This window comes from Cibotium barometz, chromosome 4 (assembly GCF_041138505.1).
Source record: "Cibotium barometz isolate CiBa-2024 chromosome 4, ASM4113850v1, whole genome shotgun sequence".
NCBI classification, from domain to species: domain Eukaryota; kingdom Viridiplantae; phylum Streptophyta; class Polypodiopsida; order Cyatheales; family Cibotiaceae; genus Cibotium; species Cibotium barometz.
The window spans coordinates 65972419-66116597 of NC_141049.1; the positions used below are offsets into that span (position 1 = coordinate 65972419).

The window sequence follows — 144179 nt, forward strand, 5'->3', positions numbered from 1 at the left end:
CACAGCTCCAATGGCAAGCTTCACAGCTTCTCTTCACAGCTTCTTCTCCCTCTTCACTCACTCACTCATAAACCCTAATAAACAGCACAAGGCTCTGATACCATGTTGAAAGAATGGTAGAGGGGGAGGAGACACACACAGAGGAGCAAACCCTAACCATAGAGGGAAGCCATCTCCACTCTCACACAATGCACAATACCATAATCCATAATCCACACAACACACTATGAGTTGTGTCCACACTCATCTAACCCTAGCTAATGTCCACACACTATGACCAGCTGGACACGCGGTCATTTATGTCACACATGTTCCTACCTAACATGCCAGCACATAGCATAGCTGGCTCACACTGACATCGAGCTTGAATCTCAACAGTATTAACGTCAATACCAATCAACGTCAGAGACTCAGACAGAATATCTCGCTAGCCATGATCTTGATAAGGCTAGGAGTTATTCATTATGTCCAACTCTATAATCATTCACCCTGGAATTTTAGGATTTCTTATCGAATTTTTAGACTTCTTAGCCGCTTTATTCCTAGGAACAGAATTACAGCACCTTTATCAGTGATGAATCATGTATATCATAGCATGTCTCCATCGCAGTATCCCCTTTTTATGCGTACGCGAATGAGGCAGTGACTTTTGGAGCCGAGACGCTCTATGTATATATCAAAAACTTTTAATAATAAATGATGTTTTGTAAAAGATTCCAAATTGATTTCGTGGTTGTGAATATTGGTTAATAAAATTATCAGAGTGAATCTTGTTTTTAAGAATTATGATGGAATATTTATTTGTTTAAGAAATAAATATCAAAAAATAAATAGTCATAAATCTGATAACAAAGTTAAGTTGACAAAAATCTGGTTTTGTCTCAGAATCATGAGGCGTGCGGCCCATGCTAGGCAGCCGGATCCTCTTACCGATGATGAAGAGTTAAATCCAAATGTTCGTAAAGCCCTGCACCGATCCCAGCCTGGTCCCTTCAAGGGTGAAGGGGAACAGTTAGGAGAAACAGTGGAAAAATGGATCGAGGCAATGGAAGAATATTTTGATGTAACCGGTTATAATGAGAGGAGCAAGATGGCTCTCGCCAGATTAAAAATTGTGGAAACAGCCAGGGTCACATGGAGGAACCATTGCGAGACAAACCGTCTTGACCGAAATACCCAGACCTGGTTAGATCTTAAGGCTTACCTCAGGAAGAGGTTCTATCCTCTGAGCTTCCTGGAAACCAAAATGAATGAGTTCTTGGAATTGAAGCAGGATAGCCAGACAATTGAAGATACCATAAGGCATTTGCCCTTCTCCTCTAATATTCTCCACTTTTGGATAAAGAGCAACTGATGGCCAGATTCATTCAAGGGATGAACGAGCCATTGGATACTGACAGTTAAGAATAAGTATCCTATCCCCAGAATTGATGAGCTTCAGGCTAAATGGAGCCTAGATCTTCACAAAGATAGATCTCAAATCAGGGTATTACTAGATTATGATTAATGATCAAGATATCCTGAAGACAGCCATCAATACTCGCTATGGGCACTATGAATTTACAGTCATGCCGTTTGGATTGACAAATTCCCCAGCTACATTCAATCGCCTAATGCAGGACATTCTCACAGAATACTTGGATGATTTTGTTCTTGTTTTCTTTGATGATATTCTGATTTACTCAAAGAACGCAGTTGACCATGAAGCTCACGTTCGTAAAGTTCTTGAGATTATAAGGAAGCACCAACTCTTTGTAAAAAAGAGCAAATGCACTTTCTCTGCCGACCATGTTGAATACTTGGGCTTTCTGGTATCCACCAAAGACGGAATTTCTCCAGATTCTGCAAAAGTCCAAGCAGTCATAGATTGGCCTAAACCAAAGACAGTGAAAGAAGTTAGAGATCCTACCACGTGGTAGAGCTAGATCAAATGCAATTCTAGATGCTTGTTTCTTGTCATGTAAAGTAGGTCTCTTCTTGGAGTAATTGGTTTTGTTGATGTGTATGGAACACAGCTAGATCGATGCATTCTTGCTCTACCACATGGTAGAGCTAGATCGAATGCAATTGTAGCTCCTTGGTCCTTGAAGTAGGTCTCTTCTTAGAGTAATTGGTTTTGTTGATCTACATGGTACACAACTAGATCGATGAATTCTAGCTCCACCACATGGTAGAGCTGGACCTCAAAGCATTGTAGGTCTACGATGTGGTCTAGGTAGAATACAGCTCTACCACGTGGTAGAGCTAGATCAAATGCAATTCTAGCTCCTTGGTTCTTATCATGTGAAGTAGGTCTCTTCTTGGAGTAATTGGTTTTGTTGATGTGTATGGAACACAGCTAGATCGATGCAATTCTTGCTCTACCACATGGTAGAGCTAGACCTCAAAGCTTTCTACCTCTACGATTCTTGTTCCATCACATGGTAGAGCTAGACCTCAAATGCAATTCTAGCTCCACCACATGGTAGAGCTAGACCTCAAAGCATTCTATCTCTACAATGTGGTTTAGGTAGAATACAGCTCTACCACAGTTACATTCAACCTCAACCGGTTACATTCATTGAAGTCTAGCTCTACCACATGGTAGAGCTAGAAGAATGCATTCTAGCTGCACCACATGGTAGAGCTGGACCTCATAGCATTCTAGCTCTACGATGTGGTCTAGATAGAATACAGCTCTACCACGTGATAGAGCTAGATCAAATGCAATTCTAGCTCCTTGGTTCTTGTCTTGTGAAGTAGGTCTCTTCTTGGAGTAATTGGTTTTGTTGATGTGTATGGAACACAGCTAGATCGATGCATTCTTGCTCTACCACATGGTAGAGATAGACCTCAAAGCTTTCTACCTTTATGATTCTAGTTCCACCACATGGTAGAGCTAGAGCTTAAATGCAATTCTAGCTCCACCACATGGTAGAGCTAGACCTCAAAGAATTCTATTTCTACAATGTGGTTTAGGTAGAATACAGCTCTACTATAGTTACATTCAACCTCAGCCGGTTACTGTTTAAGGCTGAAAATTAGATGCTACTTTTGTCTACTTTTTTGTCTTTCAATTTGTCATAATCGGATGTAGTGTGAAGTGTCTTTTGAAATCTGGATGGAAGTTAGAAATGTCATGTGAAGTAGTAGTGGTGATCTGCAATAGAAGAAGACGGATTTTTCATTCGCAGATATGGAGACTTATGTAATCAGATAGTTAACAGTTATTTTGACAAGGAAGATGTAGTGTGGTTTGTCAATTTGTTTGTCAATCTGTTTGTCACTAGTGCTGTCATTTAGTTTGTCAAATAGTTTGTCAGATAGTCTAAATTTTCCTTGGAGTTTGTGAAGGATGTGATAGGCACTAAACACTGGCGATTCACGATGGTTTCAACCACAATGGTTGATTAGGATGGAGCCTACAATAGGAGGCGAAATCAGATCCAGGAGGCGAAATCAGATTCAGGTGCTGTTTTGAAATCAGATTCAGGAGGCGAAATCAAATTCAGGTGCTGTTTTGAAATCAGATTCAGGAGGCGAAATCAGATTCAAGAGGCGAAATCAAATTTAGGAGGCAAAATCTGATTCAGACATAATCAGGCTGTGCAAAAGATTGAAGAAGAATCAGTTTGTCTATTTTTAAGAAAGGGTGTAATTCGAATGACGGTGCTTATGAAGGGTGTTCAAGGTCGAGTTTGCTTTCTTCTATAAGGGGGATGAGTGCCAAGAAGATGCCGAGCAGCAGTTATGGTGGCGGGGTTACAATGGCAGTTACGATTTCTTGGAAGTCAGATGCTGAATGGTAATACATTCTGGAGAATTCACAATAGCCTTCATATTCTTATTTTGTAAGATCAGTAGGGTAAGGCGGCAAGGTTCATAGCAAGGAGGATCATGGTGGATTTTGGCAGTATGGCAGGTTTTGACAGTGCAGTTTGACAACGCAGTTGACAGTTTGACAGTTTTTCTGATTTGCAGACTGAATTTGCTTTGCAGCAGCCAGAAGGTAACTTTTTATGGCAATTTTTTCAAGGAGAAGTCATAACATTTTCAATTTAGAATATTTCAATCAATTTTAAGCAACCAATTAAATGAACTTTGCGGATCCCGGTATAGCATCCGTGGCTCTCCGTTTAGCAAATTTAATGGGTCTCGGATTGGTGTGGTGCATCTTTCTTGAGGGCTGAATATGATTGTTGTATTTTAATGACGTGATCATAATGGGAGGTAAAAAGAAGAAGAAGAAGAAGAAGTGCAAGATTTGCATGAGTAGGAAGCATGAAGTGGATGATTGTCCGTGTGCAATTGATGTGAGTGCTCAAATAAAGATGCATGTAGGAAATGGTGTATGGTTGACCTGTGCACAAAGTTTCATAAAATCATCCATAAAGTGCATAAAGCATCATCTTGGGAGGAAATGGAGACTTCATTTGAAAGGTTGGCGGATTTTGAGGATGACTTAGAGAATGCATATGAATGGTTAGCTGATCACAAAGGAGACAGGCGAAAGTCATGTTCTAGTAGAAAAAGCATTGGGAAGTTACAAAAAGCATGTGAGAAGTTGAGGGATGCACATGAGGATGAGTTCAATGGGGAATCAAGTGATGATGATGACATTTGGGTTGGCATGGAGATTGAAATCCATCAAGTGGGGATACCAAAGATGGAGGAGAAGGAGGTGCAAAAGGAGGTTGGCCAAGAGAGCCTAGAAGAGCCCCTAGATACCCCTAACCTACCACTAGAGTATGCTCATGGAGTGGAAGAGGAAGATTCATTGCTCAACATTAGGTTACATATGTCACTTGCATCTGAGGAATGTTGTGAGGAGAAGCAGATCATACATAGCAATGATGTTGTGAGGAGAAGCAGATCATACATAGCAATGATGTTGTTCATGTCATTCAAAGCGCAATTGAAGAGGCGAATACCAAGATGAATGAAGAGGAGGATGTGATTCAGTTGTTTTTAGGTTCCATGGATGATGTGTGGAATTACAGATAAAGAATCAAATCAGGAGGAATTCCTTGAAATCAGATGTGCTGAAGAGGAATTTTTGGCAAATATGTCATTTCAAGAAGAATTTCCACCAGAAAGATCTGCACAGGAGGATTTGCAGCCCCAAAAGATATTGCAAAATTGATATTTGAACCCTATAAATAGATTTTGCAATCAAAAAACCAGTGGGAGGAATTTCTAGCAAGCAAGTGTATTTCAGAGGAATATGGCGGAACAAGAGCAAAATCCGTTCTTGTACATCAAAGCATGGTTGTTGCAGATAATTGTTATGGTCATATTTCAGGTGCTGCAGGAATACCAGAGGAGTTTCCAGATGCTAATTTTGATAGTTGGTGGATTCAAGCGGATTTTTCGACTCATATAAGTGATATTGCAGATGATCAAGGAAATCAGAATTTTGACTCTGAATGTTTTGAAGGACATATTTTGATGTCACAAGTTGATATTCAGCAAGGAGATGTTTCAGTTTGCAAAGAATTTGAACAAGTGGATTGATTTTTGATCTGAATCAAATACAGGTCTTATGGATCAAATTGAGCAGGAGGATTGTCAAGAGCAAGTTGTTAAAGAGTATAAGGTAGGTTTGACAAGTTTGGAGGATCAGCATATGATGTTTGACATGCAAGATGATGCAATTTCAAGCTTTAGCTCGATGGATGTGCATTCTGAACGAGATGTGGGACACGTTGTTGTCAACCCAAACATACTTTTGTCAGAGGATGTGTGTTTTAAAGCTGATGAGCCAATAGAAGTGCATTCTTACAGAATGGGTTGTTAGATGTGGATGACGGGTTGTCAAAATTCAGATATTCATGTGTTGCAGATTTTGGAGTTGCAAATTGGTCAAAGAGGATTGCATTACAGGGTGCATAATGATCAATTTCTATGGTTTGTAGATCAGGTTGCATCTAAAAAGGTTCAGCGGATCCTAGCAGATTATATGCAGATTATTTTCTTGATTTTTATGAAATTTTCAGATTTCAGAGCAAACTTGGTTTGTATACATCTCAATAGGTTTCTTGCATATTGGTGTCACATTTTCATAGCAGATGGCCAAATAAACCTACACAAGTTGATTGAGACTGATTTTGATCACTGGAGGATTCAAACGGAATGTCAAACTCTTATGAGGGAAGTTGCAAAAGTTGGTGATCAAGTTGACTATTTGGCAGATTTGGGTTCAGATTTATTTGACAAAGGTAGTTCTGATAGTATTCAACTTGGAGGATGTCAAGTGCAGATATTTGATGAATGTGAAGCAAGTTTTACAAATCTGACACTACAAGGGATCGGGCTCATACCCGCGCTCTTAGCCGCTAAAAATGACTTGTGAAAAAAAGTAGCGGGCCCGTGTATCAGCGCGTGTATCATCGCGGCCAGAGACATGCGTGTAAAACCGCGTGTATAGTACCACTCAGACGCGCGTATACACGGGTGTGTAGCCGCGTTCTTTTCACAGACGCGTTGATACACGCGGTAATACACGCTTTTTCTTATATTAGACGCGCTTATACACGGGTGTATAGCCGCATCCTGTTCAGTTCCAATGACCCAGACGCGTTTATACCTGCGTCTATACACGCGTTTCTTTAATTTAGATGCGCTTATACACGCGTAACTGCCAGTTTATACGCATTAATACACGCGTATTTTCCAGGGTATCCGCGTAGATACACGCGAGTTTTAGCAGTTCTGACGCGTTTATACACGCGAACAGAGAGCAAAAAAAAAACCCAGAGAGTGCTATTTGGTGCCTGAATACTGTTCCAGCATTCCAGCACCCAATAGCGCTCTCTGGTTTTTTTTTTTTTGTGCATTAGACCATCCCATTAGACCATCCACGAAGAACATATGCACGAGGGAGATTAAGACAAGAACGACATGAATGCATACATTGTCATTACACGATTCAAGACAGACATGAATGTAATACTATCGATCAATCAATTCAATATTACTATCAAAATTTCATACATGTATACAAGGGAGTCCATATCTCGAAGTAGCCCATGGCTTGAGTTTACAAAAAAATATATACAATCACATCCTCAATATGGAATGTGATACTATAAGTCTGAGTACTACTCAGACCCAGATGATGACTCGGTGCTCCCTCCATGCTCAGATGAGCTCACATCGGTCGGAATGTCCGAGGAGTAGTGCTCACGTCCACCCTCTGCAGCGGCGGCCGGTGGATCATCAGCAGCTTGTGCCTGTTCAAGTAATATATAGTATATAAGTATATATATATGCAATTCAATAAACCAAAACCATTCGTTACGAATTTTCAAGTACCTGTCGACCGTATGGTCTCATGGCCATCTCAAACTGCGCGTCCGTAATACGTCCCTCGGCTCTGAAGATGGCCCACGTGTCACGTCTGCTATGCCGGCGAGCATACGCAGTATTGTGGGTTGTGGGCTTCCTCCCCGTAACCCGTCGCTGTATCATAATCAACACAATTTGTAAGATTAAAACAATCATAGAATCAATGAATTAAGTAAACAATCAAATAAAGTGGCAGGATACTTACGAACTCTGCCTCCCATGACTCGACGCCGCCAGATCCGAAATGCGAAGATCCAATGGTCTCCATCTGGATCCGTCGTGCCTCCACATGCTGCCTGCTCTTCACGCCACCCTCTGCTCGTTTCTTTGCCTCCTTCCACTCGCGTTTGTGCGCAGTGGCAGGTTTCTCGGAGGATAGCCACCCGCAGCTACATTTAGCCGGTCATCGTACGCGAGTTTTTTAAGGTGAGATCTTTTATTACTTAAGATCTCCCTTATTCCCGTCCTTCCCCATACATCCGAGAATGTAGCATGTGGGGGATTGGGGTACCGACTATGTACAACCTCTATCACCTCCCCAACTAATCGGCTATTTTGATCTTTAAATTTAATAAAACAATTTCTATATGAGTTTGATACTACCCCACGCATGTACTCCATTACCTCCCTCCCCCTCGCATCCATCACTATCCCGCCCCTATCCGTCACATCATAGCAGACTACTCTCTCTATCTCTCTCATCTCCTCCTCTTCCGAACAGTCTCCTCTAACTCTTCTCTCTCTATCTCCTCTCTCACCGCGTGCCCTACTACCTCCCCCACTTCCCCCACCTCCCCCACCAAAGCACCCGCCGCATCCTCCACTCCCACTCTTCCTACTGCTGCGGGTGGAGTCACGACTGGGGGATTGTTTACGTGACGGTGGCTGTGAGCCCTGACGTGACGGTGGCTCTGAGGGAGCACGTGATGGTGGCTGTGAGGGTGTACGTGAGTGTGTCTGGGACGAGGTATGTCTCCTTGGTGGACGTGGAAGAGGAGAAGCTGCATGCCGTCTCGTCGGACTCGGAGGAATAGACGGCACTGGAGTGCCCTGGATACTCGCGGTAGGGGTATAGACACCAGGCAGGGAAGGAGGGGGATGGGCATACATATACTCTGTAAGCTCAACCGGACCAGGTTGGCGCCCAAAGTGATTCAGCATCTCCATCAGCCAATTGCTGTACGCAAATGGATCGGATGAAGAACCTGGAATATCCATAAAGAACCTGCAACAAACATCTTCATGTACATCATGGGCTGTCTCTTGACTCACACAAATATCATCATTCAAGTCAGTTGCCTGCAAATCATGAAATCTGAAACGCCGCAGTTTTCTGTCTGCAGAAACGCGTGTATACACCCGTAAAAAAATGCGTGTATACACCCGTCCAGAAACGCGTGTATATCCGCGTGAACATACTCTGCAGACAGGCTACACGCGCTTCTACACGCGTTCGTACACGCGACCTGCGAAAAAATTTTCTCGAAAAGACCGACCCCCCGACAAAGACAGAATGTCCTTATAAAAGGACCAGCCATTGTCGCCCCTGTCAGGATGCAGTAACCGAATCGTGTGCAAAAGGACAAACCCAAAGAGCAAAGAGCAAAGTAAACAAATCTGACAAAAGAGACAAGGCACAGGACAAAGTGACTCACCTCTGAAAAAGTGAGTCTTCTCTGCTCCTTCTCTGCTCCCTCCTTCTCCCGTGTGTGTGCTCCTTTCTCTGCTCCCTCCTTGCTGTTGGAAGAGGCGAAAACAGGCAAAAACGCATGCACAATCGATTTCTTAGTTCAAAATCTATATTTGGGGAAGGCGGGCTATTTTTAGTTTAAACATGCCGCCGCGTTTATATTCGCGTTTATAAAGGCGTGTATATTCGCGTGTATGTGATTTTAGCTGCGTTCATACACGCGTTTTGCAGAAATTAGCCGCGTAAATACATGCGATTTTTAGGAAGTAGCCGCGTTAATACACGCAATTTTTAAGAAATAGCCGCGTTAATACACGCGATTTTTGTGCTTTCATTAAAAACATATAATGATTTTGTGTTTTCTGATTTGTACACAGGATGTCATCAACCTCTTCAAGCAGTTCTGGGGAAGATGAGACAATGCGTCATCGTAATCGCGATGTGTGGTTGGGACAACGGATCAAATGTATGTGTAATCGATGTCAAGGATGCATTGTACGAGCACGTCGAATTACCTTGAATCACATCTCCATGTATGGAGAATGGAATCAAACAGGTTTAGAGGTGAGTAGATGTAAATTGATGGTATTCAAATGACTCATGGTATCCAAATTAAATTAATAGAGTTGTAACATATAATTTGATAAATTGAAGCAGGATGCAGTACCACACCCTAACATGGTACCCTACGCGCGACGAGAGCACGTAAAGCGTCGACGAGATGATGCTGGAGCTTCGGGATCTATTGTCAGAGATGAGTGGGAAAGGGACGACAATAGCCCTGCACCCCACGAAGTTGTGGAAGAGGAGGTGCTTGATGATATGGTGCGGAATCTTTTTAAGGATGATCCCAAAGGTATGGACGACGATGATATGGAACAAGAGCATCTTTATAAGGCTTCATCGACACCGGTGTTTGAAGGGTGCACATTCTCAGTTTTACGTGCTTCACTTGAACTACTTAATATACAAACAGTTTATGGATGGAGCAATGCAAGTCTTGACGCATTGTTGAAGTAAGCATTCTAACTTACAAATTTGAATTAGTGGTTTAAGGTTTAGGATTTAAGACTAATTATAATTGATGATATTGGATGCAGGCTATTATCAAACATGCTTCCAAAGGAAAATAGACTACCCACCTCAAGAGACGGCACGTTCGTCTTCCGCCTGCACCATGGATTATATCAAAGAAAGAGGAGAAGCAGGTAAAGCAGGCCATCACCACTTTGCGTACTCCCACTGGATGCATGAGATCATTGAAGGGAGCCTTTACAACCACTAAGAAAAGAGGCGTTGAGCAACTATATGGGTTGAAGTCCCACGATTGGCACAAGATGCTTCAAGTAAGTGTTTTCCAAGTCTTGTACGTACGTTGAAATTAAATTTTGTAATGCCATAAACCATAAATGTGCTCTTATGTGCGCAGTTCATACTACCTACTAGCATCGACTTTTGTGCGAATAAGAGTTTGAAAAAATGTATTTAAAAGATGGGCGAGCTTGTGAGGTATGTAAAACCCATGCTCAGATCACCCTTCATTATACCTTGCAAAATGAACGTGCATGAGGTATAACGTACTATTTATTTATTTTTCAGATATGTTAGTTCCAAAGCAATTGATCCAACCACGTTGGATGATGCGCGTGTTATGGCAGTGGAGGTGGTTTGTTTGGTAGAGGAGACTTTTCCGCGAACCATTCTCACAAGTCAACTACATCTCATTGTGCATTTAGTGGACGAAATTGCTTTATGTGGTACTGTGCATGCACGTTGGATGTTCTTCCTAGAGCGCTTCATGAAGACCTTAAAAGACTTTGTGAGGCAAAGTGCAAGGCCTGAAGGAAGCATGGCCGAGGGTTGGTTGATACAAGAGTCTCTTGTATATATTTCAGAATTTCTTGGTCAGGTGGACAGCTCTTTGCCACGACTATGGAGCAATGAAGAGGACTTGAGGATGACCTCTATTGTGCCTCAAGGAAAAGGACAGAGTAAAGTAATTGACAGAACATTGATTGATGATCTCAATTTCACTTGTATCCTTAATAGTGATGTGATGAGCAGATGGGTTACAAGATATGAGGATGCAAAGACAAAAAGGCAAGCAGAAAGAGCTCTCTTTCGGAGGCAACATGGCTCTCGGAAGGCGTACCCTAAGCATCTAGCAACACTTCCGAATGATATCCATGTTGATTGGTTGCATGAGGAAATGGAGAGAGCAGAGAGCGACGAGGGGCTGCATATCACGGCGGAAGAATGGGAGTATGCACGAGGATGCATGTCAAAGGTACATAGAACTAATGTTTTGCATTAGTTGTAAGTGATTTGCTTTTAATATTTATTCACATTGCTTACACAAATATTGCTTCTATTTTGGTCCAGTGCACTATGTTCAATGCTATATGGTGTGAAGGCAAGCATTTTCGAACACAAAGAATTGATGAAAAGAGAAATACACAAGATTGCGGTGTCATTAGTAGCTTTGAGGGAGCTAATGGAAAAATGGATGATTATTGTGGCATAATCCAAGACATATTTAGGCTTGACTTTCGTCGCTTCTTTGTGTATGTTTTGGATGTCAAATGGCAAATGAACGTGGTGGAAAAAGGGCCTGATGCAACGATAAAACGCCATGCAAGTGGATATGTAACTATTGACTCTACAAAGTTCTGGCAAACAAAGAAAGATAGGCTCGTATTGCCACAACAATGTGAGCAGGTATGCATTTTTTTACTAATGTGTTTCATGTACATATATATCTAAGCTCGCGTACCCCTTGACTTTTGATATGCTAATTAATTACTGTACTGTGTGTATTTGAGTAGGTTATCTATCTACCAATGGTGCATGACATCAAATGGTGGTACGTCATCCCTATTGCACCACGTTCCAAAGTGATGTATAATACATTCACTGATATGGAGCATATGGAGGATGTAACAAGCCGCAATGAAGATGACGTCGAACATGCCATTGAAGATGTTGTGATCGATGATCAAGAAATAAGAGATGATCATGATAATGAGGATGAGCATGCCATTTCTCATGATCATGAGAATGACCCTACCATTGAGGATGATGGTGATGTTGATGAGGATGATCAGGACATCGATACCATTATCAATGGAGTACAGAATATCGATAGTGGAATAAATTTAATTGTAGCCTTACCAATTGATCAAATGGATATTGATGTTGATCGTTTGGCAAGGATGGATCTTATTGAAGATGAGATCGAACCCTAACCAATCCGTCACTGTATGTTCTAAATTGATGACATTTCTATCATCTCATATGCATGATTTATTTTTGAATATATTTCATTGTTGTAAATGCATGTAGTGGGATTGTGTAATGATGTATACTGTAATGTACTATGAGATGGTTTAAGGAAAATAGTTTTTAATTTTGTAAAGGAATTCAGTTTTTCTTCAGTTTTTCTCTGCCATGCGTGTATTAATCCGTGTATAGAAGCGTGTATTTATCCGTGTATAATAGCGAGTATTACCCCGTGAATATTATCGTGTATAGATGCGTGTATTACTGCGTGTATATAAACGCGTTTATACACGCGTTGATAAATGCAAACATACACGCGAACTTAAATGCTAAAATACACGCGCCCGATTCTATTCAAATACAAGCGCGACCATACACGCGTTTGTAATTTATCGCGTGTATGAAACGCGTGTATGGCAGCATTGTCTTGTAGTGTGATTATGTCAAAATAGGTGTGGAGGATTAGATTAGATTCAAGGCAGAATTATGATGCATAATTTTTAAGTGTTCTGGAAGTGTTATTTGATTTGACAGTCAGGTTTCTTTCATTCAGCTTGACAAGGGAGTATGGTCCGATTTCAAAATGTGGAGGAAGCATGTTTTCAATGACAAGGCAAGAAGTGAGATCAATAGACAATTGGTAGTGCAGCAAATTAGTCAAAAATCAGCAGTGGAGCATTATGTTTCAAATGGAAAGTCAGCAGATATGCAAAATTTCAGAGAGGAGGATGTTCTGATGGCGTTTATGCTGATTTTGTTTTATCTTTGCAAGATTATTTGCCTATCTAGTTTACGGATCAAGGGATTGTGTATCCGAAGTCAGCCTATGGCTCAAGCCACCGAGCTGTGCCAAGTGTTTAAGGCTGAAAATGAGATGCTACTTTTGTCTAATTTTTTGTCTTTCAATTTGTCATAATCGGATGTAGTGTGAAGTGTCTTTTGAAATCTGGATGGAAGTTAGAAATGTCATGCGAAGTAGTAGTGGTGATCCGCAATAGAAGAAGACGGATTTTTCATTCCTCGCAGATATGGAGACTTATATAATCAGATAGTTATTTTGACAAGGAAGATGTAGTGTGGTTTGTCAATTTGTTTGTCAATCTGTTTGTCACTAGTGCTATCATTTAGTTTGTCAAATAGTTTGTCAGACAGTCTGAATTTCCCTTGGAGTTTGTGAAGGATGTGATAAGCAGTAAACAGTTACATTCATTGAAGTCTAGTTCTACCACATGGTAGAGCTAGAAGAATGCATTCTAGCTCCACCACATGGTAGAGCTGGACCTCATAGCTAGCTCTACGATGTGGTCTAGATAGAATACAGCTCTATCACGTGGTAGAGCTAGATCAAATGCAATTCTAGCTCCTTGGTTCTTGTCATGTGAAGTAGGTCTCTTCTTGGAGTAATTGGTTTTGTTGATGTGTATGGAACATAGCTAGATCGATGCATTCTTGCTCTACCACTTGGTAGAGCTAGACCTCAAAGCTTTCTACCTCTACGATTCTAGCTCCACCACATGGTAGAGGTAGACCTCAAATGCAATTCTAGCTCCACCACATGGTAGAGCTAGACCTCAAAGCATTCTATCTCTACAATGTGGTTTAGGTAGAATACAGCTCTACCACAGTTACATTCAACCTCAGTTGGTTACATTCATTGAAGTCTAGCGCTACCACATGGTAGAGCTAGAAGAATGCATTCTAGCTCCACCACATGGTAGAGCTAGATTTCAAAGCATTCTGGTCAATACATTTATTAATCTTGCTCTGCCACACCCGGTAGAGATAATATCCATTGAAAAACTTGCACTAGAATACTTTGAAGTCCAGCTAGAATGCATTTATCTAGCTCTACCATGTGGTAGAGAAAGACTAATAAATGTATTGAGAGCTCCAAGATGGAAATCCTCTTCATCTCCTCCATAGTGTTTTCATGGATATATATTGTGATTTTTGAATATGATATTTTAAGTTTTTTTCTAAGTGTAAGAATACAATAACTATAATTAACAATTGTGGTTTTTGTTGCAGGTGAAAGATGTCTCAGAAAAGAAAAGTGGTGGAAGTTCCGATCAGTGTTATCTTTGCCTCTGCTAATCAACGACGACAGTGGTACTTATATATTTGGGATCTTCAGGGTTCACAATTTAACAAAATTCATCTATTTGTTGCTAGTGATGTGGGCGTGGATCTAGGACCAATGACTCTATCTTATATTTTTGTAGAGTTGATTCTCGTCCCGATATTGAATGCATAAATATTGGGGTACCCGGGATCCATGAGTATCAACTAGATCCCAAGGCATTCATTATTGAACGAATAGAAAGAGATACACAAGATACTATGTTCTCTCGAGGGTGGAAGTTAGATTGTACAAGTCAAGAAATAACTCTTGAAGAGTTGCAAGCTTCCATTGCTTATTGTGTGAAAGGCAAACAAAAAAAAGAGAAAATGCCCTCTAAAAATCCAGTTCAAAAAAAGGCAAAAAGCAGTACAGGTATTATGGATGTAGATGAAGCAGTTCTCAAATCTACAGTAGAGAAAACAGGCTTGGAAAATTCAACAAAAATAAGATTTGTGGATCCCAAAGTTTTGGAAAATGAGGTGCAAAAGGCACTAAAGAGTGATACAGGGAGTATGGAAAAATACTCTAAGTATTTTCCATTCAAGTACAAAGAGTATGAGATCCCTGTAGATCATGCTGGCTAGCTCCTGATCACTATAACTCCCGTCAAATAGAACCTCACCGTGTGGATGAATGCGTGTTATTTTTTGGTGCAAGTGCAAACAGGCCAGGAGCGTGTGCATACTTGATGCCTGTAAAGAATGCTGGCAAGAAGAAAGGAATTCCAATGAAACTAAGTGAGGTAACAGAGGAGAAACTCACTGAGTATTCATATTGGATTATTGATGGCCAAAATTCCATCTATGCTGTAAAATTCTTACGGTATCAAGAAATGGAAAAAGATGGTTGTGCTCAAGACCTGATACAAGTGTATGAAAAAAGGAAGGCTCGAATTGTTGTAGATCCAGAGCCACAAGTTGCACGGCCATATCTGCTATAGCTAATGAAGAGGCCCAATCATTATATGTCAAACAACCATACTATGATGTCTTGCAGCACTTGAGGAGTCAGTGGATCATCAATAATTCTCCGTCAAGGCCAGCATCTGGAGTAACAGAGGGCTCATCATCTCATGTAGACTGGGATGTATGTCCATATCCCTTGCTCTCTTATAATTATATGTTTTGAAAAAAATACTTGATTTTGATCTTTTTTTCTTTTATTTCTTTGCAAAAATTTTTGCGAATCGCTAGAATTACGGTGGGAGCATCCTTCATTTCAAAGCAGTCTCACATGGTCATTTACTCTGATGAAGTTTTCAAAGGCTGGCTTGAAATCATGGAGAAGCAAAACAAGAAACCAACTGCCACAGTTTTTAGATGTCTTGTTGGGCTAGATGAACAAGAAGTCAAACAAATACAATCAGAAATCAGGTCTGGAAAAATTGTTCTTTCAAAGGGTACTAAGGATGTAGATGTAATTGACATGCCAGAGCGTATCAAGCAGCTCAAGCAAGATAAAATTATTCAAGATGCATTGCTTATAGAGTTCAACACTCTGAACAAGGACAAACAATGTCAAGATTGGTCAGAATTGACTATCACCTATAGCATCAATGAGGTTGTATACTCAGTTCTTTTGAAGTTATGTGATGTGTATATAAAGTCAAAGCTACAGGTTGGATCGAAGAAGATTGATTTTCCAGTAGAAGCAAGGCAATATGTGGAGTGGAATATCAGCCTTAGCAAAGAAAGTTCAACCTTGTCCTTGGATCTTCCTTGGTGTATTTATGCTGTGAGTCTTCCATTCGATGGGAGTTACTACTTGAAGCGCCACCTCAACAATCCAATTTCCATTCGATGGGAGTTACTACTTGAAGCGCCACCTCAACAATCCAATTTCCATTGGGTTATGTGTTCTGGATAACACTGAAGATTTGGGAAGAAATATGCATTGGGATGTGGAGTCATTTTGCAATCTTTTGAATGGCATTATGATCATTATAGCAGCAGGTAGATCTTTGCCATCCCAATATGTGTTGCTTACCTTTCTAAATATTACAGATTTTATTCACTTGCAAAATGCTTTTAAAAATTTGAGTGGCATAGCAAAGGAACGGTATAATGGGGCATTGCATTTTCGACGTGACAACTGATGCATTGGTGCAATAGAGTTCTTCACATCCTTAGTGTTTTTCAGTAAGGGAGATGCCTTTCAAGGACTAGCAGATGTTCTTGATCCAGGTACACAAGTGACAATATTGGATACTTGACTTCTTGATATAGATAATGAAGATGTTCAAACTATCCCAGACATTGAGTTTCTAAGAATCAAGAAGAATCTTTTGATCAAGCAATGTATTCGGAAGTATTGCAGAGAAGGCTGCAAGCTTGTTGATCTTTTCAGTAATGGCTATATCATCGAGCTAGGGCTAGCACTAAATAAGGAAGTGATTTGCCTAGTGGAGAGTATTGAAGATCAAAGAAAGATGGGAACAAGGCCTCTTGACTTTGCAAAGTCAAGAAATGAGCAACCAGTTCCGCCTATTACTAACAATCAAAGGAATACCACGGAAAGATCGAGACATGGTGAAGTTCGTTCAGCTCGAGATTTTTTGGATTTTGAAGACAATATGTAACTTCTTAATGGGCTTTCCTTGTATCTTCAATACTTTGATTTGGTGATGTTTTGACTTGTTATATCCTTGGTTCATTTTTTAGTAGTATTTAGTTCTTTTGATTTTATACAATGCTTTTATTATTTTTGTAGCTCTCTCCAAATTGGGCTTTGGAATCTAGAATCACCAAGTTATGGATCCTAACATGTTCATTGACAAATTCACTTTTTACATAACCAATTGGTGAATTTGGAAAGCCTACTTAGTGGTCGCACAATGGCCAACTGGTGAATCTGAAAATCTTGCTAATAAATCTAAGATGATAGAGCTAGAGATCCTCTCATTTACTTCAATCTTACCATGTGGTAGATCTAGATTTCAATAGGTCTACAATTTGGTGGAGCTAACTACCTCTTCAAAGTGGTGGACCAAGAATCCATTAAAGTCTAGCTACCTCTTCAAAGTGGTGGAGCTAGGCCAATGCACCCCCCCAAAGACAGTTTTTGCAGAGCATCCATTTAAGTCTAGCTCTACCATATGGTAGAGCTAGGCCAATGCATTTCTAGCTCCACCACATGGTAGAGCTAGTTCAAACGCAATTCTAGCTCCTTGGTTCTTGTCACGTGCGATGAGCTAGAACCCATTGAAGTCTAGACCTAGAACCTATGGAAGTATACTGGATCCACCCATAAAGAAGCTATCTTGATCCCCAGCTCAACCACGTGGTAAAGCAAGACTTATAAATTCTAGCTCTACCATATGGAAAATGTAAAACATCTAAAATTTTAGCTTTACCATATAGTTGAGTGGTTTTGTGTTTCTCACCTCCACCTACTCTTGGAGCTCAAGGGTGGATCTCAAGGCCTACTTCCAACAAGAGCTCCCTTGCAAACTGGCTCTACCAAATGGTAGAGCTAGAATAATGGGTGTATTTGGAAATCCATTTTAAACCCTCCAATTCTAGAGTGAGCAAGTAGAATTGATAATTGGTATCTAAACATGATTTCCTTTTAGATTACACCAGTAAACATGTGTTAAGAGTGAGTGTTACAATTGTAAATTCTTGTAGTTTGAAAGATTGTTGAGTCAATGTTACTTTTTTTTCTTTTAGATCCCGAAATTGAGATAGTAGCACCAAGTGAAGTAGCTACGGAATGCCACAATCAAACTGTGGATGAGAGCTTCTCCCACACATTCAGTGATGTCCATCCAGAAGGTTTAAAGACAAATGCTGACAATGAAATTGGGGTACCTAAATCTCCAACAAATGAAGTAATGGGTGAGAGTTTCCAGCCCAAAGAAGAAGTTCCAAGAAGTACCGACACTGCTATCTCCAAGAACCCCTGCAAAGTTTGATGAAGAAAAGATGGTCGACAATATTCTCATTGATGAGCTGCTCCCTTACTTATTGCAGCTTGATGAGAGTGAAGATGTGCGTGAGATCATTGGCTCTAATCGCTACGGACAACCTCCAGTATCCAATGAAAATGAATACAGAGGTGTGGTAGATTTTTGGAAAAAGCGCAATTTAAATTGGTCATAGAAGACAATCTACACAGATAGGCTACCACTATCAGAGATTATACAAAAGTTTGTCGACAATCAAGAGGTATAAACGAGACAATATGAAAACAAAAGAGAAGAGATAATAGAAATTATGGCGTAGCTCTACCATGTGGTAGAGCTAGAATCCCTTAAAATCAAGCTCCACCATATGGGATGGCAGAGCTAGAATTCTATGTCTATATCTACCATGTGGTGGAGCTACCATCCATTGAAGTCTAGCTGTATAATTTCATGGAGCTAGCTAGCTCCACCATGTGGTATCTTATTGAGCTCTAGATCCACCACGTGGTGGAGGTAGCAGCCATGGTCTCTTCATGGAATTTTGGCCTTACCACATGGTGGAGCTAGTATCCATGTGTGGTAGACCTAAACCTATGGAAGTCATACAATACCACTAGAATTTTGAGTCTAGATCTACCGTTTGGTGGAGCTTGCATCCACTGAAGTCTAGCTCTATAATGTCCAAGTGGTGGAACAGAATCTAGAATGGATAAGTCATGGATCAAGAAATCCTTTTCAGCTCTATAATAGACAAGTGCTAGATCTAAAGTGAAGAGATAAAGTGATTGACGTTGGACTGCTAGCCATGCTAGACACCTCAATATGAGCAACAAGGCAAATATCTCGCTACATTGTCCATTTCAGACAAATAACTACACGAGTTTTCTTCAAAAAAGTTCATTTCTTTTGGGGTCTCCATGTTTTGTACAACAACAAGAATACATTGAAACTCGATGATAGCTACTACAATGTGTTCAACAATCAAGATGATAATCAAGATAATAATTGAGAGAATAATCTAAGTGTGTGATCTTGTGAGTACACAAAATGAACATGCTTAAAAAGAAGCTGAATACCTCATTCAACCAATACACCCCCATGACACTAGCACATTTTGTTACTCCCTTTTGTAATTGAATGTAAATGGTCTCTATTATAATAAAATATAAAGGGTCTTTGTAATCTGGCCATCTTCGGGAGCGTGTTGTTTAATTGTGTGCCTTTTGCAAGGCATTAAACATATTTTAACAAAAAATAATAAATTCATTTTCATTTACAATGTTTTATTATAATGGAGTCGTAGATGGAGTGCATCCTACTCTAAGGAGACTCCTTTTATCTATTGACAAAGTGCATCATACTTTAAGGGGACTCTTTAGTAGAATAAGCTTCATCAAAATGCAATCTTTTAACCATAATTTTGACAAAGTGCATCCTACTCCAGGAGACTCTTTCTATCTTTAATAATGTTAATCTGTAGCGATTGTATATATAAGTATACCTTCACCACCTCAATTTATAAAATCTTGTTCATTTTGTCTTGTTCATTACAATGAAGCTTTAAAATTGGAGAGTGCATCCTACTCTAAGGGGACTCTCAATATACAATCTCTTGTATCAATGTTTGTAATTGGGGGTCTAGATCAATCAAATGGTATATCTTGGTTTCTTATGGACTGTAGAATGGCCAAGTGGTGGATCTAAAAATCTTTAAATCCTCCTCAATGTGTTGTAGCTCCACATGGTAGAGCTAGCTCAAAATTCTAGCTCTACCATGTGGTGGAGCTAGAACCCCTTAAAATCGAAATTACACCCTCATGATACTAGCACATTTTGTTACTCCCTTTTATAATTGAATGTAAATGGTCTTTGTAAACGGTCTCTATTATAACAAAATATAGAGGGTCTTTGTAATTTGGCCAACTTTGGGAGCAGACTGTTCAATTGTGTATCTTTGCAATGCATTGAACAATTTTTAATACAATAAATAAATTCATAGATGGAGTGCATCCTAGTCTAAGGAGACTCCTCTTATGCATCCACAAAGTGCATCCTACTTTAAGGGGACTCCTTTTATCCTTTTATCTTTTGGTTGTTGATGCAAAAGTTTTATTATTTCTTTAGTAGAATAAGCTTCATCAAAATGAAAATTTATAATCGTAATTTTGACAAAGTGCATCGTACTCCAAGGAGACTCTTTCTATCCTTAATAATGTTAATTTGTAGTGGTTGTGTATATAAGGATACCTTCACCATGTCAATTTTTAAAATTCTTGTTTATTACAATGAAGTCTTAAATTGAAGAGTGCATCCTACTCTAAGGGGACTCTCAATATACAATCTCTTGTACCATTGTCTTTAATTGGGGGTTTAGGTTGACCAAATGGTAGAATCTGATCTTGGGTTCTTATGGACTGTAGAATGGCCAAGTGGTGGATCTAAAAATCCTCTTCAATTGTAAAATATACAAGTGGTGGATCTAAAAAATCTTGAAACCTTTCTATTTCTAAGATCAAGCTAGGTTCGATCTAGCATCACTTGATAAAGCAAACCATTTTTAAAATTTTTATAGGTTGAAAAAGGTAGATTCTAGATTAAATGCATTAAATTTTCCAATGTGGGAAAGGGATTTTTTCCAATTTACCTAATACGGTCTTAGGCTTCTATTTATAGGAAAAAGTGAGCCTCAAACCAAGCAAACTGATTCTAGAATTTTCCAGATTAGTTTGGTCAATTTTTAACCATTTTTGGATCAGTTCAGCTTACTTTTTGGAACTAGACTTGAAATAGGAGAGAGGAGAGATGAAATATCTCATTTTATTGATTTAAAATTGGGAGTAATGATGAGAAAAAAGGTGCCTCCTTCATGAGGGGGAATCCCCACTTTGAGGTGTCAAAATTCAGTTGTTTAATGTTTTCTTAGTCTACTCTTCATCTTATGTGAGTATTTACTCATTTTTGGGGGGTTTTTCTTTTATTCTTCAATTTATCTCCTCCCTACATTTGGATTAGTCTAATTAGTCCCTTAGAACCTTAATCCAAAATTTTTAAAAAATCTGGACCCTTAGGGGGTAAGGTCTTTTGAGCATATTATAATTTATTTCTAATGCACCTTAGGAAATTCTTTTTAAACTTCTGTTTTCCTGGATCTTTCTTGTAGTGTTCAGATGCAATTCGGACTCATTTCGGACCCGAAACTCTGTTATGGCGATTTTGCACTATCTTCGCCGGGACCCAACTTTGACGCACCGGGAGAACTGATTGCGATTGAATTTGAGGTCTAGCTCTACCATGTGGTAGAGCTAGAATGCATTGATTTAACTATGTACCATATGCAAATCAACAAAACCAATTACTCCAAGAAGAGACCATGATGAGAACCAAGGAGATAAACAAGTGTGTTGAATGGCGCTAGGACCCAACTTTGACGTGCCGAGAGAAGTGATTGCGATGCCCAAATCCATGCACGGAGTGATGTGGACATAGAGCAACGTCCCTAGCACAAGTCCGTGTGGTCCGTTCTCTGATGGGGTCCCGGATCCTCAACTTCTAACTGTCCGAATCCGAGTTCTCGAAAAAGATGCACGAGCGTGCCAAATGGCAAAAATTTCCAACCGTGGCCCAAACGACGCCGAAGAGGCATGAAAATAGAATCATGCATGGACAAATGTGTGGCAAGCAACCCGGATCTTTCTTGTTGTGTTCATATGCGATTTGGACTCATTTCGGATCCGAAACTCTATTATGGCGATTTTGCACTATCTTCGCCGGGACCCAACTTTGACACGCTGGGAGAACTGATTGCGATGCCCAAATCCATGCATGGAGTGATGTGGACATAGAGAAACTTCCCTAGCACAAGTCCGTGTGGTCCGTTCTCTGATGGGGTCCCGGATCCTCAACTTCTAACTGTCCGAATCCGGGTTCTCGAAAAAGGTGCACGAGCATGGTAAATGGCAAAAATTTCCAACAGTGGCACAAACAGCGCCGAAGAGGCATGAAATTCGAATCATGCATGGACAAATGTGTGGCAAGCAACCCGGATCTTTCTTGTTGTGTTCAGATGCGATTCAAACTCATTTCGGATCCGAAACTCTGTTATGGCGATTTTGCACTATCTTCGTCGGGACCCAACTTTGATGCGCTGGGAGAAGTGATTGCGATGCCCAAACCCATGCACGGAGTGATGTGGACATAGAGCAATTTCCCTAGCATAAGTCCGTGTGGTCCGTTCTCTGATGGGGTCTCGGATCCTCAACTTCTAACTGTCCGAATCTGAGTTCTCGAAAAAGATGCACGAGCGTGCCAAATGGCAAAATTTCCAACCGTGGCCCAAACGGCACCGAAGAGGCATGAAATTCGAATCATGCATGGACAAATGTGTGGCAAGCAACCCAATACTCCTAGGTATGTGTGCAATCCATCAATGGTTGGATTTTTGCCAAAAACACACTCCAAATGCATCAATTTGCGACTTCCTTTTCTCTCAAAAAACCAGTAATTTCACTCATTCAAATGCATGTAACTTGCTCCAAAATTTGTTTAAGGCTTGCATAGGGGTTGCCAATACATCCCTCTTTGTCAAATACATATGTCTTTTGCCAGATTTACATGTATTTCCACCATACATCAATGCTTCCAAGCTTTAATGGAAAGCTTTCAAAAACTAGAATTTTTTCTTTGCTTTGATTTGCACTAGATTGCTTTGTTCTTGCCTGTATCACCTGCAATCCACTCAAGGATGTTTAGAAGACCTTACCCGGTAGGCCAAGCTCTCAGATCTGATAAGAATCGGTGTGCTCCAAGCTTCACAGCTCCAATGGCAAGCTTCACAGCTTCTCTTCACAGCTTCTTCTCCCTCTTCACTCACTCACTCATAAACCCTAATAAACAGCACAAGGCTCTGATACCATGTTGAAAGAATGGTAGAGGGGGAGGAGACACACACACAGGAGCAAACCCTAATGTATATTGCAAACCCTAACCATAGAGGGAAGCCATCTCCACTCTCACACAATGCACAATACCATAATCCATAATCCACACAACACACTATGAGTTGTGTCCACACTCATCTAACCCTAGCTAATGTCCACACACTATGACCAGCTGGACACGCGGTCATTTATGTCACACATGTTCCTACCTAACATGCCAGCACATAGCATAGCTGGCTCACACTGACATCGAGCTTGAATCTCAACAGTATTAACGTCAATACCAATCAACGTCAGAGACTCAGACAGAATATCTCGCTAGCCATGATCTTGATAAGGCTAGGAGTTATTCATTATGTCCAACTCTATAATCATTCACCCTGGAATTTTAGGATTTCTTACCGAATTTTTAGACTTCTTAGCCGCTTTATTCCTAGGAACATAATTACAGCACCTTTATCAGTGATGAATCGTGTATATCATAGCATGTCTCCATCGCAGTATCCCCTTTTTATGCGTACGCGAATGAGGCAGTGACTTTTGGAGCCGAGACGCTCTATGTATATATCAAAAACTTTTAATAATAAATGATGTTTTGTAAAAGATTCCAAATTGATTTCATGGTTGTGAATATTGGTTAATAAAATTATCAGAGTGAATCTTGTTTTTAAGAATTATGATGGAATATTTATTTGTTTAAGAAATAAATATCAAAAAATAAATAGTCATAAATCTGATAACAAAGTTAAGTTGACAAAAATCTGGTTTTGTCTCAGAATCATGAGGCGTGCGGCCCATGCTAGGCAGCCGGATCCTCTTACCGATGATGAAGAGTTAGACCCAAACGTTCGTAAAGCCCTGCACCGATCCCAGCCTGGTCCCTTCAAGGGTGAAGGGGAACAGTTAGGAGAAACAGTGGAAAAATGGATCGAGGCAATGGAAGAATATTTTGATGTAACCGGTTATAATGAGAGGAGCACGATGGCTCTCGCCAGATTAAAAATTGTGGAAACAGCCAGGGTCACATGGAGGAACCATTGCGAGACAAACCGTCTTGACCGAAATACCCAGACCTGGTTAGATCTTAAGGCTTACCTCAGGAAGAGGTTCTATCCTCTGAGCTTCCTGGAAACCAAAATGAATGAGTTCTTGGAATTGAAGCAGGATAGCCAGACAATTGAAGATACCATAAGGCATTTGCCCTTCTCCTCAAATATTCTCCACTTTTGGATAAAGAGCAACTGATGGCCAGATTCATTTGAGGAATGAACGAGCCATTGGATACTGACAGTTAAGAATAAGTATCCTATCCCCAAAATTGATGAGCTTCAGGCTAAATGGAGCCTAGATCTTCACAAAGATAGATCTCAAATCAGGGTATTACTAGATTATGATTAATGATCAAGATATCCTGAAGACAGCCATCAATACTCGCTGAGATTATAAGGAAGCACCAACTCTTTGTAAAAAAGAGCAAATGCACTTTCTCTGCCGACCATGTTGAATACTTGGGCTTTCTGGTATCCACCAAAGACGGAATTTCTCCAGATTCCGCAAAAGTCCAAGCAGTCATAGATTGGCCTAAACCAAAGACAGTGAAAGAAGTTAGAGGATTCTTGGGATTAACTGGTTGTTAGTATAGAATTCTTATACCTAAGTATGCTCTCATAGTTTCTCCCCTAACTAATCTTCTCAAGAAGAATACCCCATTTCAATGGTCTGCCAGGTGTTAGAGCACTTTTCATAAGCTGAAGACTGCCTTGGTAACCAATCCCGTTCTGAAGTTGCCAGATTTCTCTTTACCCTTTGAGGTAGTAATGATGCTAGTGGTTTTGCCCTGGGAGGTGCGCTCATGCAGGAAGGTCATGCAGTGGCCTATGAATCCCAAAAACTTAGAACGCATGAGAGAAATTATGTTGTCCACGACCTGGAGGTACTTTCAGTAGTCTATGCCTTGAAGCTACGGAGACATTACCTACTGGGTCAAAGATTCACTTTGATGACAGATCATCAGAGCTTAAAGTGGATCTTCACTCAGAAGGATCTCAACATGCGCCAAAGAAGGTGGATGCAGACCCTGTAGGAATTTGATTTTGAAATCAAGCAAAGAAAATGTGGCAGCAGATGCCCTCAGTAGAAAAGCCTCCTTGCTTCCTTGCAATCACAGTGGTGACAAATCCATTGATTAATGAAGCAAGAGAGAAGATCATGCAAGATAGATTCTTTGGCCCTATTGCTACCCTACTTATGCAGGAAAGCAAAACTCCTCAGGAGTTGAACCGAGTTCAAGGGTACAGCCTGGATGATGGAATTATGTATTACAATAACAGGCTATGCATTCCCAATGATGAGGGAACTAAGGTTCAAATTCTGAATGAAGCCCATGACAGCCTTATAGCAGGACATCCAGGTTTCATCAAGACCTACACGTCTGTAAAGAAAAGCTTCTTTTGGCCTAGACTAAAAAAGGATAAACTTAATCATGTATGTCAATGCCTCATATGTCAGAAAGTCAAAGCCGAGAGAGTAAAAATGCCTGGGAAGTTACATCCATAAAGTGGGAATGTATCAGTATGGATTTTATTACTGGACTACCTTCATTGCAATCAGGTTACAACTCCATCTTTGTGGTAGTTGACAGACTAACCAAAGTTGCCCATCTGATTCCAGTAAAAGAAACCTACACCGCAGTGGATGTGGCCAGAGTGTTCCTCAAGGAAATCTTCAGATTGCATGGCCTACCCACAGGAGAATAGTAAGTGATCGAGATCCCAAATTCACGTCAAGATTCTGGACTACATTCTTCGAAGCAGTAGGAACTTTCTTGGATCTCAGCATAGCTTACCACCCCGAGACCGATGGTCAAACAGAAAGGGTGAACCAAGTAATCGAAGATATACTTTGGTCATGTTGGCAGAGAACCCAAGAAATGGCTAAGCTATCTGCACCTAGTCGAGTTTGCCTACAATGCCTCTTATCACCGAAGTATCAGGATGAGCCCTTTCAAAGCTCTGTATGGACAAGACTGCCTAATGCCATTAACTTGGTCCAACCCATTGATTAGGGTCGAGATGTCTAGACGGATGCTTGATGACATGGAGCAGCAGATGCAGTCAATCCGCAAAGATATAAAAGCTGCCCAGGATAGACAGAAGCAGTATGTAGATAAGAAGAGGTCAGACAGAAAATTCGAAGAAGCAGATATGGTCTTCATTCGAGTACGCCCCAAAAGAAGTTCTCTGTCTCTTGGGAAGTACAAGAAGTTATCCCCTAGATACTGTGGGCCATATCTGATTACAAAGAAAGTAGGTGACTTAGCCTATGAACTTCTTTTGCCTCCTCATCTCAAAGTATATAATGTATTTCATGTCAGCCTACTTAAGAAGTATGTAGTACCGATCCCGAATCATGTGCTTAAACTCTTAACTTCTTCAACCCAAGGGCAGATAGAACTCCAACCTGAAGAAATCCTTGATGTTCAAGAAAAGGTTCTCAGGAACAGAATTCAAAGAGAATTATTAGTCAAATGGAAGTTCTATCCTTTTGAAGATGCCACCTGGGAGAAAGAAGCTGAACTAATGCGAGATTACCACCAGTTTGCGAGATGAGGATATCTCGCATTTTTCAAGTGGGAGAGGATGTAAGATTCCTCCCCAGCCCCTCAAGATGTCCAGTATCTTCCCCTTTTCAAAATAATAAAAGATCTTGTTTCTACCTGTTTTGGCCTAGAGAGAGAGAAAATGTTTTAGAGAGAGGTAATTCACTTTTTAGATATCTTTGGATGGAAAAATATCCTTTCTTATTAAAATATCGTCATGGTGTCTTCTTGGAGTAATTGGTTTTGTTGATTTGCATGGTACACATCTAGATCAATGCATTCTAGCTCTACCACATGGTAGAGCTAGACCTCAAATGCAATTCTAGATCCACCACATGGTAGAGCTAGACCTCAAAGCATTCTAGCTCTACGATGTGGTCTAGGTTGGATACAGCTCTACCACGTGGTAGAGCTAGATCAAATGCAATTCTAAATGCTTGTTTCTTGTCATGTAAAGTAGGTCCCTTCTTAGAGTAATTGGTTTTGTTGATGTGTATGGAACACAGCTAGATCGATGCATTCTTGCTCTACCACATGGTAGAGCTAGATCGAATGCAATTGTAGCTCCTTGGTTCTTGAAGTAGGTCTCTTCTTAGAGTAATTGGTTTTGTTGATCTACATGGTACACAGCTAGATCGATGAATTCTAGCTCCACCACATGGTAGAGCGAGATCTGAAATGCAATTCTAGCTCCACCACATGGTAGAGCTGGACCTCAATGCATTGTAGGTCTACGATGTGGTCTAGGTAGAATACAGCTCTACCACGTGGTAGAGCTAGATCAAATGCAATTCTAGCTCCTTGGTTCTTATCTTGTGAAGTAGGTCTCTTCTTGGAGTAATTGGTTTTGTTGATGTGTATGGAACACAGCTAGATCGATGCAATTCTTGCTCTACCACATGGTAGAGCTAGACCTCAAAGCTTTCTACCTCTACGATTCTTGTTCCATCACATGGTAGAGCTAGACCTCAAATGCAATTCTAGCTCCACCACATGGTAGAGCTAGACCTTAAAGCATTCTATCTCTACAATGTGGTTTAGGTAGAATACAGCTCTACCACAGTTACATTCAACCTCAGCCAGTTACATTCATTGAAGTCTAGCTCTACCACATGGTAGAGCTAGAAGAATGCATTCTAGCTCCACCACATGGTAGAGCTGGACCTCATAGCATTCTAGCTCTACGATGTGGTCTAGATAGAATACAGCTCTACCACGTGATAGAGCTAGATCAAATGCAATTCTAGCTCCTTGGTTCTTGTCTTGTGAAGTAGGTCTCTTCTTGGAGTAATTGGTTTTGTTGATGTGTATGGAACACAGCTAGATCGATGCATTCTTGCTCTACCACATGGTAGAGCTAGGCCTCAAAGCTTTCTACCTTTATGATTCTAGTTCCACCACATGGTAGAGCTAGAGCTCAAATGCAATTCTAGCTCCACCACATGGTAGAGCTAGACCTCAAAGAATTCTATTTCTACAATGTGGTTTAGGTAGAATACAGCTCTACTATAGTTACATTCAACCTCAGCCGGTTACTGTTTAAGGCTGAAAATTAGATGCTACTTTTGTCTACTTTTTTGTCTTTCAATTTGTCATAATCGGATGTAGTGTGAAGTGTCTTTTGAAATCTGGATGGAAGTTAGAAATGTCATGCGAAGTAGTAGTGGTGATCCGCAATAGAAGAAGACGGATTTTTCATTCGCAGATATGGAGACTTATGTAATCAGATAGTTAACAGTTATTTTGACAAGGAAGATGTAGTGTGGTTTGTCAATTTGTTTGTCAATCTGTTTGTCACTAGTGCTGTCATTTAGTTTGTCAAATAGTTTGTCAGATAGTCTGAATTTCCCTTGGAGTTTGTGAAGGATGTGATAGGCACTAAACACTGGCGATTCACGGTGGTTTCAACCACAAAGGTTGATTAGGATGGAGCCTACAATAGGAGGCGAAATCAAATTCAGGAGGCGAAATCAGATTCAGATGCTGTTTTGAAATCAGATTCAGGAGGCGAAATCAAATTTAGGTGCTGTTTTGAAATCAGATTCAGGAGGCGAAATCAGATTCAAGAGGCGAAATCAAATTTAGGAGGCAAAATCTGATTCAGACATAATCAGGCTGTGCAAAAGATTGAAGAAGAATTAGTTTGTCTATTTTTAAGAAAGGGTGTAATTCGAATGACGGTGCTTATGAAGGGTGTTCAAGGTCGAGTTTGCTTTCTTCTATAAGGGGGATGAGTGCCAAGAAGATGCCGAGCAGCAGTTATGGTGGCGGGGTTACAATGGCAGTTACGATTTCTTGGAAGTCAGCAGATGCTGAATGGTAATACATTCTGGAGAATTCACAATAGCCTTCATATTCTTATTTTGTAAGATCAGTAGGGTAAGGCAGCAAGGTTCATAGCAAGGAGGATCATGGCGGATTTTGGCAGTATGGCAGGTTTTGACAGTGTAGTTTGACAACGCAGTTGACAGTTTGACAGTTTTTCTGATTTGCAGACTGAATTTGCTTTGCAGCAGCCAGAAGGTAACTTTTTATGGCAATTTTTTCAAGGAGAAGTCATAATATTTTCAATTTAGAATATTTCAATCAATTTTAAGCAGCCAATTAAATGAACTTTGTGGATCCCGGTATAGCATCTGTGGCTCTCCGTTTAGCAAATTTAATGGGTCTCGGATTGGTGTGGTGCATCTTTCTTGAGGGCTGAATATGATTGTTGTATTTTAATGACGTGATCATAATGGGAGGTAAAAAGAAGAAGAAGAAGAAGAAGAAGAAGAAGAAGAAGTGCAAGATTTGCATGAGTAGGAAGCATGAAGTGGATGATTGTCCGTGTGCAATTGATGTGAGTGCTCAAATAAAGATGCATGTAGGAAATGGTGTATGGTTGACCTGTGCACAAAGTTTCATAAAATCATCCATAAAGTGCATAAAGCATCATCTTGGGAGGAAATGGAGACTGCATTTGAAAGGTTGGCGGATTTTGAGGATGACTTAGAGAATGCATATGAATGGTTAGCTGATCACAAAGGAGACAGGCGAAAGTCATGTTCTAGTAGAAAAAGCATTGGGAAGTTACAAAAAGCATGTGAGAAGTTGAGGGATGCACATGAGGATGAGTTCAATGGGGAATCAAGTGATGACGATGACATTTGGGTTGGCATGGAGATTTAAATCCATCAAGTGGGGATACCAAAGATGGAGGAGAAGGAGGTGCAAAAGGAGGTTGGCCAAGAGAGCCTAGAAGAGCCCCTAGATACCCCTAACCTACCACTAGAGTATGCTCATGGAGTGGAAGAGGAAGATTCATTGCTCAACATTAGGTTACATATGTCACTTGCATCTGAGGAATGTTGTGAGGAGAAGCAGATCATACATAGCAATGATGTTGTGAGGAGGAGAAGCAGATCGTACATAGCAATGATGTTGTTCATGTCATTCAAAGCGCAATTGAAGAGGCGAATACCAAGATGAATGAAGAGGAGGATGTGATTCAGTTGTTTTTAGGTTCCATGGATGATGTGTGTGGAATTACAGATAAAGAATCAAATCAGGAGGAATTCCTTGAAATCAGATGTGTTGAAGAGGAATTTTTGGCAAATATGTCATTTCAAGAAGAATTTCAACCAGAAAGATCCGCACAGGAGGATTTGTAGCCCCAAAAGATATTGCAGAATTGATATTTGAACCCTATAAATAGATTTTGCAATCAAAAAACCAGTGGGAGGAATTTCTAGCAAGCAAGTGTATTTCAGAGGAATATGGCGGAACAAGAGCAAAATCCGTTCTTGTACATCAAAGCATGGTTGTTGCACATAATTGTTATGGTCACATTTCAGGTGCTGCAAGAATACCAGAGGAGTTTCCAGATGCTAATTTTGATAGTTGGTGGATTCAAGCGGATTTTTCGACTCATATAAGTGATATTGCAGATGATCAAGGAAATCAGAATTTTGACTCTGAATGTTTTGAAGGACGTATTTTGATGTCACAGGTTGATATTCAGCAAGGAGATGTTTCAGTTTGCAAAGAATTTGAACAAGTGGATTGATTTTTGGTCTGAATCAAATACAGGTCTTATGGATCAAATTGAGCAGGAGGATTGTCAAGAGCAAGTTGTTAAAGAGTATAAGGTAGGTTTGACAAGTTTGGAGGATCAGCATATGATGTTTGACATGCAGGATGATGCAATTTCAAGCTTTAGCTCGATGGATGTGCATTCTGAACGAGATGTGGGACACGTTGTTGTCAACCCAAACATACTTTTGTCAGAGGATGTGTGTTTTAAAGCTGATGAGCCAATAGAAGTGCATTCTTACAGAATGGGTTGTCAGATGTGGATGACGGGTTGTCAAAATTCAGATATTCATGTGTTGCAGATTTTGGAGTTGCAAATTGGTCAAAGAGGATTGCATTACACGGTGCATAATGATTAATTTCTATGGTTTGTAGATCAGGTTGCATCTAAACAGGTTCAGCGGATCCTAGCGGATTATATGCCGATTATTTTCCTGATTTTTATGGAATTTTCAGATTTCAGAGCAAACTTGGTTTGTATACATCTCAATAGGTTTCTTGCATATTTGTGAGATCCTTGTTCCCATCGTGCAACGGATTCCGGGTACTAGCAGCGGAAGTAGCACTTCTTGCGCGAGGCAGGGTCCCACACTCGGGGCCTCGTCCACGGATATCCGGACAAAAGACTAATCTGTCGGTTTTTCCAAAACCGAACCCGGAAAAACTTCCCTTATCCGGAAAGCACGGGCGATTCCACCAGGATAACTCTTTACTCTAACGTAGTCAAGATCATTACGGATCAACTGATCTGACTGCACCTTTAACGGTACTTGGTCAAATCAAGGAAGAAACTTGCACTTGGATCATTGGGATCAACGCTTTTTTCCCCATCAAGAGGCACAGCCGTTGATTCCTATCCATAGAACAATTTCTATCCGGGATTTACTTCATCTATCGTAATAATAGAAATTAAATCTCGATTTACGGATCCATCAGTCCAGCCTAACCCCATCCGATCCCATGGGTTAGCCAACCGCCCAACCACTGTAGTGATGGGATCCAATTTGGAATTTGGTTAGGTTTTGTCCCGGGTACCAAGGAAAAGAGTTCCAAGGCCCCCTAGCCGGAAGTTCATGCAAACATAAAACTAGTCATACCACTTACACACCCAATATGAAATTACCTTTTTCTTAGCATCAACTAGCTTTAAAATAATCCTTTAATAAAACCATTATGTCACTGATGACAATCCTCAAAGTCTCTGGTTGAATCCTTATTTCCAGTCATTCTTTCATCGGTGTACTTATGGCATCATTGGCAACCAGAACGCTCACCACTTGTTCTCTCAGGGGCCTTTTCCATAGTCCCTAGCTCATAGTAACCGGCAATATATTCATATAATAGAATGGAATCTCCGTGGAAGATCAGCAAGATCAACCCACAGATCCATATAAAAGAGCCATGGACTCATCCGTTGAGGACCAGCAAGGCCAATCAACCAGATCCATGCCCGGTTTCAGAAAACAACTCTTTCTCCTTGTTCCAATATCTTCCACGACGCACGTGTGGGTATCTTCGGCGACCCAGAGCCCGAGCACCGTATGGTCAGCACCCTCTAGGATCCTTCGCAGGTGACCTAGCGCTTCACTCATAGGCCGCTTCCTTGGTCCCTCATCCACCGTACCGGAAGCTCACCATTTAAATCGAGCCGAGGCTGGTCAAGACCTCGATCGACCTTGCTACGCGAGACGTCCTCCATTGACTCTCCGTCAGCAGTTGCAACTTTATCAGTTCAGTCTTCATGACCTTAATCCTCAAGACGGTCAAAATGCTTCTCCAGCATTCTTGACATAAAACAGTCATTTACAAACAGTCACAAATACAGTTTCTATAACGAACTCTTGTCTTTCCATATTATCCACTCTCGGACCACATTACTTATTCCACATTCCATTCAGTGTGTACTCGTTCTCATCCATTCACATTACTTATTTATCCATATTATCCACTCTCGGACCACATTACTTATTCCACATTCCATTCAGTGTGTACTCGTTCTCATCCATTCACTCATATAGACTACATTATCTCACATACATCTTCATATTCATTATTCTACATACATATCCATGTTCGTACGTCCACATCATACATCCAATTTCACATTCATACATACGCATCTACATGCATACATTCACATCTACATTCATACATCCATACCTCCATTTCCACATCCACACATCCACATTCATATTCATACATCCACATTCACATGCATACATCCATTTTCACATCCTCATTCATACATCCACATTCACATACATACATCCACATCCGTATCTACATCCATACATTCACATCCACCTCTTCATTCACAATCACATCCATACATCCACATCTACATACATACATCCACATCTACATACATACATCCATACATCCACATCTATATACATACGTCCATTTTTACATCCTCATTCATACATACACATCCACATACATACATACACATCTGTATCTACATCCATACATCCACATCCACATCAACATTCACATTCATACATATACATCTACATGTATACATCCACATCACATTCATACAACCATATTACATCCATTCTCATCCTAACACATCCCATATACATCTTAACACATCCTAACTCATCTTAACACATTCTATCACATCTCATACACATCTTATCACATCTTTTTACATCTCATACACCTCTTATCACATCCTATCACTTTCCATACGCATCTTATCAAATCTTATCACATCTCATACACATCTTATCACATCTTTTTACATCTCATACACCTCTTATCACATCCTATCACTTTCCATACGCATCTTATCAATTCTTATCACATCTCATACACCTCTTATCACATCCTATCACTTTCCATACGCATCTTATCAATTCTCATACATCTCATACACCTCTTATCACATCCTATCACTTTCCATACACATCTTATCAATTCTTATCACATCTCATACACCTCTTATCACATCTTATCACATTTCATATCTTTTTTTTTTTAAAGAGAATTCTTATATTTGATATAAGATTTCTCTACACATTTATTTATACATAAATTCCATTTAAGGAGACTAACACTTTCGAAATTAAAATCAATCTTTTATGCATCTTCTTATGCATAAATTCAATTTGGTAGGAAATTACACTTTTAGAATAAAAGAATTTCTCTTATGTATCTAAGTTAAGCATAAAATCCATTTATGAGGAAAATCACACTTTTAGTATAAAAAGAATATCTTTTATGCATACCTATATGCATGAAATCCAATATGATAAAAGTAACACTTTTGATATAAAAAAATTTTCCTTTATACATACTTCTATGCATGAAAATTAAAAATGATAAAAGTAACACTTTTAATATAAAAAATTTTCCTTTATGCATACTTCTATGCATGAAAATTAAAAATGATAAAAGTAACACTTTTGATATAAAAATTTTCTTTTATGCATACTTCTATGCATGAAAATTAAAAATGATAAAAGTAACACTTCTGATATAAAAAATTTTCTTTTATGCATACTTCTATGCATGAAAATTAAAAATGATAAAAGTAACACTTTTGATATAAAAATTTTCTTTTATGCATACTTCTATGCATGAAAATTAAAAATGATAAAAGTAACACTTTTGATATAAAAAATTTTCCTTTATGCATACTTCTATGCATGAAAATTAAAAATGATAAAAGTAACACTTTTGATATAAAAAATTTTCCTTTATGCATACTTCTATGCATGAAAATTAAAAATGATAAAAGTAACACTTTTGATATAAAAATTTTCCTTTATGCATACTTCTATGCATGAAAATTAAAAATGATAAAAGTAACACTTTTGATATAAAAAATTTTCCTTTATGCATACTTCTATGCATGAAAATTAAAAATGGTAAAAATAACACTTTTGATATAAAAATTTATCCATTATGCATACTTCTATGCATGAAATAAAAATGGTAAAAATAACACTTTTGATATAAAAACTTATCCATTATGCATACTTCTATGCATGAAATAAAAATGGTAAAAATAACACTTTTGATATAAAAACTTATCCTTTATGCATGATATTAAAATTCAATTTCTCCATGATTGTAATGAAATTCTTTCAATTAATCTAGGATGATAATTCCTAGAATATGGTAGGAAGTACTCTTTTTATGCTCTGAATGAGATTATTTTATGCATAATTTTTATAAAAATTTTGCCATAGCTCCGCTGCTATGACTGATAAATCTCAATTTTTCTAAGGGATAATGCTTATCATTAAGGAAATAATTAAAATGATCTCTAATTGGATTATTAATCCATAATGGATTGAATCATCAATATACATAAACTAAAAGCATAGAAAAAAGCCATTAATTTGACCTCAAGCATAGCTTAATCTTGGGTTAAGGAAAAGCTTTATGAAAAGCTTGATTTGGATTGAGAACGGGTCATGAGTATGACCATTTCTTGAGTGAGAGAGAGAATTTACATAAAAATCATTAGAATTTAAACATAAATGAAAATTAACTTCAATAGCATTTATTAAATTATGTAACTCTTCACTACTATTCAAACTTCAATAGCATTTAAAAAACCATACCAATTAAACTTCTCAAGCTTGAGAGGGGTTGAGAAGAGAGAAACATTGAGAAATTATAGAAAGATCAATATTCACTAATTACCTTACAACTTGCTTGATTCTTTGTTCACGGTAGAGGCCCCCAACCAATCAATTGGTTAAGTATGTTGATGGAGGCACTAATGGGGATTGAAGAAAGAGGGAAGCTCCAAAAACTAGTGAATTATTAAATGAATTCACAGTTCTTGGCTTAGGTGGAGTAGAGTAACGATGCATAAACACTATATATTTTTCAACAAGGGGGAAGCTTCTATTTATAGGAAAAATTGAGCTCCTAACCAAACAAACTGATTCTAGAATTTTCTAAATCAGTTTGGTCAATATTTGACCATTTTTAAGTCAGTTAAGCTAACTTTTTGGAACTAGACTTAAATGAGGAGAGAGGAGAGATGAAATATCTCAATTTTTATGAGTTTAAAACTCATTCAAGCATATGAAATATGCACCTCCTTTAAAGAACTCCCTTTCCTTACATATGTGTCATAATGGAATCATTTTAATATTGCTCATAGTTTTTTACTAATAAACCTTGTACATTTTCAACTCTTCATCTTATGTGAAATATGCACCTCCTTTAAAGAACTCCCCTTCCTTACATATGTGTCATAATGGAATCATTTTAATATTGCTCATAGTTTTTTACTAATAAACCTTGTACATTTTCAACTCTTCATCTTATGTGAAATATGCACCTCCTTTAAAGAACTCCCCTTCCTTACATATGTGTCATAATGGAATCATTTTAATATTGCTCATAGTTTTTTACTAATAAACCTTGTACATTTTCAACTCTTCATCTTATGTGAAATATGCACCTCCTTTAAAGAACTCCCCTTCCTTACATATGTGTCATAATGGAATCATTTTAATATTGCTCATAGTTTTTTACTAATAAACCTTGTACATTTTCAACTCTTCATCTTATGTGAGCATTTACTCATTTTTGGGTATCTTCTTTTACAAATTGGATTTATCTCCTCCCTACACATGGATTGATGCTGTTGGCCCATAGGAACCTTAATTGGACCATAATCCAAAAATTTCTGAAAATCTAGACCCTTAGGCTAAGGTCCTTTATACCCATTTCCAATTGATTCCAATTGCACATTGGAAAGTTCTTTTTGAATTTCTATTTCAGGGGAACTTATTTTAATAAGATGAGATAATTTTCTATCCAAAAATATTAAAAATTTGAATATTCTCTCTCTAGAATATTTTCTCTCTCTAGGTTAAAACAGTTAGAAACAAGTCTTTTATATTTCTGAAGAGGGATTGATTACAGGGGAAGATGCTGGACATTTTGAGAGGATGGGGAGGAATCTTACAATATTGGTGTCACATTTTCATAGCAGATGGCCAAATAAACCTACACAAGTTGATTGAGACTAATTTTGATCACTGGAGGATTCAAACGGAATGTCAAACTCTTATGAGGGAAGTTGCAAAAGTTGGTGATCAAGTTGACTATTTGGCAGATTTGGGTTCAGATTTATTTGACAAAGGTAGTTCTGATAGTATTCAACTTGGAGGATGTCAAGTGCAGATATTTGATGAATGTGAAGCAAGTTTTACAAATCTGATTATGTCAAAACAGGTGTGGAGGATTAGATCAGATTCAAGGCAGAATTATGATGCATAATTTTTAAGTGTTCTGGAAGTGTTATTTGATTTGATAGTCAGGTTTCTTTCATTCAGCTTGACAAGGGAGTATGGTCCGATTTTCAAAATGTGGAGGAAGCATGTTTTCAATGACAAGGCAAGAAGTGAGATCAATAGACAATTGGTAGTGCAGCAAATTAGTCAAAAATCTGCAGTGGAGCATTATGTTTCAAATGGAAAGTCAGCAAATATGCAAAATTTCAAAGAGGAGGATGTTCTGATGGCGTTTATGCTGATTTTGTTTTATCTTTGCAAGATTATTTGCCTATCTAGTTTACGGATCAAGGGATTGTGTATCCGAAGTCAGCCTATGGCTCAAGCCACCGAGCTGTGCCAACAAGTGTTTAAGGCTGAAAATTAGATGCTGCTTTTGTCTACTTTTTTGTCTTTCAATTTGTCATAATCGGATGTAGTGTGAAGTGTCTTTTGAAATCTGGATGGAAGTTAGAAATGTCATGCGAAGTAGTAGTGGTGATCCGCAATAGAAGAAGACGGATTTTTCATTCCTCGCAGATATGGAGACTTATGTAATCAGATAGTTATTTTGACAAGGAAGATGTAGTGTGGTTTGTCAATTTGTTTGTCAATCTGTTTGTCACTAGTGCTGTCATTTAGTTTGTCAAATAGTTTGTCAGACAGTCTGAATTTCCCTTGGAGTTTGTGAAGGATGTGATAAGCAGTAAACAGTTACATTCATTGAAGTCTAGCTCTAACACATGGTAGAGCTAGAAGAATGCATTCTAGCTCCACCACATGGTAGAGCTGGACCTCATAGCATTCTAGCTCTACGATGTGGTCTAGATAGAATACAGCTCTACCACGTGGTAGAGCTAGATCAAATGCAATTCTAGCTCCTTGGTTCTTGTCATGTGAAGTAGGTCTCTTCTTGGAGTAATTGGTTTTGTTGATGTGTATGGAACACAGCTAGCTCGATGCATTCTTGCTCTACCACTTGGTAGAGCTAGACCTCAAAGCTTTCTACCTCTACGATTCTAGCTCCACCACATGGTAGAGGTAGACCTCAAATGCAATTCTAGCTCCACCACATGGTAGAGCTAGACCTCAGAGCATTCTATCTCTACAATGTGGTTTAGGTAGAATACAGCTCTACCACAGTTACATTCAACCTCAGTTGGTTACATTCATTGAAGTCTAGCTCTACCACATGGTAGAGCTAGAAGAATGCATTCTAGCTCCACCACATGGTAGAGCTAGATTTCAAAGCATTCTGGTCAATACATTTATTAATCTTGCTCTGCCACACCCGGTAGAGATAATATCCATTGAAAAACTAGCACTAGAATACTTTGAAGTCCAGCTAGAATGCATTTATCTAGCTCTACCATGTGGTAGAGAAAGACTAATAAATGTATTGAGAGCTCCAAGATGGAAATCCTCTTCATCTCCTCCATAGTGTTTTCATGGATATATATTGTGATTTTTGAATATGATATTTTAAGTTTTTTTCTAAGTGTAAGAATACAATAACTATAATTAACAATTGTGGTTTTTGTTGCAGGTGAAAGATGTCTCAGAAAAGAAAAGTGGTGGAAGTTCCGATCAGTGTTATCTTTGCCTCTGCTAATCAACGACGACAGTGGTACTTATATATTTGGGATCTTCAGGATTCACAATTTAACAAAATTCATCTATTTGTTGCTAGTGATGTGGGCGTGGATCTAGGACCAATGACTCTATCTTATATTTCTGTAGAGTTGATTCTCATCTCGATATTGAATGCATAAATATTGGGGTACCTGGGATCCATGAGTATCAACTAGATCCCAAGGCATTCATTATTGAACGAATAGAAAGAGATACACAAGATACTATGTTCTCTCGAGGGTGGAAGTTAGATTGTACAAGTCAAGAAATAACTCTTGAAGAGTTGCAAGCTTTCATTGCTTATTGTGTGAAAGGCAAACAAAAAAAAGAGAAAATGCCCTCTAAAAATCCAGTTCAAAAAAAGGCAAAAAGCAGTACAGGTATTATGGATGTAGATGAAGCAGTTCTTAAATCTACAGTAGAGAAAACAGGCTTGGAAAATTCAACAAAAATAAGATTTGTGGATCCCAAAGTTTTGGAAAATGAGGTGCAAAAGGCACTAAAGAGTGATACAGGGAGTATGGAAAAATACTCTAAGTATTTTCCATTCAAGTACAAAGAGTATGAGATCCCTGTAGATCAGTGTTGGCTAGCTCCTGATCACTATAACTCCCGTCAAATAGAACCTCACCGTGTGGATGAATGCATGTTATTTTTTGGTGCAAGTGCAAACAGGCCAGGAGCGTGTGCATACTTGATGCCTGTAAAGAATGCTGGCAAGAAGAAAGGAATTCCAATGAAACTAAGTGAGGTAACAGAGGAGAAACTCACTGAGTATTCATATTGGATTATTGATGGCCAACATTCCATCTATGCTGCAAAATTCTTACGGTATCAAGAAATGGAAAAAGATGGTTGTGCTCAAGACCTGATACAAGTGTATGAAAAAAGGAAGGCTCGAATTGTTGTAGATCCAGAGCCACAAGTTGCACGGCCATATCTGCTATAGCTAATGAAGAGGCCCAATCATTATATGTCAAACAACCATACTATGATGTCTTGCAGCACTTGAGGAGTCAGTGGATCATCAATAATTCTCCGTCAAGGCCAGCATCTGGAGTAACAGAGGGCTCATCATCTCGTGTAGACTGGGATGTATGTCCATATCCCTTACTCTCTTATAATTATATGTTTTGAAAAAAATACTTGATTTTGATCTTTTTTTCTTTTATTTCTTTGCAGAAATTTTTGCGAATGGCTAGAATTACGGTGGGAGCATCCTTCATTTCAAAGCAGTCTCACATGGTCATTTACTCTGATGAAGTTTTCAAAGGCTGGCTTGAAATCATGGAGAAGCAAAACAAGAAACCAACTGCCACAGTTTTTAGATGTCTTGCTGGGCTAGATGAACAAGAAGTCAAACAAATACAATCAGAAATCAGGTCTGGAAAAATTGTTCTTTCAAAGGGTACTAAGGATGTAGATGTAATTGACATGCCAGCGCGTATCAAGCAGCTCAAGCAAGATAAAATTATTCAAGATGCATTGCTTATAGAGTTCAACACTCTGAACAAGGACAAACAATGTCAAGATTGGTCAGAATTGACTATCACCTATAGCATCAATGAGGTTGTATACTCAGTTCTTTTGAAGTTATGTGATGTGTATATAAAGTCAAAGCTACAGGTTGGATCAAAGAAGATTGATTTTCCAGTAGAAGCAAGGCAATATGTGGAGTGGAATATCAGCCTTAGCAAAGAAAGTTCAACCTTGTCCTTGGATCTTCCTTGGTGTATTTATGCTGTGAGTCTTCCATTCGATGGGAGTTACTACTTGAAGCGCCACCTCAACAATCCAATTTCCATTGGGTTATGTGTTCTGGATAACACTGAAGATTTGGGAAGAAATATGTATTGGGATGTGGAGTCATTTTGTAATCTTTTGAATGGCATTATGATCATTATAGCAGCAGGTAGATCTTTGCCATCCCAATATGTGTTGCTTACCTTTCTAAATATTACAGATTTTATTCACTTGCAAAATGCTTTTAAAAATTTGAGTGGCATAGCAAAGGAACGGTATAATGGGGCATTGCATTTTCGATGTGACAACTGATGCATTGGTGCAATAGAGTTCTTCACATCCTTAGTGTTTTTTAGTAAGGGAGATGCCTTTCAAGGACTAGGAGATGTTCCTGATCCAGGTACACAAGCGACAATATTGGATACTTGACTTCTTGATATAGATAATGAAGATGTTCAAACTATCCCAGACATTGAGTTTCTAAGAATCAAGAAGAATCTTTTGATCAAGCAATGTATTCGGAAGTATTGCAGAGAAGGCTGCAAGCTTGTTGATCTTTTCAGTAATGGCTATATCATCGAGCTAGGGCTAGCACTAAATAAGGAAGTGATTTGCCTAGTGGAGAGTATTGAAGATCCAAGAAAGATGGGAACAAGGCTTCTTGACTTTGCAAAGTCAAGAAATGAGCAACCAGTTCCGCCTATTACTAACAATCAAAGGAATACCACGGAAAGATCGAGACATGGTGAAGTTCGTTCAGCTCGAGATTTTTTGGATTTTGAAGACAGTATGTAACTTCTTAATGGGCTTTCCTTGTATCTTCAATACTTTGATTTGGTGATGTTTTGACTTGTTATATCCTTGGTTCATTTTTTAGTAGTATTTAGTTCTTTTGATTTTATACAATGCTTTTATAATTTTTGTAGCTCTCTCCAAATTGGGCTTTGGAATCTAGAATCACCAAGTTATGGATCCTAACATGTTCATTGACAAATTCACTTTTTACATAACCAATTGGTGAATTTGGAACGCCTACTTAGTGGTCGCACAATGGCCAACTGGTGAATCTGAAAATCTTGCTAATAAATCTAAGATGATAGAGCTAGAGATCCTCTCATTTACTTCAATCTTACCATGTGGTAGATCTAGATTTCAATAGGTCTACAATTTGGTGGAGCTAACTACCTCTTCAAAGTGGTGGACCAAGAATCCATTAAAGTCTAGCTACCTCTTCAAAGTGGTGGAGCTAGGCCAATGCACCCCCCCAAAGACAGTTTTTGCAGAGCATCCATTTAAGTCTAGCTCTACCATATGGTAGAGCTAGGCCAATGCATTTCTAGCTCCACCACATGGTAGAGCTAGTTCAAACGCAATTCTAGCTCCTTGGTTCTTGTCACGTGCGATGAGCTAGAACCCATTGAAGTCTAGACCTAGAACTTATGGAAGTATACTGGATCCACCCATAAAGAAGCTATCTTGATCCCCAGCTCAACCACGTGGTAAAGCAAGACTTATAAATTCTAGCTCTACCATATGGAAAATCTAAAACATCTAAAATTTTAGCTTTACCATATAGTTGAGTGGTTTTGTGTTTCTCACCTCCACCTACTCTTGGAGCTCAAGGGTGGATCTCAAGGCCTACTTCCAACAAGAGCTCCCTTGCAAACTGGCTCTACCAAATGGTAGAGCTAGAATAATGGGTGTATTTGGAAATCCATTTTAAACCCTCCAATTCTAGAGTGAGCAAGTAGAATTGATAATTGGTATCTAAACATGATTTCCTTTTAGATTACACCAGTAAACATGTGTTAAGAGTGAGTGTTACAATTGTAAATTCTTGTAGTTTGAAAGATTGTTGAGTCAATGTTACTTTTTTTTCTTTTAGATCCCGAAATTGAGATAGTAGCACCAAGTGAAGTAGTTACGGAATGCCACAATCAAACTGTGGATGAGAGCTTCTCCCACACATTCAGTGATGTCCATCCAGAAGGTTTAAAGACAAATGCTGACAATGAAATTGGGGTACCTAAATCTCCAACAAATGAAGCAATGGGTGAGAGTTTCCAGCCCAAAGAAGAAGTACCAAGAAGTACCGACACTGCTATCTCCAAGAAATCAGTGTTGACAATTGTGTTGGACCTGAATGGTCTACTACTGAAACGTTGTCAACAACAACCATCTTCAATACATGAATCTATTCAAATGGATTCAAAACGATATATTGTACTAAGGCCAGGATGTATCCAATTCTTGAAGATTTTATTAAAAAATATTAATGTTGGGATCTGGTCAACAGCGACGACAGAGAGTAATGTTCTTCAAATATTGAGAATATTACAAGACAGGGTAGGAGAGATATTGCCTTTTTTTGTAGTTTGGGCTCAAGAGGCTTGCGAGAAGGATAAAAGTGAGAAAATAGCTAGACCTGATAATGCAACAGTTCAGGCAATGTTCAAGCCATTGTAAAAAATCGCTTCATGTTTTGATTGTGATGCTCGTAGAACGGTTCTTATTGATGACTCTCCATACAAGGGATGTGCTTCTCGTGATAATAATTGTATATATCCTGCAAAGTTTGATGAAGAAAAGATGGTCGACAATATTCTCATTGATGAGCTGCTCCCTGACTTATTGCAGCTTGATGAGAGTGAAGATGTGCATGAGATCATTGGCTCTAATCGCTACGGACAACCTCCAGTATCCAATGAAAATGAATACAGAGGTGTGGTAGATTTTTGGAAAAAGCGCAATTTAAATTGGTCATAGAAGACAATCTACACAGATAGGCTACCACTATCAGAGATTATACAAAAGTTTGTCGACAATCAAGAGGTATAAACGAGACAATATGAAAACAAAAGAGAAGAGATAATAGAAATTATGGTGTAGCTCTACCATGTGGTAGAGCTAGAATCCCTTAAAATCAAGCTCCACCATATGGGATGGTAGAGCTAGAATTCTATGTCTATATCTACCATGTGGTGGAGCTACCATCCATTGAAGTCTAGCTGTATAATTTCATGGAGCTAGCTAGCTCCACCATGTGGTATCTTATTGAGCTCTAGATCCACCACGTGGTGGAGGTAGCAGCCATGGTCTCTTCATGGAATTTTGGCCTTACCACATGGTGGAGCTAGTATCCATGTGTGGTAGACCTAAACCTATGGAAGTCATACAATACCACTAGAATTTTGAGTCTAGATCTACCGTTTGGTGGAGCTTGCATCCACTGAAGTCTAGCTCTATAATGTCCAAGTGGTGGAACAGGATCTAGAATGGATAAGTCATGGATTAAGAAATCCTTTTCAGCTCTATAATAGACAAGTGCTAGATCTAAAGTGAAGAGATAAAGTGATTGGACTGCTAGCCATGCTAGACACCTCAATATGAGCAACAAGGCAAATATCTCGCTACATTGTCCATTTCAAACAAATAACTACACGAGTTTTCTTCAAAAAAGTTCATTTCTTTTGGGGTCTCCATGTTTTGTACAACAACAAGAATACATTGAAACTCGATGATAGCTACTACAATGTGTTCAACATGCAAGATGATAATCAAGATAATAATTGAGAGAATAATCTAAGTGTGTGATCTTGTGAGTACACAAAATGAACATGCTTAAAAGCAATACCTCATTCAACCACTACACCCCCATGACACTAGCACATTTTGTTACTCCCTTTTGTAATTGAATGTAAATGGTCTCTATTATAGTAAAATATAAAGGGTCTTTGTAATCTGGCCATCTTCGGGAGCGTGCTGTTCAATTGTGTGCCTTTTGCAAGGCATTGAACATATTTTAACAAAAAATAATAAATTCATTTTCATTTACAATGTTTTATTATAATGGAGTCGTAGATGGAGTGCATCCTACTCTAAGGAGACTCCTTTTGTCTATTGACAAAGTGCATCATACTTTAAGGGGACTCTTTAGTAGAATAAGCTTCATCAAAATGAAATCTTTTAACCGTAATTTTGACAAAGTGCATCCTACTCCAGGAGACTCTTTCTATCTTTAATAATGTAAATCTGTAGCGATTATATATATAAGTATACCTTCACCACCGCAATTTATAAAATCTTGTTCATTTTGTCTTGTTCATTACAATGAAGCTTTAAAATTGGAGAGTGCATCCTACTCTAAGGGGACTCTCAATATACAATCTCTTGTATCAATGTTTGTAATTGGGGGTCTAGATCAATCAAATGGTATATCTTGGTTTCTTATGGACTGTAGAATGGCCAAGTGGTGGATCTAAAAATCTTTAAATCCTCCTCAATGTGTTGTAGCTGGATGGTAGAGCTAGCTCAAAATTCTAGCTCTACCATGTGGTGGAGCTAGAACCCCTTAAAATCAAAATTACACCCCCATGATACTAGCACATTTTGTTACTCCCTTTTATAATTGAATGTAAATGGTCTTTGTAAATGGTCTCTATTATAACAAAATATAGAGGGTCTTTGTAATTTGGCCAACTTTGGGAGCAGACTGTTCAATTGTGTATCTTTGCAATGCATTGAACAATTTTTAATACAATAAATAAATTCATAGATGGAGTGCATCCTAGTCTAAGGAGACTCCTCTTATGCATCCACAAAGTGCATCCTACTTTAAGGGGACTCCTTTTATCCTTTTATCTTTTGGTTGTTGATGCAAAAGTTTTATTATTTCTTTAGTAGAATAAGCTTCATCAAAATGAAAATTTATAATCGTAATTTTGACAAAGTGCATCGTACTCCAAGGAGACTCTTTCTATCCTTAATAATGTTAATTTGTAGTGGTTGTGTATATAAGGATACCTTCACCATGTCAATTTTTAAAATTCTTGTTTATTACAATGAAGTCTTAAATTGAAGAGTGCATCCTACTCTAAGGGGACTCTCAATATACAATCTCTTGTACCATTGTTTTTAATTGGGGGTTTAGGTTGACCAAATGGTAGAATCTGATCTTGGGTTCTTATGGACTGTAGAATGGCCAAGTGGTGGATCTAAAAATCCTCTTCAATTGTAAAATATACAAGTGGTGGATCTAAAAAATCTTGAAACCTTTCTATTTCTAAGATCAAGCTAGGTTCGATCTAGCATCACTTGATAAAGCAAACCATTTTTAAAATTTTTATAGGTTGAAAAAGGTGGATTCTAGATTAAATACATTAAATTTTCCAATGTGGAAATGGGATTTTTCCCAATTTACCTAATACGGTCTTAGGCTTCTATTTATAGGAAAAAGTGAGCCTCAAACCAAGCAAACTGATTCTAGAATTTTCCAGATTAGTTTGGTCAATTTTTAACCATTTTTGGATCAGTTCAGCTTACTTTTTGGAACTAGACTTGAAATAGGAGAGAGGAGAGATGAAATATCTCATTTTATTGATTTAAAATTGGGAGTAATGATGAGAAAAAAGGTGCCTCCTTCATGAGGGGGAATCCCCACTTTGAGGTGTCAAAATTCAGTTTTTTAATGTTTTCTTAGTCTACTCTTCATCTTATGTGAGTATTTACTCATTTTTGGGGGGTTTTTCTTTTATTCTTCAATTTATCTCCTCCCTACATTTGGATTAATCTAATTGGTCCCTTAGAACCTTAATCCAAAATTTTTAAAAAATCTGGACCCTTAGGGGGTAAGGTCTTTTGAGCATATTATAATTTATTTCTAATGCACCTTAGGAAATTCTTTTTAAACTTCTGTTTTCCTGGATCTTTCTTGTAGTGTTCAGATGCAATTCGGACTCATTTCGGACCTGAAACTCTGTTATGGCGATTTTGCACTATCTTCGCCGGGACCCAACTTTGACGCGCCAGGAGAACTGATTGCGATTGAATTTGAGGTCTAGCTCTACCATGTGGTAGAGCTAGAATGCATTGATCTAACTATGTACCATATGCAAATCAACAAAACCAATTACTCCAAGAAGAGACCATGATGAGAACCAAGGAGATAAACAAGTGTGTTGAATGGCGCTAGGACCCAACTTTGACACGCCGGGAGAAGTGAGGGATGCCCAAATCCATGCACGGAGTGATGTGGACATAGAGCAACGTCCCTAGCACAAGTCCGTGTGGTCCGTTCTCTGATGGGGTCCCGGATCCTCAACTTCTAACTGTCCGAATCCGGGTTCTCGAAAAGATGCACGAGCGTGCCAAATGGCAAAAATTTCCAACCGTGGCCCAAACGACGCCGAAGAGGCATGAAAATTGAATCATGCATGGAAAAATGTGTGGCAAGCAACCTGGATCTTTCTTGTTGTGTTCATATGCGATTCGGACTCATTTCGGATCCGAAACTCTATTATGGCGATTTTGCACTATCTTCGTCGGGACCCAACTTTGACACGTTGGGAGAACTGATTGGGATGCCCAAATCCATGCACGGAGTGATGTGGACATAGAGAAACTTCCCTAGCACAAGTCCGTGTGGTTCGTTCTCTGATGGGATCCCGGATCCTCAACTTCTAACTGTCCGAATCCGGGTTCTCGAAAAAGATGCACGAGCATGGTAAATGGCAAAAATTTCCAACAGTGGCACAAACAGCGCCGAAGAGGCATGAAATTCGAATCATGCATGGACAAATGTGTGGCAAGCAACCCGGATCTTTCTTGTTGTGTTCAGATGCGATTCAGACTCATTTCGATCCGAAACTCTGTTATGGCGATTTTGCACTATCTTCGCCAGGACCCAACTTTGACGCGCTGGGAGAAGTGATTGCGATGCCCAAACCCATGCACGGAGTGATGTGGACATAGAGCAACTTCCCTAGCATAAGTCCGTGTGGTCCGTTCTCTGATGGGGCCTCGGATCCTCAACTTCTAACTGTCCAAATCTGAGTTCTCGAAAAAGATGCACGAGCGTGCCAAATGGCAAAATTTCCAACCGTGGGGCCCAAGCAGCACCGAAGAGGCATGAAATTCGAATCATGCATGGACAAATGTGTGGCAAGCAACCCGGATCTTTCTTGTTGTCTTCAGATGCGATTCGGACTCATTTCGGATCCGAAACCCTGTTATGGCGATTTTGTACTATCTTTGCCGAGAAGTGATTGCGATGCCCAAATCCATGCACGGAGTGATGTGGACATAGAGCAACTTCCTAGCACAAGTCCGTGTGGTCCGTTCTATGATGGGGTCCCGGATCCTCAACTTCTAACTATTCGAGTCCGGCTTCTCGAAAAAGATGCACAAGCGTGCCAAATGGCAGAAATTTCCAACCGTGGCCCAAACGGCACCGAAGAGGCATGAAACTTGAATCATGCATGGACAAATGTGTGGCAAGCAACCCGGATCTCGCTGTGTACCATGCAGATCAACAAAACCAATTACTCTAAGAAGAGACCTACTTCACATGACGAGAACCAAGGAGCTACAATTGCATTCGATCTAGCTCTACCATGTGGTGGAGCTAGAATGCATCGATCTAGCTGTGTACCATGCAGATCAACAAAATCAATTACTCCAAGAAGAGATCTACTTCACATGAAAAGAACCAAGAAGCTAGAATTGCATTTGATCTAGCTCTACCACGTGGTAGAGCTGTATCCAACCTAGACCACATCGTAGAGCTAGAATGCTTTGAGGTCTAGCTCTACCATGCGGTGGAGCTAGAATTGCATTTGAGGTCTAGCTCTACCATGTGGTAGAGCTAGAATGCATTGATCTAGCTATGTACCATGCAAATCAACTAAACCAAATACTCCAAGAAGAGACCATGACGAGAACCAAGGAGATAAACAAGTGTGTTGAATGGCGCTGGGACCCAACTTTGACGCGCTGGGAGAAGTGATTGCGATGCCCAAATCCATGCACGGAGTGATGTGGACATAGAGCAACTTCCCTAGCACAAGTCCGTGTGGTCCGTTCTATGATGGGGTCCTGGATCCTCAACTTCTAACTGTCCGAATCCCGGTTCTCGAAAAAGATGCACGAGCGTGCCAAATGGCGGAAATTTCCAACCGAGGTCCAAACGGCGCCGAAGAGGCATGAAAATCGAATCATGCATGGACAAATGTGTGGCAAGCAACCCGGATCTTTCTTGTTGTGTTCAGATGCGATTCGGACTCATTTCGGACTCATTTCGGACCCGAAACTCTGTTATGGCGATTTTAAACTATCTTCGTCGCGGGACCCAACTTTCACGCGCTGGGAGAAGTGATTGCGATGCCCAAATCCATGCACGGAGTGATGTGGACATAGAGCAACTTTCCTAGCACAAGTCCGTGTGGTTCGTTCTCTGATGGGGTCCCGGATCCTCAACTTCTAACTGTCCAAATCCGGGTTCTCGAAAAAGATGCACGAGCGTGCCAAATGGCAAAAATTTCCAACCTTGGCCCAAACGGCGCCGAAGAGGCATGAAAATCGAATCATGCATGGACAAATGTGTGGCAAGCAACTCGGATCTTTCTTGTTGTGTTCAGATGCGACTCGGACTCATTTTGGATCTGAAACTCTGTGATGGCAATTTTACACTATCTTCGCACTATCTTCGCCGCGACCCAACTTTGACGCAATGGGAGAACTGTTTGCGATGCCCAAATCCATGCACGGAGTGATGTGGACATAGAGCAACTTCCCTAGCACAAGTCCGTGTGGTCCGTTCTCTAATGGGGTCCCGGATCCTCAACTTCTAACTGTCCGAATCCGAGTTCTCGAAAAAGATGCACGAGCGTGGTAAATGGCGAAAATTTCCAACAGTGGCCCAAACGGCGCCGAAGAGGCATGAAATTCAAATCATGCATGGACAAATAGGTGGCAAGCAACCCGAATTTTATTGTTGTGTTCAGATGTGATTCGGACTCATTTCGGCCTTGAAACTCTGTTATGGCGATTTTGCACTATCTTCACCGGGACCCAACTTTGACGCACTGGGAGAACTGATAGCGATGCCCAAAGCCATGCACGGAGTGATGTGGACATAGAGCAACTTCCTTAGCACAAGTCCGTGTGGTCCGTTCTCTGATGGGGTCCCGGATTCTCAACTTCTAGCTGTCTGAATCCGGGTTCTCGAAAAAGAATCATTTTTTATTTTCATGCATAGAAGTATGCATAATGGATAAATTTTTATATCAAAAGTGTTATTTTTATCATTTTTATTTTCATGCATAGAAGTATGCATAAAGGAAAATTTTTTATATCAAAAGTGTTACTTTTATCATTTTTAATTTTCATGCATAGAAGTATGCATAAAGGATAAATTTTTTATATCAAAAGTGTTACTTTTATCATTTTTAATTTTCATGCATAGAAGTATGCATAAAGGATAATTTTTTTTATATCAAAAGTGTTACTTTTATCATATTGGAATTCATGCATAGAAGTATGCATAAAAGTTGATTATTTTATTATAAAAGTGTTACTTTTATCATAATTGGATTTCATGCATAGAGGTATGCATAAAAGTTGATTATTTTATTATAAAAGTGTTACTTTTATCATATTTGGATTTCATGCATAGAGATATGCATAAAAGTTGATTATTTTATTATAAAAGTGTTACTTTTATCATATTTGGATTTCATGCATAGAGATATGCATAAAAGTTGATTATTTTATTATAAAAGTGTTACTTTTATCTATTTGGATTTCATGCATAGAGGTATGCATAAAAGTTGATTATTTTATTATAAAAGTGTTACTTTTATCATAATTGGATTTCATGCATAGAGGTATGCATAAAAGTTGATTATTTTATTATAAAAGTGTTACTTTTATCATATTTGGATTTCATGCATAGAGGTATGCATAAAAGTTGATTATTTTATTATAAAAGTGTTACTTTTATCATATTTGGATTTCATGCATAGAGATATGCATAAAAGTTGATTATTTTATTATAAAAGTGTTACTTTTATCATATTGGATTTCATGCAGAGGTATGCATAAAAGTTGATTATTTTATTATAAAAGTGTTACTTTTATTATATTTGGATTTCATGCATAGAGGTATGCATAAAAGATATTCTTTTTATACTAAAAGTGTGATTTTCATCATAAATGAATTTTATGCATAACTTAGATGCATAAGAGAAATTCTTTTTTTCTAAAAGTGTAATTCCTACCAAATTGAATTTATGCATAAGAAGATGCATAAAAGTTTGATTTTTAATTCAAAGTATCATTCTCATCTAAATTGAATTTATGCATAGGAAGATGCATAAAAGAATAAGATTTCAATTCAAAAGCGTTATTCTCATCCAAATTGAATTTATGCATAGGAAGATGCATAAAAGATGGATTTTTAATTCAAAAATGTCAATTCTTATCCAAATTAAATTTATGCATAGGAAGATGCATAAAGATTGAATTTTAATTCAAAAGTGTCATTTTCATTTAAAATAAAATTATGCATAGGAAGATGCATAAAGGATTGATTTTTAATTCGAAAGTGTTAGTCTCCTTAAATGGAATTTATGCATAAATAAAAATGTAGAGAAATCTTATATCAAATATAAGAATTCTCTTATATTCTATAAAAAGATATGAAATGTGATAAGACGTGATAAGAGGTGTATGAGATGTGATAATATGTGATAAGATGCGTATGGGAAGTGATAAGATATGATAAGATGTGATAAGAGGTGTATGAGATGTGATAGAATGTGTTAAGATGAGTTAGGATGTGTTAAGATGTATATTGGATGTGTTAGGCAGAGAATGGATGTAATATGGTTGTATGAATGTGATGTGGATGTATACATGTAGATGTATATGTATGAATATGTAAAAAGATGTGATAAGAGGTGTATGAGATGTGATAGAATGTGTTAAGATGAGTTAGGATGTGTTAAGATGTATATGGGATGTGTTAGGACGAGAATAGATGTAATATGGTTGTATGAATGTGATGTGGATGTATACATGTAGATGTATATGTATGAATGTGAATGTTGATGTGGATGTGGATGTATGGATGTAGATACGGATGTGTATGTATGTATGTGGATGTGTATGTATGAATGAGGATGTGAAAATGGATGTATGTATGTAGATGTGGATGTATGGATGTATGTATGTAGATGTGGATGTAAATGTGGATGTATGGATGTGAATGTGAATGAAGAGGTGGATGTGGATGTATGGATGTAGATACGGATGTGGATGTATGTATGTGAATGTGGATGTATGAATGAGGATGTGAAAATGGATGTATGCATGTGAATGTGGATGTATGAATATGAATGTGGATGTGTGGATGTGGAAATGGAGATATGGATGTATGAATGTGGATGTGGATGTATGCATGTAGATGCGTATGTATGAATGTGAAGTGAAATTGGATGTATGATGTGGACGTACGAACATGGATATATATGTAGAATAATGAATATGAAGGTGTATGTGAGATAATGTGTAGTCTATATGAGTGAATGGATGAGAACGAGTACACATTGAATGGAATGTGGAATAAGTAATGTGGTCCGAGAGTGGATAATATGGAAAGACAAGAGTTCGTTATAGAAACTGTATTTTGTAACTGTTTGTAAATGACTGTTTTATGTCAAGAATGCTGGAGAAGCATTTTGACCGTCTTGAGGATTAAGGTCATGAAGACCGAACTGATAAAGTTGCAACTGCTGACGGAGAGTCAATGGAGGACGTCTCGCGTAGCAAGGTCGATCGAGGTCTTGACCAGCCTCGGTTCGATTTAAATGGTGAGCTTCCGGTACGGTGGATGAGGGACCAAGGAAGCGGCCTATGAATGAAGCGCTAGGTCACCTGCGAAGGATCCTAGAGGGTGCTGACCATACGGTGCTCGGGCTCTGCGTCGCCAAAGATACCCACACGTGCGTCGTGGAAGATATTGGAACAAGGAGTAAGAGTTGTTTTCTGAAACCGGGCATGGATCTATTTGATTGACCTTGCTGGTCCTCAACGGATGAGTCCATGGCTCTTTTATATGGATCTGTGGGTTGATCTAGCTGATCTTCCACGGAGATTCCATTCTATTATATGAATATATTGCCGGTTACTATGAGCTAGGAACTATGGAAAAGGCCCCCTGAGAGAACAGGTGGTGAGCGTTCTGGTTGCCAATGATGCCATAAGTACACCGATGAAAGAATGACTGGAAATAAGGATTCAACCAGAGACTTTGAGGATTGTCATCAGTGACATAATGGTTTTATTAAAGGATTGTTTTAAAGCTAGTTGATGCTAAGAAAAAGGCAATTTCATATTGGGTGTGTAAGTGGTGTGACTAGTTTTATGTTTGCATGAACTTCCGGCTAGGGGGCCTTGGAACTCTTTTCCTTGGTACCCGGGACAAAACCTAACCAAATCCTTAATTGGATCCCATCACTACAGTGGTTGGGCGGTTGGCTAACCCATGGGACTGGATGGGGTTGTTGAGATATCGAGCTCTAGTGAGGCGGTGGACACTGATGACCCGCCTGGGGGATAGGCCCCGCACTTACACCACTGGCATGGTTGGTGAGATCTTGGGTGATATGCGGCCAGTGGGATGACAGGCTGTGTGACAGCCACTCTAGAGACTGGCATAGTTATAGCGCCAGCTCATTTAGTCGGGTTCACACTATAGAGAACCCGTGTATGTATTTGGTTGAGTACCTTTCATATTGTGTGTACTCTCATTCTTGTATATGGTGTGTTGAGTGTTGAGTAGAGAAGAAGAAGATTTTCAGCCTCTCACCTTGTGTGTTCTCTATTAGGGTTTTGTGAGTGTGTGTGTGTGCTTGCAAGAGCTCAAGCTCTCCTCCCCCCTGCATCTTTTCATGGTATCAGAGCCTGGTTTGTGCTAAGGGCTGAGCTGCAAGCAAGAGAACCACAGGAAGCGGTACGAGGGTAAGAGCTTCAACTACTCTCCCCTATTGTGTTGGTGACTACACCCTTGTCGGGAGCTCTACGGGAGGCACCGGCAAACGGTCTCCGATTGAGGAGCTTTCTTCGCGGGAGTGAAGCTATAGGGCAACTATACAGTCCTTCGGACTAAAATTTTCGGGCCAAAAACGCGTTTCGGGCGCGTCTGGACCTCCGTTTTTCAGAAAGCAGGCGATTTCGAGCACTGCGGGTAAGTCATCGATTCTCTGCAGAACTCTGTTTTAAGAACTGCAGGAAGACAGATTGACTGTGCAGACACTGTGGGTGCTGCAAAGAGGTCTACAATTGCCATTGGGTGTATGTATGCACATTGAAGTCACTGGTTGTGACATTTGAGAGTACTGCAGTACCGCTGTGCAGAAAATACAGCATTTGTGCAGAAAAACCAGAGTGCAGTTTCTGGTAAAGTTGTGTGTTTGGCAAGATGTCAAATGATGGGATAACTCAGATTGTGGCTGAGAAGCTGGATAAGAATAACTTCCATGCTTGGAGGTTCAGGTTGACGAATTTCCTGATGGGAAAAGGCTATTGGGACTACATAGAAGGTGAGCATGAAGAGGCACCGGAGATACCGGATATAAATCCGACTGCTGCAGATGTGAAAGAGTTTAAAGACTGGAACCAAGGAGCCAGGAAGGTTATGTATTGGCTTTCCATTAGTATACAGGACACCATGATTGGGCACATTCAGGATGCCAAGTCCCCCAAGGAGGCGTGGGACACCTTGGTAAAGCTTTATGAAACAAACACCAAGGCACGTAAGATACAGTTGAAGAATGAACTTCATACTGTGGAGAAAAAGAGCATGTCTGTGAATGACTATGCGTTGAAGATAAAGGGTATTGTGGAATCCCTTGCATCTATTGGTGTGTCAGTAGATGATGATGACAAGGTGGAAGTCTGTCTACGTGGTCTCGGGCCACAATACAAGGCGTTCAAGACGTCTATTCAAACTCGGGAAAACATTCCCAACTTTACAGATTTGGTGTCTATGCTGATTATCGAAGAGAAGAACTTGGGTGAAGACCAACAGTCTTCACAAAGTAAAAACAGTTCAGAGCAATAGGCTTTCTACACGAGTTCAGGAAGAGGACGAGGTAGAGGAGGCCGTGGACGCGGTCAAGGAGGTGGCCGAACAGGTAATCAGAATTATGGCCAGCACCAGCAGTAACAACAACAGTCCCAGAATCAACAACAACAACAACACGCAGGTGGAAGAGGCAAATTCAGAGGCAGGGGGAGTCAAAGAGGCCGTGGAAATTGGCAAAGGCAATATAATGATGCACGTGAATGCTATTATTGTGGTAAGCCTGGACATGTGCAGTCAGAATGTTATAAGAAGCAGGCTGACATGCAAAATGGGAAAGTGCAGCAAAACAACTATGCATCCTCAAGCAGAAATAATGAGGATAATGAAAGGTTGTTTGTTATGCAACATGTCGTGAATGCCATGTCTGAAAATGTTGATGCAGCACAAAAAGATAATGTATGGTATGTGGATTCAGGCGCTTCGAACCACATGACGAGTCATGGGGAGTGGTTCAAGGAGATGAAAAACCCGGAAAGACCAGGTTTTGTGGAAACAGGGGATGACACTGCTCATCCAATTGCCCACGTTGGAGATGTGCCATTGTTTATGCAGGATGGCAAAGTGAAGTACCTTGCAGATGTACTTCATGTACCAAACATAACAAAGAATCTGGTTTCAGTTGGCCAGATGATTGAGCAGGGTTTGCAGGTTCGGTTTAACCCTGATGGGTGTTATGTTGAAGATTTTAAAGACAAGTGCAGGTTGGTTGCAAAAGGCAACAGAGTGGGCAGAATGTTTACGTTGAATGTAGACATGCCTGAATGAGTGCTGCAATGTTTGCAAATGGTTCAGGAGTTGTTGCAGACACAGACATATGGCATAAAAGAATTGGACATGTAAATGTTCAGAGATTGAAGTCTATGCAGACAAAAGGAATCGTGACAGGGCTGCCAAAATTTAAGGTGGAAGGTATGCAGAAAATATGTGAAGCATGCCAATTTGGGAAACAAACAAAGCATGTGTTTCCACGTAACAGATATGTGAGCAGAAATGCACTAGATGTTGTGCATTCAGATGTATGGGGTCCTACGAAGACCGTGTCTATGGGAGGCTGCAGGTACTATGTCACTTTCATTGATGACCACACAAGGAAAGTGTGGGTATATTTCATGAAGGAGAAGAGTGAGGTTTTCACTCACTTTCAGAATTTCAGAGTTTTGGTTGAAAAGCAAACAGGAAAATATGTCAAGTGCCTAAGGTCAGATGGAGGGGGAGAGTACTTCTCCAATGAGTTCTCTGAATTCTTGAAGAAGAATGGTATTCGGAGACAGTTCACATGCAGATATACTCCGTAGCAAAATGGAGTTGCTGAGCGGAAAAACAGGCACATTGCTGAGATTGCGCGAGCATTGATGGAAGAGAAGAATATGCCGCATTGCTATTGGGCTGAGGCTGTTTCTACAGCAGTATACATCATGAACAGGACTCCAACTGCAGCCATACATGATGTAACTCCAGAGGAGAGGTTTACTGGCAGAAAACCAGATTTGTCTCATCTGAAAGTCTTTGGATGCACTGCATATGTGCATGTGCCAGATGAGCTGAGAACCAAGCTGGATCCAAAAGCTGAAAAATGTGTGTTTATTGGATACTCCCTAGAGCAAAAGGGATACAGGTGTTATAACCCTGCTACACGTGAGTTGAGGGTAAGCAGGGATGTTGTATTTGATGAGATGAGCAGCTGGTATGCTGCTGAAAAAGAAGCTGTTGGGGCTGATGTGAGTGGAAGTGTGGTTGCACAGAATGCATTCTTGCATGGGGATTTGCAAGAAGAGGTGTATATGTTGCAGCCACCTGGTTATGAGGATGTGGGTCACCCCGAGCATGTTTGCAAGTTGAAGAAAGCCTTGTATGGCTTAAAGCAAGCACCAAGAGCATGGTTTGACAAGATTTCTGACTATCTTGTCACTATTGGCTTTCATGTAGCCAATGCAGATTTCTCATTGTATGTGAGACATGGTGATAGAGGGGTTGTGCTTGTTGTCATCTATGTAGATGACTTGATCATTACGGGGGACCATGATGCAGAGATCTTTGATGTAAAGATCTTGCTTAGACAGAAGTTCGAGATGAAGGATCTGGGGGAGCTCAGATATTTCTTGGGCATTGAGGTGATTAGGTCACCACATGGCATTGGATTACTGCAGAGACAGTATGGCTTGGACATGTTGTCCAAGTATGGTATGACAGGCTGTAAGCCTATTTCTGTGCCATTGGATCAAAATGGCAAGTTGAGTGCAGATTCAGGAGAGATCTTGGAGGATCCTACTATGTACAGGAGCATAGTAGGAAGTTTGATCTACATGACGATCACCAGACCAGATTTGAGCTATGCTGTTGGGTTGGTGAGTCAGTTTATGCAGGTTCCACGGAAACCGCATTTGGATGCTGTGAGACGCATACTGAGGTATGTGAAGTCTACTTTACATTGTGGACTATTCTATGAGACTGGGACAGAGATATGTGTACATGGGTACACAGATGCTGATTGGGCTGGTAGTATCTCAGACAGAAGATCTACCAGTGGATTCATGTTTTCTTTGGGGAGTGCTGCTGTGACTTGGAGCAGCAAGAAGCAGCCTACGGTTGCTCTATCGAGTACGGAGGCCGAGTACAGAGGAGCTGCTATGGCAGCATGTGAGGTAGCTTGGTTGAGAAAGCTACTTGCAGATTTGGGTCTATCAGTGGATACACAAGTTGTCATTTTCTGTGACAACATTAGTAGTATACAGTTGGCCAGGAACCCAGTATTTCATGCTCGTACGAAGCACATAGAGGTCCACTACCACTTCGTCAGAGAGAAGGTCTTGGCAGGAGACCTTGACCTTGTTTATGTCAGCACAGAGGATCAGGTAGCTGACATCTTCACCAAAGCATTGGGTACAGAGAAGCTCCGCAGATTCAGGGCTTCGCTTGGTCTACATGAGATGGAGTTGAGCTCGAGGGGGAGTGTTGAGATATCGAGCTCTAGTGAGGCGGTGGAGTACACTGATGACCCGCCTGGGGGATAGGCCCCGCACTTACACCACTGGCATGGTTGGTGAGATCTTGGGTGATATGCGGCCAGTGGGATGACAGGCTGTGTGACAGCCACTCTAGAGACTGGCATAGTTATAGCGCCAGCTCATTTAGTCGGGTTCACACTATAGAGAACCCGTGTATGTATTTGGTTGAGTACCTTTCATATTGTGTGTACTCTCATTCTTGTATATGGTGTGTTGAGTGTTGAGTAGAGAAGAAGAAGATTTTCAGCCTCTCACCTTGTGTGTTCTCTATTAGGGTTTTGTGAGTGTGTGTGTGTGCTTGCAAGAGCTCAAGCTCTCCTCCCCCCTGCATCTTTTCAGGGGTTAGGCTGGACTGATGGATCCGTAAATCGAGATTTAATTTCTATTATTACGATAGATGAAGTAAATCCCGGATAGAAATTGTTCTATGGATAGGAATCAACGGCTGTGCCTCTTGATGGGGAAAAAAGTGTTGATCCCAATGATCCAAGTGCAAGTTTCTTCCTTGATTTGACCAAGTACCGTTAAAGGTGCAGTCAGATCAGTTTGATCAGTAATGATCTTGACTACGTTAGAGTAAAGAGTTATCCTGGTGGAATCGCCCGTGCTTTCCGGATAAGGGAAGTGCACCGTATGGTCAGCACCCTCTAGGATCCTTCGCAGGCGACCTAGCGCTTCACTCATAGGCCGCTTCCTTGGTCCCTCATCCACCGTACCGGAAGCTCACCATTTAAATCGAACCGAGGCTGGTCAAGACCTCGATCGACCTTGCTACGTGAGACATCCTCCATTTACTCTCCGTCAGTAGTTGCAACTTTATCAGTTCGGTCTTCATGACCTTAATCCTCAAGACGGTCAAAATGCTTCTCCAGCATTCTTGACATAAAACAGTCATTTACAAACAGTTTCTATAACGAACTCTTGTCTTTCCATATTATCCACTCTCGGACCACATTACTTATTCCACATTCCATTCAATGTGTACTCGTTCTCATCCATTCACTCATATAGACTACACATTATCTCACATACACCTTCATATTCATTATTCTACATACATATCCATGTTCGTACGTCCACATCATACATCCAATTTCACATTCATACATACGCATCTACATGCATACATCCACATCCACATTCATACATCCATATCTCCATTTCCACATCCACACATCCACATTCATATTCATACATCCACATTCACATGCATACATCCATTTTCACATCCTCATTCATACATCCACATTCACATACATACATCCACATCCGTATCTACATCCATACATCCACATCCACCTCTTCATTCACATTCACATCCATACATCCACATTTACATCCACATCTACATACATACATCCATACATCCACATCTACATACATACATTCATTTTCACATCCTCATTCATACATACACATCCACATACATACATACACATCCGTATCTACATCCATACATCCACATCCACATCAACATTCACATTCATACATATACATCTACATGTATACATCCACATCACATTCATACAACCATATTACATCTATTCTCGTCCTAACACATCCCATATACATCTTAACACATCCTAACTCATCTTAACACATTCTATCACATCTCATACACATCTTATCACATCTTTTTACATATTCATACATATACATCTACATGTATACATCCACATCACATTCATACAACCATATTACATCCATTCTCTTCCTAACACATCCCATATACATCTTAACACATCCTAACTCATCTTAACCCATTCTATCACATCTCATACACCTCTTATCACATCTTATCATATCTTATCACTTCCCATACGCATCTTATCACATATTATCACATCTCATACATCTCTTATCACGTCTTATCACATTTCATATATTTTAATAGAATACAAGAGAATTCTTATATTTGATATAAGATTTCTCTACATTTTTATTTATGCATAAATTCCATTTAAGGAGACTAACACTTTCGAATTAAAAATCAATCCTTTATGCATCTTCCTATGCATAATTTTATTTTAAATGAAAATGACACTTTTGAATTAAAATTCAATCTTTATGCATCTTCCTATGCATAAATTTAATTTGGATAAGAATTGACATTTTTGAATTAAAAATCCATCTTTTATGCATCTTCCTATGCATAAATTCAATTTGGATGAGAATAACGCTTTTGAATTGAAATCTTATTCTTTTATGCATCTTCCTATGCATAAATTCAATTTAGATGAGAATGATACTTTGAATTAAAAATCAAACTTTTATGCATCTTCTTATGCATAAATTCAATTTGGTAGGAATTACACTTTTAGAATAAAAGAATTTCTCTTATGCATCTAAGTTATGCATAAAATCCATTTATGATGAAAATCACACTTTTAGTATAAAAAAAATATCTTTTATGCATACCTCTATGCATGAAATCCAAATATAATAAAAGTAACACTTTTATAATAAAATAATCAACTTTTATGCATACCTCTATGCATGAAATCCAATATGATAAAAGTAACACTTTTATAATAAAATAATCAACTTTTATGCATACTTCTATGCATGAATTCCAATATGATAAAAGTAACACTTTTGATATAAAAAAAATTATCCTTTATGCATACTTCTATGCATGAAAATTAAAAATGATAAAAGTAACACTTTTGATATAAAAAAATTATCCTTTATGCATACTTCTATGCATGAAAATTAAAAATGATAAAAGTAACACTTTTGATATAAAAAATTTTCCTTTATGCATACTTCTATGAATGAAAATGAAAATGATAAAAATAACACTTTTGATATAAAAATTTATCCATTATGCATACTTCTATGCATGAAAATAAAAATGGTGAAAATAACACTTTTGATATAAAAATTTATCCATTATGCATACTTCTATGCATGAAATAAAAATGGTAAAAATAACACTTTTTATATAAAAATTTATCCATTATGCATACTTCTATACATGAAATAAAAAAGGTAAAAATAACACTTTTGATATAAAAACTTATCCTTTATGCATAATATTAAAATTCAATTTCTCCATGATTATAATGAAATTCTTTCAATTAATCTAGGATGATAATTCCTAGAATATGGTAGGAAGTCCTCTTTTTATGCTTTGAATGAAATTATTTTATGCATAATTTTTATAAAAATTTTACCGTAGCTCCGCTGCTATGACTCATAAATCTCAATTTTTCTAAGGGATAAAGCTTATCATTAAGGAAATAATTAAAATGATCTCTAATTGGATCCTTAATCCATAATGGATTGAATCATCATATACAAAAACTAAAAGCATAGAAAAAAGCCATTAATTTGGCCTCAAGCATAGCTTAATCTTGGGTTAAGGAAAAGCTTTATGAAAAGCCTCATTTGGATTGAGAATGGGTCATGAGTATGACCGTTTCTTGAGTGAGAGAGAGAAATTACATAAAAACCATTAGAATTTAAACATAAATAGAAATTTATGTAATTCTTTATGTAACTCTTCACTACTATTCACCAATTAACTTCAATAGCATTTTAAAAAAAACCATACCAATTAAGCTTCTCAAGCTTGAGAGAGGTTGAGAAGAGAGAAACATTGAGAAATTATAGAAAAGATCAATATTCACTAATTACCTTACAAATTACTTGATTCTTTGTTCACGGTAGAGGCCCCTAACCAATCAATTGGTTAAGTATGTTGATGGAGCCACTAATGGGGATTGAAGAAAGAGGGAAGCTCCAAAAACTAGTGAATTATTAATGAATTCATAGTTCTTGGCTTAGGTGGAGTAGAGTAATGATGCATAAACACTATATATTTTTCAACAAGGGGGAGGCTTCTATTTATAGGAAAAATTGAGCTCCTAACCAAACAAACTGATTCTAGAATTTTTCAAATCAGTTTGGTCAATTTTTGACCATTTTTAGGTCAGTTAAGCTAACTTTTTGGAACTAGACTTGAATTAGGAGAGAGGAGAGATGAAATATCTCAATTTTTATGAGTTTAAAACGCATTCAAGCATGTGAAATTTGCACCTCCTTTAAAGAACTCCCCTTCCTTACATATGTGTCAAAATGGAATCATTATACCCAAAATATCTCATATTTTTAATATTGCTCATAGTTTTTTACTAATAAACCTTGTACATTTTCAACTCTTCATCTTATGTGAAATATGCACCTCCTTTAAAGAACTCCCCTTCCTTACATATGTCATATTTTTAATATTGCTCATAGTTTTTTACTAATAAACCTTGTACATTTTCAACTCTTCATCTTATGTGAAATATGCACCTCCTTTAAAGAACTCCCCTTCCTTACATATGTCATATTTTTAATATTGCTCATAGTTTTTTACTAATCAACCTTGTCCATTTTCAACTCTTCATCTTATGTGAAATATGCACCTCCTTTAAAGAACTCCCCTTCCTTACATATGTCATATTTTTAATATTGCTCAGAGTTTTTTACTAATAAACCTTGTACATTTTCAACTCTTCATCTTATGTGAGCATTTACTCATTTTTTTGGGTATCTTCTTTACAAATTGGATTTATCTCCTCCCTACACATGGATTCATGCTATTGGCCCATAGGAACCTTAATTGGACCATAATCCAAAAATTTCTGAAAATCTAGACCCTTAGGCTAAGGTCCTTTATACCCATTTCTAATTAATTCCAATTGCACATTGGAAAGTTCTTTTTGAATTTCTGTTTCAGGGGAACTTATTTTAATAAGATGAGATAATTTTCTATCCAAAAATATTAAAAATCTGAATATTCTCTCTCTAGAATATTTTCTCTCTCTAGGTTAAAACAGTTAGAAACAAGTCTTTTATATTTATGAAGAGGGATTGATTATAGGAGAAGATGCTGGACATTTTGAGAAGCTGGGGAGGAATCTTACATTCTCTCCCACTTGAAAAACGGGAGATGCCCTCATCTCGCAAACTGGGGGTAATTTCGCAAGATGCACAAGTATGAGATTGAGAGAAAATTTTTTAATTAAGATTAACCACCAATTAAAAAAGTCTCAAGAGAGCAAGATTCAAGATAAGAACAAGATTTAAACTTTATTCATTCTCGAAACTTATACAGTAAAGATAGAAGAACTCTTTACACTTCCATAAGCCCGTCCATCATATGATCACAAAAGCAGCACTCACAAGCTGCGCATGTATAAGGTAACTCATCTATGGGAATGATTCTGTTGGTTATTACCGCACCTATCTCAGTGGTATGAGGTGTTCTAACAAAAGGACCTCTGAGAGGCAAGCCAAAAACGGGGTAAAGGCATATCTTCTGATGAGGAAGAAAACACGCCAGTAAGAAGACCCGCTCAGAAAACCCAAGATGTCTTGATCTCATGACGCAGTAGTATTGGGGACCCAAACCCAAGGCTTCAATAACCATGGCCAAGCGGACATTGTTACGAAAGTGTTGCTGACCCCAGGGTGTTACCCTAGTTATGTCTTGATAGGTCCGCCATTTTGTCTGCGCTACAGAAGTTCCCAAGTGAGGGAAAAGTGAGCGCTCATACTGTTCTATAAAATCTTTCTTCACAGACTCTCTTGCGTCTTGAAGGTGAGAAATCATCATGGATAAAACTAATTCCTGTTGCCAAGCCATGAAGGAGATTAAGAAGAAGGAGATCGATGGAAGTAAGATTAGTGTGAGCGATAAGTAAAAGTTACGACTTATATAAAGGAAGGAGTTAGCGTAACCTAGAAGCCAACGGTATCTTGCCACTGAAGTTTTACCGTCTTTCCATGATTTGGGTTTGGCACATATTTCTATAGAAGGCGTTAAGAACTTTGAGATGAGGAGATAAAAGAAGTTCGTAGGTTAAGTCACTTACTTCCTTTGGTCCACAATATCTGGGAGATAACTACTTATACTCCCCTAGAGATAAAGAAATTCTTTTGGTCCGTATTCAATTGAAGACTATAACTGCTTCTTTGATTTCTCTGACTGTCCTCTTCTTATCCGTATATTGTCTCTGTCAATCCTAGGCAGCGTTTATATCTTTATGAATTGCTTGCATCTGATGCTCTAAGTCGCCAAGCATTTGACTGGTCATCTCGACCCTAATCAATGGGTCGGACCTAGTTAATGGAGTTAAGCAATCTTGTCCGAGACGGACCCTGATTAGATTGGTATGAAGGAATTGGTCTCTGAATTTGGGTTCTAGACTTCCTTGTGCCCTTTCCATGGTAGGAGTCGGGCAGTCTTTTAACTGATGACTAAAACCTTGGCATCCAAAATACCGGTTCTCACTTCTGAACTCATCGTTCTGAATCCTTAAAACAAGTGGGCTCCTGAGAAGGTATTCTAGGGAAAGTGTCTTCCCTTTTTAAACAGAATCTTTCTTTTATTTTAGAGAGAGAATAATTATAAGATCAGAAAGGGAGATTCTTACTCCTGTATACCAATAAGGCTAGGGGAGGAATCTTACATTCTACCCCACTTAAAAGGTGCGAGATGTCCTCGTCTCGCAATTAGAGGACAACTCTTTTGCTTAAGATCCAATTTATTCTGGGGTTCCTTATATTCCGGTCAACCCAACAGAATATGGGGATAAATATCCCTTATATAGAACTGATCATTAAATAACAATTCATTCAGATCATATCATTCATATCTTTAACACGATAATGGTCCATTAGACCGAAAAATTTCCTTCTGAACATTCCTCCACGGGAATTTTAGTTAAGCAAGTTCTCAATTTGTCATCCCTTAACTTGATCTACCGTCTCAAGTATTAACAGTAGCAATTTGACAGCACAATCCACTAATCTCATAGTGATTTGCTGAATCATTTTCATCATTTATCATTACAGGGACTCGTCCCCAATCATCCACATTGTGGTTTCGCTCAGCTTATTACATTTCAACCCATTTTCAGGGATCATCATTTTTCAATCAGAATCCAAATCAATTCATCAGTTCCCAAACAGAATTAAAAATCATATCAACCACATTCAAAATCATCATCTGGATAGCATTAACGCTTATAATTTCAAGTCTTAGATTTACTCGTATATACTGTCGGTAAAGAGCTGCAGTTATACCCTCCGTATATACGGATAGTCATGATACTCGAAACTATAAGGTAAATACCATCATGTCTAGGTCTCAAGCAAGTCAGGGTTCTATACAATTGCGGTACTTCCAATTGAAGTCCTAATTTACGAATTTCAGTTTGAATAACAAATTGTATGAATTATATCACACAATTACAACCTTTTTGTGCGTCTCGATAACTTTTGACATAATTGGCTCCTCAATTGATCTTATTGGAGATCTATGACATAAGTCTGATAAACAAATTTTTCTTTATCCGATCGTCCGTAAACAATCACTTTAAAAAAAACATTTGTATATTTATACACAAGTTGCAATAAGTACATAGAGTGGCTCGGCTCCAAAATTCAAAATCTCCTCGAGAGACGCATAAGACGACGGTACTGGGCCATAGTCATGCGCTGTTACATAATTTCTCTAATTGCGAAGGGAGCTATTATTTTCTCCTTAGGGATAAATCGACTGAAGAGTCTATAAACTCGGCAAGCAAGTCTGAAATTTTGAGGCGTTGAAAGATATAGAATGACACCACGCGTCATTTTCAGCTTTATCAAAATCATGGCCAATGAGAGGTTCTGCCTCAGCATTGCACGCCGGTTGCAAGAGGCGTGGATATATAGCCCTGCAAACCACTTATGCTGTTGTCTCTCCACTAGGTTAGGAAAATATAATTCCTCGAAATGGCGTGCGAGTCTTGCTCGGCTTGTTCGTATTGAAGCGGAAGAGATGAGATGCTTGAAGGCAAATGCAATCATATCTTGAGACTGGGTGAGGTCGGAAATACCAGATAAATGGGAAACTTCTATCTATAAAAACAATTTCTTTGATTAAAATTTCTTCATTAAAGAAGCTTACGGAATGAAAATACATTATGAAAATGCTGTTTCTGAATTCTTATTACCAATTTCAGATAAGAATTTAATTATCTTTATTAACTTTCAATTTCGCTCTGATACCAACTGTGAGATCCCTGTCCCCACCATGCGACAGATTCGAGGTAATAGCAGCGGAAGTAGCACTTCTCGCGCGGGACAGGGGTCCCACATTCGGGGCCTCGTCCACGGATATCCGGACAAAAGACTAATCCGTCGGTTTTTCCAAAATCGAACCCGGAAAAACTTCCCTTATCCGGAAAGCACGGGCGATTCCACCTGTAAGATCCCTGTTCCCACCGAGTAACAGATTCGGGATACTAGCAGAGCGGAAGTAGCACTTCTCGCGCGGGACAGGGGTCCCACATTTGGGGCCTCGCCCACGGATATCCGGATAAGAGACTAATCCGTCGGTTGTTCCAAAACCGAACCCAGAAAAACTTCCTTTACCGAAAGCACGGGTGATTCCACCAGGATAACTTCTTACTCTAACGTAGTCAAGATCATTTCTGATCGAGCTGATCTAATTACATCTATAAGATACTTGGTCAGGTCAAGGAAGAAACTTGCACTTGGATCATTGGGATCAATGCTTTTTTCCCCATTCAAGAGGCACAGCCGTTGATTCCTATCCATAGAACAATTACTGTTCGGGATTTATTTTATCTATCGTAAGAACAAAAGTTTGAGTCTCGATCTACGGATCCATCACTCCAGCCTAACCCCATCCAGTCCCATGGGTTAGCCAACCGCCCAACCACTGTAGTGATGGGATCCAATTAAGAATTTGGTTAGGTTTTGTCCCGGGTACCAAGGAAAAGAGTTCCAAGGCCCCCTAGCCGGATGTTCATGCAAAATAAAACTAGTCACACCACTCACACACCCAATATGAAATTGCCTTTTCACAGATTCAACCAGTTTAAAACAATCCTTTAATAAAACCATAATATCATTGATCACCATCTTCCAATTTATCCAGTTGATTCTTAATTTTCCCATCATTCCTTCATCAGAGTATCTATGGCATCATTGGCAACTAGAATGCTCAGTAAAGAGCTGCAGTATACTCTCGGTATATACGGGTAGTCACGGCCCTTGGAATTATAAGGTAAATACTATCATGTCTAGGCCTCAAGCAAGTCAGGGATTCTATATAATAGCGGTACTTCCATCTGAAGACCCAATTACCAATTTACGAATTTCAGTTTGAATATCAAATTGTATGAATTATCTCACACAATTATAACCTTTTTGTGTTTCTTGATAAATTTTTGATATATTTGCCTTCTCAGTTGATCTTTATTAACCAAATGCTCTGATACCAACTGTAAGATCCCTGTTCCCATCGAGTAAGAGATTCGGGATACTAGCAGCGGAAGTAGCACTTCTCGCGCAGAACAGGGGTCCCACATTCAGGGCCTCGCCCACGGATATCCGGATAAGAGACTAATCCGTCGGTTGTTCCAAAACCGAACCTGGAAAAAACTTCCTTTACCGGAAGCACGGGCGATTCCACCAGGATAACTTTTTACTCTAACGTAGTCAAGATCATTTCTGATCGAGCTGATCTAATTACATCTATAAGATACTTGGTTAGGTCAAGGAAGAAACTTGCACTTGGATCATTGGGATCAACGCTTTTTTTCCCATTCAAGAGGCACAGCCGTTGATTCCTATCCATAGAACAATTACTGTCCGGGATTTATTTTATCTATCGTAAGAACAAAAGTTTGAGTCTCGATTTACGGATCCATCAGTCCAGCCTAACCCCATCCAGTCCCATGGGTTAGCCAACTGCCCAACCACTGTAGTGATGGGATCCAATCATTGGCAACTAGAACGCTCAAGGGCCGTTTCGATAGTTCCTAGCCCTTAATACTCAGCAATATAATCACTTATCAAGATGGACTCTCGTTGAAGATCAGCAAGATCAACCAACAGATCCATATAAAGAGCCATGGACTCATCCATTGAAGACCAGCAAGGTCAATCAACCAGATCCATGCCCGATTTCAGAAAACAACTCCTACTCTTGTTCCAATATCTTCCTCGATGCACGCGTGGGTATCCTAGGCGACCCAGAGCCCGAGCACCGTATGGTCAGCACCCTCTAGGATCCTTCGCAGGTGACCTAGCACTTCACTCATAGGCCGCTTCCTTGGCCCCTCATCCACGGTACCGGAAGCTCACCATTTTAATCGCACCGAGGCTGGTCAAGACCTCGGCCGACCTTGCTACGCGAGACGTCCTTCATTGACTCCCCGTCAGCAGTTGCAACTTTATCATCACGACTTTAATCACAAGACGGTCAAAATGCTCCCCCCAGCATTCTTGACATAAAACAATCATTTACAAACAGCATTTACAAACAGTTTACAATACAATTTCTATTTTATATTTCATTTTTCCACATTATCCCTCATCAATCTACATTACTTATTCCATATTCCATTTATACGTATACTCATCCCATCACATCATTTCCATCTCATCACTTCAGATTCCCTCACATCACATATCGTATATTCACATCCATACATCCACATCTATATGCGTACATTCACATCTACATGCATACATCTACATGTCTATGCATACATCCACATCCACATTCACATTCACCTCCATACATCTACATCTACATGCATACATCCACCTCCACATTCACATCCACATCTATACATCTACATCTACATGCATACATCCACCTCTACATCCACATCTACATCTATACACCTACATCTACATGCATACATCCACATCTCCGTTCACATCTACATCTATACATCTACATCTACATGCATCCATCCACCTCCACATCCACATCTACATCTATATATCTACATCTACATGCATCCATCCACCTCCACATCCACATCTACATCTATACATCTACATCTACATGTATACATCCATATCTCCATTCCCATCTACATCTATACATCTACATCTACATGCATCCATCCACCTCCACATCCACATCTACATCTATACATCTACATCTACATGTATACATCCACATCTCCATTCACATCTACATCTATACATCTACTTCTACATGCATACATCCACCTCCACATCTACATCTACATCTATACATGTACATCTACATGCATACATCCACATCTCCATTCACATCTACATCTATACATCTACTTCTACATGCATACATCCACCTCCACATCTACATCCACATCTACATCTACATGCAAACATCCACATCTCCATGCATAATAAAATTCTTTTAATTAATCTAGGATGATAGTTTCTAGAATACCATTGGTAGGAAGTCCTCTTTTTATGCTTGGAATGAAATTATTTTTTGCGTAATTTCTATAAAAATTTTGCCATAGCTCCACTACTATGACTGATAAATCTCAATTTTTTCTAAGGGATAAAGCTTATCATTAAGGAAATAATTAGAATGGTCTCTAATTGGATCATCAATCTATAATGGATTGAATCATCAATATACATAAACTAAAAGCATAGAAAAAAGCCATTAATTTGGCCTCAAGCATAGCTTAATCTTGGATTAAGGATTTGGATTGAAAAAGGGTCATGAGTATGACCATTTCTTAAGAGAGAAAAACCATTAGAATTAAATATAAATAGAATTTTATGTAATTCTTTACTATCATTAATTAATTAACTTCAATAGCATTTCAAAAACCATACCAATTAAGCTTCTCAAGCTTGAGAGGGGTTGAGAAGAGAGAATCATCGAGAAATTATAGAAAAGATCAAAATTCACTATACTTATCTTATAATTTTCTTGATTCTTTGATCATGGTAGAGGCTCCCAACCAATCAATTGGTTTAGTATGTTGATGGAGCCACCAATGGGGATTGAAGAAAGAGAGAAGTATCAAAACTAGTGAATTATTAAAGAATTCACAGTTCTTGACTTAGGTAGAGTAGAGTAACAATGCATAAGACACTATATCTTTTTCAACAAGGGATCTAGAATTTTCCAAGTCAGTTTGGTTGAATTTGGACTAGATTTGGACCTAGTTTGGTTACTTTTTGATTTGATTTGGTTCCATTTTGATTTGGTTTGGTTCAAGAGAGATGAGAGATAAACATCTCACATTATTTTTTAGTTTAAAACTCATTCAAGCATGTGAAATATGCACCTCCTTTAAAGAACTCCCCTTCCTTACATATGTGTCAAAATTCTATTGCTCATAGTTTTTTTACTAATAAACCTTGTACATTTTCAACTCTTCATCTTATGTGAATTATGCACCTTCTTTAAAGAACTCCCCTTCCTTACATATGTGTCAAAATTTTATTGCTCATAGTTTTTTACTAATAAACCTTGTACATTTTCAACTCTTCATCTTATGTGAAATATGCACCTTCTTTAAAGAACTCCCCTTCCTTACATATGTGTCAAAATTTTATTGCTCAGTTTTTTACTAATAAACCTTGTACATTTTCAACTCTTCATCTTATGTGAAATATGCATCTTCTTTAAAGAACTCTCCTTCCTTACATATGTGTCAAAATTTTATTGCTCATAGTTTTTTTACTAATAAACCTTGTACATTTTCAACTCTTCATCTTATGTGAAATATGCATCTTCTTTAAAGAACTCTCCTTCCTTACATATGTGTCAAAATTTTATTGCTCATAGTTTTTTACTAATAAACCTTGTACATTTTCAACTCTTCATCTTATGTGAGCATTTACTCATTTTTGGGTATCTTCTTTTTCAAATTGGATTTATCTCCTCCCTACACATGGATTGATGCTATTGGCCCATAGGAACCTTAATTGGACCATAATCCAAAAATTTCTGAAAATCTAGACCCTTAGACTAAGGTTCTTTATACCTATTTCCAATTAATTCCAATTGCACATTGGAAAATTCTTTCTGAATTTCTGTTTCAGGGGGATTCATTTTAATAAGTTGAGATATTTTTCTATCCAAAAATATTCAAAATCTGAATATTCTCTCTCTAAAATATTTTCTCTCTCTAGGTTAAAACAGCCACAAACAAGATCTCTTATATTTCAGAAAAGGAATTGATTACAGGGGAATATGCTAGACATCAAAAAGGGGTTGGGGGAGGAATCTTACATTCTACCCCACTTAAAAAAATGCGAGATGTCCATCTCGCAAACTAGGATAATTTCGCAAGATACACGAATATGAGACTTAGAGAAAAATTTTAATCAAGATTAACCACCAAGAAAAGTCTTAAAGAAAGCAAGATAAGAACAAGATTTAAACTTTATTCATTCTCGGAACTTATACAGTAAAGATAGAAGAACTCTTTACACTTCCATAAGCCCGTCCATCATATGGTCACAAAAGCAGCACTCACAAGCTGCACAAGTATAGGGTAACTCATCTATGGGAATGATTCTACTGGTTATTGCCGCACCTATCTCAGTGGTATGAGGTGTTCTAACAAAAGGACCTCTGAGAGGCAAGCCAAAAACGGGATAAAGGCATATCTTCTTATGAGGAAGAAAACACGCCATTAAGAAGACCCGCTCAGAAAACCCAAGATGCCATGATCTCATGACGCAGTAGTATCGGGGACCCAAACCCAAAGCTTCAATAACCATGGCCAAGCGGACATTGTTACGAAAGTGCTGCTGACCCCAGGGTGTTACCCTAGTTATGTCTTGATAGGTCCGCCATTTTGTCTGCGCTACAGAAGTTCCCAAGTGAGGGAAAAGTGAGCGCTCATACTGTTCTATAAAATCTTTCTTCACAGACTCTCTTGCGTCTTGAAGGTGAGAAATCATCATGGATAAAACTAATTCCTGTTGCCAAGCCATGAAGGAGATTAAGAAGAAGGAGATCGATGGAAGTAAGATTAGTGTGAGCGATAAGTAAAAGTTACGACTTATATAAAGGAAGGAGTTAGCGTAACCTAGAAGCCAACGGTATCTTGCCACTGAAGTTTTACCGTCTTTCCATGATTTGGGTTTGGCACATATTTCTATAGAAGGCGTTAAGAACTTTGAGATGAGGAGATAAAAGAAGTTCGTAGGTTAAGTCACTTACTTCCTTTGGTCCACAATATCTGGGAGATAACTACTTATACTCCCCTAGAGATAAAGAAATTCTTTTGGTCCGTATTCAATTGAAGACTATAACTGCTTCTTTGATTTCTCTGACTGTCCTCTTCTTATCCGTATATTGTCTCTGTCAATCCTAGGCAGCGTTTATATCTTTATGAATTGCTTGCATCTGATGCTCTAAGTCGCCAAGCATTTGACTGGTCATCTCGACCCTAATCAATGGGTCGGACCTAGTTAATGGAGTTAAGCAATCTTGTCCGAGACGGACCCTGATTAGATTGGTATGAAGGAATTGGTCTCTGAATTTGGGTTCTAGACTTCCTTGTGCCCTTTCCATGGTAGGAGTCGGGCAGTCTTTTAACTGATGACTAAAACCTTGGCATCCAAAATACCGGTTCTCACTTCTGAACTCATCGTTCTGAATCCTTAAAACAAGTGGGCTCCTGAGAAGGTATTCTAGGGAAAGTGTCTTCCCTTTTTAAACAGAATCTTTCTTTTATTTTAGAGAGAGAATAATTATAAGATCAGAAAGGGAGATTCTTACTCCTGTATACCAATAAGGCTAGGGGAGGAATCTTACATTCTACCCCACTTAAAAGGTGCGAGATGTCCTCGTCTCGCAAGTAGAGGACAACTCTTTTGCTTAAGATCCAATTTATTCTGGGGTTCCTTATATTCCGGTCAACCCAACAGAATATGGGGATAAATATCCCTTATATAGAACTGATCATTAAATAACAATTCATTCAGATCATATCATTCATATCTTTAACACGATAATGGTCCATTAGACCGAAAAATTTCCTTCTGAACATTCCTCCACGGGAATTTTAGTTAAGCAAGTTCTCAATTTGTCATCCCTTAACTTGATCTACCGTCTCAAGTATTAACAGTAGCAATTTGACAGCACAATCCACTAATCTCATAGTGATTTGCTGAATCATTTTCATCATTTATCATTACAGGGACTCGTCCCCAATCATCCACATTGTGGTTTCGCTCAGCTTATTACATTTCAACCCATTTTCAGGGATCATCATTTTTCAATCAGAATCCAAATCAATTCATCAGTTCCCAAACAGAATTAAAAATCATATCAACCACATTCAAAATCATCATCTGGATAGCATTAACGCTTATAATTTCAAGTCTTAGATTTACTCGTATATACTGTCGGTAAAGAGCTGCAGTTATACCCTCCGTATATACGGATAGTCATGATACTCGAAACTATAAGGTAAATACCATCATGTCTAGGTCTCAAGCAAGTCAGGGTTCTATACAATTGCGGTACTTCCAATTGAAGTCCTAATTTACGAATTTCAGTTTGAATAACAAATTGTATGAATTATATCACACAATTACAACCTTTTTGTGCGTCTCGATAACTTTTGACATAATTGGCTCCTCAATTGATCTTATTGGAGATCTATGACATAAGTCTGATAAACAAATTTTTCTTTATCCGATCGTCCGTAAACAATCACTTTAAAAAAAACATTTGTATATTTATACACAAGTTGCAATAAGTACATAGAGTGGCTCGGCTCCAAAATTCAAAATCTCCTCGAGAGACGCATAAGACGACGGTACTGGGCCATAGTCATGCGCTGTTACATAATTTCTCTAATTGCGAAGGGAGCTATTATTTTCTCCTTAGGGATAAATCGACTGAAGAGTCTATAAACTCGGCAAGCAAGTCTGAAATTTTGAGGCGTTGAAAGATATAGAATGACACCACGCGTCATTTTCAGCTTTATCAAAATCATGGCCAATGAGAGGTTCTGCCTCAGCATTGCACGCCGGTTGCAAGAGGCGTGGATATATAGCCCTGCAAACCACTTATGCTGTTGTCTCTCCACTAGGTTAGGAAAATATAATTCCTCGAAATGGCGTGCGAGTCTTGCTCGGCTTGTTCGTATTGAAGCGGAAGAGATGAGATGCTTGAAGGCAAATGCAATCATATCTTGAGACTGGGTGAGGTCGGAAATACCAGATAAATGGGAAACTTCCATCTATAAAAACAATTTCTTTGATTAAAATTTCTTCATTAAAGAAGCTTACGGAATGAAAATACATTATGAAAATGCTGTTTCTGAATTCTTATTACCAATTTCAGATAAGAATTTAATTATCTTTATTAACTTTCAATTTCGCTCTGATACCAACTGTGAGATCCCTGTCCCCACCATGCGACAGATTCGAGGTAATAGCAGCGGAAGTAGCACTTCTCGCGCGGGACAGGGGTCCCACATTCGGGGCCTCGTCCACGGATATCCGGACAAAAGACTAATCCGTCGGTTTTTCCAAAATCGAACCCGGAAAAACTTCCCTTATCCGGAAAGCACGGGCGATTCCACCTGTAAGATCCCTGTTCCCACCGAGTAACAGATTCGGGATACTAGCAGAGCGGAAGTAGCACTTCTCGCGCGGGACAGGGGTCCCACATTTGGGGCCTCGCCCACGGATATCCGGATAAGAGACTAATCCGTCGGTTGTTCCAAAACCGAACCCGGAAAAACTTCCTTTACCGAAAGCACGGGCGATTCCACCAGGATAACTTCTTACTCTAACGTAGTCAAGATCATTTCTGATCGAGCTGATCTAATTACATCTATAAGATACTTGGTCAGGTCAAGGAAGAAACTTGCACTTGGATCATTGGGATCAATGCTTTTTTCCCCATTCAAGAGGCACAGCCGTTGATTCCTATCCATAGAACAATTACTGTTCGGGATTTATTTTATCTATCGTAAGAACAAAAGTTTGAGTCTCGATCTACGGATCCATCACTCCAGCCTAACCCCATCCAGTCCCATGGGTTAGCCAACCGCCCAACCACTGTAGTGATGGGATCCAATTAAGAATTTGGTTAGGTTTTGTCCCGGGTACCAAGGAAAAGAGTTCCAAGGCCCCCTAGCCGGATGTTCATGCAAAATAAAACTAGTCACACCACTCACACACCCAATATGAAATTGCCTTTTCACAGATTCAACCAGTTTAAAACAATCCTTTAATAAAACCATAATATCATTGATCACCATCTTCCAATTTATCCAGTTGATTCTTAATTTTCCCATCATTCCTTCATCAGAGTATCTATGGCATCATTGGCAACTAGAATGCTCAGTAAAGAGCTGCAGTATACTCTCGGTATATACGGGTAGTCACGGCCCTTGGAATTATAAGGTAAATACTATCATGTCTAGGCCTCAAGCAAGTCAGGGATTCTATATAATAGCGGTACTTCCATCTGAAGACCCAATTACCAATTTACGAATTTCAGTTTGAATATCAAATTGTATGAATTATCTCACACAATTATAACCTTTTTGTGTTTCTTGATAAATTTTTGATATATTTGCCTTCTCAGTTGATCTTTATTAACCAAATGCTCTGATACCAACTGTAAGATCCCTGTTCCCATCGAGTAAGAGATTCGGGATACTAGCAGCGGAAGTAGCACTTCTCGCGCAGAACAGGGGTCCCACATTCGGGGCCTCGCCCACGGATATCCGGATAAGAGACTAATCCGTCGGTTGTTCCAAAACCGAACCTGGAAAAAACTTCCTTTACCGGAAGCACGGGCGATTCCACCAGGATAACTTTTTACTCTAACGTAGTCAAGATCATTTCTGATCGAGCTGATCTAATTACATCTATAAGATACTTGGTTAGGTCAAGGAAGAAACTTGCACTTGGATCATTGGGATCAACGCTTTTTTTCCCATTCAAGAGGCACAGCCGTTGATTCCTATCCATAGAACAATTACTGTCCGGGATTTATTTTATCTATCGTAAGAACAAAAGTTTGAGTCTCGATTTACGGATCCATCAGTCCAGCCTAACCCCATCCAGTCCCATGGGTTAACCAACTGCCCAACCACTGTAGTGATGGGATCCAATCATTGGCAACTAGAACGCTCAGGGGCCGTTTCGATAGTTCCTAGCCCTTAATACTCAGCAATATAATCACTTATCAAGATGGACTCTCGTTGAAGATCAGCAAGATCAACCAACAGATCCATATAAAGAGCCATGGACTCATCCATTGAAGACCAGCAAGGTCAATCAACCAGTTCCATGCCCGATTTCAGAAAACAACTCCTACTCTTGTTCCAATATCTTCCTCGATGCACGCGTGGGTATCCTAGGCGACCCAGAGCCCGAGCACCGTATGGTCAGCACCCTCTAGGATCCTTCGCAGGTGACCTAGCACTTCACTCATAGGCCGCTTCCTTGGCCCCTCATCCACGGTACCGGAAGCTCACCATTTTAATCGCACCGAGGCTGGTCAAGACCTCGGCCGACCTTGCTACGCGAGACGTCCTTCATTGACTCCCCGTCAGCAGTTGCAACTTTATCATCACGACTTTAATCACAAGACGGTCAAAATGCTCCCCCCAGCATTCTTGACATAAAACAATCATTTACAAACAGCATTTACAAACAGTTTACAATACAATTTCTATTTTATATTTCATTTTTCCACATTATCCCTCATCAATCTACATTACTTATTCCATATTCCATTTATACGTATACTCATCCCATCACATCATTTCCATCTCATCACTTCAGATTCCCTCACATCACATATCGTATATTCACATCCATACATCCACATCTATATGCGTACATTCACATCTACATGCATACATCTACATGTCTATGCATACATCCACATCCACATTCACATTCACCTCCATACATCTACATCTACATGCATACATCCACCTCCACATTCACATCCACATCTATACATCTACATCTACATGCATACATCCACCTCTACATCCACATCTACATCTATACACCTACATCTACATGCATACATCCACATCTCCGTTCACATCTACATCTATACATCTACATCTACATGCATCCATCCACCTCCACATCCACATCTACATCTATACATCTACATCTACATGCATCCATCCACCTCCACATCCACATCTACATCTATACATCTACATCTACATGTATACATCCATATCTCCATTCCCATCTACATCTATACATCTACATCTACATGCATCCATCCACCTCCACATCCACATCTACATCTATACATCTACATCTACATGTATACATCCACATCTCCATTCACATCTACATCTATACATCTACTTCTACATGCATACATCCACCTCCACATCTACATCTACATCTATACATGTACATCTACATGCATACATCCACATCTCCATTCACATCTACATCTATACATCTACTTCTACATGCATACATCCACCTCCACATCTACATCCATATCTACATCTACATGCAAACATCCACATCTCCATGCATAATAAAATTCTTTTAATTAATCTAGGATGATAGTTCCTAGAATACCATTGGTAGGAAGTCCTCTTTTTATGCTTGGAATGAAATTATTTTTTGCGTAATTTCTATAAAAATTTTGCCATAGCTCCACTACTATGACTGATAAATCTCAATTTTTTCTAAGGGATAAAGCTTATCATTAAGGAAATAATTAGAATGGTCTCTAATTGGATCATCAATCTATAATGGATTGAATCATCAATATACATAAACTAAAAGCATAGAAAAAAGCCATTAATTTGGCCTCAAGCATAGCTTAATCTTGGATTAAGGATTTGGATTGAAAAAGGGTCATGAGTATGACCATTTCTTAAGAGAGAAAAACCATTAGAATTAAATATAAATAGAATTTTATGTAATTCTTTACTATCATTAATTAATTAACTTCAATAGCATTTCAAAAACCATACCAATTAAGCTTCTCAAGCTTGAGAGGGGTTGAGAAGAGAGAATCATCGAGAAATTATAGAAAAGATCAAAATTCACTATACTTATCTTATAATTTTCTTGATTCTTTGATCATGGTAGAGGCTCCCAACCAATCAATTGGTTTAGTATGTTGATGGAGCCACCAATGGGGATTGAAGAAAGAGAGAAGTATCAAAACTAGTGAATTATTAAAGAATTCACAGTTCTTGACTTAGGTAGAGTAGAGTAACAATGCATAAGACACTATATCTTTTTCAACAAGGGATCTAGAATTTTCCAAGTCAGTTTGGTTGAATTTGGACTAGATTTGGACCTAGTTTGGTTACTTTTTGATTCGATTTGGTTCCATTTTGATTTGGTTTGGTTCAAGAGAGATGAGAGATAAACATCTCACATTATTTTTTAGTTTAAAACTCATTCAAGCATGTGAAATATGCACCTCCTTTAAAGAACTCCCCTTCCTTACATATGTGTCAAAATTCTATTGCTCATAGTTTTTTTACTAATAAACCTTGTACATTTTCAACTCTTCATCTTATGTGAATTATGCACCTTCTTTAAAGAACTCCCCTTCCTTACATATGTGTCAAAATTTTATTGCTCATAGTTTTTTACTAATAAACCTTGTACATTTTCAACTCTTCATCTTATGTGAAATATGCACCTTCTTTAAAGAACTCCCCTTCCTTACATATGTGTCAAAATTTTATTGCTCAGTTTTTTACTAATAAACCTTGTACATTTTCAACTCTTCATCTTATGTGAAATATGCATCTTCTTTAAAGAACTCTCCTTCCTTACATATGTGTCAAAATTTTATTGCTCATAGTTTTTTTACTAATAAACCTTGTACATTTTCAACTCTTCATCTTATGTGAAATATGCATCTTCTTTAAAGAACTCTCCTTCCTTACATATGTGTCAAAATTTTATTGCTCATAGTTTTTTACTAATAAACCTTGTACATTTTCAACTCTTCATCTTATGTGAGCATTTACTCATTTTTGGGTATCTTCTTTTTCAAATTGGATTTATCTCCTCCCTACACATGGATTGATGCTATTGGCCCATAGGAACCTTAATTGGACCATAATCCAAAAATTTCTGAAAATCTAGACCCTTAGACTAAGGTTCTTTATACCTATTTCCAATTAATTCCAATTGCACATTGGAAAATTCTTTCTGAATTTCTGTTTCAGGGGGATTCATTTTAATAAGTTGAGATATTTTTCTATCCAAAAATATTCAAAATCTGAATATTCTCTCTCTAAAATATTTTCTCTCTCTAGGTTAAAACAGCCACAAACAAGATCTCTTATATTTTAGAAAAGGAATTGATTACAGGGGAATATGCTAGACATCAAAAAGGGGTTGGGGGAGGAATCTTACATTCTACCCCACTTAAAAAAATGCGAGATGTCCTCATCTCGCAAACTAGGATAATTTCGCAAGATACACGAATATGAGACTTAGAGAAAAATTTTAATCAAGATTAACCACCAAGAAAAGTCTTAAAGAAAGCAAGATAAGAACAAGATTTAAACTTTATTCATTCTCGGAACTTATACAGTAAAGATAGAAGAACTCTTTACACTTCCATAAGCCCGTCCATCATATGTTCACAAAAGCAGCACTCACAAGCTGCACAAGTATAGGGTAACTCATCTATGGGAATGATTCTACTGGTTATTGCCGCACCTATCTCAGTGGTATGAGGTGATCTAACAAAAGGACCTCTGAGAGGCAAGCCAAAAACGGGATAAAGGCATATCTTCTTATGAGGAAGAAAACACGCCATTAAGAAGACCCGCTCAGAAAACCCAAGATGCCTTGATCTCATGACGCAGTAGTATCGGGGACCCAAACCCAAAGCTTCAATAACCATGGCCAAGCGGACATTGTTACGAAAGTGCTGCTGACCCCAGGGTGTTACCCTAGTTATGTCTTGATAGGTCCGCCATTTGGTCTGAGCTACAGAAGTTCCCAAGTGAGGGAAAAGTGAGCGCTCATACTGTTCTATAAAATCCTTCTTCACAGACTCACTTGCGTCTTGAAGGTGAGGAATCATTATGGATAAAACTAATTCCTGTTTTGCCAAGCCATGAAGGAGATTAAGAAAAAGGGAGATTGATGGGAGTAAGATTACTGTGAGCGACAAGTAAAAGTTACGACTTATATAAAGGAAGGAGCTAGCGTAACCTAGAAGCCAACGGTAACTTGCCACTGAAGTTTTACCGTCTTTCCATGATTTGGTTTGACACATTTTTCTATAGAAGGCATTAAGAATTTTGAGATGAGGAGATAAAAGAAGCTTGTAGGCTAAGTCACCTATTTTCATTGAATTCAGATATAAGGGTCACAATATCTGGGGGATAACTTCTTATACTCCCCAAGAGATAAAGAACTTCTTTTGGGCCGTACTCGAATGAAAACCAAAACCTTGGTATCCAAAACACCAATTCTCACTTCTGAACTCATTGTTCTAAATCTTTAAAATAGGTGGGACTCCTGAGAAGTATTCGAGGGGAAAGGGTCTTCCTTTTTTAAACAGAAACTTTCTTTTATTTTAGAGAGGGAATAATTATAAGATCAAAAAGGGAGATTCTTACTCCTGTATACCTCGAAGGCTGGGGAGGAATCTTACATTCTACCCCACTTAAAAAGTGCGAGATGTCCTCATCTCGCAAGGTAGAGGATAGCTCTTTTTTCTTAAGATCCAATTTTATTCTGGATTCCTTATATTTTGGTCAACCCAACAGAACACTAGGATAAATATCCCCTATATAGAACTCATCATTAAATAACAATTCATTCAGGTCATATCATTCATATCTTTAACATGATAATGGTCCATTAGACCGAAAAGTTTCCTTCGGAACATTCCTCCACGAAAATTTTTGTCAAGCAAGTTCTCAATTTGACATCCCTTAACTTGATCTACCGGTCAAGGATTGACAGTAGCAATCTAACAGCACAACCCACTAATCTCATAGTGATTTGCTGAATTTGTTATCATCATTCTAGTTATGAATATCATCACGGGGACTCGTCCCATTCCCCCTCATTGTGGTTTCATTATATTTCAACTAAATTTTAAAAATCATCATTTTTCAATCAGAATTTTCAATCAGAATCCAAATCAATTCATCCATTCTCAAACAGAATTAAAAATCATATCAATCACATTCGAAATCATCTCTAGATAGCATTAACGCTTATAATTTCAAGTCTTAGATTTACTCGTATATACTGTCAGTAAAGAGCTGCAGAATACTCTCGGTATATACGGGTAGTCACGGCCCTTGGAATTATAAGGTAAATACTATCATGTCTAGGCCTCAAGCAAGTCAGGGATTCTATATAATAGCGGTACTTCCATCTGAAGAGCCAATTACCAATTTACGAATTTTAGTTTGAATATCAAATTGTATGAATTATCTCACACAATTATAACCTTTTTGTGTTTCTTGATAAATTTTTGATATATTTGCCTTCTCAGTTGATCTTTATTAACCAAATGCTCTGATACCAACTGTAAGATCCCTGTTCCCACTGAGTAACAGATTCGGGATACTAGCAGCGGAAGTAGCACTTCTCGCACGAGACAGGGGTCCCACATTCGGGGCCTCGCCCACGAATATCCGGATAAGAGACTAATCCGTCGGTTGTTCCAAAACCGAACCCGGAAAAAACTTCCTTTACCAGAAGCACGGGTGATTCCACCAGGATAACTTTTTACTCTAACGTAGTCAAGATCATTTCTGATCGAGCTGATCTAATTACATCTATAAGATACTTGGTCAGGTCAAGGAAGAAACTTGCACTTGGATCATTGGGATCAACGCTTTTTTCCCCATTCAAGAGGCACTGCCGTTGATTCCTATCCATAGAACAATTACTGTCCGGGATTTATTTTATCTATCGTAAGAACAAAAGTTTGAGTCTCGATTTACGGATCCATCAGTCCAGCCTAACCCCATCCAGTCCCATGGGTTAGCCAACCGCCCAACCACTGTAGTGATGGGATCCAATTAAGAATTTTGTTAGGTTTTGTCCCGGGTACCAAGGAAAAGAGTTCCAAGGCCCCCTAGCCGGATGTTCATGCAAAATAAAACTAGTCACACCACTCACACACCCAATATGAAATTGCCTTTTCACAGATTCAACCAGTTTAAAACAATCCTTTAATAAAACCATAATATCATTGATCACCGTCTTCCAATTTATCCAGTTGATTCTTAATTTTCCCATCATTCCTTCATCAGAGTATCTATGGCATCATTGGCAACTAGAACGCTCAGGGGCCGTTTCGATAGTTCCTAGCCCTTAATACTCAGCAATATAATCACTTATCAAGATGGACTCTCGTTGAAGATCAGCAAGATCAACCAACAGATCCATATAAAGAGCCATGGACTCATCCATTGAAGACCAGCAAGGTCAATCAACCAGATCCATGCCCAATTTCAGAAAACAACTCCTACTCTTGTTCCAATATCTTCCTCGACGCACGCGTGGGTATCCTAGGCGACCCAGAGCCCGAGCACCGTATGGTCAGCACCCTCTAGGATCCTTCGCAGGTGACCTAGCGCTTCACTCATAGGCCGCTTCCTTGGTCCCTCATCCACCGTACCGGAAGCTCACCATTTTAATCGCACCGAGGCTGGTCAAGACCTCGGCCGACCTTGCTACGCGAGACGTCCTTCATTGACTCCCCGTCAGCAGTTGTAACTTTATCATCACGACTTTAATCACAAGACGGTCAAAATGCTCCCCCCAGCATTCTTGACATAAAACAATCATTTACAAACAGCATTTACAAACAGCATTTACAAACAGTTTACAATACAATTTCTATTTTAACTTTCATTTTTCCACATTATCCCTCATCAATCTACATTACTTATTCCATATTCCATTTATACGTATACTCATCCCATCACATCATTTCCATCTCATCACTTCAGATTCCCTCACATCACATATCGTATATTCACATCCATACATCCACATCTATATGCGTACATTCACATCTACATGCATACATCTACATCTCTATGCATACATCCACATCCACATTCACATTCACCTCCATACATCTACATCTACATGCATACATCCACCTCCACATTCACATCCACATCTATACATCTACATCTACATGCATACATCCACCTCTACATCCACATCTACATCTATACACCTACATCTACATGCATACATCCACATCTCCATTCACATCTACATCTATACATCTACATCTACATGCATCCATCCATCTCCACATCCACATCTACATCTATACATCTACATCTACATGCATCCATCCACCTCCACATCCACATCTACATCTATACATCTACATCTACATGTATACATCCATATCTCCATTCCCATCTACATCTATACATCTACATCTACATGCATCCATCCACCTCCACATCCACATCTACATCTATACATCTACATCTACATGTATACATCCACATCTCCATTCACATCTACATCTATACATCTACTTCTACATGCATACATCCACCTCCACATCTACATCTACATCTATACATCTACATCTACATGCATACATCCACATCTCCATTCACATCTACATCTATACATCTACTTCTACATGCATACATCCACCTCCACATCTACATCCACATCTACATCTACATGCAAACATCCACATCTCCATGCATAATAAAATTCTTTTAATTAATCTAGGATGATAGTTCCTAGAATATGGAATACCATATTGGGGAATATGGGAATTTCCCACAAGTTTGGGACACGTGGTCAAAAGTTTGGATTAACCATAACTTGAACACCACTAATCCAAAATGAGCGCTTTATAGCTCTTTAGATTCCATTTTTCAAGCGCTTTCCAACGATAGGTCATATGATAGGGTTTTGAGAAACTTACAAACATGTTATCCATGTCCCCTTTTTTAAGTATTCAAAAATGGAAATTGGAAAATTTCCAAATTCACTAATATGGTGTTATGGTAGGAAGTCCTCTTTTTATGCTTGGAATGAAATTATTTTTTGTGTAATTTCTATAAAAATTTTGCCATAGCTCCGCTACTATGACTGATAAATCTCAATTTTTTCTAAGGGATAAAGCTTATCATTAAGGAAATAATTAGAATGGTCTCTAATTGGATCATCAATCTATAATGGATTGAATCATCAATATACATAAACTAAAAGCATAGAAAAAAGCCATTAATTTGGCCTCAAGCATAGCTTAATCTTGGATTAAGGACAAGCCTTATGAAAAGCTTCATTTGGATTGAAAAAGGGTCATGAGTATGACCATTTCTTAAGAGAGAAAAACCATTAGAATTAAATATAAATAGAATTTTATGTAATTCTTTACTATCATTAATTAATTAACTTCAATAGCATTTCAAAAACCATACCAATTAAGCTTCTCAAGCTTGAGAGGGGTTGAGAAGAGAGAATCATTAAGAAATTATAGAAAAGATCAAAATTCACTATACTTATCTTATAATTTGCTTGATTCTTTGATCACGGTAGAGGCCCCCAACCAATCAATTGGTTTAGTATGTTGATGGAGCCACCAATGGGGATTGAAGAAAGAGAGAAGTATCAAAACTAGTGAATTATTAAAGAATTCACAGTTCTTGACTTAGGTAGAGTAGAGTAACAATGCATAAGACACTATATCTTTTTCAACAAGGGAAGGCTTCTATTTATAGGAAAAATTGAGCTCCTAACCAAACAAACTGATTCTAGAATTTTCCAAGTCAGTTTGGTTGAATTTGGACTAGATTTGGACCTAGTTTGGTTACTTTTTGATTCGATTTGGTTCCATTTTGATTTGGTTTGGTTCAAGAGAGATGAGAGATAAAAATATCACATTATTTTTGAGTTTAAAACTCATTCAAGCATGTGAAATATGCACCTCCTTTAAAGAACTCCCCTTCCTTACATATGTGTCAAAATTCTATTGCTCATAGTTTTTTTTACTAATAAACCTTGTACATTTTCAACTCTTCATCTTATGTGAATTATGCACCTTCTTTAAAGAACTCCCCTTCCTTACATATGTGTCAAAATTTTATTGCTCATAGTTTTTTACTAATAAACCTTGTACATTTTCAACTCTTCATCTTATGTGAAATATGCACCTTCTTTAAAGAACTCCCCTTCCTTACATATGTGTCAAAATTTTATTGCTCATAGTTTTTTACTAATAAACCTTGTACATTTTCAACTCTTCATCTTATGTGAAATATGCATCTTCTTTAAAGAACTCTCCTTCCTTACATATGTGTCAAAATTTTATTGCTCATAGTTTTTTTACTAATAAACCTTGTACATTTTCAACTCTTCATCTTATGTGAAATATGCATCTTCTTTAAAGAACTCTCCTTCCTTACATATGTGTCAAAATTTTATTGCTCATAGTTTTTTACTAATAAACCTTGTACATTTTCAACTCTTCATCTTATGTGAGCATTTACTCATTTTTGGGTATCTTCTTTTTCAAATTGGATTTATCTCCTCCCTACACATGGATTGATGCTATTGGCTCATAGGAACCTTAATTGGACCATAATCCAAAAATTTCTGAAAATCTAGACCCTTAGACTAAGGTTCTTTATACCTATTTCCAATTAATTCCAATTGCACATTGGAAAAGTCTTTCTGAATTTCTGTTTCAGGGGGATTCATTTTAATAAGTTGAGATATTTTTCTATCCAAAAATATTCAAAATTTGAATATTCTCTCTCTAGAATATTTTCTCTCTCTAGGTTAAAACAGCCACAAACAAGATCTCTTATATTTCAGAAAAGGAATTGATTACAGGGGAATATGCTAGACATCAAAAAGGGGTTGGGGGAGGAATCTTACACCACCCGGATAACTCTTTACTCTAACGTAGTCAAGATCATTACTGATCAAACTGATCTGACTGCACCTTTAACGGTACTTGGTCAAATCAAGGAAGAAACTTGCACTTGGATCATTGGGATCAACGCTTTTTTCCCCATCAAGAGGCACAGCCGTTGATTCCTATCCATAGAACAATTTCTATCCGGGATTTACTTCATCTATCATAATAATAGAAATTAAATCTCGATTTACGGATCCATCAGTCCAGCCTAACCCTGACCTTGCGCTTCACTCATAGGCCGCTTCCTTGGTCCCTCATCCACCGTACCGGAAGCTCACCATTTAAATCGAACCGAGGCTGGTCAAGACCTCGATTGACCTTGCTACGCGAGACGTCCTCCATTGACTTTCCGTCAGCAGTTGCAACTTTATCAGTTCGGTCTTCATGACCTTAATCCTCAAGACGGTCAAAATGCTTCTCCAGCATTCTTGACATAAAACAGTCATTTACAAACAGTCACAAAATACAGTTTCTATAACGAACTCTTGTCTTTCCATATTATCCACTCTCGGACCACATTACTTATTCCACATTCCATTCAATGTGTACTCGTTCTCATCCATTCACTCATATAGACTACACATTATCTTACATACACCTTCATATTCATTATTCTACATACATATCCATGTTCGTACGTCCACATCATACATCCAATTTCACATTCATACATACGCATCTACATGCATACATCCACATCCACATTCATACATCCATATCTCCATTTCCACATCCACACATCAAATCACTATGAGATTAGTGGATTGTGCTGTCAAATTGCTACTATTAATGCTTGAGATGGTAGATCAAGTTAAGGGATGACAAATTGAGAACTTGCTTAACTAAAATTCCCGTGGAGGAATGTTCAGAAGGAAATTTTTCGGTCTAATGGACCATTATCGTGTTAAAGATATGAATGATATGATCTGAATGAATTGTTATTTAATGATCAGTTCTATATAAGGGATATTTATCCCCATATTCTGTTGGGTTGACCGGAATATAAGAAACCCCAGAATAAATTGGATCTCAAGCAAAAGAGTTGTCCTCTACTTGCGAGACGAGGACATCTCGCACCTTTTAAGTGGGGTAGAATGTAAGATTCCTCCCCCAGCCTTAGAGGTATACAGGAGTAAGAATCTCCCTTTCTGATCTTATAATTATTCTCTCTCTAAAATAAAAGAAAGATTTTGTTTAAAAAGGGAAGACACTTTCCCCAGAATACCTTCTCAGGAGCCCACTTGTTTTAAGGATTCAGAACGATGAGTTCAGAAGTGAGAACCGGTATTTTGGATGCCAAGGTTTTAGTCATCAGTTAAAAGACTGCCCGAAGAAAGGGCACAAGGAAGTCTAGAACCCAAATTCAGAGACCAATTCCTTCATACCAATCTAATCAGGGTCCGTCTCGGACAAGATTGCTTAACTCCATTAACTAGGTCCGACCCATTGATTAGGGTCGAGATGACCAGTCAAATGCTTGGCGACTTAGAGCATCAGATGCAAGCAATTCATAAAGATATAAACGCTGCCTAGGATTGACAGAGACAATATACGGATAAGAAGAGGACAGTCAGAGAAATCAAAGAAGCAGTTCTAGTCTTCAATTGAATACGGACCAAAAGAATTTCTTTATCTCTAGGGGAGTATAAGTAGTTATCTCCCAGATATTGTGGACCAAAGAAAGTAAGTGACTTAACCTACGAACTTCTTTTATCTCCTCATCTCAAAGTTCTTAACACCTTCTATAGAAATATGTGCCAAACCCAAATCATGGAAAGACGGTAAAACTTCAGTGGCAAGATACCGTTGGCTTCTAGGTTACGCTAACTCCTTCCTTTATATAAGTCGTAACTTTTACTCACAGTAATCTTACTTCCATCGATCTCCTTCTTCTTAATCTCCTTCATGGCTTGGCAACAGGAATTAGTTTTATCCATGATGATTTCTCACCTTCAAGACGCAAGAGAGTCTGTGAAGAAAGATTTTATAGAACAGTATGAGCGCTCACTTTTTCCTCACTTGGGAACTTCTGTAGCGCAGACAAAATGGCGGACCTATCAAGACATAACTAGGGTAACACCCTGGGGTCAGCAGCACTTTCGTAACAATGTCCGCTTGGCCATGGTTATTGAATCCTTGGGTTTAGGTCTCCGATACTACTGCGTCATGAGATCAAGACATCTTGGGTTTTCTGAGCGGGTCTTCTTACTGGCGTGTTTTGTTCCTCATCAGAAGATATGCCTTTACCCCGTTTTTGGCTTGCCTCTCAGAGGTCCTTTTGTTAGAACACCTCATACCACTGAGATAGGTGCGGCAATAACCAACAGAATTATTCCCATAGATGAGTTACCTTATACATGCGCAGCTTGTGAGTGCTGCTTTTGTGATCATATGATGGATGGGCTTATGGAAGTGTAAAGAGTTCTTCTATCTTTACTGTATAAGTTTCGAGAATGAATAAAGTTTAAATCTTGTTCTTATCTTGAATCTTGCTCTCTTGAGACTTTTTTAATTAGTGGTTAATCTTACTTAAAAAATTTTCTCTCAGTCTCATACTTGTGCATCTTGCGAAATCACCCCCAGTTTGCGAGATGAGGGCATCTCGCGTTTTTCAAGTGGGAGAGAATGTAAGATTCCTCCCCAGCTTCTCAAAATGTCCAGCATCTTCTCCTATAATCAATCCCTCTTCAGAAATATAAAAGACTTGTTTCTAACTGTTTTAACCTAGAGAGAGAAAATATTCTAGAGAGAGAATATTCAGATTTTTAATATTTTTGGATAGAAAATTATCTCATCTTATTAAAATAAGTTTCCCTGAAACAGAAATTCAAAAAGAACTTTCCAATGTGCAATTGGAATTAATTAGAAATGGGTATAAAGGACCTTAGCCTAAGGGTCTAGATTTTCAGAAATTTTTGGATTATGGTCCAATTAAGGTTCCTATGGGCCAATAGCATGAATCCATGTGTAGGGAGGAGATAAATCCAATTTGTAAAGAAGATACCCAAAAAAATGAGTAAATGCTCACATAAGATGAAGAGTTGAAAATGTACAAGGTTTATTAGTAAGAAACTCTGAGCAATATTAAAAATATGACATATGTAAGGAAGGGGAGTTCTTTAAAGGAGGTGCATATTTCACATAAGATGAAGAGTTGAAAATGTACAAGGTTGATTAGTAAAAAACTATGAGCAATATTAAAAATATGACATATGTAAGGAAGGGGAGTTCTTTAAAGGAGGTGCATATTTCACATAAGATGAAGAGTTGAAAATGTACAAGGTTTATTAGTAAAAAACTATGAGCAATATTAAAAATATGACATATGTAAGGAAGGGGAGTTCTTTAAAGGAGGTGCATATTTCACATAAGATGAAGAGTTGAAAATGTACAAGGTTTATTAGTAAAAAACTATGAGTAATATTAAAAATATGAGATATTTTGGGTATAATGATTCCATTTTGACACATATGTAAGGAAGGGGAGTTCTTTAAAGGAGGTGAAAATTTCACATGCTTGAATGAGTTTTAAACTCATAAAAATTGAGATATTTCATCTCTCCTCTCTCCTAATTCAAGTCTAGTTCCAAAAAGTTAGCTTAACTGACCTAAAAATGGTCAAAAATTAACCAAACTGATTTGAAAAATTCTAGAATCAGTTTGTTTGGTTAGGAGCTCAATTTTTCCTATAAATAGAAGCCTCCCCCTTGTTGAAAAATATATAGTGTTTATGCATCGTTACTCTACTCCACCTAAGCCAAGAACTATGAATTCATTAATAATTCACTAGTTTTTGGAGCTTCCCTCTTTCTTCAATCCCCATTAGTGGCTCCATCAACATACTTAACCAATTGATTGGTTGGGGGCCTCTACCGTGAACAAAGAATCAAGCAATTTGTAAGGTAATTAGTGAATATTGATCTTTTCTATAATTTCTCAATGTTTCTCTCTTCTCAACCCCTCTCAAGCTTGAGAAGCTTAATTGGTATGGTTTTTTTTAAATGCTATTGAAGTTAATTGGTGAATAGTAGTGAAGAGTTACATAATTTTTAAATGCTATTGAAGTTAATTGGTGAATAGTAGTGAAGAGTTACATAAAGAATTACATAAATTTCTATTTATGTTTAAATTCTAATGGTTTTTATGTAATTTCTCTCTCTCACTCAAGAAACGGTCATACTCATGACCCATTCTCAATCCAAATGAAGCTTTTCATAAAGCTTTTCCTTAACCCAAGATTAAGCTATGCTTGAGGCCAAATTAATGGCTTTTTTCTATGCTTTTAGTTTTTGTATATGATGATTCAATCCATTATGGATTAAGGATCCAATTAGAGATCATTTTAATTATTTTCTTAATGATAAGCTTTATCCCTTAGAAAAATTGAGATTTATCAGTCATAGCAGCGGAGCTACGGCAAAATTTTTATAAAAATTATGCATAAAATAATTTCATTCAAAGCATAAAAAGAGGACTTCCTACCATATTCTAGGAATTATCATCCTAGATTAATTGAAAGAATTTCATTATAATCATGGAGAAATTAAATTTTAATATTATGCATAAAGGATAAGTTTTTATATCAAAAGTGTTATTTTTACCTTTTTTATTTCATGTATAGAAGTATGCATAATGGATAAATTTTTATATCAAAAGTGTTATTTTTACCATTTTTATTTCATGCATAGAAGTATGCATAATGGATAAATTTTTATATCAAAAGTGTTATTTTTACCATTTTTATTTTCATGCATAGAAGTATGCATAATGGATAAATTTTTATATCAAAAGTGTTATTTTTATCATTTTTATTTTCATGCATAGAAGTATGCATAATGGATAAATTTTTTATATCAAAAGTGTTACTTTTATCATTTTTAATTTTCATGCATAGAAGTATGCATAAAGGATAATTTTTTTATATCAAAAGTGTTACTTTTATCATTTTTAATTTTCATGCATAGAAGTATACATAAAGGATAATTTTTTTTATATCAAAAGTGTTACTTTTATCATATTGGAATTCATGCATAGAAGTATGCATAAAAGTTGATTATTTTATTATAAAAGTGTTACTTTTATCATAATTGTATTTCATGCATAGAGGTATGCATAAAAGTTGATTATTTTATTATAAAAGTGTTACTTTTATCATATTTGGATTTCATGCATAGAGATATGCATAAAAGTTGATTATTTTATTATAAAAGTGTTACTTTTATCATATTTGGATTTCATGCATAGAGATATGCATAAAAGTTGATTATTTTATTATAAAAGTGTTACTTTTATCATATTGGATTTCATGCATAGAGGTATGCATAAAAGTTGATTATTTTATTATAAAAGTGTTACTTTTATTATATTTGGATTTCATGCATAGAGGTATGCATAAAAGATATTCTTTTTATACTAAAAGTGTGATTTTCATCATAAATGGATTTTATGCATAACTTAGATGCATAAGAGAAATTCTTTTTTTCTAAAAGTGTAATTCCTGCCAAATTGAATTTATGCATAAGAAGATGCATAAAAGTTTGATTTTTAATTCAAAGTATCATTCTCATCTAAATTGAATTTATGCATAGGAAGATGCATAAAAGAATAAGATTTCAATTCAAAAGCGTTATTCTCATCCAAATTGAATTTATGCATAGGAAGATGCATAAAAGATAGATTTTTAATTCAAAAATGTCAATTCTTATCCAAATTAAATTTATGCATAGGAAGATGCATAAAGATTGAATTTTAATTCAAAAGTGTCATTTTCATTTAAAATAAAATTATGCATAGGAAGATGCATAAAGGATTGATTTTTAATTCGAAAGTGTTAGTCTCCTTAAATGGAATTTATGCATAAATAAAAATGTAGAGAAATCTTATATCAAATATAAGAATTCTCTTGTATTCTATAAAAAGATATAAAATGTGATAAGACGTGATAAGAGGTGTATGAGATGTGATAATATGTGATAAGATGCGTATGGAAAGTGATAAGATATGATAAGATGTGATAAGAGGTGTATGAGATGTGATAGAATGTGTTAAGATGAGTTAGGATGTGTTAAGATGTATATGGGATGTGTTAGGAAGAGAATGGATGTAATATGGTTGTATGAATGTGATGTGGATGTATACATGTAGATGTATATGTATGAATATGTAAAAAGATGTGATAAGATGTGTATGAGATGTGATAGAATGTGTTAAGATGAGTTAGGATGTGTTAAGATGTATATGGGATGTGTTAGGACGAGAATAGATGTAATGTGGTTGTATGAATGTGATGTGGATGTATACATGTAGATGTATATGTATGAATGTGAATGTTGACGTGGATGTGGATGTATGGATGTAGATACGGATGTGTATGTATGTATGTGGATGTGTATGTATGAATGAGGATGTGAAAATGGATGTATGTATGTAGATGTGGATGTATGGATGTATGTATGTAGATGTGGATGTAAATGTGGATGTATGGATGTGAATGTGAATGAAGAGGTGGATGTGGATGTATGGATGTAGATACGGATGTGGATGTATGTATGTGAATGTGGATGTATGAATGAGGATGTAAAAATGGATGTATGCATGTGAATGTGGATGTATGAATATGAATGTGGATGTGTGGATGTGGAAATGGAGATATGGATGTATGAATGTGGATGTGGATGTATGCATGTAGATGCGTATGTATGAATGTGAAATTGGATGTATGATGTGGACGTACGAACATGGATATGTATGTAGAATAATGAATATGAAGGTGTATGTGAGATAATGTGTAGTCTATATGAGTGAATGGATGAGAACGAGTACACATTGAATGGAATGTGGAATAAGTAATGTGGTCCGAGAGTGGATAATATGGAAAGACAAGAGTTCGTTATAGAAACTGTATTTTGTGACTATTTGTAAATGACTGTTTTATGTCAAGAATGCTGGAGAAGCATTTTGACCGTCTTGAGGATTAAGGTCATGAAGACCGAACTGATAAAGTTGCAACTGCTGACGGAGAGTCAATGGAGGACGTCTCGCGTAGCAAGGTCAATCGAGGTCTTGACCAGCCTCGGTTCGATTTAAATGGTGAGCTTCCGATACGGTGGATGAGGGACCAAGGAAGCGGCCTATGAGTGAAGCGCTAGGTCACCTGCGAAGGATCCTAGAGGGTGCTGACCATACGGTGCTCGGGCTCTGCGTCGCCGAAGATACCCACACGTGCGTCGTGGAAGATATTGGAACAAGGAGTAAGAGTTGTTTTCTGAAACCGGGCATGGATCTATTTGATTGACCTTGCTGGTCCTCAACGGATGAGTCCATGGCTCTTTTATATGGATCTGTGGGTTGATCTAGCTGATCTTCCACGGAGATTCCATTCTATTATATGAATATATTGCCGGTTACTATGAGCTAGGAACTATGGAAAAAGCCCCTGAGAGAACAGGTGGTGAGCGTTCTGGTTGCCAATGATGCCATAAGTACACCGATGAAAGAATGACTGGAAATAAGGATTCAACCAGAGACTTTGAGGATTGTCATCAGTGACATAATGGTTTTATTAAAGGATTGTTTTAAAGCTAGTTGATGCTAAGAAAAAGGCAATTTCATATTGAGTGTGTAAGTGGTGTGACTAGTTTTATGTTTGCATGAACTGTCGGCTAGGGGGCCTTGGAACTCTTTTCCTTGGTACCCGGGACAAAACCTAACCAAATCCTTAATTGGATCCCATCACTACAGTGGTTGGGCGGTTGGCTAACCCATGGGACTGGATGGGGTTAGGCTTGAAAGTGACATGGGCATAGATGGAGGCTTGAAAGGGGACAATCCTCTACATCATGTACTAAATCCATCTGCTAGATCCATATTTCTTGAGATGAGGGCTTGGAGAGTGGATTCGTTTGGGTTATTATCAATGTTACCTCGTCATGGTGTGTTGCCTTCCGACCACTAGTATCACCTTCTCGTTCCCATATCCACATTTTCTATACAGCAAAATTTCAATTAAAACCATATTATGAACTATGTTTCAGTATCTTATCATACATTGGGCTCTATGCATTGAGAGATATGTGCATGTGAGATCTCTATGTGCGCTGAGAGTTCTATGCATTTGAGAGCTCTATGAATTTGAGAGCTCTATGCATTGAGAGCAGTGTGTATGTGAGAGATCCATGCATTAAGCTCTTACATGTGAGAGATCTTATGTATTGAGCTCATGCATGTGATCACTCTAGGCATAACAATCTCTCACATGCATGAGCTCAATGCATGTGAACTCTATGTAGCTCTCATGCATGAGAGCGCTTACACTCATGAAAATGAGAGCTCTCATGGATAGAGAACTCGCATGCATATAGAGATATCATGCAGCGCACAAGAGCTCGTACACTCAATGCAAATAAATGAAAATAAGAGATCTTATGCATAGAGATCTCTTGCAGCCATGAGATCTCTAATGCTCTTATAAAAAACTCCCATAGCACCCTTGTGGGTTGCAACATAAAAAAGAGAGCATTGGGTTTAGAGCTTACCACAACTCGGTAGGTGGTGAGGACCTATCACCAAAGCATGGTCAGGACGTGAGGTCAAGAGAATAACACAATAGAGAATTATTTACATACTTTTATTTACTCTGATGCATGTGTTATCGATTATGCATAGAGGGCTCTCATGCATATAGATCTAGGATATATCTATGCAAGGTGTGAGAGCTCTCATGCATAGAGAGTTTTCATGCATTGTGAGAGATCTTACATAAAGTTCTCAAGCGTGGATCTCAGCCATGAGAGATCCATGCATATAGATCTCATAAATAAAGAGCTATCATTGTGTGTGATTCATTGTGAGAGCTCCCATGCATATAGATCGCAAATCTCATGCATAGAGAGCTCTCATGCATATAGATCAGCTATTATCAAGTGCGAGTCATTGTGAGAGCTCCTATGCTAGAGGGCTGTCATGCATATATATCTCATGCATGAGAGCTCTTATGCATATAGATCAGCTATTATCAAGTGCGAGTCATTGTGAGAGCTCCTATGCTAGAGGGCTGTCATGCATATATATCTCATGCATGAGAGCTCTTATGCATATCGATGAGCTCTCATGCATATAGAGTTATCATACATGAGATCTTATGCATGGAGCTCTCTTGTATTCTAAGAGGTCTCATGCATGAGATCCCTCTTGCATTGTAAGAGCTCTCTTGTATTCTAAGAGGTCTCATGCATGAGATCCCTCTTGCATTGTAAGAGCTCTCATGCATTAATAGCTCTCATATGCATAGATCTCTCATATCATGCATGAGAGCTATAGAGATCTTGGTCTTGCACTAGAGCTCTCATGCAAGAGCCTCATACATAGAGCTCCCATGCATAGAGCTTGGTCTTGCATTAGAGCGCTCATTCATAGAGCTAGGTCTTACATTAAGATCTCTCATACATAGAGCTCGCATGCATAGAGCTATATCTTGCATTATTATAAGAGTTCCCATGGATAGATCTCATGTATAGAGTGAAAGAGCTCTCATGAATAGAGCTAGGTCTTGCATTCAAAGCTCTCATACATAGATCTCACATGCATTATTAGAGTTAGGTCTTGCATTATTATGAGAGCTCTCTTACATACATCTCATGCTAGAGCTATATCTTGCATTATTATAAGAGCTCCCATGGATAGATCTCATGTATAGAGTGAAAGAGCTCTCATGCATAGAGCTAAGTCTTGCATTAAGAGCTCTCATGCATAGAGCTAAGTCTTGCATTATTATAAGAGCTCTCATGCATAGAGCTAAGTCTTGCATTAAGAGCTCTCATACATAGAGATCGCATGCATAGAGTTAGATCTTGCATTAATTATTATAAGAGCTCTCATACATAGAGCTATATCTTGCATTATTATAAGAGCTCCCATGGATAGATCTCATGTAAAAAGTGAAAGAGCTCTCATGCATAGAGCTAGGTCTTGCAATAGGAGCTACATCTTGCATTATTATGAGAGCTCTCTCGCATAGATCTCATGCTTAGAGTGTAAGAGTAGGAAAGTACAATTTCAAGCAAGGAGAGAGGGGAGAAGCTATGCTATGAAGAAGGTGGAGAGGGGTCTTTTGTGCATGCTCTAGGATAGAACCTTGAAAGGCCTAGTAGGTGGAGAGTAGGTGATTTTTGACTCTTCAAGTCAAGATAGAGGTACGATACTAGATGGATGGTTTGTCATTTCAAGTCATCTTGCACTAGTTTAAGTCATTTCAACTCCAGCTCTACCATGTGGTAGAGCTAGAATGCATTTCTCCAGCTCTAGCATGTGGTAGAGCATTCAAATTATCCCGCCCAATTTTAAATTCAAATTATCCCGCCCTTTAAAAATTTAAAATGGTCTTGGTCTTTTTCGAATTTTCCTTGACTTCCATGTCGCTTATGTAATAGAAACCTACTTTCCCATCTTGTCATTGACAACTAGCACTTGGACATCACCGCATCCATTATCAAATTCAACGATACAACAAGGTACACATATTTTTGTCTCATATTAAATCATTATCTATGATTAGATTTAAAGTTTTGAACATGTCAATTAAAATTCAGATCATACACATTGACATAGAGTAGAAAATAAAAGCATGCAAGAATTCAAAAAACCAGGAATGGTTGAAGAGAAAAAACCTGATACAGATTTGGGTTGCACTTCTTAGCAAATTGAATGGTGATGTTGAAACTGATACGGGGGAGAAGGTATTGAAACTGATACGGGTAGTAGTGAAAAGCTGGTACAGGCCAGTAGAGAGCAGAAGCAGGAGATATTAGAGAGTAGAAGCAGTAGAAATCTACTTGACTATCTATGCTCCTGAGGAATGGTCGCCGACTGGTGAAGGAACAGATCGAATGGTTTAGAACTGCTGTCGGACTTACCTCTGACTGTACAGTAGGGTACCACCTACGGCCATGGCTACGATAACTCCGGCAAACACTATAACAGCGACCCCTACAGCCAAGGCAGGAACATCCGTCAAAGAATTTTCGACATGAAAGCTCCGGAGAGCATCGTGGAAGGCATCTAAAGCGTCGATGAGAACCGCCCCCTCCACCATACATGAAAACCACCTGCTGTCAAACTGCAGGGAGGCGCATGGCGGTATTGTTGCGCAGTGAACCCTAAACGCTGCAACAGAGCAGGTAGATATAAGTGGGAGAAGTCCTAAACCTAGATGCAGGTGTGTACGGGCAAGAAGAGAGCAGCAGAAGCTAGTCACATCGCCCAACGAACCTGCGCCACAGAGCCTGCAGAGAGGAGAGCCAGCGACGTGGATAAGGTTGCGTGGATGGAAGTTTAAAGTTTAAACTTTAAATTTGTTATATCATAATGGGGTAATTAGAGTTTCTAAAAGGTGATCCAAACCATTGGATCACCTTGCCTTAAGTGTCAATGTAAAGGCCCTAACCTTTATGGGGTTATAGGGTTATAATTTATCAAATTCGGCGGGAAAGAGTCTGAACAAGGGGAGCGCATACGAGACCTTAGATCAAAAAGTTTATAATTAATAGGCTTATAGGTTTGTTTATATAAATAGGCTTAAAGATATATATAAATAGGCTTATAGGTTTAATATGTTAACTATAGTAACTTAAAGATATATAAATAGGCTTATAGGTTTAATAGATTAACTATAGTAACTATAGGTTTGATTATATAAATAGACTTAAAGATATATATAAATTGGCTTATAGGTTTAATAGGTTCACTATAGTAACTTAAAGTCTATTTATAGTTTATAATTATACTTTATATATCTTATTTATAAACTTTCTATAGCTATATAAATCAAACCTATTTATATATAAACCTATATAATTTAAAGTTTATAAATAACCTATAGTGACTTAAATTATATACATTAACCTATATATTAACCTACAACTATAACTATATAACTTATAGTAACTTAAATTATATTAATATTTATAACTATATAGCTTATTATAGTAACTTGTAGTTAATAAAAGCTTATTTTAATGCTACTATATTATAGCTTATTTAATAAATATAACTTTATAAGTTTGATTATAGCTTTTATTATAGGTTAAAGTATATGTATAAATTCAAGGGGATTTTGGAACAAAGATAGGGCAAGGAAATGTATCCATACTAGTTTGAAAGACGTGGTCCTACCTTTTCCTACAATAGATACTTCATCTCTCCAGACTCATTATGGAGTGTTGTTCGATGGCCAAAGATTATTTTGCAATCTACTATCATGAATGGCAACTTAATTTGATCAAACGAAAGCTATAGCGGTGATGAAGAAGGGGATCATTCTGATCCTTAAATAACAGATGCAATTCCTATAACAAGCCCTGAATTTGAAACATTGATTCCTACCATAGATTGTTAGGTATCAAGGACTAGGGAAGATCAATTCACACACAAACCATGATTACATAAACACTTCTATTGCATTGAATGAGAGACTACAAGTTTATATAGATTTTTAGGACTAATGGAGTCTGACCTTTTTTCTAGATCCTTGGTTCTCATCATGTGAAGTAGGTCTCTTCTTGGAGTAATTAGTTTTATTGATCTGCATTAGCTCCACCACATGGTAGAGCTAGACCTCAAATAATTCTAGCTCTATGATGTGGTCTAGGTAGAATACAGCTCTACCACGTGGTAGAGCAAGATCAAATGCAATTCTAGCTCCTTGGTTCTTGTCATGTGAAGTAGGTCTCTTCTTGGAGTAATTGGTTTTGTTGATCTGCATGGTACATAGATAGATCGATGTATTCTAGCTCCACCACATGGTAGAGCTAGACCTCAAAGTATTTGATCTAGCTCTACCACGTGGTAGAGCTGTATTCTACGTAGACCACATCGTAGAACTTTAAGGTCTAGCTCTACCATGTGGTGGAGTTAGAATGCATCAATCTAGTTGTACCATAAACCACGTTGTAGACCTAGAATGCCTAGAGGTCTAGCTCTACCATGTGGTGGAGCTAGAATATATTGATTTAGCTCTACTATCTGGTAACTATATCATGTGGTGGAGCTAGAATGCATCAATGTAACTATATCATGTAACGGAGCTAGAATTCATTGATCTAGCTCTACCATGTGGTAGAGCTATATCAAAATAATCTATCTAGACACCATGGTATCGCTAGAATGCTTTGAAGTCTAACTCCACCACATAGTAGAGATAGTCTTCAATGGGTTCTATCTCTACCATATGATAGAGCTAGTTCTAGCTCGGCCACATGGTAGAGCTATACTTCATGGTAGAGTCTGATGTAGGTTCCAAACTAAAAAAAAATTGCGTGCTAGATTTGATTACTAGTTTAACAAGTCCAACATCATTATGTGCAGGATGGATTTCCAATCTGGAGGGAGGGTCTACATGATGTTGAACAATGATTCTGTTGGTATTGGCTGTGTGTGTAGAATTGATCCAAATTCCACTTGTAGTGGAACAAAGATTGGTCAAGGAAATGTGTCATTACTTGTGGAGGAATGCTTGAAGGACGTGGAACTACCATTCCCTACAATGGATACCATTTACCTAAAAAATGCATTATGGAGTAATGTTCGTTGGCCAAAAATGCTTTTAAGGCCTTTCACAAGGGAGCTGGAATTTGGAGAGTGGAGTGAAAGATGCAGTGATGCAGATCAAGAAGAACCTGTGGAACCTCCAATTGTAGATGCAATACCGATAACATCTCTAGAACTTGACATGCAAATCCGACAATCTTGGAAGAATGAGATGGTTCTTCTAAAGGATGAGAGCATGATGCAAACTATCAATCAAGGGACTATCTTATATGTGTTTCCATTTGAATGTGTCAACATTCAACAACTTGGTGATGATTGTGTGGGTGTGGCTATTGAAAGTGCAAATGAATTTCAAACTATGCCGCAAGTGGATAGTATCACCCTAGTTAAATGGCTTATTAAACAGCTGACAATGCTGGATGGGAGCCCATTGCAATGCTATGTTCCGCTTACTGGCATGCATGTTGAACATGCTGATGTATGTAATGAGGATAATGATGGAGATGTAACTAATGAGGTTATTGTTGCCCAAACCTCTACAAAAAGACGCTACACTTTCATAAACAGGATTCCAAAGCAGAGACCACAACCAGCTTCTGCCTTATATATGTCACGTGAAAGGATTTCATCCATTGATTGTTGTGCAAAAAAATGTTGTGAGCTAATCGATCGTGATGTACTAATGAGGATACGACAAGACTTTTGGGGACAATCTCAGGAGTCTCGTACAAATTATGTATATGATGTGCTTTCTACAGCTTGGCATTGTGATTTAGCTCAAAAAATTAAATATGAATTTAGGTTAAATGGGGTGATTGTTTGTTGCAGAGCATGGTATGAGATGCATGGTATACCAAAGACATCCTTTTACCGTTGCAAGGAAAAGTTTGAGTCCGGTGTGTGTCAATATTTGCATGGAAACACAGGGGTATTGAGGAGAGGCCTACAACATGCTAGTGAGGCAAGAGCACTACTTGATGAATTTGTGAACATGAACTCCGAGCCTGCGCCACATGTGAGATCCATGTTCCCACCGAGCAACGGATTCGGGGTACTAGCAGCGAAAGTAGCACTTCTCGCGCGGGACAGGGGTCCCACACTCGGGGCCTCACCCACGGATATCCGGACAAGAGACTAATCCGTCGGTTTGTCCAAAACCGAAACCGGAAAAACTTCCTTTACCCAGAAAGCATGGGCGATTCCACCAAGATAACTCTTTACTCTAACGTAGTCAAGATCATTACGGATCAACTGATCTGACTGCACCTTTAACGGTACTTGGCCAAATCAAGGAAGAAACTTGCACTTGGATCATTGGGATCAACGCTTTTTTCCCCATCAAGAGGCACAGCCGTTGATTCCTATCCATAGAACAATTTCTATCCGGGATTTACTTCATCTATCGTAATAATAGAAATTAAATCTCGATTTACGGATCCATCAGTCCAGCCTAACCCCATCCGATCCCATGGGTTAGCCAACCGCCCAACCACTGTAGTGATGGGATCCAATTTGGAATTTGGTTAGGTTTTGTCCCGGGTACCAAGGAAAAGAGTTCCAAGGCCCCCTAGCCGGAAGTTCATGCAAACATAAAACTAGCCACACCACTTACACACCCAATATGAAATTGCCTTTTTCTTAGCATCAGCTAACTTTAAAACAATCCTTTAATGAAACCATAGTACCACTGATCACAATCTTCCAATTTATCCGGTTGATTCATAATTTCCCAACATCATTCCTTCATCAGAGTATCTATGGCATCATTGGCAACTAGAACGCTCACCACCTGTCCACACAGGGGCCTTTTCAATAGTTCCTAGCCCATAATACTCGGCAATATAATCACTTATAAAAATTCAAGATGGACTCTCGTTGAAGATCAGCAAGATCAACTAACAGATCCATATAAAGAGCCATGGACTCATCCATTGAAGACCAGCAAGGTCAATCAACCAGATCCATACCCGGTTTCACAAAACAACTCTTACTCCTTGTTCCAATATCTTCCTCGACGCACGCATGGGTATCCTGGGCGACCCAGAGCCCGAGCACCGTATGGTCAGCACCCTCTAGGATCCTTCGCAGGTGACCTAGCGCTTCACTCATAGGCCGCTTCCTTGGTCCCTCATCCACCGTACCGGAAGCTCACCATTTTTAATCGAACCGAGGCTGGTCAAGACCTCGGTCGACCTTGCTACGCGAGACGTCCTCCATTGACTCTCCGTCAGCAGTTGCAACTTTAATAGTTAGGTCTCCACGACCTTAATCACAAGACGGTCAAAATGCTTCTCCAGCATTCTTGACATAAAACAGCCATTTACAAACATCATTTACAATAGTTTACAAATACAGTTTCTATATTAACTCTCATTTTTCCACATTATCCCTCATTACTCCACATTACTTATTCCACATTCCATTTATATATGTACTCATCCAATCACATCATTTTCCATCTCTTCACTTCAGATTCCTTCACATCACATATCATATATTCACATCCATATCCACATCCATACATCCACATCCACATCCACATTCACATCCATACATCCACATCTACATGCTTACCTCCATTTTCACATCCTCATTTATACATCCACATCCCGTATCCACATTCATACATACACATCCATATCCACATCCATACATCCACACCCACATGCATACATCCACTATCACGTTCTCATTCATACATCCACATCCACATACATACATACATCCACATCCACATCCACATTCCCATTCACATCTATACATCCACATACATACATACATCCACATCCACATTCCACATTCACATCTATACATTTACATCTACATTCACATTCACATACATCCACATCCACATTCCCATTCACATCTATACATCCACATCCACATTCCACATTCACATCTATACATCCACATCTACATCCACATTCACATACATCCACATCCACATCCACATTCCCATTCACATCCACATTTCCATTCCCATTCACATCCACATTCACACACATCCACATCCACATTCCCATTCACATCTATACATCCACATCTACATCCACATTCACATCTATGCATATACATCCTCATGCATACATGCACATTCACATTCACATCTATACATCCACATCTACATCCTCATTCACATCTATGCATATACATCTTCATGCATACATCTACATCCACATTCACATCTATGCATATACATCTTCATGCATACATCCACTTTCACATTCATACATCCACATCTACATTCATCTATTTCTACATTTCCATTCATATGGCCTCATACGCCTTCACATCTATTCTTTTACATCACATCCATTCTCGCCCTATCACAACCCATATACATCTTATCTCATCTCATACACTTCTTATCTCATCCCATACACATCTTAACTCATCTTATCACATCCTAACTCATCCCATAGGTTTCTTATCACATCTTAACTCATCTTATCACATCCTTACTCAGCCCATAGGTCTCTTATCACATCTTAACTCATCTTATCACATCCTAACTCATCTTATCACATCATAACTCTTCTCATATATGTCTTATCACATCATAACTCTTCTCATATACGTCTTATCACATCCTATCCCTACCCATATCTATTTATAGAATATAAGAGAATTCTTATATTTGATATAAAATTTCTTCACGCATCTAATTATGCATAAATTCCATTTAAGGATACTAACACTTTCGAAATAAAAATCAATCTTTTATGCATCTTCCTATGCATAAATTCATTTTAAATGAGAATGACACTTTGAATTAAAATTCAATCTTTTATGCATCTTCCTATGCATAAATTCATTTTAGATGAGAATGACACTTTTGAATTAAAATCAATCTTTTATGCATCTTCTTATGCATAAATTCAATTTAGACGAGAAAGACACTTTTGAATTAAAATCAATCTTTTATGCATCTTCTTATGCATAAATTCAATTTAGTAGGAATTACACTTTTAGAATAAAAGAATTTCTCTTATGCATCTAATTTATGCATAAAATCTATTTATGATGAAAATCACACTTTTAGTATAAAAATATCTTTTATGCATAACCCTATGCATCAAAACCAATTATGACAAAAGTAACATTTTTACAATATAATAATCATCTTTTATGCATACCTCTATGCAATAATTTCAAATGTGATAAAAGCAACACTTTTACTATTAAAAAAATATCCTTTATGCATACTTCTATGCATGAAAATTAAAAATGGTAAAAGTAACACTTTTGATATAAAAATTTATCCATTATGCATACTTCTATGCATGAAAATAAAATAATAAAAGTAACACTTTTGATATAAAAATTTATCCATTATGCATACTTCTAGGCATGAAAATAAAAATGGTAAAAATAACACTTTTGATATAAAAATTTATCCATTATGCATACTTCTATGCATGAATTAAAAATGGTAAAAATAACACTTTTGATATAAAAATTTATCCATTATGCATACTTCTATGCATGAATTAAAAATGGTAAAAATAACACTTTTGATATAAAAACTTATCCTTTATGCATGATATTAAAATTCAATTTCTCCATGATTATAATGAAATTCTTTCAATTAATCTAGGATGATAATTCCTAGAATATGGTAGGAAGTCCTCTTTTTATGCTTTGAATGAAATTATTTTATGCATAATTTTTTATAAAAATTTTGCCATAGCTCCGCTGCTATGACTGATAAATCTCAATTTTTCTAAGGGATAAAGCTTATTATTAAGAAAATAATTAAAATGATCTCTAATTGGATCATTAATCTATAATGGATTGAATCATCAATATACATAAACTAAAAGCATAGAAAAAAGCCATTAATTTGGCCTCAAGCATAGCTTAATCTTGGGTTAAGGAAAAGCTTTATGAAAAGCTTGATTTGGATTGAGAATGGGTCATGAGTATGACCATTTCTTGAGTGAGAGGGAGAAATTACATAAAAACCATTAGAATTTAAAACATAAATGGAAATTAACTTCCATAGCATTTATTAAATTATGTAACTCTTCACTACTATTCACCAATTAACTTCAATAGCATTTAAAAAACCATACCAATTAAGCTTCTCAAGCTTGAGAGGGGTTGAGAAGAGAGAAACTTTGAGATATTATAGAAAAGATCAATATTCACTAATTACCTTACAAATTTCTTGATTCTTTGTTCACGGTAGAGGCCCCCAACCAATCAATTGGTTAAGTATGTTGATGGAGCCACTAATGGGGATTGAAGAAAGAGGGAAGCTCCAAAAACTAGTGAATTATTAAATGAATTCACAGTTCTTGGCTTAGGTGGAGTAGAGTAACGATGCATAAACACTATCTTTTTATCAACAAGGGGGAGGCTTCTATTTATAGGAAAAATTGAGCTCCTAACCAAACAAACTGATTCTAGAATTTTCTAAATCAGTTTGGTCAATATTTGACCATTTTTAGGTCAGTTAAGCTAACTTTTTGGAACTAGACTTGAATGAGGAGAGAGGAGAGATGAAATATCTCAATTTTTATGAGTTTAAAACTCATTCAAGCATGTGAAATATGCACCTCCTTTAAATAACTCCCCTTCCTTACATATGTGTCATAATGGAATCATTTTAATATTGCTCATAGTTTTTTACTAATAAACCTTGTACATTTTCAACTCTTCATCTTATGTGAAATATGCACCTCCTTTAAAGAACTCCCCTTCCTTACATATGTGTCATAATGGAATCATTTTAATATTGCTCATAGTTTTTTACTAATAAACCTTGTACATTTTCAACTCTTCATCTTATGTGAGCATTTACTCATTTTTGGATACCCAAAAAATATCTCATATTTTTAATATTGCTCATAGTTTTTTACTAATAAACCTTGTACATTTTCAACTCTTCATCTTATGTGAGCATTTACTCATTTTTGGGTATCTTCTTTCACAAATTGGATTTATCTCCTCCCTACACATGGATTGATGCTATTGGCCCATAGGAACCTTAATTGGACCATAATCCAAAAATTTCTGAAAATCTAGACCCTTAGGCTAAGGTCCTTTATACCCAGTTCCAATTAATTCCAATTGCACATTGGAAAGTTCTTTTTGAATTTTTGTTTCAAGGGAACTTATTTTAATAAGATGAGTTATTTTTCTATCCAAAAATATTCATAATCTAAATATTCTCTCTCTAGAATATTTTCTCTCTCTAGGTTAAAACAGTTAGAAACAAGGTCTTTATATTTCTGAAGAGGGATTGATTACAGGGGAAGATACTAGACATCAAAAGGGGGTTGGGGGAGGAATCTTACATTCTACCCCACTTAAAAAATGCGAGATGTCCTCATCTCGCAAACTGGGATAATTTCGCAAGATGCACGAATATGAGACTTAGAGAAAAATTTTAATCAAGGTTAACCACCAAGAAAAGTCTTAAAGAGAGCAAGATTCAAAATAAGAACAAGATTTAAACTTTATTCATTCTCGGAACTTATACAGTAAGGATAGAAGAACTCTTTACACTTCCATAAGCCCGTCCATCATATGATCACAAAAGCAGCACTCACAAGCTGCGCAAGTATAGGGTAACTCATCTATGGGAATGATTCTGCTGGTTATTGCCACACCTATCTCAGTGGTATGAGGTGATCTAACAAAAGGACCTGAGGTAAGCAAAAAACGGGGTAAAGGCATATCTTCTCATGAGGAAGAAAACACGCCAGTAAGAAGACCCGCTCAGAAAACCCAAGATGTCTAGATCTCATGACGCAGTAGTATCGGGGACCCAAACCCAAAGCTTCAATAACCATGGCCAAGCGGACATTGTTACGAAAGTGGTGCTGACCCCAGGGTGTTACCCTAGTTATGTTTTGATAGGTCCGCCATTTGGTCTGAGCTACAGAAGTTCCCAAGTGAGGGAAAAGTGAGCGCTCATACTGTTCTATAAAATTTTTCTTCACAGACTCGCTTGCGTCTTGAAGGTCAGAAATCATCATGGATAAAACTAATTCCTGTTGCCAAGCCATGAAGGAGATTAAGAAGAAGGGAGATCGATGGAAGTAAGATTACTGTGAGCGACAAGTAAAAGTTACGACTTATATAAAGGAAGGAGCTAGCGTAACCTAGAAGCCAACGGTAACTTGCCACTGAAGTTTTACCGTCTTTCCATGATTTGGGTTTGGCACATTTTTCTATAGAAGGCATTAAGAACTTTGAGATGAGGAGATAAAAGAAGCTTGTAGGCCAAGTCACCTACTTTCATTGAATTCAGATAAGGTTCACAATATCTGGGGGATAACTTCTTATACTCCCCAAGAGATAAAGAACTTCTTTTTGGGCCGTACTCGAATGAAAACCAAAACCGTGGTATCCAAAACACTGATTTTCACTTCTGAACTCATTGTTCTGAATCCTTAAAACAGGTAGGACTCCTGAGAAGTATTCTAGGAAAAGGATCTTTTTTTTTTAACAGAATCTTTCTTTTATTTTAGAGAGGGAATAATTATAAGATCAAAAGGGAGATTCTTACTCCTATATACCTCGAAGGTTGGGGAGGAATCTTACATTCTACCCCACTTAAAAAAGTGCGAGATGTCCTCATCTCGCAAGGTAGAGGATAACTCTTTTTCTTAAGATCCAATTTTATTCTGGGGTTCCTTATATTCTGGTCAACCCAACAGAATACTGGGATAAATATCCCTTAGAACTCATCAACAATTCATTCAGATCATATCATTCATATCTTTAACATGATAATGGTCCATTAGACAAAAAAATTTCCTTCTGAACATTCCTCCACGGGAATTTTAGTCAAGTAAGTTCTCAATTTGTCATCCCTTAACTTGATCTAACGGTCAAGTATTAATAGTAGCAATCTGACAGCACAATCCACTAATCTCATAGTGATTTGCTGAAATCATTATCATCATTCCAGTTATGAATATCATCACAGGGACTCGTCCCATTCATCCTCATTGAGGTTTCGCTCAGCTTATTACATTTCAACCAAATTTCAAGGATCATCATTTTTCAATCAGAATCCAAATCAATTCATCAATTCTCAAACAGAATTAAAAATCATATCAACCACATTCGAAATCATCCTCTGGATAGCATTAACGCTTATAATTTCAAGTCTTAGATTTACTCGTATATACTGTCAGTAAAGAGCTGCAGTATACTCTCGGTATATACGGGTAGTCACGGCCCTTGGAATTATAAGGTAAATACCATCATGTCTAGGCCTCAAGCAAGTCAGGGATTCTATATAATTGTGGTACTTCCATCTGAAGACCCAATTACCAAATTACGAATTTTAGTTTGAATATCAAATTGTATGACTTATATCACACAATTACAACCTTTTTGTGTTTCTTGATAAATTTTTGACATATTTGTCTTCTCAGTTGATCTTTATTAACCAAATGCTCTGATACCAACTGTGAGATCCCTGTTCCCACCGAGCAACGGATTCGGGGTACTAGCAGCGGAAGTAGCACTTCTCGCGCGGGACAGGGGTCCCACACTCGGGGCCTCACCCACGGATATCCGGACAAGAGACTAATCCGTCGGTTTGTCCAAAACCGAAACCGAAAAAACTTCCTTTACCCAGAAAGCATGGGCGATTCCACCAAGATAACTCTTTACTCTAACGTAGTCAAGATCATTACGGATCAACTGATCTGACTGCACCTTTAACGGTACTTGGCCAAATCAAGGAAGAAACTTGCACTTGGATCATTGGGATCAACGCTTTTTTCCCCATCAAGAGGCACAGCCGTTGATTCCTATCCATAGAACAATTTCTATCCGGGATTTACTTCATCTATCGTAATAATAGAAATTAAATCTCGATTTACAGATCCATCAGTCCAGCCTAACCCCATCCGATCCCATGGGTTAGCCAACCGCCCAACCACTGTAGTGATGGGATCCAATTTGGAATTTGGTTAGGTTTTGTCCCGGGTACCAAGGAAAAGAGTTCCAAGGCCCCCTAGCCGGAAGTTCATGCAAACATAAAACTAGCCACACCACTTACACACCCAATATGAAATTGCCTTTTTCTTAGCATCAGCTAACTTTAAAACAATCCTTTAATGAAACCATAGTACCACTGATCACAATCTTCCAATTTATCCGGTTGATTCATAATTTCCCAACATCATTCCTTCATCAGAGTATCTATGGCATCATTGGCAACTAGAACGCTCACCACCTGTCCACACAGGGGCCTTTTCAATAGTTCCTAGCCCATAATACTCGGCAATATAATCACTTATAAAAATTCAAGATGGACTCTCGTTGAAGATCAGCAAGATCAACTAACAGATCCATATAAAGAGCCATGGACTCATCCATTGAAGACCAGCAAGGTCAATCAACCAGATCCATACCCGGTTTCACAAAACAACTCTTACTCCTTGTTCCAATATCTTCCTCGACGCACGCGTGGGTATCCTGGGCGACCCAGAGCCCGAGCATCGTATGGTCAGCACCCTCTAGGATCCTTCGCAGGTGACCTAGCGCTTCACTCATAGGCCGCTTCCTTGGTCCCTCATCCACCGTACCGGAAGCTCACCATTTTTAATCAAACCGAGGCTGGTCAAGACCTCGGTCGACCTTGCTACGCGAGACATCCTCCATTGACTCTCCGTCAGCAGTTGCAACTTTAATAGTTAGGTCTCCACGACCTTAATCACAAGACGGTCAAAATGCTTCTCCAGCATTCTTGACATAAAACAGCCATTTACAAACATCATTTACAATAGTTTACAAATACAGTTTCTATATTAACTCTCATTTTTCCACATTATCCCTCATTAATCCACATTACTTATTCCACATTCCATTTATATATGTACTCATCCAATCACATCATTTTCCATCTCTTCACTTCAGATTCCTTCACATCACATATCATATATTCACATCCATATCCACATCCATACATCCACATCCACATCCACATTCACATCCATACATCCACATCTACATGCTTACCTCCATTTTCACATCCTCATTTATACATCCACATCCCGTATCCACATTCATACATACACATCCATATCCACATCCATACATCCACACCCACATGCATACATCCACTATCACGTTCTCATTCATACATCCACATCCACATACATACATACATCCACATCCACATCCACATACATACATACATCCACATCCACATTCCCATTCACATCTATACATCCACATCTACATCCACATACATACATACATCCACATCCACATTCCACATTCACATCTATACATTTACATCTACATTCACATTCACATACATCCACATCCACATTCCCATTCACATCTATACATCCACATCCACATTCCACATTCACATCTATACATCCACATCTACATCCACATTCACATACATCCACATCCACATCCACATTCCCATTCACATCCACATTTCCATTCCCATTCACATCCACATTCACACACATCCACATCCACATTCCCATTCACATCTATACATCCACATCTACATCCACATTCACATCTATGCATATACATCCTCATGCATACATGCACATTCACATTCACATCTATACATCCACATCTACATCCTCATTCACATCTATGCATATACATCTTCATGCATACATCTACATCCACATTCACATCTATGCATATACATCTTCATGCATACATCCACTTTCACATTCATACATCCACATCTACATTCATCTATTTCTACATTTCCATTCATATGGCCTCATACGCCTTCACATCTATTCTTTTACATCACATCCATTCTCGCCCTATCACAACCCATATACATCTTATCTCATCTCATACACTTCTTATCTCATCCCATACACATCTTAACTCATCTTATCACATCCTAACTCATCCCATAGGTTTCTTATCACATCTTAACTCATCTTATCACATCCTTACTCAGCCCATAGGTCTCTTATCACATCTTAACTCATCTTATCACATCCTAACTCATCTTATCACATCATAACTCTTCTCATATATGTCTTATCACATCATAACTCTTCTCATATACGTCTTATCACATCCTATCCCTACCCATATCTATTTATAGAATATAAGAGAATTCTTATATTTGATATAAAATTTCTTCACGCATCTAATTATGCATAAATTCCATTTAAGGATACTAACACTTTCGAAATAAAAATCAATCTTTTATGCATCTTCCTATGCATAAATTCATTTTAAATGAGAATGACACTTTGAATTAAAATTCAATCTTTTATGCATCTTCCTATGCATAAATTCATTTTAGATGAGAATGACACTTTTGAATTAAAATCAATCTTTTATGCATCTTCTTATGCATAAATTCAATTTAGACGAGAAAGACACTTTTGAATTAAAATCAATCTTTTATGCATCTTCTTATGCATAAATTCAATTTAGTAGGAATTACACTTTTAGAATAAAAGAATTTCTCTTATGCATCTAGTTTATGCATAAAATCTATTTATGATGAAAATCACACTTTTAGTATAAAAATATCTTTTATGCATAACCCTATGCATCAAAACTAATTATGACAAAAGTAACATTTTTACAATATAATAATCATCTTTTATGCATACCTCTATGCAATAATTTCAAATGTGATAAAAGCAACACTTTTACTATTAAAAAAATATCCTTTATGCATACTTCTATGCATGAAAATTAAAAATGGTAAAAGTAACACTTTTGATATAAAAATTTATCCATTATGCATACTTCTATGCATGAAAATAAAATAATAAAAGTAACACTTTTGATATAAAAATTTATCCATTATGCATACTTCTAGGCATGAAAATAAAAATGGTAAAAATAACACTTTTGATATAAAAATTTATCCATTATGCATACTTCTATGCATGAATTAAAAATGGTAAAAATAACACTTTTGATATAAAAATTTATCCATTATGCATACTTCTATGCATGAATTAAAAATGGTAAAAATAACACTTTTGATATAAAAACTTATCCTTTATGCATGATATTAAAATTCAATTTCTCCATGATTATAATGAAATTCTTTCAATTAATCTAGGATGATAATTCCTAGAATATGGTAGGAAGTCCTCTTTTTATGCTTTGAATGAAATTATTTTATGCATAATTTTTTATAAAAATTTTGCCATAGCTCCGCTGCTATGACTGATAAATCTCAATTTTTCTAAGGGATAAAGCTTATTATTAAGAAAATAATTAAAATGATCTCTAATTGGATCATTAATCTATAATGGATTGAATCATCAATATACATAAACTAAAAGCATAGAAAAAAGCCATTAATTTGGCCTCAAGCATAGCTTAATCTTGGGTTAAGGAAAAGCTTTATGAAAAGCTTGATTTGGATTGAGAATGGGTCATGAGTATGACCATTTCTTGAGTGAGAGGGAGAAATTACATAAAAACCATTAGAATTTAAAACATAAATGGAAATTAACTTCCATAGCATTTATTAAATTATGTAACTCTTCACTACTATTCACCAATTAACTTCAATAGCATTTAAAAAACCATACCAATTAAGCTTCTCAAGCTTGAGAGGAGTTGAGAAGAGAGAAACTTTGAGATATTATAGAAAAGATCAATATTCACTAATTACCTTACAAATTTCTTGATTCTTTGTTCATGGTAGAGGCCCCCAACCAATCAATTGGTTAAGTATGTTGATGGAGCCACTAATGGGGATTGAAGAAAGAGGGAAGCTCCAAAAACTAGTGAATTATTAAATGAATTCACAGTTCTTGGCTTAGGTGGAGTAGAGTAACGATGCATAAACACTATCTTTTTATCAACAAGGGGGAGGCTTCTATTTATAGGAAAAATTGAGCTCCTAACCAAACAAACTGATTCTAGAATTTTCTAAATCAGTTTGGTCAATATTTGACCATTTTTAGGTCAGTTAAAGCACTGTTTTTGAAGCAAGAGGATTATGGTTATTTTCTATCCACCATCAATTTGGCAGAGATAAAACACTCAAGTATGAGAGCCGCAATTGGTTTTAAGAAGCATCTATCATTGTTTGAGGCCACGACTGCAATTTTGCAAAGTGCTAACTCAAATGCCCATCTAGTAGGAGGTTATACGAGAACATGTCCAAGGTTAGAATAAATAAAAAACCTCTTTATCTCTAAGAAAGGGGGGCATCTTCGAGCAAGAGGTTGGTTGACTTGACACACAATGTCATGGAGGAGGCCAGTATTAATACTCCAGAAATGCAGGGGACTTTTCAAAAGAGCAAAGAAGTGTTCAACGCAAGAGACCTATTTTGGCTACCCGTGGGGTTGTGCTTGAGACTGACAACCATAGACCAAAATATGTCATAGTGACTTTAAACCAAAGAAAAGTGTCAAGTGCCTTGCTAAGGGGGGGTCTCCAAAGCTATAGTCAAGGAAAGAGGATTGAATTAAAGCTTTTGGGCAATACATCTTCATGCATACATCTACATCCACATTCACATCTATGCATATACATCTTCATGCATACATCCACTTTCACATTCATACATCCACATCTACATTCATCTATTTCTACATTTCCATTCATATGGCCTCATACGCCTTCACATCTATTCTTTTACATCACATCCATTCTCGCCCTATCACAACCCATATACATCTTATCTCATCTCATACACTTCTTATCTCATCCCATACACATCTTAACTCATCTTATCACATCCTAACTCATCCCATAGGTTTCTTATCACATCTTAACTCATCTTATCACATCCTTACTCAGCCCATAGGTCTCTTATCACATCTTAACTCATCTTATCACATCCTAACTCATCTTATCACATCATAACTCTTCTCATATATGTCTTATCACATCATAACTCTTCTCATATACGTCTTATCACATCCTATCCCTACCCATATCTATTTATAGAATATAAGAGAATTCTTATATTTGATATAAAATTTCTTCACGCATCTAATTATGCATAAATTCCATTTAAGGATACTAACACTTTCGAAATAAAAATCAATCTTTTATGCATCTTCCTATGCATAAATTCATTTTAAATGAGAATGACACTTTGAATTAAAATTCAATCTTTTATGCATCTTCCTATGCATAAATTCATTTTAGATGAGAATGACACTTTTGAATTAAAATCAATCTTTTATGCATCTTCTTATGCATAAATTCAATTTAGACGAGAAAGACACTTTTGAATTAAAATCAATCTTTTATGCATCTTCTTATGCATAAATTCAATTTAGTAGGAATTACACTTTTAGAATAAAAGAATTTCTCTTATGCATCTAATTTATGCATAAAATCTATTTATGATGAAAATCACACTTTTAGTATAAAAATATCTTTTATGCATAACCCTATGCATCAAAACCAATTATGACAAAAGTAACATTTTTACAATATAATAATCATCTTTTATGCATACCTCTATGCAATAATTTCAAATGTGATAAAAGCAACACTTTTACTATTAAAAAAATATCCTTTATGCATACTTCTATGCATGAAAATTAAAAATGGTAAAAGTAACACTTTTGATATAAAAATTTATCCATTATGCATACTTCTATGCATGAAAATAAAATAATAAAAGTAACACTTTTGATATAAAAATTTATCCATTATGCATACTTCTAGGCATGAAAATAAAAATGGTAAAAATAACACTTTTGATATAAAAATTTATCCATTATGCATACTTCTATGCATGAATTAAAAATGGTAAAAATAACACTTTTGATATAAAAATTTATCCATTATGCATACTTCTATGCATGAATTAAAAATGGTAAAAATAACACTTTTGATATAAAAACTTATCCTTTATGCATGATATTAAAATTCAATTTCTCCATGATTATAATGAAATTCTTTCAATTAATCTAGGATGATAATTCCTAGAATATGGTAGGAAGTCCTCTTTTTATGCTTTGAATGAAATTATTTTATGCATAATTTTTTATAAAAATTTTGCCATAGCTCCGCTGCTATGACTGATAAATCTCAATTTTTCTAAGGGATAAAGCTTATTATTAAGAAAATAATTAAAATGATCTCTAATTGGATCATTAATCTATAATGGATTGAATCATCAATATACATAAACTAAAAGCATAGAAAAAAGCCATTAATTTGGCCTCAAGCATAGCTTAATCTTGGGTTAAGGAAAAGCTTTATGAAAAGCTTGATTTGGATTGAGAATGGGTCATGAGTATGACCGTTTCTTGAGTGAGAGGGAGAAATTACATAAAAACCATTAGAATTTAAAACATAAATGGAAATTAACTTCCATAGCATTTATTAAATTATGTAACTCTTCAATACTATTCACCAATTAACTTCAATAGCATTTAAAAAACCATACCAATTAAGCTTCTCAAGCTTGAGAGGGGTTGAGAAGAGAGAAACTTTGAGATATTATAGAAAAGATCAATATTCACTAATTACCTTACAAATTTCTTGATTCTTTGTTCACGGTAGAGGCCCCCAACCAATCAATTGGTTAAGTATGTTGATGGAGCCACTAATGGGGATTGAAGAAAGAGGGAAGCTCCAAAAACTAGTGAATTATTAAATGAATTCACAGTTCTTGGCTTAGGTGGAGTAGAGTAACGATGCATAAACACTATCTTTTTATCAACAAGGGGGAGGCTTCTATTTATAGGAAAAATTGAGCTCCTAACCAAACAAACTGATTCTAGAATTTTCTAAATCAGTTTGGTCAATATTTGACCATTTTTAGGTCAGTTAAGCTAACTTTTTGGAACTAGACTTGAATGAGGAGAGAGGAGAGATGAAATATCTCAATTTTTATGAGTTTAAAACTCATTCAAGCATGTGAAATATGCACCTCCTTTAAATAACTCCCCTTCCTTACATATGTGTCATAATGGAATCATTTTAATATTGCTCATAGTTTTTTACTAATAAACCTTGTACATTTTCAACTCTTCATCTTATGTGAAATATGCACCTCCTTTAAAGAACTCCCCTTCCTTACATATGTGTCATAATGGAATCATTTTAATATTGCTCATAGTTTTTTACTAATAAACCTTGTACATTTTCAACTCTTCATCTTATGTGAGCATTTACTCATTTTTGGATACCCAAAATATCTCATATTTTTAATATTGCTCATAGTTTTTTACTAATAAACCTTGTACATTTTCAACTCTTCATCTTATGTGAGCATTTACTCATTTTTGGGTATCTTCTTTCACAAATTGGATTTATCTCCTCCCTACACATGGATTGATGCTATTGGCCCATAGGAACCTTAATTGGACCATAATCCAAAAATTTCTGAAAATCTAGACCCTTAGGCTAAGGTCCTTTATACCCAGTTCCAATTAATTCCAATTGCACATTGGAAAGTTCTTTTTGAATTTTTGTTTCAAGGGAACTTATTTTAATAAGATGAGTTATTTTTCTATCCAAAAATATTCATAATCTAAATATTCTCTCTCTAGAATATTTTCTCTCTCTAGGTTAAAACAGTTAGAAACAAGGTCTTTATATTTCTGAAGAGGGATTGATTACAGGGGAAGATACTAGACATCAAAAGGGGGTTGGGGGAGGAATCTTACATTCTACCCCACTTAAAAAATGCGAGATGTCCTCATCTCGCAAACTGGGATAATTTCGCAGGATGCACGAATATGAGACTTAGAGAAAAATTTTAATCAAGGTTAACCACCAAGAAAAGTCTTAAAGAGAGCAAGATTCAAAATAAGAACAAGATTTAAACTTTATTCATTCTCGGAACTTATACAGTAAGGATAGAAGAACTCTTTACACTTCCATAAGCCCGTCCATCATATGATCACAAAAGCAGCACTCACAAGCTGCGCAAGTATAGGGTAACTCATCTATGGGAATGATTCTGCTGGTTATTGCCACACCTATCTCAGTGGTATGAGGTGATCTAACAAAAGGACCTGAGGTAAGCAAAAAACGGGGTAAAGGCATATCTTCTCATGAGGAAGAAAATACGCCAGTAAGAAGACCCGCTCAGAAAACCCAAGATGTCTAGATCTCATGACGCAGTAGTATCGGGGACCCAAACCCAAAGCTTCAATAACCATGGCCAAGCGGACATTGTTACGAAAGTGGTGCTGACCCCAGGGTGTTACCCTAGTTATGTTTTGATAGGTCTGCCATTTGGTCTGAGCTACAGAAGTTCCCAAGTGAGGGAAAAGTGAGCGCTCATACTGTTCTATAAAATTTTTCTTCACAGACTCGCTTGCGTCTTGAAGGTCAGAAATCATCATGGATAAAACTAATTCCTGTTGCCAAGCCATGAAGGAGATTAAGAAGAAGGGAGATCGATGGAAGTAAGATTACTGTGAGCGACAAGTAAAAGTTACGACTTATATAAAGGAAGGAGCTAGCGTAACCTAGAAGCCAACGGTAACTTGCCACTGAAGTTTTACCGTCTTTCCATGATTTGGGTTTGGCACATTTTTCTATAGAAGGCATTAAGAACTTTGAGATGAGGAGATAAAAGAAGCTTGTAGGCCAAGTCACCTACTTTCATTGAATTCAGATAAGGTTCACAATATCTGGGGGATAACTTCTTATACTCCCCAAGAGATAAAGAACTTCTTTTTGGGCCGTACTCGAATGAAAACCAAAACCGTGGTATCCAAAACACCGATTTTCACTTCTGAACTCATTGTTCTGAATCCTTAAAACAGGTAGGACTCCTGAGAAGTATTCTAGGAAAAGGATCTTTTTTTTTTAACAGAATCTTTCTTTTATTTTAGAGAGGGAATAATTATAAGATCAAAAGGGAGATTCTTACTCCTATATACCTCGAAGGTTGGGGAGGAATCTTACATTCTACCCCACTTAAAAAAGTGCGAGATGTCCTCATCTCGCAAGGTAGAGGATAACTCTTTTTCTTAAGATCCAATTTTATTCTGGGGTTCCTTATATTCTGGTCAACCCAACAGAATACTGGGATAAATATCCCTTAGAACTCATCAACAATTCATTCAGATCATATCATTCATATCTTTAACATGATAATGGTCCATTAGACAAAAAAATTTCCTTCTGAACATTCCTCCACGGGAATTTTAGTCAAGTAAGTTCTCAATTTGTCATCCCTTAACTTGATCTAACGGTCAAGTATTAATAGTAGCAATCTGACAGCACAATCCACTAATCTCATAGTGATTTGCTGAAATCATTATCATCATTCCAGTTATGAATATCATCACAGGGACTCGTCCCATTCATCCTCATTGAGGTTTCGCTCAGCTTATTACATTTCAACCAAATTTCAAGGATCATCATTTTTCAATCAGAATCCAAATCAATTCATCAATTCTCAAACAGAATTAAAAATCATATCAACCACATTCGAAATCATCCTCTGGATAGCATTAACGCTTATAATTTCAAGTCTTAGATTTACTCGTATATACTGTCAGTAAAGAGCTGCAGTATACTCTCGGTATATACGGGTAGTCACGGCCCTTGGAATTATAAGGTAAATACCATCATGTCTAGGCCTCAAGCAAGTCAGGGATTCTATATAATTGTGGTACTTCCATCTGAAGACCCAATTACCAAATTACGAATTTTAGTTTGAATATCAAATTGTATGACTTATATCACACAATTACAACCTTTTTGTGTTTCTTGATAAATTTTTGACATATTTGTCTTCTCAGTTGATCTTTATTAACCAAATGCTCTGATACCAACTGTGAGATCCCTGTTCCCACCGAGCAACGGATTCGGGGTACTAGCAGCGGAAGTAGCACTTCTCGCGCGGGACAGGGGTCCCACACTCGGGGCCTCACCCACGGATATCCGGACAAGAGACTAATCCGTCGGTTTGTCCAAAACCGAAACCGAAAAAACTTCCTTTACCCAGAAAGCATGGGCGATTCCACCAAGATAACTCTTTACTCTAACGTAGTCAAGATCATTACGGATCAACTGATCTGACTGCACCTTTAACGGTACTTGGCCAAATCAAGGAAGAAACTTGCACTTGGATCATTGGGATCAACGCTTTTTTCCCCATCAAGAGGCACAGCCGTTGATTCCTATCCATAGAACAATTTCTATCCGGGATTTACTTCATCTATCGTAATAATAGAAATTAAATCTCGATTTACGGATCCATCAGTCCAGCCTAACCCCATCCGATCCCATGGGTTAGCCAACCGCCCAACCACTGTAGTGATGGGATCCAATTTGGAATTTGGTTAGGTTTTGTCCCGGGTACCAAGGAAAAGAGTTCCAAGGCCCCCTAGCCGGAAGTTCATGCAAACATAAAACTAGCCACACCACTTACACACCCAATATGAAATTGCCTTTTTCTTAGCATCAGCTAACTTTAAAACAATCCTTTAATGAAACCATAGTACCACTGATCACAATCTTCCAATTTATCCGGTTGATTCATAATTTCCCAACATCATTCCTTCATCAGAGTATCTATGGCATCATTGGCAACTAGAACGCTCACCACCTGTCCACACAGGGGCCTTTTCAATAGTTCCTAGCCCATAATACTCGGCAATATAATCACTTATAAAAATTCAAGATGGACTCTCGTTGAAGATCAGCAAGATCAACTAACAGATCCATATAAAGAGCCATGGACTCATCCATTGAAGACCAGCAAGGTCAATCAACTAGATCCATACCCGGTTTCACAAAACAACTCTTACTCCTTGTTCCAATATCTTCCTCGACGCACGCGTGGGTATCCTGGGCGACCCAGAGCCCGAGCATCGTATGGTCAGCACCCTCTAGGATCCTTCGCAGGTGACCTAGCGCTTCACTCATAGGCCGCTTCCTTGGTCCCTCATCCACCGTACCGGAAGCTCACCATTTTTAATCAAACCGAGGCTGGTCAAGACCTCGGTCGACCTTGCTACGCGAGACATCCTCCATTGACTCTCCGTCAGCAGTTGCAACTTTAATAGTTAGGTCTCCACGACCTTAATCACAAGACGATCAAAATGCTTCTCCAGCATTCTTGACATAAAACAGCCATTTACAAACATCATTTACAATAGTTTACAAATACAGTTTCTATATTAACTCTCATTTTTCCACATTATCCCTCATTAATCCACATTACTTATTCCACATTCCATTTATATATGTACTCATCCAATCACATCATTTTCCATCTCTTCACTTCAGATTCCTTCACATCACATATCATATATTCACATCCATATCCACATCCATACATCCACATCCACATCCACATTCACATCCATACATCCACATCTACATGCTTACCTCCATTTTCACATCCTCATTTATACATCCACATCCCGTATCCACATTCATACATACACATCCATATCCACATCCATACATCCACACCCACATGCATACATCCACTATCACGTTCTCATTCATACATCCACATCCACATACATACATACATCCACATCCACATCCACATACATACATACATCCACATCCACATTCCCATTCACATCTATACATCCACATCTACATCCACATACATACATACATCCACATCCACATTCCACATTCACATCTATACATTTACATCTACATTCACATTCACATACATCCACATCCACATTCCCATTCACATCTATACATCCACATCCACATTCCACATTCACATCTATACATCCACATCTACATCCACATTCACATACATCCACATCCACATCCACATTCCCATTCACATCCACATTTCCATTCCCATTCACATCCACATTCACACACATCCACATCCACATTCCCATTCACATCTATACATCCACATCTACATCCACATTCACATCTATGCATATACATCCTCATGCATACATGCACATTCACATTCACATCTATACATCCACATCTACATCCTCATTCACATCTATGCATATACATCTTCATGCATACATCTACATCCACATTCACATCTATGCATATACATCTTCATGCATACATCCACTTTCACATTCATACATCCACATCTACATTCATCTATTTCTACATTTCCATTCATATGGCCTCATACGCCTTCACATCTATTCTTTTACATCACATCCATTCTCGCCCTATCACAACCCATATACATCTTATCTCATCTCATACACTTCTTATCTCATCCCATACACATCTTAACTCATCTTATCACATCCTAACTCATCCCATAGGTTTCTTATCACATCTTAACTCATCTTATCACATCCTTACTCAGCCCATAGGTCTCTTATCACATCTTAACTCATCTTATCACATCCTAACTCATCTTATCACATCATAACTCTTCTCATATATGTCTTATCACATCATAACTCTTCTCATATACGTCTTATCACATCCTATCCCTACCCATATCTATTTATAGAATATAAGAGAATTCTTATATTTGATATAAAATTTCTTTACGCATCTAATTATGCATAAATTCCATTTAAGGATACTAACACTTTCGAAATAAAAATCAATCTTTTATGCATCTTCCTATGCATAAATTCATTTTAAATGAGAATAACACTTTGAATTAAAATTCAATCTTTTATGCATCTTCCTATGCATAAATTCATTTTAGATGAGAATGACACTTTTGAATTAAAATCAATCTTTTATGCATCTTCTTATGCATAAATTCAATTTAGACGAGAAAGACACTTTTGAATTAAAATCAATCTTTTATGCATCTTCTTATGCATAAATTCAATTTAGTAGGAATTACACTTTTAGAATAAAAGAATTTCTCTTATGCATCTAGTTTATGCATAAAATCTATTTATGATGAAAATCACACTTTTAGTATAAAAATATCTTTTATGCATAACCCTATGCATCAAAACTAATTATGACAAAAGTAACATTTTTACAATATAATAATCATCTTTTATGCATACCTCTATGCAATAATTTCAAATGTGATAAAAGCAACACTTTTACTATTAAAAAAATATCCTTTATGCATACTTCTATGCATGAAAATAAAAAATGGTAAAAGTAACACTTTTGATATAAAAATTTATCCATTATGCATACTTCTATGCATGAAAATAAAATAATAAAAGTAACACTTTTGATATAAAAATTTATCCATTATGCATACTTCTAGGCATGAAAATAAAAATGGTAAAAATAACACTTTTGATATAAAAATTTATCCATTATGCATACTTCTATGCATGAATTAAAAATGGTAAAAATAACACTTTTGATATAAAAATTTATCCATTATGCATACTTCTATGCATGAATTAAAAATGGTAAAAATAACACTTTTGATATAAAAACTTATCCTTTATGCATGATATTAAAATTTAATTTCTCCATGATTATAATGAAATTCTTTCAATTAATCTAGGATGATAATTCCTAGAATATGGTAGGAAGTCCTCTTTTTATGCTTTGAATGAAATTATTTTATGCATAATTTTTTATAAAAATTTTGCCATAGCTCCGCTGCTATGACTGATAAATCTCAATTTTTCTAAGGGATAAAGCTTATTATTAAGAAAATAATTAAAATGATCTCTAATTGGATCATTAATCTATAATGGATTGAATCATCAATATACATAAACTAAAAGCATAGAAAAAAGCCATTAATTTGGCCTCAAGCATAGCTTAATCTTGGGTTAAGGAAAAGCTTTATGAAAAGCTTGATTTGGATTGAGAATGGGTCATGAGTATGACCATTTCTTGAGTGAGAGGGAGAAATTACATAAAAACCAGTAGAATTTAAAACATAAATGGAAATTAACTTCCATAGCATTTATTAAATTATGTAACTCTTCACTACTATTCACCAATTAACTTCAATAGCATTTAAAAAACCATACCAATTAAGCTTCTCAAGCTTGAGAGGAGTTGAGAAGAGAGAAACTTTGAGATATTATAGAAAAGATCAATATTCACTAATTACCTTACAAATTTCTTGATTCTTTGTTCATGGTAGAGGCCCCCAACCAATCAATTGGTTAAGTATGTTGATGGAGCCACTAATGGGGATTGAAGAAAGAGGGAAGCTCCAAAAACTAGTGAATTATTAAATGAATTCACAGTTCTTGGCTTAGGTGGAGTAGAGTAACGATGCATAAACACTATCTTTTTATCAACAAGGGGGAGGCTTCTATTTATAGGAAAAATTGAGCTCCTAACCAAACAAACTGATTCTAGAATTTTCTAAATCAGTTTGGTCAATATTTGACCATTTTTAGGTCAGTTAAAGCACTGTTTTTGAAGCAAGAGGATTATGGTTATTTTCTATCCACCATCAATTTGGCAGAGATAAAACACTCAAGTATGAGAGCCGCAATTGGTTTTAAGAAGCATCTATCATTGTTTGAGGCCACGACTGCAATTTTGCAAAGTGCTAACTCAAATGCCCATCTAGTAGGAGGTTATACGAGAACATGTCCAAGGTTAGAATAAATAAAAAACCTCTTTATCTCTAAGAAAGGGGGGCATCTTCGAGCAAGAGGTTAGTTGACTTGACACACAATGTCATGGAGGAGGCCAGTATTAATACTCCAGAAATGCAGGGGACTTTTCAAAAGAGCAAAGAAGTGTTCAACGCAAGAGACCTATTTTGGCTACCCGTGGGGTTGTGCTTGAGACTGACAACCATAGACCAAAATATGTCATAGTGACTTTAAACCAAAGAAAAGTGTCAAGTGCCTTGCTAAGGGGGGGTCTCCAAAGCTATAGTCAAGGAAAGAGGATTGAATTAAAGCTTTTGGGCAATACATCTTCATGCATACATCTACATCCACATTCACATCTATGCATATACATCTTCATGCATACATCCACTTTCACATTCATACATCCACATCTACATTCATCTATTTCTACATTTCCATTCATATGGCCTCATACGCCTTCACATCTATTCTTTTACATCACATCCATTCTCGCCCTATCACAACCCATATACATCTTATCTCATCTCATACACTTCTTATCTCATCCCATACACATCTTAACTCATCTTATCACATCCTAACTCATCCCATAGGTTTCTTATCACATCTTAACTCATCTTATCACATCCTTACTCAGCCCATAGGTCTCTTATCACATCTTAACTCATCTTATCACATCCTAACTCATCTTATCACATCATAACTCTTCTCATATATGTCTTATCACATCATAACTCTTCTCATATACGTCTTATCACATCCTATCCCTACCCATATCTATTTATAGAATATAAGAGAATTCTTATATTTGATATAAAATTTCTTCACGCATCTAATTATGCATAAATTCCATTTAAGGATACTAACACTTTCGAAATAAAAATCAATCTTTTATGCATCTTCCTATGCATAAATTCATTTTAAATGAGAATGACACTTTGAATTAAAATTCAATCTTTTATGCATCTTCCTATGCATAAATTCATTTTAGATGAGAATGACACTTTTGAATTAAAATCAATCTTTTATGCATCTTCTTATGCATAAATTCAATTTAGACGAGAAAGACACTTTTGAATTAAAATCAATCTTTTATGCATCTTCTTATGCATAAATTCAATTTAGTAGGAATTACACTTTTAGAATAAAAGAATTTCTCTTATGCATCTAATTTATGCATAAAATCTATTTATGATGAAAATCACACTTTTAGTATAAAAATATCTTTTATGCATAACCCTATGCATCAAAACCAATTATGACAAAAGTAACATTTTTACAATATAATAATCATCTTTTATGCATACCTCTATGCAATAATTTCAAATGTGATAAAAGCAACACTTTTACTATTAAAAAAATATCCTTTATGCATACTTCTATGCATGAAAATTAAAAATGGTAAAAGTAACACTTTTGATATAAAAATTTATCCATTATGCATACTTCTATGCATGAAATAAAATAATAAAAGTAACACTTTTGATATAAAAATTTATCCATTATGCATACTTCTAGGCATGAAAATAAAAATGGTAAAAATAACACTTTTGATATAAAAATTTATCCATTATGCATACTTCTATGCATGAATTAAAAATGGTAAAAATAACACTTTTGATATAAAAATTTATCCATTATGCATACTTCTATGCATGAATTAAAAATGGTAAAAATAACACTTTTGATATAAAAACTTATCCTTTATGCATGATATTAAAATTCAATTTCTCCATGATTATAATGAAATTCTTTCAATTAATCTAGGATGATAATTCCTAGAATATGGTAGGAAGTCCTCTTTTTATGCTTTGAATGAAATTATTTTATGCATAATTTTTTATAAAAATTTTGCCATAGCTCCGCTGCTATGACTGATAAATCTCAATTTTTCTAAGGGATAAAGCTTATTATTAAGAAAATAATTAAAATGATCTCTAATTGGATCATTAATCTATAATGGATTGAATCATCAATATACATAAACTAAAAGCATAGAAAAAAGCCATTAATTTGGCCTCAAGCATAGCTTAATCTTGGGTTAAGGAAAAGCTTTATGAAAAGCTTGATTTGGATTGAGAATGGGTCATGAGTATGACCATTTCTTGAGTGAGAGGGAGAAATTACATAAAAACCAGTAGAATTTAAAACATAAATGGAAATTAACTTCCATAGCATTTATTAAATTATGTAACTCTTCACTACTATTCACCAATTAACTTCAATAGCATTTAAAAAACCATACCAATTAAGCTTCTCAAGCTTGAGAGGGGTGGAGAAGAGAGAAACTTTGAGATATTATAGAAAAGATCAATATTCACTAATTACCTTACAAATTTCTTGATTCTTTGTTCACGGTAGAGGCCCCCAACCAATCAATTGGTTAAGTATGTTGATGGAACCACTAATGGGGATTGAAGAAAGAGGGAAGCTCCAAAAACTAGTGAATTATTAAATGAATTCACAGTTCTTGGCTTAGGTGGAGTAGAGTAACGATGCATAAACACTATCTTTTTATCAACAAGGGGGAGGCTTCTATTTATAGGAAAAATTGAGCTCCTAACCAAACAAACTGATTCTAGAATTTTCTAAATCAGTTTGGTCAATATTTGACCATTTTTAGGTCAGTTAAGCTAACTTTTTGGAACTAGACTTGAATGAGGAGAGAGGAGAGATGAAATATCTCAATTTTTATGAGTTTAAAACTCATTCAAGCATGTGAAATATGCACCTCCTTTAAATAACTCCCCTTCCTTACATATGTGTCATAATGGAATCATTTTAATATTGCTCATAGTTTTTTACTAATAAACCTTGTACATTTTCAACTCTTCATCTTATGTGAAATATGCACCTCCTTTAAAGAACTCCCCTTCCTTACATATGTGTCATAATGGAATCATTTTAATATTGCTCATAGTTTTTTACTAATAAACCTTGTACATTTTCAACTCTTCATCTTATGTGAGCATTTACTCATTTTTGGATACCCAAAATATCTCATATTTTTAATATTGCTCATAGTTTTTTACTAATAAACCTTGTACATTTTCAACTCTTCATCTTATGTGAGCATTTACTCATTTTTGGGTATCTTCTTTTACAAATTGGATTTATCTCCTCCCTACACATGGATTGATGCTATTGGCCCATAGGAACCTTAATTGGACCATAATCCAAAAATTTCTGAAAATCTAGACCCTTAGGCTAAGGTCCTTTATACCCAGTTTCAATTAATTCCAATTGCACATTGGAAAGTTCTTTTTGAATTTTTGTTTCAAGGGAACTTATTTTAATAAGATGAGTTATTTTTCTATCCAAAAATATTCATAATCTGAATATTCTCTCTCTAGAATATTTTCTCTCTCTAGGTTAAAACAGTTAGAAACAAGGTCTTTATATTTCTGAAGAGGGATTGATTATAGGGGAAGATACAAGACATCAAAAGGGGGTTGGGGGAGGAATCTTACATTCTACTCCACTTAAAAAATGCGAGATGTCCTCATCTCGCAAACTGGGATAATTTCGCAAGATGCACGAATATGAGACTTAGAGAAAAATTTTAATCAAGGTTAACCACCAAGAAAAGTCTTAAAGAGAGCAAGATTCAAAATAAGAACAAGATTTAAACTTTATTCATTCTCGGAACTTATACAGTAAGGATAGAAGAACTCTTTACACTTCCATAAGCCCGTCCATCATATGATCACAAAAGCAGCACTCACAAGCTGCGCAAGTATAGGGTAACTCATCTATGGGAATGATTCTGCTGGTTATTGCCGCACCTATCTCAGTGGTATGAGGTGATCTAACAAAAGGACCTCTGAGAGGTAAGCCAAAAACGGGGTAAAGGCATATCTTCTCATGAGGAAGAAAACACGCCAGTAAGAAGACCCGCTCAGAAAACCCAAGATGTCTAGATCTCATGACGTAGTAGTATCGGGGACCCAAACCCAAAGCTTCAATAACCATGGCCAAGCGGACATTGTTACGAAAGTGGTGCTGACCCTAGGGTGTTACCCTAGTTATGTTTTGATAGGTCCGCCATTTGGTCTGAGCTACAGAAGTTCCCAAGTGAGGGAAAAGTGAGCGCTCATACTGTTCTATAAAATCTTTCTTCACAGACTCGCTTGCGTCTTGAAGGTGAGAAATCATCATGGATAAAACTAATTCCTGTTGCCAAGCCATGAAGGAGATTAAGAAGAAGGGAGATCGATGGAAGTAAGATTACTGTGAGCGACAAGTAAAAGTTACGACTTATATAAAGGAAGGAGCTAGCGTAACCTAGAAGGCAACGGTAACTTGCCACTGAAGTTTTACCGTCTTTCCATGATTTGGGTTTGGCACATTTTTCTATAGAAGGCATTAAGAACTTTGAGATGAGGAGATAAAAGAAGCTTGTAGGCCAAGTCACCTACTTTCATTGAATTCAGATAAGGTTCACAATATCTGGGGGATAACTTCTTATACTCCCCAAGAGATAAAGAACTTCTTTTTGGGCCGTACTCAAATGAAAACCAAAACCGTGGTATCCAAAACACCGATTTTCACTTCTGAACTCATTGTTCTGAATCCTTAAAACAAGTAGGACTCCTGAGAAGTATTCTAGGAAAAGGATCTTTTTTTTTTAACAGAATCTTTCTTTTATTTTAGAGAGGGAATAATTATAAGATCAAAAGGGAGATTCTTACTCCTATATACCTCGAAGGTTGGGGAGGAATCTTACATTCCACCCCACTTAAAAAAGTGCGAGATGTCCTCATCTCGCAAGGTAGAGGATAACTCTTTTTCTTAAGATCCAATTTTATTCTGGGGTTCCTTATATTCTGGTCAACCCAACAGAATACTGGGATAAATATCCCTTAGAACTCATCAACAATTCATTCAGATCATATCATTCATATCTTTAACATGATAATGGTCCATCAGACAAAAAAATTTCCTTCTGAACATTCCTCCACGGGAATTTTAGTCAAGTAAGTTCTCAATTTGTCATCCCTTAACTTGATCTAACGGTCAAGTATTAATAGTAGCAATCTGACAGCACAATCCACTAATCTCATAGTGATTTGCTGAAATCATTATCATCATTCCAGTTATGAATATCATCACAGGGACTCGTCCCATTCATCCTCATTGAGGTTTCGCTCAGCTTATTACATTTCAACCAAATTTCAAGGATCATCATTTTTCAATCAGAATCCAAATCAATTCATCAATTCTCAAACAGAATTAAAAATCATATCAACCACATTCGAAATCATCCTCTGGATAGCATTAACGCTTATAATTTCAAGTCTTAGATTTACTCGTATATACTGTCAGTAAAGAGCTGCAGTATACTCTCGGTATATACGGGTAGTCACGGCCCTTGGAATTATAAGGTAAATACCATCATGTCTAGGCCTCAAGCAAGTCAGGGATTCTATATAATTGTGGTACTTCCATCTGAAGACCCAATTACCAAATTACGAATTTTAGTTTGAATATCAAATTGTATGACTTATATCACACAATTACAACCTTTTTGTGTTTCTTGATAAATTTTTGACATATTTATCTTCTCAGTTGATCTTTATTAACCAAATGCTCTGATACCAACTGTGAGATCCCTGTTCCCACCGAGCAACGGATTCGGGGTACTAGCAGCGGAAGTAGCACTTCTCGCGCGGGACAGGGGTCCCACACTCAGGGCCTCACCCACGGATATCCGGACAAGAGACTAATCCGTCGGTTTGTCCAAAACCGAAACCGGAAAAACTTCCTTTACCCAGAAAGCATGGGCGATTCCACCAAGATAACTCTTTACTCTAACGTAGTCAAGATCATTACGGATCAACTGATCTGACTGCACCTTTAACGGTACTTGGCCAAATCAAGGAAGAAACTTGCACTTGGATCATTGGGATCAACGCTTTTTTCCCCATCAAGAGGCACAGCCGTTGATTCCTATCCATAGAACAATTTCTATCCGGGATTTACTTCATCTATCGTAATAATAGAAATTAAATCTTGATTTACGGATCCATCAGTCCAGCCTAACCCCATCCGATCCCATGGGTTAGCCAACCGCCCAACCACTGTAGTGATGGGATCCAATTTGGAATTTGGTTAGGTTTTGTCCCGGGTACCAAGGAAAAGAGTTCCAAGGCTCCCTAGCCGGAAGTTCATGCAAACATAAAACTAGCCACACCACTTACACACCCAATATGAAATTGCCTTTTTCTTAGCATCAGCTAACTTTAAAACAATCCTTTAATGAAACCATAGTACCACTGATCACAATCTTCCAATTTATCCGGTTGATTCATAATTTCCCAACATCATTCCTTCATCAGAGTATCTATGGCATCATTGGCAACTAGAACGCTCACCACCTGTCCACACAGGGGCCTTTTCAATAGTTCCTAGCCCATAATACTCGGCAATATAATCACTTATAAAAATTCAAGATGGACTCTCGTTGAAGATCAGCAAGATCAACTAACAGATCCATATAAAGAGCCATGGACTCATCCATTGAAGACCAGCAAGGTCAATCAACCAGATCCATACCCGGTTTCACAAAACAACTCTTACTCCTTGTTCCAATATCTTCCTCGACGCACGCGTGGGTATCCTGGGCGACCCAGAGCCCGAGCATCGTATGGTCAGCACCCTCTAGGATCCTTCGCAGGTGACCTAGCGCTTCACTCATAGGCCGCTTCCTTGGTCCCTCATCCACCGTACCGGAAGCTCACCATTTTTAATCGAACCGAGGCTGGTCAAGACCTCGGTCGACCTTGCTACGCGAGACGTCCTCCATTGACTCTCCGTCAGCAGTTGCAACTTTAATAGTTAGGTCTCCACGACCTTAATCACAAGACGGTCAAAATGCTTCTCCAGCATTCTTGACATAAAACAGCCATTTACAAACATCATTTACAATAGTTTACAAATACAGTTTCTATATTAACTCTCATTTTTCCACATTATCCCTCATTAATCCACATTACTTATTCCACATTCCATTTATATATGTACTCATCCAATCATATCATTTTCCATCTCTTCACTTCAGATTCCTTCACATCACATATCATATATTCACATCCATATCCACATCCATACATCCACATCCACATCCACATTCACATCCATACATCCACATCTACATGCTTACCTCCATTTTCACATCCTCATTTATACATCCACATCCCGTATCCACATTCATACATACACATCCATATCCACATCCATACATCCACACCCACATGCATACATCCACTATCACGTTCTCATTCATACATCCACATCCACATACATACATACATCCACATCCACATCCACATTCCCATTCACATCTATACATCCACATCTACATCCACATACATACATACATCCACATCCACATTCCACATTCACATCTATACATTTACATCTACATTCACATTCACATACATCCACATCCACATTCCCATTCACATCTATACATCCACATCCACATTCCACATTTACATCTATACATCCACATTCACATACATCCACATCCACATCCACATTCCCATTCACATCCACATTTCCATTCCCATTCACATCCACATTCACATACATCCACATCCACATTCCCATTCACATCTATACATCCACATCTACATCCACATTCACATCTATGCATATACATCCTCATGCATACATGCACATTCACATTCACATCTATACATCCACATCTACATCCTCATTCACATCTATGCATATACATCTTCATGCATACATCTACATCCACATTCACATCTATGCATATACATCTTCATGCATACATCCACTTTCACATTCATACATCCACATCTACATTCATCTATTTCTACATTTCCATTCATATGGCCTCATACGCCTTCACATCTATTCTTTTACATCACATCCATTCTCGCCCTATCACAACCCATATACATCTTATCTCATCTCATACACTTCTTATCTCATCCCATACACATCTTAACTCATCTTATCACATCCTAACTCATCCCATAGGTTTCTTATCACATCTTAACTCATCTTATCACATCCTTACTCAGCCCATAGGTCTCTTATCACATCTTAACTCATCTTATCACATCCTAACTCATCTTATCACATCATAACTCTTCTCATATATGTCTTATCACATCATAACTCTTCTCATATACGTCTTATCACATCCTATCCCTACCCATATCTATTTATAGAATATAAGAGAATTCTTATATTTGATATAAAATTTCTTCACGCATCTAATTATGCATAAATTCCATTTAAGGATACTAACACTTTCGAAATAAAAATCAATCTTTTATGCATCTTCCTATGCATAAATTCATTTTAAATGAGAATGACACTTTGAATTAAAATTCAATCTTTTATGCATCTTCCTATGCATAAATTCATTTTAGATGAGAATGACACTTTTGAATTAAAATCAATCTTTTATGCATCTTCTTATGCATAAATTCAATTTAGACGAGAAAGACACTTTTGAATTAAAATCAATCTTTTATGCATCTTCTTATGCATAAATTCAATTTAGTAGGAATTACACTTTTAGAATAAAAGAATTTCTCTTATGCATCTAATTTATGCATAAAATCTATTTATGATGAAAATCACACTTTTAGTATAAAAATATCTTTTATGCATAACCCTATGCATCAAAACCAATTATGACAAAAGTAACATTTTTACAATATAATAATCATCTTTTATGCATACCTCTATGCAATAATTTCAAATGTGATAAAAGCAACACTTTTACTATTAAAAAAATATCCTTTATGCATACTTCTATGCATGAAAATTAAAAATGGTAAAAGTAACACTTTTGATATAAAAATTTATCCATTATGCATACTTCTATGCATGAAATAAAATAATAAAAGTAACACTTTTGATATAAAAATTTATCCATTATGCATACTTCTAGGCATGAAAATAAAAATGGTAAAAATAACACTTTTGATATAAAAATTTATCCATTATGCATACTTCTATGCATGAATTAAAAATGGTAAAAATAACACTTTTGATATAAAAATTTATCCATTATGCATACTTCTATGCATGAATTAAAAATGGTAAAAATAACACTTTTGATATAAAAACTTATCCTTTATGCATGATATTAAAATTCAATTTCTCCATGATTATAATGAAATTCTTTCAATTAATCTAGGATGATAATTCCTAGAATATGGTAGGAAGTCCTCTTTTTATGCTTTGAATGAAATTATTTTATGCATAATTTTTTATAAAAATTTTGCCATAGCTCCGCTGCTATGACTGATAAATCTCAATTTTTCTAAGGGATAAAGCTTATTATTAAGAAAATAATTAAAATGATCTCTAATTGGATCATTAATCTATAATGGATTGAATCATCAATATACATAAACTAAAAGCATAGAAAAAAGCCATTAATTTGGCCTCAAGCATAGCTTAATCTTGGGTTAAGGAAAAGCTTTATGAAAAGCTTGATTTGGATTGAGAATGGGTCATGAGTATGACCATTTCTTGAGTGAGAGGGAGAAATTACATAAAAACCATTAGAATTTAAAACATAAATGGAAATTAACTTCCATAGCATTTATTAAATTATGTAACTCTTCACTACTATTCACCAATTAACTTCAATAGCATTTAAAAAACCATACCAATTAAGCTTCTCAAGCTTGAGAGGGGTCGAGAAGAGAGAAACTTTGAGATATTATAGAAAAGATCAATATTCACTAATTACCTTACAAATTTCTTGATTCTTTGTTCACGGTAGAGGCCCCCAACCAATCAATTGGTTAAGTATGTTGATGGAGCCACTAATGGGGATTGAAGAAAGAGGGAAGCTCCAAAAACTAGTGAATTATTAAATGAATTCACAGTTCTTGGCTTAGGTGGAGTAGAGTAACGATGCATAAACACTATCTTTTTATCAACAAGGGGGAGGCTTCTATTTATAGGAAAAATTGAGCTCCTAACCAAACAAACTGATTCTAGAATTTTCTAAATCAGTTTGGTCAATATTTGACCATTTTTAGGTCAGTTAAGCTAACTTTTTGGAACTAGACTTGAATGAGGAGAGAGGAGAGATGAAATATCTCAATTTTTATGAGTTTAAAACTCATTCAAGCATGTGAAATATGCACCTCCTTTAAATAACTCCCCTTCCTTACATATGTGTCATAATGGAATCATTTTAATATTGCTCATAGTTTTTTACTAATAAACCTTGTACATTTTCAACTCTTCATCTTATGTGAAATATGCACCTCCTTTAAAGAACTCCCCTTCCTTACATATGTGTCATAATGGAATCATTTTAATATTGCTCATAGTTTTTTACTAATAAACCTTGTACATTTTCAACTCTTCATCTTATGTGAGCATTTACTCATTTTTGGATACCCAAAATATCTCATATTTTTAATATTGCTCATAGTTTTTTACTAATAAACCTTGTACATTTTCAACTCTTCATCTTATGTGAGCATTTACTCATTTTTGGGTATCTTCTTTTACAAATTGGATTTATCTCCTCCCTACACATGGATTGATGCTATTGGCCCATAGGAACCTTAATTGGACCATAATCCAAAAATTTCTGAAAATCTAGACCCTTAGGCTAAGGTCCTTTATACCCAGTTTCAATTAATTCCAATTGCACATTGGAAAGTTCTTTTTGAATTTTTGTTTCAAGGGAACTTATTTTAATAAGATGAGTTATTTTTCTATCCAAAAATATTCATAATCTGAATATTCTCTCTCTAGAATATTTTCTCTCTCTAGGTTAAAACAGTTAGAAACAAGGTCTTTATATTTCTGAAGAGGGATTGATTATAGGGGAAGATACTAGACATCAAAAGGGGGTTGGGGGAGGAATCTTACATTCTACCCCACTTAAAAAATGCGAGATGTCCTCATCTCGCAAACTGGGATAATTTCGCAAGATGCACGAATATGAGACTTAGAGAAAAATTTTAATCAAGGTTAACCACCAAGAAAAGTCTTAAAGAGAGCAAGATTCAAAATAAGAACAAGATTTAAACTTTATTCATTCTCGGAACTTATACAGTAAGGATAGAAGAACTCTTTACACTTCCATAAGCCCGTCCATCATATGATCACAAAAGCAGCACTCACAAGCTGCGCAAGTATAGGGTAACTCATCTATGGGAATGATTCTGCTGGTTATTGCCGCACCTATCTCAGTGGTATGAGGTGATCTAACAAAAGGACCTCTGAGAGGTAAGCCAAAAACGGGGTAAAGGCATATCTTCTCATGAGGAAGAAAACACGCCAGTAAGAAGACCCGCTCAGAAAACCCAAGATGTCTAGATCTCATGACGCAGTAGTATCGGGGACCCAAACCCAAAGCTTCAATAACCATGGCCAAGCGGACATTGTTACGAAAGTGGTGCTGACCCCAGGGTGTTACCCTAGTTATGTTTTGATAGGTCCGCCATTTGGTCTGAGCTACAGAAGTTCCCAAGTGAGGGAAAAGTGAGCGCTCATACTGTTCTATAAAATCTTTCTTCACAGACTCGCTTGCGTCTTGAAGGTGAGAAATCATCATGGATAAAACTAATTCCTGTTGCCAAGCCATGAAGGAGATTAAGAAGAAGGGAGATCGATGGAAGTAAGATTACTGTGAGCGACAAGTAAAAGTTACGACTTATATAAAGGAAGGAGCTAGCGTAACCTAGAAGGCAACGGTAACTTGCCACTGAAGTTTTACCGTCTTTCCATGATTTGGGTTTGGCACATTTTTCTATAGAAGGCATTAAGAACTTTGAGATGAGGAGATAAAAGAAGCTTGTAGGCCAAGTCACCTACTTTCATTGAATTCAGATAAGGTTCATAATATCTGGGGGATAACTTCTTATACTCCCCAAGAGATAAAGAACTTCTTTTTGGGCCGTACTCGAATGAAAACCAAAACCGTGGTATCCAAAACACCGATTTTCACTTCTGAACTCATTGTTCTGAATCCTTAAAACAAGTAGGACTCCTGAGAAGTATTCTAGGAAAAGGATCCTTTTTTTTTAAACAGAATCTTTCTTTTATTTTAGAGAGGGAATAATTATAAGATCAAAAGGGAGATTCTTACTCCTATATACCTCGAAGGTTGGGGAGGAATCTTACATTCTACCCCACTTAAAAAAGTGCGAGATGTCCTCATCTCGCAAGGTAGAGGATAACTCTTTTTCTTAAGATCCAATTTGATTCTGGGGTTCCTTATATTCTGGTCAACCCAACAGAATACTGGGATAAATATCCCTTAGAACTCATCAACAATTCATTCAGATCATATCATTCATATCTTTAACATGATAATGGTCCATTAGACAAAAAAATTTCCTTCTGAACATTCCTCCACGGGAATTTTAGTCAAGTAAGTTCTCAATTTGTCATCCCTTAACTTGATCTAACGGTCAAGTATTAATAGTAGCAATCTGACAGCACAATCCACTAATCTCATAGTGATTTGCTGAAATCATTATCATCATTCCAGTTATGAATATCATCACAGGGACTCGTCCCATTCATCCTCATTGAGGTTTCGCTCAGCTTATTACATTTCAACCAAATTTCAAGGATCATCATTTTTCAATCAGAATCCAAATCAATTCATCAATTCTCAAACAGAATTAAAAATCATATCAACCACATTCGAAATCATCCTCTGGATAGCATTAACGCTTATAATTTCAAGTCTTAGATTTACTCGTATATACTGTCAGTAAAGAGCTGCAGTATACTCTCGGTATATACGGGTAGTCACGGCCCTTGGAATTATAAGGTAAATACCATCATGTCTAGGCCTCAAGCAAGTCAGGGATTCTATATAATTGTGGTACTTCCATCTGAAGACCCAATTACCAAATTACGAATTTTAGTTTGAATATCAAATTGTATGACTTATATCACACAATTACAACCTTTTTGTGTTTCTTGATAAATTTTTGACATATTTATCTTCTCAGTTGATCTTTATTAACCAAATGCTCTGATACCAACTGTGAGATCCCTGTTCCCACCGAGCAACGGATTCGGGGTACTAGCAGCGGAAGTAGCACTTCTCGCGCGGGACAGGGGTCCCACACTCAGGGCCTCACCCACGGATATCCGGACAAGAGACTAATCCGTCGGTTTGTCCAAAACCGAAACCGGAAAAACTTCCTTTACCCAGAACATGGGCGATTCCACCAAGATAACTCTTTACTCTAACGTAGTCAAGATCATTACGGATCAACTGATCTGACTGCACCTTTAACGGTACTTGGCCAAATCAAGGAAGAAACTTGCACTTGGATCATTGGGATCAACGCTTTTTTCCCCATCAAGAGGCACAGCCGTTGATTCCTATCCATAGAACAATTTCTATCCGGGATTTACTTCATCTATCGTAATAATAGAAATTAAATCTTGATTTACGGATCCATCAGTCCAGCCTAACCCCATCCGATCCCATGGGTTAGCCAACCGCCCAACCACTGTAGTGATGGGATCCAATTTGGAATTTGGTTAGGTTTTGTCCCGGGTACCAAGGAAAAGAGTTCCAAGGCTCCCTAGCCGGAAGTTCATGCAAACATAAAACTAGCCACACCACTTACACACCCAATATGAAATTGCCTTTTTCTTAGCATCAGCTAACTTTAAAACAATCCTTTAATGAAACCATAGTACCACTGATCACAATCTTCCAATTTATCCGGTTGATTCATAATTTCCCAACATCATTCCTTCATCAGAGTATCTATGGCATCATTGGCAACTAGAACGCTCACCACCTGTCCACACAGGGGCCTTTTCAATAGTTCCTAGCCCATAATACTCGGCAATATAATCACTTATAAAAATTCAAGATGGACTCTCGTTGAAGATCAGCAAGATCAACTAACAGATCCATATAAAGAGCCATGGACTCATCCATTGAAGACCAGCAAGGTCAATCAACCAGATCCATACCCGGTTTCACAAAACAACTCTTACTCCTTGTTCCAATATCTTCCTCGACGCACGCGTGGGTATCCTGGGCGACCCAGAGCCCGAGCATCGTATGGTCAGCACCCTCTAGGATCCTTCGCAGGTGACCTAGCGCTTCACTCATAGGCCGCTTCCTTGGTCCCTCATCCACCGTACCGGAAGCTCACCATTTTTAATCGAACCGAGGCTGGTCAAGACCTCGGTCGACCTTGCTACGCGAGACGTCCTCCATTGACTCTCCGTCAGCAGTTGCAACTTTAATAGTTAGGTCTCCACGACCTTAATCACAAGACGGTCAAAATGCTTCTCCAGCATTCTTGACATAAAACAGCCATTTACAAACATCATTTACAATAGTTTACAAATACAGTTTCTATATTAACTCTCATTTTTCCACATTATCCCTCATTAATCCACATTACTTATTCCACATTCCATTTATATATGTACTCATCCAATCATATCATTTTCCATCTCTTCACTTCAGATTCCTTCACATCACATATCATATATTCACATCCATATCCACATCCATACATCCACATCCACATCCACATTCACATCCATACATCCACATCTACATGCTTACCTCCATTTTCACATCCTCATTTATACATCCACATCCCGTATCCACATTCATACATACACATCCATATCCACATCCATACATCCACACCCACATGCATACATCCACTATCACGTTCTCATTCATACATCCACATCCACATACATACATACATCCACATCCACATCCACATTCCCATTCACATCTATACATCCACATCTACATCCACATACATACATACATCCACATCCACATTCCACATTCACATCTATACATTTACATCTACATTCACATTCACATACATCCACATCCACATTCCCATTCACATCTATACATCCACATCCACATTCCACATTCACATCTATACATCCACATTCACATACATCCACATCCACATCCACATTCCCATTCACATCCACATTTCCATTCCCATTCACATCCACATTCACATACATCCACATCCACATTCCCATTCACATCTATACATCCACATCTACATCCACATTCACATCTATGCATATACATCCTCATGCATACATGCACATTCACATTCACATCTATACATCCACATCTACATCCTCATTCACATCTATGGATATACATCTTCATGCATACATCTACATCCACATTCACATCTATGCATATACATCTTCATGCATACATCCACTTTCACATTCATACATCCACATCTACATTCATCTATTTCTACATTTCCATTCATATGGCCTCATACGCCTTCACATCTATTCTTTTACATCACATCCATTCTCGCCCTATCACAACCCATATACATCTTATCTCATCTCATACACTTCTTATCTCATCCCATACACATCTTAACTCATCTTATCACATCCTAACTCATCCCATAGGTTTCTTATCACATCTTAACTCATCTTATCACATCCTTACTCAGCCCATAGGTCTCTTATCACATCTTAACTCATCTTATCACATCCTAACTCATCTTATCACATCATAACTCTTCTCATATATGTCTTATCACATCATAACTCTTCTCATATACGTCTTATCACATCCTATCCCTACCCATATCTATTTATAGAATATAAGAGAATTCTTATATTTGATATAAAATTTCTTCACGCATCTAATTATGCATAAATTCCATTTAAGGATACTAACACTTTCGAAATAAAAATCAATCTTTTATGCATCTTCCTATGCATAAATTCATTTTAAATGAGAATGACACTTTGAATTAAAATTCAATCTTTTATGCATCTTCCTATGCATAAATTCATTTTAGATGAGAATGACACTTTTGAATTAAAATCAATCTTTTATGCATCTTCTTATGCATAAATTCAATTTAGACGAGAAAGACACTTTTGAATTAAAATCAATCTTTTATGCATCTTCTTATGCATAAATTCAATTTAGTAGGAATTACACTTTTAGAATAAAAGAATTTCTCTTATGCATCTAATTTATGCATAAAATCTATTTATGATGAAAATCACACTTTTAGTATAAAAATATCTTTTATGCATAACCCTATGCATCAAAACCAATTATGACAAAAGTAACATTTTTACAATATAATAATCATCTTTTATGCATACCTCTATGCAATAATTTCAAATGTGATAAAAGCAACACTTTTACTATTAAAAAAATATCCTTTATGCATACTTCTATGCATGAAAATTAAAAATGGTAAAAGTAACACTTTTGATATAAAAATTTATCCATTATGCATACTTCTATGCATGAAATAAAATAATAAAAGTAACACTTTTGATATAAAAATTTATCCATTATGCATACTTCTAGGCATGAAAATAAAAATGGTAAAAATAACACTTTTGATATAAAAATTTATCCATTATGCATACTTCTATGCATGAATTAAAAATGGTAAAAATAACACTTTTGATATAAAAATTTATCCATTATGCATACTTCTATGCATGAATTAAAAATGGTAAAAATAACACTTTTGATATAAAAACTTATCCTTTATGCATGATATTAAAATTCAATTTCTCCATGATTATAATGAAATTCTTTCAATTAATCTAGGATGATAATTCCTAGAATATGGTAGGAAGTCCTCTTTTTATGCTTTGAATGAAATTATTTTATGCATAATTTTTTATAAAAATTTTGCCATAGCTCCGCTGCTATGACTGATAAATCTCAATTTTTCTAAGGGATAAAGCTTATTATTAAGAAAATAATTAAAATGATCTCTAATTGGATCATTAATCTATAATGGATTGAATCATCAATATACATAAACTAAAAGCATAGAAAAAAGCCATTAATTTGGCCTCAAGCATAGCTTAATCTTGGGTTAAGGAAAAGCTTTATGAAAAGCTTGATTTGGATTGAGAATGGGTCATGAGTATGACCATTTCTTGAGTGAGAGGGAGAAATTACATAAAAACCATTAGAATTTAAAACATAAATGGAAATTAACTTCCATAGCATTTATTAAATTATGTAACTCTTCACTACTATTCACCAATTAACTTCAATAGCATTTAAAAAACCATACCAATTAAGCTTCTCAAGCTTGAGAGGGGTCGAGAAGAGAGAAACTTTGAGATATTATAGAAAAGATCAATATTCACTAATTACCTTACAAATTTCTTGATTCTTTGTTCACGGTAGAGGCCCCCAACCAATCAATTGGTTAAGTATGTTGATGGAGCCACTAATGGGGATTGAAGAAAGAGGGAAGCTCCAAAAACTAGTGAATTATTAAATGAATTCACAGTTCTTGGCTTAGGTGGAGTAGAGTAACGATGCATAAACACTATCTTTTTATCAACAAGGGGGAGGCTTCTATTTATAGGAAAAATTGAGCTCCTAACCAAACAAACTGATTCTAGAATTTTCTAAATCAGTTTGGTCAATATTTGACCATTTTTAGGTCAGTTAAGCTAACTTTTTGGAACTAGACTTGAATGAGGAGAGAGGAGAGATGAAATATCTCAATTTTTATGAGTTTAAAACTCATTCAAGCATGTGAAATATGCACCTCCTTTAAATAACTCCCCTTCCTTACATATGTGTCATAATGGAATCATTTTAATATTGCTCATAGTTTTTTACTAATAAACCTTGTACATTTTCAACTCTTCATCTTATGTGAAATATGCACCTCCTTTAAAGAACTCCCCTTCCTTACATATGTGTCATAATGGAATCATTTTAATATTGCTCATAGTTTTTTACTAATAAACCTTGTACATTTTCAACTCTTCATCTTATGTGAGCATTTACTCATTTTTGGATACCCAAAATATCTCATATTTTTAATATTGCTCATAGTTTTTTACTAATAAACCTTGTACATTTTCAACTCTTCATCTTATGTGAGCATTTACTCATTTTTGGGTATCTTCTTTTACAAATTGGATTTATCTCCTCCCTACACATGGATTGATGCTATTGGCCCATAGGAACCTTAATTGGACCATAATCCAAAAATTTCTGAAAATCTAGACCCTTAGGCTAAGGTCCTTTATACCCAGTTTCAATTAATTCCAATTGCACATTGGAAAGTTCTTTTTGAATTTTTGTTTCAAGGGAACTTATTTTAATAAGATGAGTTATTTTTCTATCCAAAAATATTCATAATCTGAATATTCTCTCTCTAGAATATTTTCTCTCTCTAGGTTAAAACAGTTAGAAACAAGGTCTTTATATTTCTGAAGAGGGATTGATTATAGGGGAAGATACTAGACATCAAAAGGGGGTTGGGGGAGGAATCTTACATTCTACCCCACTTAAAAAATGCGAGATGTCCTCATCTCGCAAACTGGGATAATTTCGCAAGATGCACGAATATGAGACTTAGAGAAAAATTTTAATCAAGGTTAACCACCAAGAAAAGTCTTAAAGAGAGCAAGATTCAAAATAAGAACAAGATTTAAACTTTATTCATTCTCGGAACTTATACAGTAAGGATAGAAGAACTCTTTACACTTCCATAAGCCCGTCCATCATATGATCACAAAAGCAGCACTCACAAGCTGCGCAAGTATAGGGTAACTCATCTATGGGAATGATTCTGCTGGTTATTGCCGCACCTATCTCAGTGGTATGAGGTGATCTAACAAAAGGACCTCTGAGAGGTAAGCCAAAAACGGGGTAAAGGCATATCTTCTCATGAGGAAGAAAACACGCCAGTAAGAAGACCCGCTCAGAAAACCCAAGATGTCTAGATCTCATGACGCAGTAGTATCGGGGACCCAAACCCAAAGCTTCAATAACCATGGCCAAGCGGACATTGTTACGAAAGTGGTGCTGACCCCAGGGTGTTACCCTAGTTATGTTTTGATAGGTCCGCCATTTGGTCTGAGCTACAGAAGTTCCCAAGTGAGGGAAAAGTGAGCGCTCATACTGTTCTATAAAATCTTTCTTCACAGACTCGCTTGCGTCTTGAAGGTGAGAAATCATCATGGATAAAACTAATTCCTGTTGCCAAGCCATGAAGGAGATTAAGAAGAAGGGAGATCGATGGAAGTAAGATTACTGTGAGCGACAAGTAAAAGTTACGACTTATATAAAGGAAGGAGCTAGCGTAACCTAGAAGGCAACGGTAACTTGCCACTGAAGTTTTACCGTCTTTCCATGATTTGGGTTTGGCACATTTTTCTATAGAAGGCATTAAGAACTTTGAGATGAGGAGATAAAAGAAGCTTGTAGGCCAAGTCACCTACTTTCATTGAATTCAGATAAGGTTCATAATATCTGGGGGATAACTTCTTATACTCCCCAAGAGATAAAGAACTTCTTTTTGGGCCGTACTCGAATGAAAACCAAAACCGTGGTATCCAAAACACCGATTTTCACTTCTGAACTCATTGTTCTGAATCCTTAAAACAAGTAGGACTCCTGAGAAGTATTCTAGGAAAAGGATCCTTTTTTTTTAAACAGAATCTTTCTTTTATTTTAGAGAGGGAATAATTATAAGATCAAAAGGGAGATTCTTACTCCTATATACCTCGAAGGTTGGGGAGGAATCTTACATTCTACCCCACTTAAAAAAGTGCGAGATGTCCTCATCTCGCAAGGTAGAGGATAACTCTTTTTCTTAAGATCCAATTTGATTCTGGGGTTCCTTATATTCTGGTCAACCCAACAGAATACTGGGATAAATATCCCTTAGAACTCATCAACAATTCATTCAGATCATATCATTCATATCTTTAACATGATAATGGTCCATTAGACAAAAAAATTTCCTTCTGAACATTCCTCCACGGGAATTTTAGTCAAGTAAGTTCTCAATTTGTCATCCCTTAACTTGATCTAACGGTCAAGTATTAATAGTAGCAATCTGACAGCACAATCCACTAATCTCATAGTGATTTGCTGAAATCATTATCATCATTCCAGTTATGAATATCATCACAGGGACTCGTCCCATTCATCCTCATTGAGGTTTCGCTCAGCTTATTACATTTCAACCAAATTTCAAGGATCATCATTTTTCAATCAGAATCCAAATCAATTCATCAATTCTCAAACAGAATTAAAAATCATATCAACCACATTCGAAATCATCCTCTGGATAGCATTAACGCTTATAATTTCAAGTCTTAGATTTACTCGTATATACTGTCAGTAAAGAGCTGCAGTATACTCTCGGTATATACGGGTAGTCACGGCCCTTGGAATTATAAGGTAAATACCATCATGTCTAGGCCTCAAGCAAGTCAGGGATTCTATATAATTGTGGTACTTCCATCTGAAGACCCAATTACCAAATTACGAATTTTAGTTTGAATATCAAATTGTATGACTTATATCACACAATTACAACCTTTTTGTGTTTCTTGATAAATTTTTGACATATTTGTCTTCTCAGTTGATCTTTATTAACCAAATGCTCTGATACCAACTGTGAGATCCCTGTTCCCACCGAGCAACGGATTCGGGGTACTAGCAGCGGAAGTAGCACTTCTCGCGCGGGACAGGGGTCCCACACTCGGGGCCTCACCCACGGATATCCGGACAAGAGACTAATCCGTCGGTTTGTCCAAAACCGAAACCGGAAAAACTTCCTTTACCCAGAAAGCATGGGCGATTCCACCAAGATAACTCTTTACTCTAACGTAGTCAAGATCATTACGGATCAACTGATCTGACTGCACCTTTAACGGTACTTGGCCAAATCAAGGAAGAAACTTGCACTTGGATCATTGGGATCAACGCTTTTTTCCCCATCAAGAGGCACAGCCGTTGATTCCTATCCATAGAACAATTTCTATCCGGGATTTACTTCATCTATCGTAATAATAGAAATTAAATCTCGATTTACGGATCCATCAGTCCAGCCTAACCCCATCCGATCCCATGGGTTAGCCAACCGCCCAACCACTGTAGTGATGGGATCCAATTTGGAATTTGGTTAGGTTTTGTCCCGGGTACCAAGGAAAAGAGTTCCAAGGCCCCCTAGCCGGAAGTTCATGCAAACATAAAACTAGCCACACCACTTACACACCCAATATGAAATTGCCTTTTTCTTAGCATCAGCTAACTTTAAAACAATCCTTTAATGAAACCATAGTACCACTGATCACAATCTTCCAATTTATCCGGTTGATTCATAATTTCCCAACATCATTCCTTCATCAGAGTATCTATGGCATCATTGGCAACTAGAACGCTCACCACTTGTCCACACAGGGGCCTTTTCAATAGTTCCTAGCCCATAATACTCGGCAATATAATCACTTATAAAAATTCAAGATGGACTCTCGTTGAAGATCAGCAAGATCAACTAACAGATCCATATAAAGAGCCATGGACTCATCCATTGAAGACCAGCAAGGTCAATCAACCAGATCCATACCCGGTTTCACAAAACAACTCTTACTCCTTGTTCCAATATCTTCCTCGACGCACGCGTGGGTATCCTGGGCGACCCAGAGCCCGAGCATCGTATGGTCAGCACCCTCTAGGATCCTTCGCAGGTGACCTAGCGCTTCACTCATAGGCCGCTTCCTTGGTCCCTCATCCACCGTACCGGAAGCTCACCATTTTTAATCGAACCGAGGCTGGTCAAGACCTCGGTCGACCTTGCTACGCGAGACGTCCTCCATTGACTCTCCGTCAGCAGTTGCAACTTTAATAGTTAGGTCTCCACGACCTTAATCACAAGACGGTCAAAATGCTTCTCCAGCATTCTTGACATAAAACAGCCATTTACAAACATCATTTACAATAGTTTACAAATACAGTTTCTATATTAACTCTCATTTTTCCACATTATCCCTCATTAATCCACATTACTTATTCCACATTCCATTTATATATGTACTCATCCAATCACATCATTTTCCATCTCTTCACTTCAGATTCCTTCACATCACATATCATATATTCACATCCATATCCACATCCATACATCCACATCCACATCCACATTCACATCCATACATCCACATCTACATGCTTACCTCCATTTTCACATCCTCATTTATACATCCACATCCCGTATCCACATTCATACATACACAT

At 37.4% G+C, this 144179-nt stretch overlaps 1 pseudogene; it reads left to right on the forward strand.

Annotated features, from left to right (window-relative positions):
• Positions 1-29805: 29805 nt before the first annotated feature.
• LOC147639525 (uncharacterized) lies at positions 29806-96246 on the forward strand (annotated as a pseudogene).
• Positions 96247-144179: the final 47933 nt, after the last annotated feature.